Here is a 144,179-nt window from a genome sequence, read left to right on the forward strand (position 1 = left end):
ACAGGAACAAAGAACAATCTTCTGCTTCTTGCCCTTATCATTGAGTTTCTCCCTTCTCATTCAAGATGTCACCATGGTAACTCATGTGGGCCTCCAAACAGCCGTGATGGGCCCCGTGGGAGACTGAATTACTACTTTCAATTTTTCACTTCCTCCCTGTAATAGAGTTCAGCATCCACAGCCTTTGCCCCAGACTTTCCAGGGTCCCCCACTAGAGTCCATGGAGCACATTTTCATGACCCACTGATGCTGGGCTTGACTATGTGATTTGTTTGCCAGTGGAATTTTTTTTTTTTTTTTTTTTGAGACAGAGTCTTGCTCTATCACCCAGTCTGAAGTATAGTGGCATGCTCTCAGCTCACTGCAACCTCTGCCTTCTGGGTTCAAGCAATTCTCCTGCCTCAGCCTCTCGAGTAGCTGGGATTACAGGTGCCCACCACCACGCCCAGCTAATTTTTGTATTTTTTAGTGGAGATGGGTTTTCACCATGTTGGCCAGGCTGGTCTTGAACTCCTAGCCTCAGGTGATCCGCCCACCTCGGCCTCCCAAACTGCTGAGATTACAGCTGTGAGCCACTGTGCCCGGCCTTGCCAATGGATTATTAAAGAATGTCACCTGAGCAGAGGTTTTCAATACGTTTGAGTGGTTTGGCTTGCCTTCTCAGACCTCTGCTAGCTGCCAAGAGAAGCTGCTGGTCCCAGCATGAGAGCCATGTGGGGCAGATGTGAACCGGACCCACAGCCTGAAGCAGAACCACTGCAGCTGGCCTGAACACCTATAGGTGAGATACGTAAATGTGGTGTTGATGTTCCTATAAGTCGCTGAAATTAGGTGTGTTTTTTATGTAGAATCATTGCAATAAAACCTGACTGATCCAGCTTCCGTCTTTGGCACGTCCCCTGTGTTTACCATGCAGCTACCGTGTCACTCTGATGGTCACTCCTTACCAGACATTCACTGTGACTCTTGCTGCCCAAGTTTCCACCCTCCCTGCTATGGCTGGTGCCCTGTCGTTAAGCCCTGTGACATGCCCAGTATCTCTAGGGTCAGAGGCAAGGTGCAGCTCCCCTCTATTGCTGCTGGAGTGAAACACCTTTTTCCAATCTGGGTTAAACTCTTTGAGGCCATAAAACAGAGCTCCCCTGTGCTGTTATCTACCGCTCTCAAGCTGGACTGATTTGTTTTTCACTTTAGTAAAGGATCCTTCTCCCCAGGAGACTGACACAAGACAACTGAGGCAAAGATCATTTGAGGCTCTCCTCAGGGCTATATTCAAACCACATCTCCTACCGACCCAGGAGAGAAAGCACCCTTGCTGCGGTGAGTTGCTTTCCTTCTAGAATACCACGAGGAGGGGTAAGGTAAATGTGGGTTATGTTCCTCCAGGCCGGCCGACTGGCCCGTGCACCAGACATCAGGCTCTTTTGAGAAAAGAATCCCAGATGGCCCAAGTGGAAATTCACATGAGTTCCACGGCATAAGCCTACATTCTGGGACTCTACCTAAGATAAGTGGCTGGTAAACGACACTTTCACCTCTCCGTTCTCTAGAAAAGACAGGTCTGTATCAGGCAAGTCCTGGAATAGTCATTATCCATCCAGCCAACAAACACTCAAATATGGTGCTAAGCACAAGAGACACAAAGTGAAAGAGGCAGAGTCCTTGCCCTCATGAAATTCATGTTCCTGGGAGGAGGGCAAGGAAACAGAGCATAAAGAGATAAACATATAAAGACATCATTTTCAGTAGTGATAAGGGCTATTTTAAAAAGAAGGTAGTGGGGCACGGTGGCTCACGCCTGTAATTCCAGCACTTTGGGAAGAAAAGGCAGGTGGATCACCAGGTCAGGAGTTTGAGACCAGCCCGGCCAAAATGGTAAAACACCGTCTCTACTAAAAACACAAAATTTAGCCAGACGTGGTGGTGGGCACCTGTAGTCCCAGCTACTCAGGAGGCTGGGGCAGGAGAATTGCTTGAACCCGGGAGGCAGAGGTTGCAGTGAGCCAAGATTGCGCCACTGCACTCCAGCCTGGGTGAAAGAGAAACTCCAGCTAAAAAAAACAAAGATAAGTTACGGTGAGAAAAAGCAGGTGTCTTTTACATATAGTAGGAGGACAATGTCTCTGAGAACCTAAGTAGAACCTTAAGTAGACACCTGAATCCTGAATCCAAGGACCCCCCCCCCCCGATTAAGGGAGGGAACACGCCAGAAGTATGAAGGAAGAACAAACACAAGGATCCCGAGACGAGTAAAATTCACAGACCGTCATGAAGGCTGTGACTGGAGGAGAAGGAGCCCAGAGGAATCGGAAACAGTGGGTGGCCAGGGGCCCGGTCACATAGGAGCCTGTCTGCCATGTAAGGAATTTGAGTTTTGTTTTGTTTTTATTGTATTTTTAGAGACAGAGTCTCATTCTGTCACCAAGACTGGAGTGCAGTGGTATGATCTCAGCTCACTGCAACCTCTGCCTCCCGGGTTTAAGCAGCCCTCCCACCTCAGTCTCCTAAGTAGCTGGGATTACAAATATGTGCCACCACACATGGCTAATTTTTGTATTTTTAGTAGAGACAGGGTTTTGCCATGTTGGCCAAACTGATCTTGAACTCCTGGCCTCAGGCAATTCACTGCCTCGGCCTCCCAAAGTGCTGGGATTACAGACGTGAGCCACTGCGCCCAGCCTTGTTTTGTTTTTAATTCTTCTTTCTTCCTTCCTTTCTTTCTTTTTCTTTCTTCCTTCCTTCCTTTCTTTCTCTCTCTCTCTCTCTTTCTTCCTTCCTTTCTTTCTTTCTTTCTTTCTTTCTTTCTTTTCTTTCTTTTCTTTCTTTCTCTTTCTTTCTTTCTCTCTCTTTCTCTTTCCTTTTTTCTTTCTTTCTTTTTCTTTTTTTTGAAATAGAGTCTCACTCTATCACGCCCAGGCTAGAGTGCAATGGTGTGATCATAGCTCACTGCAGTCTCAAAATCCTGGGCTCAAGTGATTCTCCCACCTTTGCCTCTCAAGTAGCTGGGATTATAGGTGCTTGCTACCACACCCAGCTAATTTTTCTGTTGAGACAAGGTCTCTCTCTTTCTTTTTTTTTTTTTTTTTTTGAGACAGAGTCTCCCTCTGTCACCTGGGCTAGTGCAGTGGCACAATCAAGGATCGAGGCTCACTGTAGCCTCGACCTCCCAGACTCAAGCAATCCTTCCATCTCAGCTTCCTGAGTAGCTTGGACTACAGGTGCACACAACTGCACCTGGATAATATGTTTTTTTGTTTTTTGTGCTTTGTTTTTACAGACAGGGTTTCACTATGTTGCCTAGGCTGGACTTGAACTCCTGGCCTCAAGCAGTCCTCCTACCTCAGCCTCCCTAGTAGCTAAGATTACAGGCAGGAGCCACTGTGCCTGGCAGGAATCTGAGTTTTGTTAGAAGTGGCTTGTGATCTGATGAACATATTTAAAATCTAATCTACACTGATACAGGGGATGAAGGAGGAAGCAGCAAGACGAGTTAGAAGGTTACTGCAGTAGCTCAGAGGAGAGATACTAGTGGTTTGGATGAAGCGGTGGTTGTGGTAGAGGTAGTAAGATGTAGTCAGATTTGGAGTATAGTTTGAGGGCAGAGTCAAAAGGACTTGCTGAGCAATTGGAGGTGATGAGTGAAGAAAAGAATGAAGAATCACTTCCTGGGATGAGCAGATTGAGGCGGGACTGGCTCTTTTTTTTCTACCTGTTTTTTGAGACAGAGTCTCACTCTATCACTCAGGCTGGAGTGCGGTGGCACAATCTTGGCTCACTGCAACATCCACTTCTCAAGTTCAAGCAGTTCCCTGCCTCAGCCTCCTGAGTAGCTGGGATAATAGGCATCCACCACTACACCCAGCTAATTTTTATATTTTTAGTAGAGATGGGGTTTCACCATGTTGGCCAGGCTGGTCTCGAACTCCTGACCTTGTGATCCACCACCTTGGCTTTTGCAATGATCCCACAGCCCGTTTCACATGACTGAGATTCCCCACTGTCATTTACATAAGAATGTTGTGAGGGCAGCTGGATATACCAGTCAATGGCAGTCAAGGGACAGTCCAGGCTGGCAGTATAAACCTGGGAATCATCAGCTTTTAGGTAAATCTGAAACTGTGAAGCAGGATAAATTCTCAAGGAAGAAAGTGTAGCAAGAGAAGAGAAGGTGCTGAGAACAGAGTCTGAGGCATTTCAGTGTTTAGAATCCTCCATCTAGAAGATGCCTTCAGACATGTGGGTGGTTCTCCCTTTGGATGTAACAGGTGACCCATGTTCTTGAGAGCAGAGGCCTCAAGGGTCTTGGTGACCCCTCCAGTTTTGGCATGGGCCCTGGTGTCTGACCCCTGTTTCTGCAGCAGGGAGTCTCAATTGAGGCTTCAGCTCTGAAGGAACACAGCCAAGTCAGGGCTGAGTTAACAGCCAGAGATTCCAAGTAAACTGACAATTTGCTTTGTGTGGTACACGGTTTCACACAAGGTCTGTGGCCAGGATGTCACGTATGTTGTGTGGGAAGAGCAAAATTGGGATGAAGATTTGTTAGCATTTAAAATTTTGAACTTATCTTTTAAGTAAACTACTAAGTGTTTAAAATAAGTCTTTCATGGTCGTGAGGATAGATATGGTCACTTGCAATCAAATTGTGGTGCCATATCTTAATTTTTTAAATCTTTCCAATTATGGAGAATTTAACACTTACAGAAAACTAGGCCAAATTGTATAAGTCCCCTGCCCCATATCCATTATCTAACCTCCAATACCATCCATCCATCAATCCATGGGACAATCCTGCCCCAACCAAGCCCTCACCCACTTCTCCTCCCAAACTATTTCAAAGCAAATTTCTGATATAACATCATTTCATCCATGAATATGTGAGTATGTTTCTCTAAAAGACTAGTTTTCTTTTGTTTTGTTTTTAGAGAGAAGATCTGGCTATGTTATCCTGGGACGTCTTGAATTCCTGGGATCAAACAGTCCTCCTGCCTCAGCTCCCAAATAGCTGGGGCTACAGGCATGCACCCCCATGCCCAACTAAGATTAGTTTTTAAAACATAACCACATACAGGCCTCCCCTGGCCTCAATTCCACCACTTTTAACCCTTGTTTTGAACAGTAAAGAGTACATACAGGCCAGGCATGGTGCTCACACCTATAATCCCAGCATTTTGGGAGGCTGAGGCAGGTGGATCATTTGAGGTCAGGAGTTCGAGACCAGCCTCACCAACATGGCAAAACCCTGTCTCTACCAAAAATACAAAAATTAGCCAGATGTAGTGGTGCACACCTGTAATCTCAGCTACTCAGGAGGCTGAGGCCCCAAAATCACTTGAACCTGGGGGCAGAGGCCGCAGTGAGCCGAGATGGCACCACTGCACTCCAGCCTGGGCAACACAGTGAGACTCCATCTCAAAAAACAAATAAATAAACAAACATACAATGGATTATTATTTAGCCTTTTAAAAAAGGAGGAAATCCTGCAATATGTTACAACATGAATGAAACTGAGTATATTATGCTAAGTGAAATAAGTCAGCCACGGAAGGACAAATACTGCATGATTCCACTGCAGTGATATTTTTAAATGGTCAAATTCATAGAATCAAAGACTGGAATGGTGGTTGCCAGGGGCTGGAGAAGGGAATTAAGGGGTTGCTAATCAACCGACAGAAGGCCTCAGTTAAGCAAGGTGAGTAAGTTCTACAGATCTGCTATACAATCTTTTTCTTATAGTTAACTGCATTTTACACTTAAAAATTTGTTAAAGAGAGCAGATCTCATGTTGTGTTCTTACCACAATAAAATTAAAAAAAAAATTTTTAAGACAAAATCTCACTCTGTCGCCCAGGCTGGAGTACAGAGGCATGATCTCAGTTCACTGCAACCTCTGCCTCCTGGGTTCAAGTGATTCTCCTGCCTCAGCCTCCCAAGTAGCTGGGATTATAGGCTCAAGCCACCATGCCCAGCTAATTTTTGTATTTTTAGTAGAGAAGGGGTTTCACCATGTTGCCCAGGCTGGTCTCGAACTCCTGACCTCGTAATCTGCCTGCCTCAGCCTCCCAAAGTGCTGGGATTACAGGCGTGAGCCTTCGCACCAGGCCCCAAATTTTTTTAAGAAGAGGGATTTGCTCTGCAAATATATTGCAGAATTCTGAAGGAGTCTATGATTCTCATTATCAAGCTGGTGTTAGAAGTCTCCCTTCTAAAGGAAAGTTCAAGGTAAATGAAGGCTATACAAAATCATGTCTCCACATAACCACATGCTTACACCCTGACTCTTTGGCATGCCCTCCTGCTCTCCACCCATACTATGCCCCTGTATCTGTCTCTTTGACTTCTGTTGCCTTTTTGATTGTGAGTCCTTGCTCAAAGAATCTGCTTCAGGGTCTATGTTTATTTGTCTAGATTAGATGAGAAGTGGTGCCAATATTTAAATTGCCAACATTTAAATCCCAGCTCTGTCCCTTTAAATAGCTGTGTTACCTGGGGCAAGTGCCTTAAACTTTCTGTGCATTAGTTTCCTCATCTGTAAAATGGAGATAGTAATAGTAATTCCCATAATGGAGTTATTAGGAGGATTAAATAAGATAGCATGTGTAAAGTGATTAGAAAAGGCTTGGCACAATAAGAGTTGTTTTTTATTAAAATATATACAAAGCAAAAGCCTCTATTTCCACTGCTCTATACTCCGTGAAGCTGTTGCAGTCACCGGTGGCCCTAAATTGCAGCTTCTTGGTCTTGAGGCTGTGCATTGCACATTTTCAGGTATCTTCCCTGGGAGCACCAGATTTCTACACTGCTAAGCCCCCAGGCTGGTTCCTTATCTATTACACCCATTTAGTTGGGCACCTTCACTGGGAAAAGAGATGCATGAGCCCTTGCCTGTTCCCTGCTCAGCTGTGAGCCCTGAGGTCCTTTCTTGCCAGGCTGACCTGACCTTGACCAAGAAGGGAGGAGCAATAGGAACACCTGAGGCACCACAGTAGGGATCTGGAATCAGTCAGGTTGCTGGCAGCCTAGTGTCTGCTATGCTTAAGTATCTCAAAACCCTAAGCCACAGGATCATCCTACCTCCAAACCTCTAGGTTCTACCTCTGTTTCCCATTCCTGGTCTGGGCCAGGAGTCCTCCAGTCCACAGGCCTGGCTTGTGCTTGACATCTTGCCCTGCTCTCTCTGGCCCAAAGGGTCTCTACTCAGTCTTCCTCTAAAGGCTTTATTGATTTTTCCTTTCATATTTAAATCTGCAATCTGCCTGAAATCGATCATGTCTCTAGTTCGAATATTCTGCAGATAATTGAAGTGACAATGACCGGCATTCATTCATGAGGCAGTGGTGTCTGTCTAGGCTGTTACTCCAGTCTGGACAGTCCGGCTTCCCTACCCTGAAGAGCTGAATTTGTTCCTGCACACTTTCAAGCCTGATCCCCCAGCCTTCCCATTGAGCCTAGGGTCTCTATGGTCTCCCCTAAAATCTACTGTTTAGCACATCAGCCAGAATTCGTTTCCATTCCTTGCAACCAAAGATCACTAGATTTTATACCCCCAGAAAAGTGGTTGGCTCAGCTCTAGCTGTCTTGGGTGAAGGTACTGAAAAGAAAGACCTATTGGGATAGCAAAGGACTAAGTACTATTGGTAAGACGTAATTTGTCATACTTACTTCCTTTATGCAGAAGACCAGAAACACTCATCCTCAGGCTTTGCTAGAAATTGGGCAACATGGGTAGCCATGAATTCATTCATGCTGGAGACGCTGGGCATAGGCAGACAAAGGTTGCATGCATGGGCTGTTCAGGAATCTGCCAGTAGGCTCTTATATCTCTTCATAGATTCTAGATTATTTGAAATAAATCAAGTCTTGTTATGACAGAAGCAATGTCCTACCCCTACTCGACCTGCCCCATAATGTCTGAGATGACCAAGGACACCTTTTGTGGACAGAGCCCATTAATCAGGAATCTCAAGCTCTGGAAATCTCTGAGGGAGATGTTGGGGGGCACTTCTGGCGCTCAGGTCTGGGCGACTAGTGACACGTGATTTCATCATTACTAAGATTATCATAAGCACATCGTTTGTGTCCCTGGCAACCAGCATAACTCCCAGGTTGCTATCCAAGCTGAGACTACCCAATCACTCCACAAAGAAATGGCAGGTTTTGTTTTATTGCCTACTTGACAGCTGTTTGGGACTGAATGTTTGTGTCCCCTGCAATTAATATGTTGAAGACCTAATCCCAGATGTGATGATATTTGCAGATGGAGCCTTTTAGATGTAATTAGGGATCCAAAGCCCTAACCAGAAATTGAATCCTGCCAGACCTTAATCTTGAACTTTTCAAACTCTAGAACTGTGAGAAAATAAATGTTTGTGGTTGAAGCCACTCAGTCTATGGGGCTTTATTATGGCAGCCCAAGCTAAGATCGCAGCCATCCCCTTTCTTTCCTAACAGCACTCTAATTTGGTAATGGTTGAAACCCCTGGCAACAGAACCCCAGGGATACATAGTGATTTGTCTAAGGCAATCATCATATTACCTACCATTCCCCTTTTCCAACAATAGGTTTAGGAGTAAGCATGTCAATCAGTTAGAGTCAATGAAACCCAAAAAAAGCTAGGGATAAAAAGCCATTAAAAGTCCTTTTTCCTCTGCCCCTTGCTCCTTCCTTTCCTTTCTCTTGTGCAGTTGGAACGGCAGCAACCATCTCATTGCAAGGAGATAACACGTGAGAAAAGAAAAGCTAATGTACTGATGATGATGAGGCTGAGAGTGCTTAACAATATTAGTGAACCATTCAACCAACTTGGGGACTTCGCATTGAATAAGCAATAAGTGTTCTTATTTTCAGACTTACTAGTCAGCTTTCTATTGCTATTTGAAGCTGAATGCAACCTCACTGATATAGGAATGCACCAGATTTCTCCTAGGCAGGCTGAATGCCAAAAGGCATTTATCCAATGTAAGGCTATACCATTTCTCTATGCCAAAGGTACAGCTTCTTGGCAAGGGTGTCCTCCTACATTGGAGGCAGAATGCCATAATGGTTAAAAACTCTAGTTTTGGAATCAGGTGCCTGGGTTCAAATCCTGGCTCTTTAGCTTATTAACTATGTGACTCTGAGAATTTTAGTTAACCACTCTGTGCCTCAGTTTTCTCATCAAAACCTTACAAACATTAAAAGTGTGTTTATCATGGTCTGAGTCTAGAATTGAAGTCAGCATTGACATATAAACACAAAGTCTATTTGCCAAGTTTTAGGAATAATAATAGTACCTACCTTGTAAGATTGTTCTGAGAATTAAATAACTCCTGTAAAATGCATAGCACTGGGTTGGTGTATAGCCTAGCATATAATAATCACTCAAATGTTAGCTATATCCCATGACAGAAGATGAGGCACAAGGTCTCCAGTATTTAGGGATCCAAAGCCCTAACCAGAAATTGAATCCTGTCAGACTTTAATCTTGAACTTGAACATTCTTGTATTAGTGGACAAGAATGTCCAGCATGGATTGCAACCCTTGATTGTACAGACTGAGAAATCAATGGAGCCCTCTGCTCTAGAACACCTTTTTTTTTTTGAGACAGCCTCACTCTGTCACCAGGCACCAGGCTGGAGTGCAGTGGCACAATCTCGGCTCACTGCAACCTCCACCTCCTGGGTTCAAGCAATTCTCCTGCCTCAGCCTCTTGAGTAGCTGGGACTACAGGTGCATGCCACCATGCCCAGCTAATTTTTGTATTTTTAGTAGAGACAGGGTTTCACCATGTTGGCCAGGATGGTCTCAATTTCTTGACCTCATGATCCACCCGCCTCGGCCTCCCAAAGTGCTGGGATTACAAGCTTGAGCCACCGTGCCCAGCTGCCAAACATCTTTTTTTTTAAGATGGAATTTCACTCTCACCCAGACTGGAGTGCAGTAGTGCAGTCTCAGCTCACTGCAACCTTTGCCTCTTAGGTTCATGTGATTCTCCTGCCTCACCCTCCTGAGTAGCTGAGATTATAGGAACACACCACCATGCCCAGCTAGTTTTTGTATTTTTAGTAGGGACGGGGTTTCTCTAGGCTGGTCTCAAACTCCTGACCTCAGGAGATCCTCCCTCTTTGGCTTCCCAAAGTACTGGGATTACAGGTGTGAGCCACTGTGCCCAGCCCTGCTCTAGAACATCAGAGGAGTCTTATTTATAAAGCAAGCAAAATCTCAAGGCAGAGATAGGAATATAGTTTGAAACATTCAGGCATAATTTCCATTTATTTGTCCAAGAACATTACCCATATCTTCTGATAGACTCTTGAGGCCAGTCACCAATCACAGAACCTCCAAATGTTCATTAAGCTGAGACTCCAGGGAGCCTAATTTGGAACGGATCTACAGTGCAACGAGTGGAGAGGCCTTGAAGACCTGAGAGAGTTGGCTCAAATTATTATGTTCATCAAATTACTTTGATGACCATGGATCATCTAGGGTTTCATGAATGCAAATATAAATGGCTTATAGCCTGGAAGTTATCCTCTATATTGATGGTTATTGATCAAAGTGACAGCATCTGTTGAATGTTGAAAAGGAATGTTGGAATGTTCCTAGAGGAATGTTGGAAATTTGTGGTGTTATTTTTCGTTGTCACAGTGACACTGCTAGCATTTGATGGTCAGGGGCTATGAGTATTAGACATCCTACAATGCACAGGACCATTTCGTAAGACAATGGATTGTCCTACATCCCACATGACTTTATAATATCAAAATGGACATTCATGTATATGTAAGACATGTTTTTAACAATCTGAGCCTAGAATCTAAGTCTGCTTTGACACATAAACACAAAGTAGTTTTACCCAGTCTTAACACACTCTAGATTTTAAAGGGGTGTCATTATCATGTCAATGGAAGGGTGGGTGTACTGTTCTCTGTTTATCACTTTTAGCACAGATTGTTTTACCATTTCAAAAAAATTGCATCATCACTAGGTAATTAAGAGTCTTCTTTGGCCAGGTGCGATGGCTCACCCTGTAATCCCAGCATATTGGGAGGCCGAGGCAGGTGCATCACCTGAGGTCGGAAGTTCGAGGCCAGCCTGACCAACATGGAGAAACCCCATCTCTACTAAAAATACAAAATTAGCTGATTGCGGTGGTGTATGCCTGTAATCTCTCAGCTACTCGGGAAGCTGAGGCAGGAGAATTGCTTGAACTCGAGAGGCGAAGGTTGCAATGAGCCGAGATCGCACCATTGCACTCCAGCCTGGACAATGAGAGCCAAACTCCATCTCAAAAAAAAAAAAAAAAAAAAAAGAGAAGAGTCTTCAAGGCTTGTTCTGTCTCCCAGGCTGGAGTGCAATGGTGTGATTGTGGCTCACTACAACCTCCGCCTCCCGGGTTCAAGCGATTCTCCTGCCTCAGCCCCCTGAGTAGCTGGGATTACAGGCATGCACCACCAAGCCCATCTTTTGTGTTTTTAGTAGAGACAGAGTTTCACCATGTTGGCCAAGCTGGTCTTGATCTCCTGACTTCAGGTGATTCACCTATCTCAGACTCCCAATGTGCTGGGATTACAGGCGTGAGCTACTGCGTCCGGCCAGGGCTATTTCTTTTTAAGTAAGCTTTAGGTTGAAGTAAACATACATACAGAGAAATATATGAATGACCATTAAATGAATTTCTATTAATTACCCATTTCTTACCCAATTTATACATTTACAAATTAAATGTTATAAGTTATCTAACTCCTTGGTTGGACTCTAATACTATCAGTCCCTTCCCAGTCACTTCCCACCCACTATCCTGACTTAAAATAACAGAGATTAATTTTGCCTAACTTTAGAACTTCATGTAAATAACCATATAAAATCTTTATTTAGGTCTGGCTGTTTTTTTTTTTTTTTTTTGGCTGAACATTATATTTGTAAGAATCATCCATGCTGTTGCATGTAACAGTAATTCATTCATTTTTATTCCTGATAATATTCCATTTTATGAATAGGATAGACTTATTGATGAATATATTAAACTTTTCACACCGCTATAAAGATACTACCTGAGGCCAGGCGTGGTGGCTCATGCCTATAATCCTAGCATTTTGGGAGGCCAAGGCTGGCAGATCACTTGAGGTCTGAAGTTTGAGACCAGCCTGGCCAATATGGTGAAACCCTGTCTCTAATAAAAATACAAAATTAGGCCGGGCGCGGTGGCTCACGCCTGTAATCCCAGCACTTTGGGAGGCCGAGGCGGGTGGATCACGAGGTCAAGAGATCAAGACCATCCTGGTCAACACGGTGAAACCCCATCTCTACTAAAAATACAAAACATTAGCTGGGCATGGTGGTGCGTGCCTGTAATCCCAGCTACTCAGGAGGCTGAGGCAGGAGAATTGCCTGAACCCAGGAGGCGGAGGTTGCGGTGAGCCGAGATCGCGCCATTGCACTCCAGCCTGGGTAACATGAGTGAAACTCCATCTCAAAAAAAAAAAAAAATACAAAAATTAGCCAGGTGTGATGGTGTGGTGGTGCACACCTATAATCCCAGCTGCTTGAGAGGCTGAAGCAGGAGAATTGCCTAAAACTGGGAGGGGAGGTGGCAGTGAGCCAAGATTGCACCACTGCACTCCAGCCCTGGCAATGGAAAGAGACTCCGTCTCAAAAAAACAAGAGATACTACCTGAGACTGGATAATTTATAAACAAAAAAAGGTTTAATTGACTTACTGTTCCACATGGCTGGGGAGGCCTCAGGAAACTTACAATTATGGTGGAAGGCAAAGGGAAGCAAGCACCTTCTTCACAAGGCAGCAGGAGAGAGAGCACTCGGGAAACTGTCACTTTTAAAACCATCAGATCTGGTGAGAACTCCCTCACTATCATAAGAACAGCCCCATGATCCAATCACCTCCCACAAGGTTGCTCCCTCAACACATGGGGATTACAATTCGAGATGATGAGATTTGGGTGGGGACACAGAGCCAAATCATGTCAATGAACATTTTGGTAGTTTCCAATTTTTGATTGATAGGAATAGTTGCTCCCATGAATATTTGTGTACTTATCCTTTGGTAAACGTATATACACATTTCTGCAATAGACCTGAGAATAGAATTGCTGGATCATAAGTATGCACTGTTGGGCTTTAATAGATTCTGCCAAACAGTTTTCCAAAGTGGTTGAAACAACTGGCACGCCCACCATGGTAATGACAGTTCCACATGCTCCACACTTTTGTCTTTAGACATTTAAAAGCTTTCTGCTAACCCCATGTCATAAAGAATCTTGTCTATGTGACTTTCAGATGTTGCTATATGAAACTGCAAAGGTGGGAGTATGGCCACCCCAGCATAGAGTTCCTGTTCCATGTCATTTCTGAATGTACTCAAGGTTGGGTGCCACTTAGTGAAATTGGTAGCAAGTCCTGGGAGAAAGGCCTTGGCTGAGTCACAGCCAAGCCCACCAGTCAGCTCTGGGGCTCTGTCGCATACAGAGAATGATTCACTCCAGGCCCCTCCTGGTGGAAAAAGACGTTGTTCAAGTGCTCTTTGCCTTCAGCCTAGTCAGGGCAGCTCGAGTAAAGCAGGGCTGACTGTGCACAAGTGGAGGAGTCTGGAGTAGGCAGAGGAAAGGGAAATGAGGGGGCTGTCTGACAGCTAGAAAGCAGATTCAAGGTAGGTGGGAGTGGGGGAAGCTAGGGTACAATGACTATATTTCTAAGATGCATGCAAATCAGATGTACTCAGAACTAGGTTTTTATTGAAAAATTGTTCATTATATGGGGAAAACTTTTCCCTAACCATCACAAAAGGGCATATAATGAAAGAATGAAGTCTTTTTTTACTTCTTAGATTCACAATTCTCCAGTCTGTTTCCCATAAGACAGGCACAGTCCCTCCAGAAGCAGTCTGTATTTACACAAGCATAAACACAGATATCTTCAATAAGTTATTTAACTACGTTAGGTGTCTCAGTTCATTTTGTACTGTTATAAGAGAATATCACACATTAGCTAATTTAATTTATAATGAGCAGAAATTTATTGGCTTACAGTTCTGGAGGCTGGGAAGTGCAAGATCAAGGTGCTATCATCTGGTGAGGGGCTTCTTGCTGGGCCACCACATGGTGGAAGCCAGTGTGCAACGAGGAATTGTGTCCTCACATAATGGAAGTGTGGAAGAGAGAGAACCCACTCCCACGGTCTTTTTTTAATAGTGGAATAATCTATTTATGAGGGTGGAGCCCTCAGGTGGACCTAAACTCCTCGGATTAGGCCCTACCTCCCTACTCTGTGGCCTTGGGGATTAAGTTTCCAACACATGAGTTTTAGAGAGGACAAAAACTGGACTTCAGTGTCCTCATCCTTAGAATGATGAGGCCAGGCAGGATGTTTCCCAAACTTACTTGCTGACAAGAATACTTGGGAGGACTTGTTTAACATGTGACTTCTCCAACCAAAGGCCCTGAGATTCTGATTTAGTGAAAATCCAGAGGGATTTAGGAATTTGTGTAATTGGAAGAATCTCCAGGTGATTCTTATTATTAGGAAGTTGGAGAAACCCTGGATTTAGAGAGTCTCTAATAGCAAAAAGTTTTTAATAAGCCTATAATGTTCTGCTATTTAGAAATCCTAATATGATATTATAGAAATCAGAACTAATGAACAAAGAAGAAAGGTGCCTTTATGGGAGCATAGAAAGATGACTGAAAGCCATCATGTGGGTCCTTTTGCAATACACTGGGGAAGGTTGGCCCCTCTCGTTGGTCTTGTTGCTTTTGCATGCATAGAAGCTTGTAATGGTGATTTTGCTGGCTCTGATGACATGGACTCAAGGAAAGGAGCATCTTTTCTGGGCAATTCAGTGAAGGTTCGAGAGACTGGATCAGCCAGGAGAGGAATGTATGGCACTTCTGTAAAAGCTGGGAAGTAAATGGAGATGGCTACAGACAACGCAAGGCAGTTAAAGCCTTCCCCAGATGGATATGACTGGGTTTTAATCCAAATTAAATGCTTGAATGGATAACATGACTCAAACACCTAGACCTTAGGGCTAGAGATGTAGCCCCCTATAAAAGGAATTCTTACAGCTGAAGAATCTCTCAAGTAGTGCAAATGAGATGCGTCCATTTCCCTACGTGGACTGTACCTTCCGTAGGGCCTTCCCTGGCTTGAGTGTGTTAGTGAGCACAGGCACACACATGTGCATATACACATGTGGATACATGTGTATACAGGCTGTATTAGGCCATTCTTACATTGCTATAAAGAAATACCTAAGCCTAGGTCATTTATAAAGAAAAGAGATTTAATTGCCTGATGGTTCTGCAGGCTGTAGAAATAGTATGGTGCTGACACCTGTTTCTGGTAAGGGCCTCAGGAAGCTTTCAATCATGGTGGAAGGTAAAGATAGAGCAGGCACATCACATGGCAAGAGCGGGAGCAAGAGAGGGAGTGGGGAGGTGCCACATACTTCTAAACAACCAGATCTTGTGAGAACTTACTATTGTGAGGACGGCACCAAGTCACTCATGAAAGATCTGTCCCCATGACCCAAACGCCTCCCACCAGGCTCTACCTCTGATATGGTTTGGCTGTATGTCCCCACTCCATCCTCATCTCGAATTGTAATCCCCATGTGTCAGGAGGAACCTGGTGGGAGCTAATTGGATCATAGGGCAGTTTCCCCATGATGTGCTCCTGATAGTGAAGGAGTTCTCATGAGATCTGATGGTTTAAAAGTAGTTTCCTGACCAGGTGTGGTGGCTCACACCTGTAATCCCAGCATTTTGGGAGGCTGAGGCAGGCAAATCACGAGGTCAGGAGTTCAAGACCAGCCTGGCCAATGTAGTGAAACCCCAACTCTACTAAAAATACAAAAATTAGCCGGGCATGGTGGCATGAGCCTATAGTCCCAGTTACTCAGGAGGCTGAGGCAAGAGAATTGCTTGAACCCAGGAGCCAGAGGTTGTGGTGAGCCAAGATCATGCTACTGCACTCCAGTCTGGACAACAGAGTGAGACTCTGTCTCAAAAAAAACACAGAGTTTTCCCCTGCTCTTTCTCTCTCTCCTGCTACCATGTAAGACGTGCCTTGCTTCCCCTTCACCTTCTGCCATGACTCTAAGTTTCCTGAGGCCTCTTCAGCCATGTAGAACTGTAAGTCAATTCAACCTTTTTCCTTTATAAATTATCTAGTTTCAAGCAGTTCTTGATAGCAGTATGAAAATGAACTAATATGGAAAATTGGTACCGGGGTAGTGGGGTACTGCTATAAAGATAACGTAAAAATGTGGAAGTAACTTTAGAACTGGGTAATGGACAGAGGTTAGAATAGTTTGGAGGGTGTGGAAAAAGACAGGAAGATGCAGGAAAGTTTGGAATGTCCTAGAGGCTTGTTGAATGGTTTTTTTTTGTTGTTGTTATTGTTTGTTTTTGAGACGGAGTTTCGCTCTTGTTACCCAGGCTGGAGTGCAATGGCGCGATCTCAGCTCACCGCAACCTCCGCCTCCTGGGTTCAGGCAATTCTCCTGCCTCAGCCTCCTGAGTAGCTGGGATTACAGGCACGCGCCACTATGCTCAGCTGATTTTTTGTATTTTTAGTAGAGACGGGGTTTCACCATGTTGACCAGAATGGTCTCGATCTCTTGACCTCGTGATCCACCCGCCTCGGCCTCCCAAAGTGCTGGGATTACAGGCGTGAGCCACCGCGCCCGGCCTGTTGAATGGTTTTGACCAAGATACTGATAGTGATACAGAAGTCCAGGCTGAGGTGGTCTCTGATGGAGATGAGAAACTTATTGGGAAGCAGAGCAAAAGTCACTCTTGCCATGCTTTAGCAAAGAGACTGGTGGCATTTTGCCCCAGCCCTAGAGATCTGTGGAACTTTGTTTTTTTGTTTTGTTTTGTTTCATTTTGTGACAAAGTCTTGCTCTGTGACCCAGGCTAGAGCACAGTGTCCCACTCTCACCCCAATCTCAGTTCACTGCACCCTCTGCTTCCCAGGTTCAGGCTATTCTCCTGCTTCAGCTTCCTATGTAGATGGGATTACAGGCGTGTGGCACCACACCTCGCTAATTTTTTACATTTTTAGTAGATACAGGATTTTGCCATGTTGGTCAGGCTGGTCTCAAACTCCTGACCTCAAGTGATCCACCTACTTCAGCCTCCCAAAGTGCTGGGATTACTGGCATGAGCCACTGTGCCTGGTCAAGATTTGTGAAACTTTGAACTTAAGATTTAGGGTATCTGGCAGAAGAAATTTCTAAGGAGCAAAGCATTCAAGAGTTAACCTGGCTGATTCTGAAAGCATTCAGTCACATGTGTTCACAAAGAGTCTTTCTGAAACTGTAACTTATGTTTAAAAGGCGAGCAGAGCATAAAAGTTTGGAAAATTTGTAGCCTGACCATGTGGTAGAAAAGAAAAACCCATTTTTCTGGGAAGAAATTCAAGCCAGCTACAGAAATTTTCATAAGCAAGGAGTAGCCAAATGTTTACAGCCAAGACAATAGGAAAAATGTCTCCAGGGCATGTCAGAGACCTTCACAATGGCCCCTCCCATCACATGCCTGGAGGCTTAGGAGGGAAAAATGGTTTCCTGGGCCAAGACTGGACCCCATTGCTCTGTGCGGACTCAGGACTTGGTGCCCTGTGTCCTAGCCACTCCAGCTCCAGCTGTGGCTAAAAGGGATCAAGGTACAGCTTGGGCTGTTGCTTCAGAGGGTACAAGCCCCAAGCTTTGGCAGCTTCCACGTGATATTAGGCCTCCAGATATGCAGAAATCAAGAGCTGAGGCTTCACAGCCTCTGCCTAGATTTCAAGGGATGTATGGAAATGCCTGGATGTACAGGCATGAGTCTGCTGCAGGGGCAAAGCCCTCATGGAGAACCTCTCTTAGGGCAATGCAGAGGGGAAATTTGATCTCCCACACAGATTCCCCACTGGGACACTGCCTAGTGGAGTTGTGAGAAGAGGGCCACCATCCTGAAGACCCCAGAATGGTAGATCCACCAACAGCTTGCACTGTGCACCTGGAAAAGCTGCAGGCACACAATGCCAGCCCATGAAAGCAGCTGCGGGAGCTATGTCCTGCAGAGCCACAGTGGTGAAGCTGCCCAAGGCCTTGGGAGCTCACCCCTTGCATCAGGGTGCCCTGGATGTGAGACATGAAGTCAAAGGAGATCATTTCAGAGCTTTAAGATTTTATGACTGCCTCACTGGGTTTTGGACTTACATGGGGCCTGTGGCTCCTTTGTTTTGGCCAATTTCTCCCATTTAGAACAGGAACATTTACCCAATGCCTGTGCCCCCATTGTATCTAGGAAGTAACTAACTTGTTTTTTGTTTGTTTGTTTTATAGGCTCATAGGCGAAAAGGACTTGCCTTGTCTCAGATGAGACTTCGGACTTGGACTTTTGGGTTAATGGTGGAATGAGTTAAGACTTTGGGGGACTGTTGAGAAGTTACAATTGGTTTTGAAATGTGAAAATAACATGTCTTTTGAGAGAGGCCAGGGTTGAAATGATATGGTTTGGCTCTGTGTCCTCATCTTTAGTTGTAATCCCCACATGTTGAGGGAGGTGATTGGATCATGGGGGTGGTTTACCCCATGCCATTCTCATGATAGTGAGGGAGCTCTCAGAAGATCTGATGGTTTCAAAGTAGCAGTTTGTCCTGATGTCACTCTCCTGTCACCATGTAAGATGTGCCTTGCTTCCCCTTTGCCTTCCGCCATAGCTGGAAGTTTCCTGAGGCCTCCCCAGCCATGCAGAACTGTAAGTCAATTAAACCTCTTTCCTTTATAAATTACCCAGTCTCAGGCAATTCTTTATAGCAGTGTGAAAATAGATTAATACAATCTCCAGCATTGGGGATTACATTTCTGCATAAGATTTTGAGGGGACAAACATCCAATCTATTTCACAAACTAATTTCACAATCATTACTGAAAGATCCTTGTATTTTTGCTTGGTTTTTGTGGTGTTGGGGGAAGGGGAGGTGCAGGTGCTAAAGAACCAGCCTCTATTTTTTCTGATATTGCTGACGTAAACAGGAATAAGAGCACTTAATTTAAGTTCATTTTGCCAAGTTGGGAGTTGTTACTACTCACACTGATCATCAATAATAAATGTATATGAGGAAATGAAACTGACTTCAGACTAGAAATCATGTATGTCTTGATGTGGTTATGTGATCTTGAGCAAGTCACTTACGTCTCTAGATTGATTCCTGATATAAATAATGAAAGTGTAGATTAGATATTTGCTGATTCTAAGGTGCATTTTTTTCACATTTCAATATCTCTGAACTTGGGATGCATCTTATAATCAATGGATATCTCATTATTATTATTGGGCGAGTTTTTGTCTTGGCTGCTTTTGTAATCTACAGCATTTTAGATTCAATCAAACACTGTACTTAGCTCTATGAGTAGTTACATAATAAAGCCTTATGTTTGTACATTAATATAATATTTAGCAAACTTCTAATTATGTTCTAAATACTCATTCATGCATTTCTAGAGGACCCCAGCTTGGTTGTTTTCAACTTTGGCCTCCCAGAGAAGAGGTGAGCTGACTCTTATAAAGGAATTATCACTTACTTGGCAGACAGAAAGGAATGAACAGAAGAGGCAAAGGGAGGAAATATGTGGAAAGTTACAAGGATGTAGAAAAACAAGACATATTTGGAAAATGGCATGTGTTCTGTATGGCTGGACAACAGGGTACACAGTAGTAGGTGGCAGGTGAGGCTTTAGGAGGACATAGGACCCAGATTGCAAAGGTGCTGGGTAACATTCTAAGAAGCTTGGATTTTATACTCAGGGTTAAGGGTGCTGAAAGTTTATAAACAAAGAGGAGATCTATCTGGATTCACATTTGAAGTTCAGGAATATCACTCTGGTGGTATGGTAGATTGTCATTTAAAGGGGTGAGGGAAGTAAGATGAGTTAAGAGGTTGTTGACATTTTCAGACGAGAAATGATGACAGCTTCAACTGACAACTGGTAGGAAAATGAGGGAGAAGAAATGAAGCTGAAAGATATTTATAGAATGTTGACCAAAGAGATACAGAATATGAGACAGGGAGGGATCAAGGATGATTTCCAAGGCCAAGCATGGGGGCTCATGCCTATAATCCCAGCACTTTGGGAGGTCGAGGTAGGAGGATCACTTGAGCCCAGGAGTTTGAGACCAGCCTGAACAACAAATTCTCTACAAAAAAATTTAAAAAATTAGCTGGGCATGGTGGCTGCCCCTGTGTCCCAGCTACTTGGGAGGCTGAGATGGGAGGATGACTTGAGTCTGGGAGGTCAAGACTAGAGGTAGCCATGTTCACACCACTACACTGCACTCCAGTCCAGCCTGGGTAACAAAGACTGACCCTATCTCCACAGAAAAAAAAAAGGAAAAAAAAAAGTATGATTCCCAGGTTTCTGGACTAGCTGCCTAAATGAAGAATAGTACCATATAAAGTTGTGAGCTTAAGAAGATAAGCAGGTTTGAAAGGCCAAAGGAGTTATCTTTTGCTTATGTTGATTTTGGGTTACCTGAGAGAAATATACAACTGAAGATGTTCACAAAATAAGTGAAAAATAGGTCTAGGTCTCAAACAAGTTTAACTCTTATATCTTTAGGTAAGAAACTTCTATTAATTTGCTTCTCCAAATCCACTCTCCACCATTCTCCACCCTTCTCTGTCCTGGGAGGCTGAATTGTATGGATTACAGAAGCTTCTCGTTAAGGTTGACCAAACTGGAGCCCTGGCAGATCAGAGAGAGAGAGAGAGGAGCGTCAGCTTGGAGTATTTATTGTCTACTATTTTCGTCCCTTCCAGGCCAACAGCTCCTGTCCGGTGGCCTTCACACAGCTCTCTCTCAGAGTTCCACAACCTATCCCTTCCCTCGATAGTTTAGAACAAATTGCCCGATTTGAATATACTTTCTGTTTCCTTTTGGGGTCCTGATTAGTACAGTATCACGTACCAGGAGTGGCTAAGGAAGAAGAAACAGAAAAATAAATTGGTTTGCACACATATTTAAGGAGCACATGGCACTTCACCTTACCCAGGGGAACAGGAACACGAGTAATACCAGGCATGTGATGGTATCACAGTTTCTCATATTATGAGGGGTGGCATGAGATGAAGTGAAGGGGTAGGACAAAGCATTGGGAAATCAACTGACTATCCAACTGAGAAAATATGTTGTCATTCAGAAATCTTTAATGACAGTTTTGGCAAAGTCCCCCATCTCCTGTGAGCCACAGGGAAAGAATGGCAGAAGACAAATTCCAGGGCCTAACGGTTAATGGCAAGAGCTGTGGGGTTTCAGCACTAATTAGAAGCTGAATGTCGACAAGTGTTTAACTAAGTCTTGGACACCAGTGGGGAAAGAGTGGATCCTTGAGAGATGGGATGGGATGGGGACCTATGGGAAGAGATAACCAAGGCTAAGAACTCTGAACCCCAAGTACCCCACGAGACACCTTTGGTTTGCAGAGCCAGCCTTCCCTGCACAGCCAGTCTTCCCTGCACAAAAGGCCTTTAATGCTGCATTTTGGGGCCGCTACCTCATAAGCCAATGCCTTTTCTGAGGACCTACGTCCGCAAGCCTTATTGCCTCAAGGCACAGGGCTTGGTGCACATCTTTTTTCTTTTTTTTTTTTGAGATGGAGTCTGGGTCTGTCACCCTGGCTTGGAGTGCAGTGACATGATCTCGGCTCAATACAGCCTCCATCTCCCTGGTTCAAGCAATTCTCCTGCCTCAACTTCCGGAGCAGCTGGAGCTACAGGCATGCGCCACCACATCCAGCTAATTTCTTTATATTTTTAGTACAGACAGGGTTTCACCATGTTGGCCAGGATGGTCTCCATCTCTTGACCTTGGGATCCACCTGCCCTGGCCTCCCAAAGTGGTGGGATTACAGGCGTGAGCCACTGCGCCTGGCCACCTTTGGATTTTTAAAAAATCTTCCAGCCAGGCACAGTGGCTCACGCCTGTAATTCTAGCACTTTGGGAAGCCAAGGCAGGTGGATCACAGGGTCAAGAGATGAAGACCATCCTGGTCAACATGATGAAACCCCGTCTCTACTAAACTACAAAAATTAGCTGGGCATCATGGCGCATGCCTGTAATCTCAGCTACTTGGGAGGCTGAGGCAAGATGGAGGATTGCAGTGAGCCGAAATTGTGCCATTGCACTCCAGCCTGGGCAACAGGAGCGAAACTCCATCTCAAAAAAAAAAAATTTTTTTTTGTCTATCCCCTCCCTCTGATCTTTGGATTTTTGAGGTAACATGGACCACATTTGGGTATGCTGCTCTAATCCACTTACTGGGCAACTCATAAGGCTACTGATTTTGAATATAGTCAGTTAAGCAAAGACTCTGAAGCAAGTCCCAGCTGTGATCCCAGCTTCCCTGTCACTGGGCTTTATAACCCAAGGATACAGTGGTCCTGTAAATTTCTGTGGCAGCCGAAAATGCTATATGCAGCCTCTGGCAAGCCCAAACAAGAAAATCAAACACAAATCCTTAAGGTTTTAGAATTGGACCATGTCTGCCAATGAATATACTTCTACTTGAAAGGTAGCCTCTAAGAGGCTCCTGAGCCCTTGAAGAGACTTAACACCTGAGTCTGGGACCCCGTGTGCCTATGAAAACCGCCCATCATGAACTGGGTATTCATGATGAGTAGTTAACACATGATCCATCAAATCATAAAATTAAACATGCACAGCAGCATTCCAAATAGAAGTGGTCATACATGAGACCAGGCTGGAACAGCCCAGATAGTTTTATCACAAGCAAGTGGCCCAGAAGCCCATGGTACCTGCTCCTGTTACCTTCCTGAAGCCATCCTTGCAGCCTCATGGGAAGTTCCCTATAGCCAGTTAACGAAAGACTCAAGTGCCTGTTTCATTGATCAATCTGCATGGCATGTTGGTACAAGCTGAAATTAGACAACTGCTGCCTTACTGCTCCACTCAAGGGAGCCCTGAAATATAGTGGTAAAGGACAGGGTTGGGGGAGGACACTTTTTATCTATTTCATGTGTAACAGGCTGAGTATGGATCTGTACTTATAAATGGGCACTGGCTGGTGGGTTGTTAGCCTACCAGGAACTGGAAAAGAATTAGGCTAGAAAATTGTGATGATAAGGTCTGGAGGTGGAAAGTACATGGATGTACCTTTCAGAATGGTCACAGAATGTGGAGCTATGTCCCACGTATGTTAGGCCCTCAAACCTAAGAATATGTCATTTTACATGGCAGAAGGAATTTTGCAGACATGATTAAGGATTTGAGATGGGAAGAGTATCCTAGATCATCCAGGTAGACCCAACGTAATCACAAAGATCCTTTTTTTTTTTTTTTCAAGACAGGGCCTCCCTCTGTTACCCAGGCAGAAGTGCAGTGATGCAATCACAGCTCACTGCAGTCTCAAACTCCTAGGCTCAAGCAACCATCCCACCTCAGTCTCCCAAATAGCTGGGACCATAGGCACATGCCACCATGCCAGGTTAATTTTTTTATTTATTGTAGAAGCAAGATCGCTCTGTGTTGCTCTGGCTGGTCCTGAACTCCTGGGCTTAAGTGATCCTCCAGCCTCGGTCTCCCAAAGTGCTAGGATTACAGGCATGAGCCACTGTGCCTGGCCACAAGAATACTTGTAAGAGAAAGACAAGATTGTCAGAATCAGAGAGAGATTTAAAGATGCTATACTGCTAGCTTTAAAGAAGAGTTCATGGCCGGGCACGGGGCCTCACACCTATAATCCCAGCACTTTGGGAGACCAAGACAGGTAGATCACCTGAAGTCAGGAGTTTAAGACCCGCCTGACCAACATGGTGAAACCCTGTCTCTACTAAAAATACAAAAAATTAGCCAGGAATGGTGGCAGGCGCCTGTAATCCCAGCTACTAGGGAGGCTGAGGTAGGAGAATTGCTTGAACCTGGGAGACGGAAGTTGCAGTAAACCAAGATTGTGCCACTGCACTCCAGCCTGGGCAACAGAGCAGGACTCCATCTCAAAAAAAAAAAAAAAAAAAAAAAAAAAGAGTTCATGAGTCAAGTAATATAGGTAACTTCTATAAGCTGGAAAAAACAAACAAACATGCATGCCTGGGGGCAATTTGGTTTTCGTTTTTTTTTTTTTTTTTTTTTTTGAGACAGAGTCTTGGTCTGTCACCCAGGCTAGAGTGCAGTGGTGCCATCGTGGCTGACTGCAGCCTCCACCTCTCAGGTTCAAGCGATTTGTTGCCTCAGCCTCCCGAGTAGCTGGGATTACAGGCGCCCACCACCACAGTCTAGCTAAATTTTGTATTTTTAGTAGAGACAGGGTTTCTTCATGTTGGTCAGGGCTGGTCTTGAACTCTTTACCTCAGGTGGTCTGTCCCCCCTCCTCTGCTTCCCAAAGTGCTGGAATTACAGGCGTGAGCCACCATGCCAATCCCTAGTTGGCAATTTGATTTTAGCCCAGTGAGGCTTCCAAACTACAGAATCGTAAGATAATAAATGTGTGTAGTTTTAAGCCAGGAATTCTATGATTTGTTAAAGCAGCAATAAGAAACTCATATACCATGTAAATGCCCACCAGAGAGTGTTCCCAGTGGAGGGGACACTCCATCAATCAGGTAGGCAAGATGGCTTGTTTTATGGATGGCAGTCAGCCTTTTTTTTTTTCCAATTAGCAATAATCACACTTCTGATAAACCTCATTGGCTATGATGCCGCTGCACAAAGCTAGCCTTTTTAATTTTTTTGAGACAGAGTCTCACTCTGTCACCCAGGCTGCAGTGCAGTGGTGCAATCTCAGCTCACTGCAACCTCCATCTCCTGGGTTCAATCGATTCTCATGCCTCAGCCTCCCAAGTAGCTGGGATTACAGGCATGCACCACCACACCTAGCTAATTTTTAGTATTTTTTGTAGAGATGGAGTTTCACTATATTGGTCAGGCTGGTTTTAAACTCCTGGCCTCAAGTGATCTGCCCACCTCGGCTTCACAAAGTGCTAGGATTACAGGTGTGAGTTACCGTGCCTGACCACACTCAGCCTTGTAAAAACAATTTTATTTTAAATAGAGACAGGGTCTCACACTATTGTCCAGACTGGTCTTGAACTCCTGAGGTTAAGTGATCTACCCTCCTCAGCCTCCCAAAGCATTGGGATTACAGCTAAGCCACTGTACCTAGCAATAGTCATCCATTTTCCCCAGCTACCCTAGTGCTAGCCTGATGGGCCCATGTACAAAATATGTATTTAGTTTTTTTTTTTTTTTTTTTTTTTTTTCTGAGACGGAGTTTCGCTCTTGTTACCCAGGCTGGAGTGCAATGGTGCGATCTCGGCTCACCGCAACCTCCGCCTCCTGGGTTCAGGCAATTCTCCTGCCTCAGCCTCCTGAGTAGCTGGGACTACAGGCACGCACCACCATGCCCAGCTAATATTTTGTATTTTTGGTAGAGACGGGGTTTCACCATGTTGACCAGGATGGTCTCGATCTCTTGACCTCGTGATCCACCCGCCTCGGCCTCCCAAAGTGCTGGGATTACAGGCTTGAGCCACCGCGCCCGGCCTTGTATTTAGTTTTTTGATCCTCATGTCAAATTTCTGAGGTTAGTACTATTATTATTTTTTCTATTTTGTAGATGAGACCAGGGAATGAAGAGGTTAAGTAAATTAGCCAAAGTCATATTGTCAGTAAGCAGTAAAACCAGGATTTGAACATAGGCCATCTGACTCTAGTACTGTACTATCCAATATGGTAGCCACTAGCCATGTGCAAGTTTTTAAAATTAAGTTAAATTGAATTAAAATTTAGTTTCTGTCATACTAGCCCCATTTCTTTTTATTTATTTATTTATTTAATTTATTTTTTTTATAGAGACAGGGTTTTACCATGTTGGTCAGGCTGGTCTTGAACTCCTGACTTCAGGTGATCTGCGCGCCTTGGCCTACCAAAGTGCTAGGATTACAGGCGTGAGCCACTGCGCCCAGCCTTACTAGCCCCATTTCAAGTGCTTAATAGCCACATGTGGCCAGTGGTTACCATATTGCACAGTGCAGAGAGAGAACATTTCTGTCTTTGAAGAAGGTTGTGTTGGACAATGTTGCTCTAGACTGTGGGCTTTAAACCGGTATGTCCTTCAGCATCTTCCATTGATAATCATATCAAGCTCTAATCAGGTCACAGTATGGCTGAGACTCTTCTCCAAGCTGCTAAACAGCTACTCCTACAGCTGCCTTGAATCCTGTAGGTTCTTTAGGTTCCTATGAATATGTTACTGACACGAAGAAACCCTTGTAACATTGGTGCTGAGTGTTCAAGCTTGGCAGTAAATAGCATGTGCTAGAATGTCAAGGGAGCTGCAAGGACTAAAATAGGTTGGCATCTGCGTTTGTGCCTAGTGCCATGTCAGATGGTACTTGAGGGAGGGTGAAGAAAGATAGTAAAGACCTGTATCATAAAACCACTGCCCTCACAAAGCAGACACAAGACAAATTTCATTCATCCCCAAAATATTTATTAAGTGCATACTGTGTTCTAGGAATAGTTCTCTTTTTTTAATATTTTATTTTTTGAGACAGCATCACACCCTGTCACTCAGGCTGGAGTGTAGTGGCATGATCTCAGCTCATTCTAACCTCTACCTCCCAGGCTCAAGGGATTCTCTCACCTCAGCCTCCTGTAGTTGGGACTACAGATGCGTGCCACCATGTCCAGATAGTTTTTGTATTTCCTTTTTTTTTTTTTTTGAGATGGAGTTTCGCTCTTGTTGCCCAGGCTGGAGTGCAATGGTGCAATATGGGCTCACCACAACCTCCGTCTCCCAAGTTGAAGCAATTCTCCTGCCTCAGTCTCCCGAGTAGCTGGGACTACAGGCACGTGCCACCACGCCCAGCTAATTTTTGTATTTTTAGTAGAGACAGGGTTTCACCATGTTGACTGGGATGGTCTCGATCTCCTGACCTCATGATCCACCTGCCTCAGCCTCCCAAAGTGCTGGGATGACAGATGTGAGCCATCGCACCCGGCCTAGTTTTTGTATTTTCTGTAGCAACAAGGTTTCACTGTGTTGCCCAGGCTGGTCTTGAACGCCTGACCTCAAGTGATCTGCCCATCTCAGCTTCCCAAAGTGCTGGGATTACAGGTGCAAGCCACCATACCCAGTCAGAATAGTTCTAGGCATTGGAAATTCATTGGCAGATAAAACAGACATGATTCCTGACCCTGAGGAGTTTATGTTCCTTCCTGGGGGAAGAGAGATATTGGGTATGAAATGACCAGTCCGATGAGTGTTACAAAATGAGAACTATAGGATGCCTTGGAATGAAATAATTAAAGAGCCAATAATATAAGAGCTCTAGGAGTTCATAAATGAAAAATAGCCACGTGCACTAAAACTGGAAACACAAAAGTGACTCTAGTGGCCCACCAGTAACAGGATGTGTTCTTACTTTAGGCAAGGGTGAATCTTTACAAGATTTTCAGCAGGGTGATGACACATTCAGATGTGTTTCAGGGAAGCAGCATGTCACAGAGGTCAGGCATTCTGCAAAAAGATAGGTCTAGTTTAAATCTTGTGTTTGCCACTTATTATCCTCGTGAACTCAGTTTTACTGTCTCTAAATGGGATGGTCATAATAGTACCTACCTTGTAGGTTTTTGTAAGGAATAAATAAGACAATGCAGTACACTGTAATTATTACTACTTTTTTAAAAAAATCTTAGATCCTTGATCACTGTGTAGAGGACAGGTTTGAGAGGATTAGATTCTTGGGACAAGAGACCAATTTGTGGGCTGTTGAAGTAGCCTGGGGCAAGAGATGAACTAGAGTGGCGGTTGCAGAGAGGAAAATAATTTTAGATATTTAGAGAGTTTGGGGGAAAAAAGGTATACCCACAATTCCATTCCTGGGGATATACTCAGGAGAATTGAAAACATCTGTCCACACAAAAAATTGTATATCAATGTTCATAGTGATGTTATTCATAATAGCCCGATAATGGAAACAACCCAAATATCCATCAACTTATGAATGAATAAATAAAATATGGTATATGCAAACAATGGACAATGAAATTTTAAAACACTATACTAAGTGAAAGAAACCAGACACAAAAGGCCATATTATTGTATGATTCCATTTATATGTCCAAGATAGACAAATCTATAGAGACCCAAAGTAATTTGGTGGTTGTTAGGAGTTGGGAGGAGGTGAAAATGGGGAGTGAGTGCTAACAGGTACAGGATTTATTATTGGGATGATGAAAATGTGCTTACAATGAGCCAGGCACTGATCTAAGAGCTTTACATCTAGGAAGTCTTTAACTCCTACCAACAACCCCCGATGAAGATACTACTTTTACATCTCTATTTACAGAAAAGGGAATAAACATTGAGGCAGAGAGGTTGTGGCTGAGGTCACAAAGCAGAAAGTGACAGAGCTGGGATTTGAAGCCAGGTACGTCCAGCTTTAGAGTCCTTGCTCTTATTCTCCTTACTATACTCCTCTTGCTACAGAGTAGCTAGTATGATATCCTTTCTGCTTCATTTATCTGTATTGTATCAAGGTCTTTCAGGATACCACACGTTGACTCAAAGGTGTGACTGAAGACAACTACTATAGATTTACTTTTGGTGAGTTTAGGCACTGGCTTTCTCAGGCTAGCTCCATCTTGTGGCTGATTACCAATGACGTTTCCTCGTTTGCCTTTAGATCCTAATTGAGGTTCATGATCATGACCCTGAGGCACAGTCATGAACTTGAACTGCCTTCTGAATCATAAAAGAAAGATTAAACTAGCCGGGCGTGGTGGCTCACGCCTGTAATCCCAGCACTTTGGGAGGCTGAGGCAGGTGGATCACGAGGTCAAGAGATCGAGACCATCCTGGTCAACATGGTGAAACCCCGTCTCTACTAAAAATACAAAAAATTAGCTGGGCATGGTGGCGCGTGCCTGTAGTCCCGGCTGAGGCAGGAGAATTGCCTGAACCCAGGAGGCGGAGGTTGTGGTGAGCCAAGATTGTGCCATTGCACTCCAGCCTGGGTAACAAGAGCGAAACTCCGTCTCAAAAAAAAAAAAAAAAAAAAAAAAAAAAAGAAAGATTAAACTATCCACACTGTTTAATCTAGAACATAAACTCTTTTAGGGCAGAGCCACCTACTTTTGAGTTGTAGGTGTGGCTTGCACAGTGCATTCAATTACTAGAAGGTTGATTTTAAAAGACTGACAATTGGCCTGGCACAGTGGCTCATACTTGTAATCCCAACGCTTTGGGAGGCCAAGGTGGGCGGATCGCTTGAGGTCAGGAGTTGAGACCAGCCTATCCCAGCCAACATGATGAAATCCTTCTCTACTAAAAATAAAAAAATTAGCTGGGAGTGGTGGTGTGCACTTATGGTTCCAGCTACTTGGGAGGCTGAGACAGGAGAATTGCTTGACCTTGAGAGGTGGCGGTTGCAGTGAGTTGACATCACGCCATTGCACTCCGGCCTGGGTGACAGAGTGAGACTCTGTCTCAAATAAATAAATAAATAAATAAATAAAAAATCATCTAGCCTAGTTCTCTTTGCATCAAAAAGCTAGGTGTTAGGCCAGGCATGGTGGCTCACTCACGATGGTAATCCCAGCACTTTGGGAGTCCGAGGTGAGCAGATCACCTCAGCCCCGGAGTTGGAGACCAGCCTGGGCAATGTGGTGAAACCCCATCTCTACAAAAAATTAGCTAGTCATGGTGAAATGTGCTTGAAGTCCCAGCAATTCGGGAGGCTGAGGTGGGAGGATTGCTTGAGCCCAGGAGGTCAAGGCTACAATAAGCTGAGATTGCAACAATGCACTCCAGCCTGAGCAGAGTGAAACTGTGTCTCAAAATTTTAAAAAGCTAGATGTTATTTTCCATAAATCCTGCCTCATTTAAACCCCACCAGAGTCCTGTCAGAAAGATGTTATTCTTCTTGCTATATGGGTTCAGATAGGTTAAATAACATGTTCAGGTTATTCAACTATTAGATGCCCAGGAAAAAGACTCAAGACCCCTCCAAAACTCCTTCCTTAAAGGAGCCCAAGTCAGGCGCAAGTAGGTGTTGTACTGAGAGGCTCTTCCTACAGGCTGCATCTTTGAGAGTGCTGTTATAAATAATTTTCACTACTCCTGCACCTACTTTGACCCCTAAGAACCAGGGGAGAGGACCCAACTTCCTCTTTCTAGTTATGTGCTTGCTCATTGGGGTGTGCCAGCAGCATGCCATCCTCCAAAGGCCTGCCAAGCAACCAAGCATAAACTGGCCTACACAGACTCTTTTTAGGCAAGTGATTAACACCTGTCTTTTCTCCTCCAGTTTTATTGAAATAGCCTAGTAACTAATAGAGCCGGTTCATCAAAGCAGTTTACAGTCAGTGTCTTGAAGCTTGACTGCTTAATGAAGTTCAAGGCAAAGTACCTTTAAAATACAGCTCTAATATCCTACATGTAGGAGACATTTCTTCCTAGCAACATCCTTGGAGCACAAATAACTTCTGCCTGGGAAAACATCAGTATTATCAAAAATAATGACACTGTCTTTTCTCCAAGGTTTTACATTTTCTCTTTTTGAAATGAGTAACAGGACAAATCAGACAGGTTCTGAGAGCCTGTACTTTTGTAGGAGGCGTGGGGGAGCAAGGTTGGCGCAAATAAGAATTGAGGCATTGTTTCTGCTCTGGCATAAGAAAGTAGGACAAAGCCCTGAATTTCATGGGTGGGTTCTGACTCACCCTTTGCATTTCTTTTTAATGTTCATATCCAACAATGAGGGGAGATGAGGAGCAGGGAGTCTGGGGGATGGGCATGGAGAAGGTAAGGAAGAGGTGAAATGCATGCAGCATGTATGCATTGATGGAAGGCAGGAAACAGATAAGGCCAGAGAAACTAGACCATCAGATGAGGGACTGGAAGAGGAAAGAGAAGGGTTGAAGACGAACCGAGAAACTAAAGGGAAAACAGCGAGAAAACACGGGTAAAGAAAAAAAAAATGCTTACATGGGGGCAAGTACTGTTCTGTCCTTACCATGAAAGATCTGGCACCCTCACGTGATCTGCTCTCCCTCTCACTGGGTTCCAGCCAGACTGATCTTGCTGTTGAACATTCTTGCATCAGACCCTTCCACTTGCTGCTCTTCCTGCAGGGATCTCCCGGGTCTGTCCTTCCTTCCTTCAAGTGGTCTCCCTAACCACACTCTACATGAAACAGCACCTCCCTTGGCCAGACGCGGTGGCTCAAGCCTGTAATCCCAGCACTTTGGGAGGCAGAGGCAGGTGGATCACGAGGTCAGGAGTTCAAGACCAGCCTGGCCAAGATGGTGAAACCCTGTCTCTACTAAAAAATACAAAAAATTAGCCAGACGTGGTTGCATGTGCCTGTAATCCCAGCTACTCCGGAGGCTGAGGAGGAGAATTGCTTAAACCCAGGAGGCAGAGGTTGCAGTGAGATCGCACCACTGCACTGCAGCCTGGATGACCGAGAGACTCCGTCAAAAAAAAAAAAAAAAAAAGGAAACCTTTTTTTAACCTTACTGTCCTTACCCTGCTTCATGCTTGAAGCTCCAGTCACCATCAGACAGACTTTCTGTGTTTGGGCTACTGGCTATTGTCTGACATATACCTGCTCCTAGAACGTAAACTCCACGGGAACGGGGACTTTGTTTTGTTCCCTACTGTAACTCCAGCACCTACAACAGTGCCTGACACCCTTAGGGGTGATTGATACCCGCCGGATGGCTCAGGGAGCGGGTGCAGATCCAGGGAAGGGTATGAAAAGAGGTGTGTACAGGAGGAATGTTTGGGGTGTGCTTTTAGTCCAGCAGAAAAGCACTTTCCACCTTTTTCTGTTTCTCTCTTCTCCTTCTCCCTCCCTCCGCACTTCAGAGGTTGGGGGAAAGCTGCGGGAAAGCAGGAAATAAGGCAAAATCCTAAATCGTCCAGCTGGAATTCTACCGAAAAATTCAGAGGCGAGGAAGACAGGGAGGCAGAGAATAAATGAACACGCAAAAGTGAAGGCAACGAGTGGAAAGTATGAAGAAAGGCGAACAAACGTCACGCTCTCTGGTCACGCTCCCCGACTCCCCCGAGGCCGGGCGAGGCGCTCCCGGCACGCGCCCCAGTCGCCCCGCAGCCGCGCGGCGCCACCACTTCGGAGAAGGCCAGGCCCGTCTTCCCCCGCCGGCCTCCCAGCGCCCGCACAGCCGAGGCCCCAGCACGCGCCCGGGGGAGCCGCGAAGGCGGCGGGGACTACAACTCCCAGGATGCCGAGCACGGCCGCGCCTGCGCAGTGCGGCCGGAGGCGGAGGTCTGTTCTCCGCTGAGGAGGAGCGGGGCAGAGGAGGGAGGCAGCGGGTGAGAGTTCAGAGTTCAGCAGCAGCAGCCCGAGCCCATGATTCCCATATGCCCTGTAGTTTCTTTTACCTATGGTGAGTCTAATGTGGCCCACGAGGCCTCTGCCCGGCCCCTTCCCTGGCCCCGGGCAGCGGGGAGGCGCGGGGGTTGGGGCAGGCTCCGGGGAGGAGGCGGCGGCCGCCACCCGGGCGTGCGAGTGAGTGAGGGAGTGCGAGCCGGGAGGGGGAGGCGGCGCGGCCGCGGCCCGGGCCCCGCCAGGGCTGCTCTCACGGCGCCTCTCTCTCCTCTCTCTTTGCCCTCCCTCGGCGTCTCGGCTTCTCTGCGTCTCTCCTCCCGCCATGGGACCCGACTTTCCGTGCCCGCCGCAGTGCCCAGCCGGCTGGGGGAAGATGCCAAAATGGCGACCGGCAACTACTTTGGATTCACCCACAGCGGGGCGGCGGCGGCGGCGGCTGCGGCCCAATATAGGTAACGGCACCCTGCCCTCTCCCTGCTCCCCCCTTGCGTGCCCCTCTGCTGGGATCCCGCCGACGCGACGCCCCCGCGCCCGCCCCCCGCCAACCTAGAGCTCCGGCCCGCTGCAGGCCCGGTCCGACCCAGTCCAGCCCCGCGCCTTTTCCGCCCCGCCCTGCTCTGCCCAGCCCGGCCCGCGGCGGGGAGCGGCCCCCTGTGGGGGCAGGTAGAGACGCGGGAGGTGAGGGACTTGGAGGCCGCAGGGCCCTACGGCAGCCCCGTAGTTAAAATGGCCTCCCGCGGCCTCCAAGCAGAGCCGCCACCGCCGCCCGCAAGCCCCCAGTCCCCGCCTCCGCGCATCCAGCCCCCACCTCCCTTCTTCTTCCCACTTGGGGGGATGAAGAGGGTGGTCGAAGGGACCTCACGGGGAGTGCCGTGTCGCAGGTCCACTGGCTTCTGCGACGCCTCTCTGCGTCGTCGCCTGGTGCTTCAACCCCCGGAGCCCTGATAACGTGTCGTAGTCTCGGGTACCTTCTCCGTCTTGGGGCTTCTTCCCCAGACACTCCATCACCAGCGAGCCCCGTTGACAAACTGCGTGTGTCACTGCGTTCATCGGGTTCCTTTAAGTTTTTCCTGCTAGGAGAGACGTTCACATACCAACCACCTGTAAATTGTGTAGCTGTTAGACTGGAAAAGATGTGCGAAGTTTCTGGAGTTGAGGTCCCAGGTGGGCCTGTCATTCACCTTGGGGGCTCTTTTCCCTGCAGGGGTGAGTGGGGGAGAAGATGCAAGTGAGATAGCACTGAGTCATTGTAATGCTCCGGATGAAATCTCTACCTTAAGGGAAGCTCTCATTTCTAAAGTGTCTGTAGTTCGTTGTACATCTTATCAAAGACAAACACACACACAAGACACTGGATTTTTAAATTGTTAGTTTTGAGTCAGTCCGAGACAGTCTTTTGATTCGGGACAGAAGCACACACGGCTCCCTGTGTGATACGCTTTTTATGTATATTAGATGTTGATTAAACCCAGGCAGCTTTTTCATCTGATTTACTTCAGGAGGCTCATTGTTTAATGGAAAGGACATCATTGGGAGCCAGAAGACCCAAATTCAGTCTCTCTTGCTCTTGTTTATATATATATAAATAATTTTCTTACAGAGAAAGGATCTGTGTTACCCAGGCTGATCTCAAACTCCTGGACTCAGGTCCTGCCTCGGCCTCCCAAAGTGCCAGAATTACAGGCATGAGCCACCACACCAGCCTCTTTTGCTCTTGATCTTATGATGTTGGGAACTTCGTATGTTTGGGTTTTCATTATCATCTGTAAAATGAGATGCTGGGCAAACTGTCTTTTTGGGCTGAAACTTGTGGTTCTGAGAAGCCAAGTTGGCCGTATTCCATGGCATCCCTAAGATGCCATTTATTGTAAAAAGTACCATTGTAGTACTAAATAAAATACTGCCAGTTAAAATAAGACACTACTTAAGACTCTATTAAGAGATGTCAGAATGTATAAATGTGCATTATATTGGCGAAACTAGATTATACTAATTGTTGACTGCCATGTGGCATTTTACAAGTGTTTTTTCTTAAGGCCCTCATTTTAGAAAAAGCACTGAGATGACAAATTACTACAGCAAAGTTTTGGGGCATTTCAAGTATTAGTAAATCCTTTGCTTATAATTTTTGATAATTAAAAAATTTCAGCTACTTCGATAAAAATCTTTCAGGGCTTTAAAAAAAATTCAACAGCTTCTTTTAGGGTACAAGTGGTTTTTGGTTACAGGGATGAATTATATAGTGGTGAATTCTGAGATTTTAGTAGGGCTAATAATTTTTGAGGAGAGGAAGAAAAAACATCTTTTTCTGAGAAACAAGAGATAGCTAATCAGCATCTGTGCCGTAAATCTGCTGCTGGCAAATACTAGTGTTCCGTCTAGAAGACTGTATTTAACCATTAAAATTATACTTGTTTTACTGTGGTTTTTTCTGTTTTCCTAATATGGGTTGAGTGATAGATTTGTTGGATTATTAACTTTATTTACTGAAAATTGATGAGTTCTTTGTGGCACTTCTGAAATATTTTTTCCCTAAATGTAGACCTACAGATAGAAATGAAGGAAGGAAATGCTGATTTAAAGATACTTAATAATTATTTGATAAAATATTTATATGTATTGTTTTATCCCAATATAGGGAACCATGACAAAATTTCTGTTTCTAATAATTTTTTTTTACCTTGAAACTCAAAGTTTAAACTGTAACAGCAGGTTACTAAATTAAGTGTACATCCGATGAGAAAAGACTAGTCTTTTGCCGTTACACGTATATTGTTAAAACTAAGGCATTCTTGTATATAAGTCCTTATATATAAACATAGTTCATGAAAATTGTTTGCATTTAATGACAAGAAATCAGGCCCAATAATACTGGGAATTTTGGCAAGGAAGATGAATAAATAACCTTCATAACAAAAGCACATGCAAAAAGTGTGGTGATTATGCTAATTTTTCTTCCTGACTGGAAATAATTATAATGGAACTTTAGAGATAGAAGACCAAGGTCTACTTTGCTAATATTTTTTCACATTTGAAAGATCTCAAACAAAGGAAAATCTTAAGTGCAGTTCACTCCTTCATATGAAAACATGAAGATTTTTGTTATTTGGGTTTTTTTTTTTTTTTTTCCAATCAAATTTGGATAGAAAATAGAGTATTCATGGAGGATCAACTTTTTGTATTTGCAGGTTTCACAGGGCCTACTGTGGGATTTTGTGAATATTTGTATACGTAGCGGTCTTGGAATCAGTCCCTTGCTTATATTGAGGGATGACTGTATTTATGTGTGAATGATGTGACTAAATTGCTTTACCTATCATTGAATACAGATAACTGAAAGTAAATATTCTACACCTAAATGTAATTCCAGAGGTCAGGCGTGGTGGCTCATGCCTGTAATCCCAGCACTTTGGGAGGCTGAGGCAGGTGGATCACCTGAGGTCAGGAATTTGAGACCAGCCTGGTCAGCACAGTGACACCCCCCACACCCCCCATACCTAGTACTAAAAACACAAAAATTAGCTGGGCATGGTGGCAGACACCCGTAATCCCAGCTATTCAGGAGGTTGAGGCAGGAGAATCACTTGAACCCAGGAAACAGAGGTTGCAGTGAGCTGATATAGCGCCATTGCACTCTGCCTGGGTAACAGAGCCAGACTCCATCTCAAAATAAAATAAGATAAATGTAATTCCAGCTCTTAGTTTTCTTTATTACAGCTCTGTAAGGTATTTGATTAAATGCATTTTAGATTTAGACTTTTTAGCTTGTTAATATTTCAGATTCATTCAACTGTTTTTCATTTGTGTTAATGCATATTAGACAATTTTATGGTAAGCGTTTCTCAATCTTTGTGTTATAAGTCCCATAAACAATGGAATTTTTTCTCCTGTTTCATATTTAAGTCAAAGAAATACGCCAGTTAAGTATTCCTTTGAATGTGTTTACATGTGTACGTTTCTGACAGCATGTTAATTTGAGGATGCACAGTAGAAAGCAGATTTCAGACATGGTGAAAATATTGGAATGGCTTCATGGCCAAAAGGGAACTTGGTTGGGTAGATAACCTGTTACAGTACCTTTTTTGTTTAAGAAAATGCACTTACACAAATCTAGTTTTATTTTTAAATAAAGCTTGGGGAAAGAACTGTTATGACAGTTCTAACGACTTTAGGGTAGCAAAGATTATGAGGAAAAATAATTTTCAGAGAAAAAACTTTCTAATAGTTTCATAGGATCAAAAATCATTTTTTTTCCTATTTCTTATTGAAAGTGATAGAGAAGTTCTGATATTGAAAGTGATAGAGAAGTTCTGATAGGAGTTCTTCAGTTTTTCAGGAGAATTTGTGGCATATGCATTTATAAAGCATATGTAATAAACATTATAAAATAAGCCCATTATATCCCACAATTAATAGGACATAACAGTTTCTTTGAGGGTTGGGTTTTTGTTTGTTTGTTTTGTTTTGTTTTAAGACATGGTCTTGCTCTGTCCCCAGGCTGCTTAGTATTGGTGATCATAGCTCACTGCAGCCTCAAACCCCAGAGCTCAAGTGATCCTCCTGTGATGGGCTTCCAAGGTGCTGGGGTTACAGGCATGAGCCACTACGCCCAGCCTTGTTGAGAGTTGTAAACGGCCACTTTTTCTTTACTTATACTTTATAAAAACCTTGGATATACTAGTAAGAGGATTTTGATTGTTGCTGGACCCTAAGCATCTGCCAGTCAGAAGAAAGTGTCTCATCTATGATGAGATGATTTTGAGATGTCTTACGGTCTTCTGTTCCTAAAGGATGGGATAACTTGGGTAGACGAACAGTAGCTTGGATTAGGCTGCTAAGCTAATGAATTTTCCTTTTTTCCTTTCTCTGTTTTTTTACTTTTTATTTGAATGTAGTGCTAAGAATATTGTGTCTTGAATTCAGGAAAGAATAAAAGTAACACTAGTAAGGTAGAAAAGGATTAAACACTGAGAAGGTGAAAAAACCAGGTAAACAGGTTTTTAAAACCAACCTTGGTGATGGAAATTTACTGGCTTTACACAAAAAAAAAATACTGCAGCGGCTAATAACAACCCTTCCATTGTTGAATCAGAGACCTTAGGATGCACTCTGCATGGATAAGCTTGAAATATGAAAATTTTCTTTCCAAAAGGACTGTTGCTGTTACACTGATGATATAATGGCTATTAGTCTTAATAGAGTAGGGTGAGCCAGAATATCCCTGTATAGAATAGGTATATACTTGAATATACTTTTGTAAACTGCCTTATAGTACAGTATGAACAAAAGGGCATAACTTTGGAACCAGATAGATGGGCTTTGAATCCCAACTCCATCCCTTCATGCGCTTGGACAAGCCTCAACCTTTCTAAGACTTGGTTTCCTTACCTAACTTGCCTTGAGGTGAAGTTTAAATATAAAATTTTCTAGCCTAGTGCCTGATTATCAGTAGGCATTTCTACCAATGCTGTTTCCTGTAGAGAACTAAGTAATAATATAAGGGTTTTAGAAGGATTCCTTGGTTAATATCTATCATATATTTGTATAGAGAGTTAACGGTAAAATGTTTTAAAAGTAAAACATTTGGAGTCTTCATTACTAATAGAGAAAAAAGGAAAGTTTTTATTTACAGGTAACATGATTATTATGCTTGTCAGGCAAAAATGTGAGAACTAGTAAGAGTGCAGCAAATTTTGGGGTCTAAGGTCAAGCAAGGGCTAGATTACATGGTGGCTCACACCTGTAATCCCAGCACTTCAGGAGGCCAAGGTGGACGGATCACCTGAGGTTGGGAGTTCAAGACCAGCCTGCCAACATGGAGAAACCCCATGTCTACTAAAAATACAAAATTAGCCAGGAGTAGTGGCACATGCCTTAATCCCAGCTACTCGGGAGGCTGAGGCAGGAGAATCACTTGAACCCAGGAGGTGAAAGTTGTGGTAAGCAAAGGTCACACCATTGCATTCCAGCTTGGGCAACAAGAGTGAGACTCTGTCTCAGAAGATCAGGCAAAATCAATAGCATTCTTATTTCATCAATATTGAATTAGATTATAAATGCTGTTTATGTATAGCCACCAAACCTATTAATTAAGCAGGATAAAACAAATGAGATACTCAAAAAACACTTTGAGAAGAAAATACAGTAGGATAAAAAAGTCATAAAAGATGACAAAGATGGACTGTGTTCATGAGTGAAAAACCAGTGCCATCAAATTATCTCTTAATTAATCTACATATTTAGTATTACTTCAGTAAAAACCTCATAGGATTTTTGGGATAACTTGATAAAAGGATTTTAATGTGTATAGTAAAAAAGTGTGTTCAGTTAAAAATTGTCATGAAAGTCTTGCAGAAATGATAAGGACTTGTAATATCAGATATTAAAACATTACTCATAGAAAAATGTAGTATTGGTACAGGGATAGGCAGTTGGTACAGGGATAGATCATTGAATTAAAATAGAGATTCCGGCTGGGTGCAGTGGCTCACGCCTGTAATCCTAGCACTTTGTGAGACCAAGGCAGGTGGATCATGATGTCAGGAGTTCAAGACCAGCCTGGCAAAGATGGGGAAACCCCATCTCTACTAAAAATACAAAAAAAAAAAAAAATTAGCTGAGTGTGGTGGTGGGCGTCTATAATCCCAGCTACTTGGGAGGCTGAGGCAGGGAATTGCTTGAACCTGGGAGGCAGAGGTTGCAGTGAGTCGAGATTGTGCCGTTATAAACTCCAGCCTGGGCAACAGAGCAAAATTCTGTCTCAAAAAAAATAATAAAATAGAGATCCCAGAGACAGATATGCTTATATAGGCAGTTGGATTCGAATATATATCTAATATATGTCTGTTTAAATAGATGTAGTTGTTAAAAAAAAATCAAGTACATTATTACTCAGACATATCAGGTTAATGAGAAGACCATTCAGGCTTATAAATGTTGTAATTGATGAAGTATTTTAGAATTATTTGGATGCATCGTTAGTCTACTTACTAAAGGTGTGGGGGAGTACACCTGTGCTTGTCCATTAATTGTCCATGACACCATTCTGTCAGAATACAGGATTAGAGTAATTATTCTGAGTGTATTATTTCTTCTTATTTCATAAAAGCCATGTGCTGTACAGCATTTAATTCATACTTACAGAGATAAAGTGAATGAACTAAACGCTGCGCTTTTTTGTTTTATTTGAGTATTAGTCTTGTATATACTTTATATTAAAATGCATTCGTAGGGAGTAATTAATATTTTGTGAGCATCTACAGTATGCATAGTACCTGCTCTCGGGGTGTACATTTCTGAGGGCAGAGACAAATGCACCTACAAATAACTATGCCATTATAATAAAGTTTTAATGAAATACTAAAATGGGAAATTGGAGGATTTTGACTATGGAGTTTGGGGTAGACTTTGTGTTCTTTCATTCTGAAAACTGAGGGAAGGTCATTTTAGACAAAGGAAAAGTATTGAGCCAAGACAGAAATATCTGGATTGCATGATTGTTACGGAGACTGAGTTGGCTCTGAAGTCAGACTGCTTGAGCTGAATCTGGTTCCTCCTATTACCTGCCATGTGATCTGGGGCAAACAGTTCTTGTTAATTTTTTAATCTACAAATTTAAGATAATATTTTCTTTGCCTTACAGGAAAACTGCACATATAAGAGGATAGTTTAATGAAATGTAATAAACTGAGTATACCTGTGTAACTTGCATGCAAATTATAAACAAAACAAGATTATCGGCATCCCAAGAGGTTTTTACATTCTCGATTGTATTGTTTTGAGGATTCGGTATTATTTGTAAAGTGGACCTGGCAATGGCTAACACCTGTAACCCTAGCACTTTGGTAGGCCTAGGTGGGAGGATTGTTTAATCCCAGGAGTTTGAGACCAGCATGAACAGCAAAGTGAGACTCTGTCTCTATTATTAATAAAATAAAGAAGAAGAAAAAACATTATTTGTGAAGTGTTCAGAACAGTATCTGGCATATATTATATCCCTATCAGTGTTAGCCATTATTCAGTAGATGGCTGGTGAATATGGATGAAACCAGAGAAGGTACACTCCCTGGCATATATCAAGCATTCAGTAGACATGTTTTGAATTATTTAAAGAAAAATAAAGAATACAACCATGGTTACCAAAAAGGTAGGGCCAGGGAAAAAAAGAAATACTGGGAGGACAGAGAGCCAGGGGTCATGAAAACCAAAAGATGATAGCAAGGTTGTCAGTTTTACAGAGGCTAGATTAGGGATTTAGTACAGTTATCAAATTATCGGTATAATTTTAATGACTAGCCTATATAGGAAAACTAGAATTTGATCACTTGGAGCTACAGAAAGATTAGCATAAAATTTTGCTTAAAATAAGTTTGTAGTCTAGTGGTCATATAGATACTTAAGAGTTCTAGAGGTCACATGGGCTTAAATTATTGGGAAGCACTGTGTGAAATCAAATGAAAATAATTTTTTTGAATTTATATTTTATTTCTGGGAAAAGCTATAGTATAAAATAAACTATTAGCATGGTAGTAAGCACTAAATGGGCAAGGCATGTCTTTGACAATAGATTTGAAGAAATACGCTTTTTTCAATGGGGAAAACAATAAAAATGCTGTTTAAACAATAACCATGTAGATGAAAGCAAAGAGTGCTGTGATCTATGAAAATGGCTTCATAGCTTCTCTTCCTCAATCCTGCCCCTTAGCAAACCATTTTATACTGTAAGCGCAATGGTCTCTGTGAAATGTAAATTTAATGATAACATTCTTCTGTTTAAGTTACTATCAGAATATCTGGTTCTCCTAGCTTTATATTTAGAAGTCTGTAATGCTTCACCCACATTTATGAAATTCACACACTTCCAAAAATATTTGGAGTAAGCTTGTAAAAGCTTGACAGTAAAAACTGAATTGACAGAAGGTTAGTTTTTTTTCCCATCTCACTCAGTGTGAATATTCATACCTTTCCTTGAAGAAAATGTTAATACATTTGAGAAATGATGAAGGATTTGTTTTTCTTGAATATAGAAAGTTACAGAGGTTGGGCATGATAGTTCATGCCTGTAATCCCAGCATTTTGCAAGGCTGACGTAGGTGGATTGCTTGAGCCCAGGAATTCAAGACCTGCTAGACCGCAAGTAATCTACCCACCTCTGCAAAAATTAGCCTGTAATCATAGTATATGCCTGTGGTCCCAGCTACTTGAGAGGCTGAGGTAGGAGGATCACCAGAGCCTGGGATGGTCAAGGCTGCATTGAGCCTTGATTCAGCCACTACATTTCAGCCTGGGTGACAGAGTGAAACCCGGTCTTTAAAAAAGAAAGTTATAGAGCAGTTAGTTTTAATTAATTTATGGTATCCATCAGGGTTTATTGTACCCAATAGTTAGTGAGTTTTTTTGAGTAGTTCTGGTTATAAGGATTGACATACCATGAATTTTATTCTTTCTTAGAGGCCTTCCAAACAAAACATTTCCTTTATTTTTCAAAATGGAATAAAATTCATCCTATTTTGCAAGATTTACATCATGGGATCTTAAACATTTTGCTGTTTTATCATTCTAGGAATTATTTCCTCTTATCACATATTCCCAGCTGTGTTAAGGACTAATATAATTGGAAAATGGAAGAATGTTGGAATCACCTAGAAGGGTGGTACGGTAGGGAAATAACTGGTTGATATTGCATTACCCAAGTATTGCATCTTCATTCAAGAAGCTAGAAAAGAAAGAGACACTAACTTCATAGTTGGCTTCAACACAGTTGAGAATTCAGAATTGTTCTTTCTCTGCCCATACCAGCAAAGGAGAATAAAGTTGACACAAGAAAATGTTTCCCAATTATCAGATATATCAGAAGGTGAATGCAAAAAGCACCCCTCTAGACTGATGATAATATTGAAATTGTAAAAGCAAAAATCTCAGGCTACAAGTCTTAGTTGATAATGTCATCCTACATGAATTTTTCAAAGTCAATAATCAGTACATAAACAATATATTTCTAAGGATTAAAAAGGAAATAATGGCATTCTCATTCAGTTAGTCATTCACTAGAAAGGACTTCATTATGTAATATTCTGTGACAAGAACCAGAATATCATATTTTGCTAAGCAGATACGTGGCAGAATTCTTTCATCTTTTGTTGTTGTTGTTTTGAGACAAGGGTCTCAAACTCCAGTCCACGCTGGAATGCAGTGGCACAATCTTGGCTCACTGCAAACCTCCGCCTTCCAGGCTCAAGTGATCCTCCTCAGCCCCCTGAGTAGGTAGGACTACAGGCATGTGCCACCATGCCCAGCTTATTTTTGTAGAGATGGGGTTTTTGCCATGTTGCCCAAGCTGGTCTCAAACTCCTGAATTCAGGCAATCCGCCTGCCTTGGCCTCCCGAAGTGCTGGGATTACAGTCCTGAGCCAGTGTGCCTGGTGAATTCTTTAATCTTTTGTGATGTTTGTGCACCGGAATATACTTGATATGGTTCATTAGTGGACAAATGCCGAAAACAGATGTTTTATACAAAGGTAATTGGAAAAAACTAGTTGGTGTAGAAATGAGTTATTGGATTAGACATTCCAAATCTAAAATTGAAAATTGCAGTTATGGAGTAAAGAAGATGGCCATCTCTTTAACAAAATATGAGCCATCAGACATTTCAGAAAAATTTTTTATGGATTGCATTTTGACCCTGCAAGTGCAAGAAGCACAAGAAGTACATAGAACCCGTTGGAGATATATTTCAAATCTGGAGTCAGCATTTGTGAGATGGACATGTTACAAGTTTTTGCATCAATGTTGAGCAGTTAGCTGTGTTTAGAGAACTTGGTTCATATACCTTTGAAATCAGGGGAATATGGAATAATATTTTGGGTTTTCTATAATTTTTTTTACTGTAATTCTTATTTATAAAAGTTTCTAGTAATTTTTTTCCTTATCCCTTAATTTAATGGAAATTATGTGTTAAATGAGTATAATTTATATTCTTTTAAATTTAAACTCTTAAATTTAAAATTTATTTATACTCTTAAATTAATTTTAAATTAAATTTAAAATTTATACTCTTTTAAATTTAAAAAATTTAAAAGATTCAATGGATGCAGATGGGAAATGGTGATAGCTGTCTTTCCTGGTAAGTTAAACATTACAAGAAAATTAGGAGTTTTCATACAACATTTAACCACCTCTATCCCCTGTAGGCTGCCATTCTAATCAGTTGGGAGAAATTGTAGGATAAGCTATCTTATTCTAGTTTTTAAGAAGAAATCAAGTGGCAGGACACAATGGTTCATGCCTATAATCTTAGCACTTTGGGAGGCTGAGGCGGGAGGATCACTTGAAGCTCAGGAATTCGAGACCAGCCCGGGTAGCATAGCGCGACCTCGTCTCTACAAAAAAAAAAAAAAAAAAAAAATTAGCCAGGCATGGTGGAGTACGCCTGTGGTCCCAGCTTCTTAGAAGACTGAGGTAGGAGGATCACTTGAGCTGGGGATGTTGAGGTACAGTGAACTGTGATTGCAGCACTTCACTCCTTCCTGGGTGACAGAGTGAGACTCTGTCTCACAAAAAATAAAAAGAAGAAATGGAACCTGAATTTAAATTTCCTCTAAAATTCTATGATAATAAAATTATTGTTATAATAACATTGTAAAGATAATGGGAGCATGACATTACAACATCAAAAATAAGGAATAGCTAGGTGCTGTGGCTCACACCTGTAATCCCAGCACTTTGGGAGGCTGAGGGGAGAGGACTACTTGAGCTCAAAAGTTTGAGACCATATATAAAGAACTCTTAAAACTCAACAGAAAGTCAAATAACCCAATATAAAAATTGGCAAAAAAACTTAAATAGAAACTTGACCAAAAATGACATACAGATGGCAAAACATATGAAAAGATGCTCAACATCGCTAACTGTCAGAGAAATGCAAATCAAAACCACAGTGAGCCATCACCTCACATTTAGTGAGCTACCTCCTCCGTTATGGTAAACCCAAATTTTTATTCCATATTGCCCTGAAAGATATATGGACCGTGTTCTCTAAACACAACCAACTGCTCAACTTTGATGTACAGACTTGTAGTGGTGCAATCACAGCTCAGTGTACCCTCAACATCCCCAGTTCAACATAGCGAGACTCCCATCTCTGCAACAAATGAGCCGGGCAGGGTGGCAGGGGCCTGTGGCCTCAGCTACTTAAGAGACTGAGGTGGGTGGATCACTTGAACCTGGGAGGTTGAGCCATGTTTATACCACTGCACTCCAGCCTTGGTGACAAAGTGAGACTCTGTGTCAGAAAAAAAAAAAAAATCCAGATATGGTGGCATACACATGTAGTCCCAGCTACTACTTGGGAAGCTGAGGTGGGAAGATCACCTGAGTCCGGGAAGTCCAGTCTGCATTGAGCCATGATCTTGCCACTGCACTTGCTGGGTAACAATAAAACTGTTTCATTTAAAAAAAAAAAAAAAAATCAAAGGAAGGAATAATTACAGTTGCTTTGTCTTTGGGGTGATTCTGTAAGGAAGTTTGTCTTTTTTTTCCCCCAGTGTTATGCCTGATTTAAAGACATTAAATGTCAGTAATTTTGTAGATAGATAAAATGCCACAATTTGACCTAGAAAAGTCCAACAATATTGAGCATTAAACTTGTACTAGGGGGAAGATTGTGTTTGGTGTGCCATGAAAGAGAAAGAAATGTTGTATCTACCAGTTACATTGCTATTTTGCCCAAAATTGAAACATGCACACAACAGTATGTTTTCTAAGTTATGAAAAGCGCAACTAATGTGAATAACAAAAGCTGTTTATGTTTTCTTTAGATTTTTCCCACTTCTTTATAACTGTAGAAATAGAATATTCTGATAGTAACATGAGTATTTCACTTAATCTAAAGTTGGTCATTAGTTTCATCCCCTTCACCAATAGAAAGACTTAAAATGCTTTAAACTTGAATCAGTCCTCCTGATTTTGTGCTGTTGTTATATATCTCAGATTTTTTTTTTAACCCTGTGACCAATTACTGTTGGACACGATTATCGTTTCATATGATCATTGATTATTTTAAGTTTACCTTCGTATTTACCACTGTTTTTGCTCAACATTCATTCATTCTGAGATCATTTTTATTCTTTCTAAAGTAACTCTGAGAATTTCCATTAGCATGGGTCTAAAAATAACAGGTTTTTCTCTTTTTTTTTTCTTTTTTTGAGACAAGGTCTCACTGTGTTGCCCAGTCTGGAGTGCAATGGTGCGATCTCAGCTCACTGAAGCTTCAGCCTCCTGGGCTCAAACGGTCCTCCCACCTCAGCCCCCTGAGTAGCTAGGATGACAGGTACACCTCCATACCTGGCTAATTTTTGTATTTTTTAGTGCAGACAGAGTTTCACCGCGATGCCCAGGCTGGTCTTAAACTCCTGTACTCAAGTGATCTGCCTGCAATAGCCTCCCAAAGTGCTGGGATTACAAGCATGAGGCACCACAACCAGTCTGAGGTTTTTTGGTTTTTTTTTTAATCTTAAAATGTCTCTAATTTTCCCTCCTTGAGTAATCATCACTTAGTCTCTGTAGGCAATTTTTTCCCTCCGGCTGCTTAGAAGAGTTTTTCTTTATCTCTTTCGTGATTACAGTTTTACTTAGATGTATCTTAGTGTGATTCCCGGTTACTTAGTCCTACTTGGGGTTTCTTTGGGCTCCTGAATGTGAACATCATTATCTTTCATTATTTTAGAGAATCTCTGGCATTCTTTTTCTATCTTCTCTCCTAATCTTTCTCTCCATTTGTAATTCCAATTAGATGTAAGGTACCATTTTTTTAAAATTCTGTCTTCCAAGTCTTTTAACCTCCTTAATATTTTTCGTGTACATTCTGGATAATTTTTACAGATAGTTTTCTGATTCACCAGTTTATTGCTAGCCATATCTAATTATTTATGCAGTAACTTTTCTGAGTTCCTAATTTGTCAGTTTATTTAATTTTAAAAGTTCATTTGGTTGTTTTTGACCCATCTTGTTCCTTTCTCTGGGTTCTGACAGTCTCTTTTACTTCAGATGTGCCTGTATTTGTATCCAATAATTCTAACGCTGTGGTCTTAAAAAACTTTTAAAAATTCTGTACACTTCTGCTCATGTAGTGTATTTCGCTTGGGTGTTGTTGTTGTTGTTGTTGTTGTGGAAATAGGGTCTCACTCTGTCACCCAGGCTATGTCCCAGGCAACATCACCCCAGGCTATGTCACCCAAGTGCTGTGGTGGCTCACAGCAGCCTCAACCTCCTGGGCTCAAGCAGTCCTCCTGCTCCAGCCTTCAGGACCCCACGATACCTAGCTAATATTTAAAAAGCCATTTTTTTTAGAGTCAGAGCCTCCATGTGTTACCCAGCCTGGTCCCAAACTCTTGGCCTCAAGTGATTCTCCCTCTTTGACCTCCCAAAGTGCTGGGATTACAAGCATGAGCTACTGTACCCGGCTTCTTAGGATTTTTTTGATTAAGATTTCCTATTTGTTAGAATATTATTTGCAACATTTACAGAAGAATATTTTGTGCCACCTGGAAGCACTGTCAGCCGAGAGTTACACAGGTTGAGTATTTTCCAGTTAGGCTCACTCAATCAGTAAGTGTAATGCTAATATTCCGAAATTGGAAATAGCTGGTCCCATGTATTTCAGATAATGGATAGCCAATCTGAATTAAACTAACCCCTTGGTTAGGAATTTGCCTGGTCAGATCATGTGAATTCTAGAGTCCAAACCTAGGGGAAGATTTTCATGTGCCTAAGGGAAGTCTTTTCTCTTTACCCAGAACCAAGGCTCAGATAGGAAAAAGTTTCTTACAGTTCTCCCTTAAAGATGGAAGAAAGCTTTTTTCTAATTCACTTACTGTGGTGGTTCATTTAGGAGTCCCAAAGTTCTAAGCTGTTGCTTCGCAATTCTTTCATGTCTCTGTTAACATGGAAAGTGATATTTGTACAGTAGCTTGCTGGGTAAGTTGAGAGACTAGAGCCTTGGATAAGAGATACTGCAGCTGCAGGCAACAGAATTGGGGCCTTAGGCCCCTCATGCACTGTGCATTCTCCCTGAGAACTAACACCAACATCGGGTGGGACGCTCTGCTTTTATACTACTCAAAGTGTGGTAGTCAGATGGGTGCTGCTCTGTGACTTCTCGTTAATTCCTCATAAAAGGTATTTGTCAGATAATGTAAGTCAGCCAACTACTAAACATACTATTATTGTTTGTTTTGAGTCTGCCTCTTCACTCAGGTTGAAGTGCAATAGCATAGTCTCAGCTCACTGAAGCCTCAGACTCCTCCTAGGCTCAAGTAATCCTACTGTCTCAGCCTCTTGAGTAGCTGGGACTATAGACATGCACCTCCATGCTAGGCTAATTTTTTTTTTTTTTTTTTAGATGAAGTCTTGCTCTGTCATGCAGGCAGGAGCGCAGTAGTGCGATCTTGGCTCACTATAACTTCCACCTCCTGGGTTCAAGCGATTCTCCTGCCTCAGCTCCCCAAGTAGCTGGGACTACAGGCGTGTGCCACCACACTTGGCTAATTTTTGTGTTTTTAGTAGAGATAGGTTTTCACCATGTTGGCCAAGCTGGTCTTGAACTCCTCCTGACTTCAGTTGAACTGCCTGCCTCGGCCTACCAAAGTGCTGGGATTACAGGTGTGAGCCACCATAATTTTTTATTTTTCATAGAGACGGGTTTATGTTGTCCAAGCTGGTCCTGAACTGGGCTCAAGCAGTCCTCCTGCCTTGGCCTCCCAAAGTGTTGAGGTTACTGGCGTGATCTATTGTATCTGGCCTAAACATAGTGTTTAATTCATCTCCCTTTTATTTTGGTAGCAAAACTGTCTTGAATGAAGCAGTATATGATTTGCACTCTGTACTTAAATTCCTTACCTCCTTGCAAAACAATAGCAGTGTATAGAGCTGCTACATTCTAGACCTCCAGAGATCAGCAGATGCCATCAGAATAACCTTGCTTACTGATGGTGGTTTTTGTTTGTCTTTTTTTTCTAGAATCTGAATCAGGATCTCACTCTGTCACCCGTGGTAGAGTGCACTGGCACAGTCACATCTCACAGTAACCTCCATGACCGGGCTCAAGCAATCCTTCCACCTCAGCCCCCCAAGTAACTAGGATTACAGGCATGTGCCACCATACCTGGCTAGTTTTTTCATTATTACTATTTATTTATTTATTTTTTGTAGAGATGAGTTCTCACTATATTGCCCAGTCTGGTCTTGAACTTCTGGGCTCAATCAGTCCTCTCACCTTAGCCTCCCAAAGTGCTAAGAGTACAGGCATGAGCCACTGCACCTGGCCTACTCGTGGTTTTTAGCTTCAAAGTTTTTACATTTTTTTGGTCTTATCTTCTCATTCATTTAAAAATTTTCCCCACATGAAGATACTTTTTATTGGGAAAGTTTTAGGGTACTTTTATGTTTACTTAGCTGAATGCTGAATGTTCAGTTGTTTTGCTACTGTAAAAAAGTATCTTAAGTAGCAGTAATTAACTTGGAGTGAGATAGTACTCATTCATTAGTCATCTTCATTTTTTTAAATCATGGTTAAACAAAATAAAATTTACCATCTCTATCATTTTTAAGTATATACATTTCAGTGATGTTAAGTATATTCACATTATGAAACATCTCCAGACCTTTTTCATCTTGCAAATCTGAAACTATGCCCATTAAACAATCCTCCCTTTTCCTCTCTCCCTAGTCCCTGTTAGCCTCTATTCTACTTTATGTTTCTGTGAATTTTACTACTATAGATACTTCATATAAGTGGAATCATATAGTATTTGTCACTTTGTGACTGGCCGATTTCACTTAGCATGATGTCCTTAAGATTCATCCATGTTGTAGTTTATGACAGGATTTTGTTTTTTAAGACTGAATATATGCCATGTATTTACCACACTTTGTTTATTCATTCCTCTGTTGATGAACATTTGGGTTGCATCCCCCTCTTGGGTCTTGTGACTGGTGCTGCTCTGAAGATGGATGCATAGATAATCTATTCGAGATCCTGCTTTCAACTCTGTGTATGCCCAGAAGTAGGATTGTTGGGTCACATGATAGTTGTATTTTTCATTTTTTGGGGAACCTCTATGCTGTTTTCTGTTGCAATTGAACTGTTTTACAATCCCACCAACAGTGCATCAGGGTTCCAGTTTCTCTCACATGTCTCAAACAATTGTTATTTTCTGGTTTAAGACAAGCCTTTCTAATAAATATGAGGTGATAGCTCATCGTGGTTTTGATTTGCATTTCTCTGATAATTAGTGATATTGAGCATCTTTTCATATGCTTCTTGGCCATTTGTGTGTCATTTTTGGTATAGTTTCTACTTAAGTCTTCAGCCAAATTTTAAGTTGGATTATTTGACTTTTTGTTGAGTTGTAGGAGTTTTTTATATATTCTGGGTATTAATTTCATATGTATGATTCTCAGATATTTTCTCGCATTCTACATGTTGTCTTTTCACATTATTGATTGGGTCCTTTGATGCACAGAGGTTTTTGTTTGTTTTTGAGACGTAGTCTCACTCTGTCACCTAAGCTGGAGTGCAGTGGCACAATCTTGGCACACTGCAACCTCCTTCTCCTGGGTTCAAGCAATTCTCCTGCCTCAGCCACTCAAGTAGCTAGGATTACAGGCGCACGCCACCACACCTGGCTAATTTTTGTATTTTTGGTGGAGACAGGGATTCACCATGTTGGCCAGGCTGGCCTCGAACTCCTGACCTCAAGTCATCTGCCTGCCTCAGCCTCCAAAAGTGCTGGGATTACAGGCATGAGTCACCACACTCGGCCACACAGAGGTTTTTAATTTTGATATCTCATTTGTCTATTTTTAATTTTGTTGCCTGTGCTTTTGATGTCATATCCAACAAATCATTGCCAGATTTAATGTCAAGAAGCTTTTTTCCTGTGTTTTCTACTAAGTATTTTTATCGTTTGAGCTGTTACATTTAGATCTTTCATCCATTTTGAGATAACTTTTGTATATTTTGTAAGGTGAGGCTCCAGCTTTTTCCCTTTTCATGTGGATATCCAGTTTTCCTAACACCATTTGTTGAGAAGACAACCCATCAAATGATCTGGGCATCCTTGTCAAAAATTATTTGACTGTATATGTAAGGCTATATATCTGGGTCCTCTATTCTGTTTCATTGTCTATATGTCTATATGCCAGTACTACACTGTTTTGATTATTAATAGTTTGAAATTAGGAAGTGTGAGACCTCCAACTTTGTTCTTCTATTTTAAGATTGTTTTGGCTATTAGGAGTCTTTTGAGATTCCACGGGAATTTTAGCATAGATTTCTTTTCTGGCAAAAAAAAAAAAAAAAAATCACTGTGATTTTTATAGGAAATGCATTGAATCTTTAGATCACTTTGGGTAGTATTGACATCTTTTATCTTTTTTTTTTTTTTTTTTTTTTTTTTTGAGACAGAGTCTCACTCTGTCGCCAGGTTGGAGTGCAGTGGTGCAGTCTCAGATTGCTGCAACCTCCGTCTCCCAGGTTCTAGCAATGTAGCTGGGACTATAGGCATGTACCACCATGCCCAGCTGATTATTTAATTTTTAGTAGAGACAAGTTTTCACCAGGTTGGCCAGGATGGTCTCGATCTCTTGACCTCATGATCCGCCCACCTCAGTCTCCCAAAGTGCTGAGTCTACAGGCATGAGCCACTGTGCCCAGCCTTGATATCTTAACAATAGTATTTCTTCTATTCCATGAATATGGGTTGTCTTTCCATTTATTTTTGTCTTTAAATCTTTCAGCAGTGTTTTATAGTTTTTAGTATACATATCTTTCACTCTTTCACCTCATTTATAAGTGGTTTTTTTTTTTTTTTTTTTTTTTTTTTTTTTTTTTTTTTTTTTTTTTTCCTTTTTGAGACAGTCTGACTTTGTTGCCCAGACTGCCACAATTATGGCTCACTGCAGCTCTGACCTTTCCTGGGCTCAAGTGATCCTCCCACCTCAGCCACGTGGGACTACAAGCATGTGTCACCATGCCCTACTAATTTTTTTTTTTTTGTATTTTTTGTACGGAAGAGATCTCATATATTATCCTCCCACCTCAGCCTTCCAAAGTGCTAGGATTACAGGTGTGAGCCAGCCACCGTGCCCAGCCTGAGTTTTTTATTCTTTTTGATGCTATTGTAAGTGGAATTGTTTTCTTAATTGCCTGTTTATCGTTAACATATAGGAATGCAACTGATTTTTGTATTCTATAACTTTGCTTATTTCATTTATTCTAACAGTTTTTTGTGGAATATTTAGTGTTTTCCATGTATAAAATTATGTCATCTGTGAACAGATGGCTTGATCGTTTTCAATTAGGATGGCTTTTTTTTTTTTTTTTTTTTTTTTTTTTTCTTTTAAGACAGGGTATTACTTTGTCATCCAGGCTAGAGTGTAGTGGCACAATCTCGGCTCGTGGCAGCCTCTGTCCCTGGGTTTTCTTTTTTTTTTTTTTTTGAGACAGAGTTTTGCTCTTGTTTCCCAGGCTGGAGTGCAATGGCATGATCTCAGCTCACCGCAACCTCTACCTCCTGGGTTCAGGCAGTTCTCCTGCCTCAGCCTCCCAAGTAGCTGGGATTACAGGTACACACCACCATGCCCAGCTAATTTTTTGTATTTTCAGTAGAGATGGGGTTTCACCATATTGACCAGGATGGTCTCGATCTCTTGACCTCGTGATCCACCCACCTCGGCCTCCCAAAGTGCTGGGATTACAGGCGTGAGCCACCGCGCCCAGCCTGCTCCCTGGACTTTCAAGCAATTCTTGTACCTCAGCCTCTCGAGTAGCTTTGACTACAGGCACATGCCACCACGTACAGCTAATTTATTGTATTTTTATTCTAGATGGGGTTTCACTATGTTGGCCAGGCTGATCTCGAACTTCTGGGCTGAAGTGATCCACCTGCCTTGGCCTCCCAAAGTGCTAGGATTACAGGTGTGAGCTACCACACCTGGCCCAATTTGGATGCCTTTTATTTTTCCTGCCTTATTGCTTTGGCTGAAACTTCAGTACTATGTTGAATAGAAGCAGTTAGGAGCATGCAGCTTTGCCTTCTTCCTGATCTTAGAGGAAAAGCTTTTAATGTGTCATTGAATGTGAGGTTAGCTATGGGCTTTTCATAGTTTTTATTATATTGAGGCTATTTCCTTCAATTCGTAGTTGGTTGAGTTTTTTTGTTTTTTTTTAATTGTAAAAGGATGTTGAATCTTGTCAGATGCTATTGAGATATCACATGGGTTTTATCTTTCATTTTGTTAATGCGTATTAGATTGATTTATATGTTGAACTTGTCACCATATTTTAAACTGTTTAAGAAAACACAAGTGTTGTAGAGAGTACATGTGATGGTTGAGAGCACGTACACACTGGGACCGCGCTGCTTAGGGTCAGGCTTTTGTTTTGCCACTTATTAGTGATTACATGATATCTAGGTTTAAATAAAAAAAGTAATTTTCTGTTAGGTTTCTAATAATTATAAACCTTACTTTACTGTAAATAGTAGTTTTTATTAACGAATTAAGCAATGTCATTTTCCTGTTTCATGATAGAAACTTTTTTGGGTAAAGGGGTAATAGAGACCAAGAAAATGAATGGTGAATAACCATTGTGGACTCCCAAGTTAATGGTCTGCATCATGAAATGAAGATTCTCAAACATTTGGGTTGGAGGATCCTTGTAGCACTTGTAATTATTCAGAACCCCAGAGTTTGGTTTATTTGGGTTATGTCGGTATTTACTATTAGGCTGAGCATGGTGGCTTACGCCTGTAATCCCAGCAGTTCGGGAAGCCAAGGCTGGTGGATCACCTGAGGTCTGGAGTTCGAGATAAGCCTGGCTAACATGGTGAAACTCTGTCTCTACTAAAAATACAAAAATAGCCAGAAGGTGGCAGCTGCCTGTAATCCTGTCTCCTCAGGTGGCTGAGGTGGGGAGAACTGCTTGAATCCAGGAGGCAGACGTTGCAGTCAACCAGGATTGTGCCACTGCACAATCTCCAGTCTGGGCAACAGATCAAGACTCTGTCTCCAAAAAAAAAGGGCCAGGCACAGTGGCTCACACCTGTAATCCTAGCACTTTGGGAGGCCGCGGTGGGCAGATGACAAGGTCAAGACATTGAGACCATCCTGGCCAACATGGTGAAACCCCATGTCTACTAAAAATAAAAAAATTAGCTGGGCGTGGTGGCGCACACCTGTAGTCCCAGCTACTCGGGAGGCTGAGGAAGAAGAATCACTTGAATCTGGAGGCAGAGGTTGCAGTGAGCCAGGATCACTCCACTGCATTCCAATCTGGCGACAGAGGGAGACTCTGTCTCAAAAAAAAAAAAGAAAAAAAGAATAAAACTTACACATTAAGCAAAAATATGCTTATGAAAAACAGTGAGATGAGAGACATTGTTTTACATTTTTACAAATATTTTTAATGTCTTATTTAAGAATATTGATTCTAAAATCTGCTTTTTCATTCAGATTGTTGCAGTAAATTATTTGAATTAAAATATACCAAGGCTTAACTTCCAGTTTAATGGAAAAAAAAAGAAAAAGAGAAGAAAAAAAAAGAAAAAATATATATATACCAAGGCAGCCTGACCTCACACACCAATGTGAAATTAAAAAGTGGACAGCCTTGTGTGGACCTCCTGAAAGAGTTTCAGGAACCCTTGTGGGGGTCCTTGGATCACATTGAGAACCACTGTTATATACAAATTAAAATCTTCCCAGAGACCTACACCTTTAAAGCATTCTGGTTTTGTTTTATGTTGGTGCTAACCTCCACATCACTGAAAAATATTCCTCTTTGACTATTTTATAATATTTCAACTTTATGCGTATATTTTTATTTCCTACAATCACAGTTGAGGGCTACATTACATATGCTCTCTTCTCATTTCTTCTCTTCCCAAATTTAGACTGTTTCTGTTAATTTAGATAGTATACTCCACTTTTAGTTCCATCAAAGCTAAACAGTATCTCAGTACTTTCTACTTTAAGAATTCTTGAAACTCTTGCGCTTCACTTCTCTTTCCTTACGTTACTCCCCCACTTAATCTACTCTTGTGATAATGTTTACATTATGTTCTGTAGTCATAGTTTATCTTCTCTAATTTAGATTGATTCTAAAACTTTAAAGCAAAAACTGTTTTGTTATCATCATATCAATAGTATTTACTGTGGAGCCTAGTACCATTCTATAATCGTGATTTCTAATATGTTCCATTTTACGGTCCTGTACTACTTATTAGAAAATCTTCTTAGGCTTAAGTTCAAATGGTTTTTTTCCTTTTTTACACTATACTCATTGCTCAACTATGAAGTCTTTTACTGGAATCGTGCCTTTCTTGAGCAGTTTACATTTCCTGAATTCATTTATTACCTTCTTTTTCTTAATTCATGTTATCATTTCTTATAATTTGTCTAGGCTCCCTGTCTACTGGCTATGTGTCTAGTCCCCTGTTTTTCTGGATACTTTCTCTGAGAGGCTTCTGTCCTTCCTCTAATTCCAGCCTGTACCCACTGCTCTCTGGGCCTGCTGCGACAGCTGTTGACCTAGGCTTTCATCTGTTTGCAGGATCCTGTGTTTACTTGGTTTACTTTTTGTTTTAGCTAGAATGTATCTTCATGTAGCGTCCTAAGAAAAAGGTGTTACAGGAGGTAAACTTCTTCCATCCTTGAATGTTTAAAAAATCTTTATTCTGCCTCCATAGTTTGGCTGGGTACAAAATTCTCCATTGGTAATCATTTTCCCTTGAATTTTGAAGATAATATCTTATTGTCTTCTAGCTCTGTTGTTATCAGTAAGAAGTCTATTTTCATTTAGTTGTGTGTACACAGTTTTTCCCTCTCTGGAGACAGTATCTTTTTGTCTTGAAAAGTAAAATGCTGTGTCTTTAGGTTTGGTTTTTTCACTCTGTTTTGCTCTCTGTGAGCTTTTTAGATTTGAAAATGTGGTTTCCTTCACGAGTGGGAAATTTTATTTTTTAATTTTTTTGAATTGCTTTTTTATTTTCTATCATTTCTTCTGGCTGGACATTGGGCCTCCTAGATTTATCCTTTCTTTTATATTTTTCATATATTTATCTTGTCTATTTCTCAACTTTATCTTCTAGCTAGTATAAAGTTCTTGTTTTATAGATAACACATTAGAGTTTTTGAATATTCTCATCTGTTGCCTTCACACGTTCATTTCCCACACGGTCATTCTTACTTGTTTTGCAGTTTATAATAGGCTTTCTTCAGATATGTGGTAATTTGTGTTGTCTTTTTTTTTTTTTTTTTTTTTTTTTTTAATTAAAAAATGTGTTTTTTTTTGTGACAGGGGCCTCACTGTCACCCAGGCTGGACTACAGTGGTGTGATCTCAGCTTGCTGCAATCTCTGCCTCCTGGGCTGAGTGATCTCCTGCCTCAGCCTCCCAAATAGCTGGGACTCCAGATGCATGCCATCACACGAAGTTAATTTTTGTGTTTTTTTGTAGAGGTGGGGCCTCACTTTGTTGCTAAGTCTGGTCTCAAAACTCAAGATCCAGCCTTCTCGGCCTCCCAAAGTGCTGGGATTACAGTTATTCTGTGCCCAACTTGACTGTTCTTTTTTTAAGCAATAAGATTGCCTGGAAGTCTTGGAAGTCTTACATTTTATAGTGAGTCCGTGGCTCACTTTTTTGGTAAGTAGGTAAGGAGCTGGCCATTTCTTGAGTAAGAATATAGAGTGTGTATACTCTTTAATAATTTTTTACATGCTTTCTTTTCCTGATTTTCATCAAGGAAGTTACTCTACCATTTATGCCTGACTCTTGAAGTATTTCTTTTCTTCTTCTTCTTCTCCTTCTCCTCCTTCTTTCTTCTTCTTTCCTCCTCCTCCTCCTCTTCTTCTTCCTCCTCTTCTTTCTTCCTCCTCTTCTTTCTTCCTCTTCTTCTTCTTCTCCTCCTTCCTCTTCTTCTTCTTGTTTCTTGTGTTTTTTTGAGACAGGGTTTCACTGTCATCCAGGCTGGAGTGCAGTGGCACAGTCATGGTTCACTGCAGCCTTAACTTCCTCTGCTGAAGTGATCCTCCTACCTCAGCCTCCTGACTAACTGGGACTACAGGCACATACTACCATGTGTGGCTACTTTTTAAAAAATTATCTCTAGAGATGGGACCTTTCTACATTGCCCAGGCTGGTCTCAAGCAGTCCTCCTACCTTGGTCTCCCAAAGTGCTGGGATTACAGGTGTGAGCCACTGTGCTCAGCCTTCCTGATGCTTTTGGTAGAAGATATGGTTCCAGTCCAGATGATGGGTAGGGACCTGACTATACAAAGCAGAGTTAGACAATGCCAGGGATGTGTAAATAGCAGTTGCTAAATATGCTGGCATCTTTTTCATGTGGTTCCTGAGACTGGTGACTATATAATTTGTTGTTCAAACTGAGACATGTAGGAGAGTGAAAAGTACTAGTAATAATTACGCCGGCAGTAGGCATTAACTAGAGCATATAGTTATTCTTTCTTGAGTCTCATGGACATTTAGGGTGAGTATCAGAGGCAGTGTAAGTTAGATTGACTGCCTGGTTAAGTAAACATTCTATTCTATTCCCACCTGCTTTTTGTCCAATAGGACATGTTTTGGGGACAGATACTGGATAAGGAGCAGTGGATTGAATAGAAACAGTTGTTTATATAACCAAAATGACTGTTAGGCAGTATGGTCTGGATGTATTTAATCTTATCCTGTTAGTAAATGTTAAATACAAGTTTCACATACCTGGTGTATATTTGTATTTTAAATATTATCTTTTTTTCTCAGTTCTAGGAATTTTGAAAAAATATGCATGTTACTAGCATTTTTCTTAAGGATATGGAGTTGTTCCTAGAAAATGTTATTCCCAAACCAGTTTTTCATTGTTTTAGATGTAAACTTTTATTTTCTTGTCATATTGGCATATATGTAGAAAATGTTAGCTAGTTTTACATCAAAATATGGAAACCTCATCCAGATAGAAATTATACGAGTTTCTTTGGACTCTGTTCTAAGTTTTTTTGTTTTTTGTTTTTTGTTTTCTTTTTCATATTGGACTGAAATCTGCCACCCTGTAACTTCCAACTATTGGTTCTAGTTCTGTTCTCTGGAGCAGCATGGAGTAAGTGTCTTCTATTAGAAGGCATCTATCACCTTTACTAGACTGAATTTCTCCAGGTGTCCTCCCCTCCTTATGTGAAATTAAAACCCGTATTTCTGACCTTCACATTGATTCCCTTTGGAATCTTATAACCTAATACAAACATCATAGTTTATTAGCGTTTTCCATAATAGAGTTAAAATATAATAGCCCCAAATTTTAATTTAATTCTATACTACATTTCTATGGCACCATGCACACCAGTGCAGAATACTTTGTCCTGTAGCCCGTTAATCAGACTAGTTAATGAGTGCAGCTTCAATTTTTTTTTCCTTTTTCTTAGCTTCTTAGTTGTCAGCCCATACTAAAATGTGGTTAGCTAAAACTTGCCAGCTGAATAACTGTTGGGGCTGTCATTTTTTTAGTAGGTGTTTCTGCCTTAGTAAAGTAGCTTTACCAAGTAGAATTGTATTATTCCAAGAACCTAGAACAAGAAATACTTTTATATGCTAACATCTGTAGGCCTTTGGTTTTAGTGACATAGGCTTTCAATTTAAAAGTTAAACATATTGCTCTAAGAACATTAGCTAGAAATTCATTTGATTGCCGTTTTGCAAAATATTTTGTCTCTTCGAGGTTTAAATAGTTTTAATTCAAAGCATCTGATTTACATCTTCTTTTACAAAACATGCTATTATATTTTTAAAAGTAAATTTGTATACTGAAATGCTTCCTGTAAGCTGGAAAATGGTATCTAAAATAACATATTCCATTGTAGGTTTTGTACCCTAGAACAGCACTTCTCAACCCTCAGCACTGTTGACATACTTTAAATAATTCTTTGTTATGCCCAGCTGTCCTATGCATTGTAGGATGTGTAACAGCATCCCTGGCCTCTATCCATTAGATGCCAGTAGCCCACATATCACCACCTTCTCTGCAGTTTGATCATCCAAAATACATCAGATATGGCCATATGTCCCCTGGGGGAGAAAATTTCCCCAGTACTGTCCTAAAGTAACAGAAGTATTTTTTAATCAGCTAGTCAGTAGTTTCCACCTTAAATTTTCTGTATGTAATTGGGTTAGAATACAGTGTTTTTCTTACCATGATTTCTTTGTAAAGATTTGTAAAACTGTATGGCATAATAAAGAACTTCACATGTAACAAACACTCAACTAAAATTCCTGATTTGGTCAGTTTTTTCTTTTCTTGCTAATACTGTTTTTTATCCTAGTTTTTAATTCCTGTTTTGTGATATAATCTATGAGCTGAAATGTATGACTATAATGTAGTGAGATTAAAGAATGAAAATTACAGAATAGCAACATGTATGATACTGAATAGGAAGTTTATTGAGTTCAAATACTTGACCTTTTGTGGTCCATGATTACATTACTTGAAAATGTGCTTTTTATTTCAGTTGATAAATAGCGTTTTATTCAAGTTTATTTACTCCTGGATATTAAAGTTGTATTATATTTATTCTTGTGCTCCACAATATAGCCAGCAGCCAGCTTCGGGTGTAGCCTATTCTCATCCAACTACAGTTGCTAGCTACACTGTCCATCAGGCTCCAGTAGCTGCTCACACAGTTACTGCTGCCTATGCACCAGCAGCCGCCACAGTTGCAGTTGCCAGGCCTGCTCCAGTAGCTGTTGCAGCTGCTGCAACAGCTGCTGCTTATGGAGGCTACCCCACTGCACATACAGCAACTGACTATGGTTATACCCAGAGGCAACAAGAAGCACCACCACCACCACCCCCAGCTACTACACAAAACTACCAGGTAAGAAAACTACTACTAGTTTTGGTAGCCTTAACATGTGGGTTTCTTTGGTTCAGTGTATAATATAATGCCCTAGCCATTGCTTCTCAGACTTGGGGCTCCCAAAATATACAAGTCATGATAGAGAAAAGTAAATGAGTATTCCTTGGTGGTGGGGACATAGACCAACCATTAAGATTCCTTGTTGGCCAGGCGCGGTGGCTCACACCTGTAATCCCAGCACTGTGGGCAACTTAGGTGGGCAGATCACCTGAGGTCAGGAGTTCAAGACCAGCGTCTCTACTAAAAATACAAAAATTAGCCAGACACAGTGCTGCGCACCTGTAGTCCCTGCTACTTAGGAGGCTGAGGCAGGAGAGTCGCTTGAATCCAGGAGGCACAGGCTGCAGTGAGCCAAGATTGTGCCACTGCACTCCATCCTAGGTGACAGAGAGAGACTCTGTCTCAAGAAAAATAAAGTCTCGCAATGAACTTTGTATTATTAATCCTTCCTCCCACCCCCCTGTCCATTTGACTATTACATATAGCTATCTGTTAAAAACTTTTACATTAATTACTAGTTAAATATTTCATTATTTACTGCAAGTTTGTTTGTTTGATGTTGTTTTAACTGAAGACATAGAAAAGACTTACCTCGTTTGTACTAGAGTATTATTCATCTGGAACACAGGTATATCTCCTATTTTGAGAATATTTTGAGAACAGGACAAACATATTGTATATTTTCTTCTCAAAACAGCGAAGGTGAAAATTTTGTCCCCTATACATTTATCCTGTCAAGATATTCTTTTTAAATGTATATTATAACAAAAATTGATCATAGTCTTATTCATCCAGTTGCTTCTTACTCAGTCTTACAGGACTTCTACATTCTCTTTATTATGTTTGAAAACAGTGCTAGTTTACTACTTGCTTATTTAAATTAAATTTGGTCTCCATTTCTTTAATCTGTTTTTTTGTTTGTTTGCTGTTAGGACCTGTTTTTTAAACTTTTGTCCTTCTGAACTTTCCCTGGTTTTGCTATATTCTTTCTAAAACATAGGAATTTGTGAAGTAAGAAATTGAAATATAAATAAACAATATTAGTATTCATTATTAATTTTAGTCTGGTTACTAAATGAAATTCCTTTTGATGTGTGATTGTTTATGCCCAGAGACAGAATATAATAAATTTTGTTTTTAATAGGGTCTATGAAACTCAGTGTTTTCTGGGCCCTGCCTACTTCTTCAGCCATTTTTACCTACATACCTTTCTATCCCTCTTTACTTCATGAACTGCCAGAATTCACTCAGCTCACCTTGATCTTTCTTGAAAAAAAGAAAGACAAAGAAAGCTGGAGCAATCACAAAGCTTAGTGACACAAGTGTTCTTTTCTGGTATTATGGGATCCATCTTTAAGGCAAAACTACCATGAATTTTTTAATAAAATTAATTTTTACTTAAGTATTATTTTGAAATGTTTTGGTGATTGTTCTGATTGTAAAAGTTCAACATGCTGCTTGAAATTCTTTTGATATTATTTTAATGAAGTACAAAATGAATCTTCTCTGTATTTAATTTGATTCTTTTATATTTAGGTCTGTCATGAAACTACGTATTGTTTTGTTTTCCTTTATTATACTTTTATATAGTAAGTTTTTTTTCCTTCCACTTGTCTCATAACAAGATTTTCTTTCATTCCTTTTCTTTAGGACTCATACTCATATGTAAGATCCACAGCGCCTGCTGTAGCTTATGATAGTAAGCAGTACTACCAACAACCCACAGCAACCGCTGCTGCTGTAGCTGCCGCTGCCCAACCTCAGCCTTCTGTTGCTGAAACTTACTATCAAACAGGTGGGTTTTCTTAACCTATACAATTTCTTCATAAACTATTGAAGTGTATGACTTAACTGTATTTTTTAATGAAGATAAGCTTTTGAGTCCATCTAAACTCATTATATCACATCACCTCGGGAGGCAGGTTCTAGCCATGTCCTACTCTTCCTCTGCCAAAATGCCTTGGAGTCACAATTCATAATCATGCCCTTCTCTCCTGGAAATGTACTCAATTTCTGCACTTTTGGCCCACTGTTCCATTCCTACTGAAATAAGCTGTGCAAAAGAAGCTGTGGTGATAACTTCGGAACACATTTTTATCTTTGTCAGAAATGCCCAGAACGTATGATATTGCCAACAAACAGCCTTTGTAACCAGTGGAAACTCTTTAATGGGCCCATATTTTCAATTAATCTTTCTCTGATCTCTAATGACAGTTGGTTCTGTTATCAGCCACTGATCGTGTTAAATACAGTCTGTAGAATGGTACAAATTTAGAAAGCATTTTGTTTGCAAAGAAGCCTGCATATTTATAGACTTTAAGGATTTTTTTTTTTTTTTTTTTTTTTTTGTCTAAGAGATTTGAGAATTTTTAGAACAAAGCTTTTGAAAAGTGGGCAATTCCTGGCCGGGAGTGGTGGCTCACACCTGTAATCCAAGCACTTTGGAGGCCAAGGCGGGCAGATCACCTGAGGTCGGGAGTTAAAGACCAGCCTGACCAACATGGTGAAACCCCATCTTGAAAAAAAAAAAAAAAGAAAGAAAGAAAAGTGGGCAATTCCTTTATTATTTTTGAAGGATGTGAGGGTATAGGTAGAGCCTTGGTTTAGAAGAGAGTAGAATTGGCTTCCAGTACTGTCTTTACTACTAATGTGGGCAAGTGGTTTTTTACTTCTTTTATCTCTGTTCTCTTATCTGTAAATGAGGTACTTGACCCAGATTTCATTAGGGTCCCTCTGGTTCTAAGATTTTATGAGTTCCTTAAAAGTTGTTTTAAAATGTTTTGAATTGTAATAACTGACTATTCCTGTGGTATCTTCTCTGTTGATTTCTGTGTATAATAATCTGCAGTAAACTTCCTGTGCTAAATTATGTAAGAGTTAGAAGATCTTGACTTATTCTAACGCTGGTATTGACCGTGACTTTTTTAAGCTCTTTTTTTTAGTTCTTGGGTATTAGTCTTCATCTCTGAAAAGTATCATCTTTTTGTGTTATGTGGATCAAATTTCATAAGCAGATAAGTTCTACTTGAGATAAAAGTTCTACTTGGGAGGTTAAGTTGGGAGGATGGCTTAAGTCCAGGAGTTTGAGGTTGCAGTGAGCCATATCACACCATCGCACTTCAGCCTAGGCAAGAGAGTAAGACCTTGTCTCAAAAAAAAAAAAAAAGATAAAAGTTCTAAGCTACTTAACTGAACATAAAATGAGCTTAGCCCCCTGATTTTGGACCTTTTTCAGAAATAGCATTTCTGTGCTTCAGTGATCATTTACTAGTGATCACTAATTTAGTGATAATAAGGCTTGTAAGACTCTTTCAAAGTATACGTTGTTTTGAGTATGTCAGAGGCAGCAAAGAAGTTTGACAAACATCAGTGGCAGTCATTTAAGAATAGCTGCATTCAAGTTATTGACATTTGAAATATTCAGTAAGTAGTACCTTTTTAGATTGCAGTTCACTATGGAAACATCAGTTAAAATGCAATGAATGGTATATGAACAATTTCATATAATTAAACATTTTTCAAACAAGTTTTTACTATGAATTTAAATATACACATTGTAACTCATTCTATCTTGTTGCCAGCATTAAGCCTAACTCTGTAGTAGACTGACTAGCCCAAACACACACACACACACTCTCTCTCTCTCTCTCTCTCTCTCTCTCTCTCTCTCTCTCTCTCTCACACACACACACACACACACACACACACACACACACACACACACACTGCTTTTCAGAAAACTTTACTAGCGGTACTGCTATTTTAGTTACTTGTAAATTTTGCCAAAATAATCATTTTGGAAATACATAGAAAGCATTTGGCAGAAGATAGTATATTAACCTACATATTTTGTTCATTTTAGTAATAAGAGTTTTATACCTGTTGCCAAGAAGAAATTGCTAGCATAAAATTTATAGTTGACGTTTGTACCCATTCTTTCCAGTTTTTAAGGATACTGGTACAGTAACTGTAGTGGCTTACTCTTCTGATTTTCTGATGTCTCTTTCCCACTTCAGCCCCGAAAGCAGGTTATAGCCAAGGTGCAACTCAGTATACTCAAGCCCAGCAAACTCGACAAGTGACAGCCATAAAACCAGCCACACCAAGTCCAGCTACCACTACTTTCTCCATCTATCCTGTATCCTCCACCGTACAGCCAGTGGCAGCTGCGGCAACTGTGGTGCCATCCTATACTCAGAGTGCTACTTATAGTACCACAGCAGTTACTTATTCTGGTAAGACTGATAAACCATGTTTAAATGAGTAAACAAATTAGGAAGAGACATAGTGGAAACTATCTTGATTGTCTATGAAATTACCTTATTTCCAATAATTGGAATTAAATTAATTGATAAATATAGGTACATAATGTGACTATACTATAAATTGTATGCTTTTTTTTTTTTTTTTTTTAAGAAAAGATCTTAGAAGAATATAAAATGTTTTTTGGGGATTTAAAAGCTCATTATGAGACTTGAGCTTAGCATTGCAATTAGAGGAAATACCACCCAGTTTTCTACAGTATTGTTTCCTTTCCCACCTTTCCAAATGAATTTGAAAACTCAAGGTTAATACTCAAGGAATACCACAGACAAATTATTTTTGTTTATTTTGGCCCTCAAAGAGCTATTTCTTCATTTTCAGGAATAGTTCATCATGGAAATGTTGGGTAGCCTTTTCTAAACCTCCATAAGGTCATGGTTATGTAGCACATCTTTCTTGGAAGAACAGAGTAGCTTTATTTTCCTTAAATAATTATGTATTTCTCCCAGAGAGGTACAGTGGCTAAAACTTCATTGTGTCTGCTGCTGTTGCCAATTTCTAGTTGAGGTAGTTCACATTATTGCAGTGGTTAAAATCATATGGCTTTTTTTTGTAGACACTCAGCTTTTTTATTCCCCCCAGAAGATATGCTGTGAATGACACACTTATTTCTCAGAGATAATCTTTTACTCTAGGGTACGAGGGATACAATGTGAATTAAGCATGCATGGAGTGTTTGGGAACTGCAAGTTCATTGTGGCTGGAATACAGGATACGTGGGTTAAATGTCAGGAGATGAGGATAGAAGTGTCAGAGTATGTAAAGCCATGTGTGCTTTGTTATGGTGTGTCTCTTTATCTTGTGGGCAGAAAGGGAGCTACAGAGGCTACATTAAAAAATGGAGCTGTGTGAGTAGATTTGTAAGTTAACTGTGACAACCACATGGAAATGAATGAGGAGACATTATCATCTGAGAACTCTGGCTGGACTGACTGGTGAATGATGAAGACCTACTCATGATTCACCAGTATGAATGATGGTAGAAAGACATTTTATAAACTATTTTTAAAGGCATAGTACAGGAGATCCCTTATTTAGGAAAGAAATATTTTGTTAAGATCTCAAGAAAATATTGAATTTATTATTCCTAGATCTGCCATCTAAGATTTCCCAGATACAATTTTTCTGTCTCTCCCTATTTGGTTGACTAACTATAATTGTAACTAGGATTATATTATTACAATGAAATCTGATTTGACATTTTTTTAAATGTCCACATTAGCTTCAAAATAGGAAGTACCAGAGTTGCCTTTCCTATTCATTGTTTCTGTCTTATGTGTGCTTCCTTTCCTTTCTCTTTCTCTCTCTGGTTGCTTATACAGTATGAAGATAATTTTTATTTACGTGAGTAATATATTACTATTTAAAAATTAGAGGCTAGATTTTTAAAAAGAGAAAAAAGTTAAACCATTAGATTTCTACTCCTAGACACTAATTATCATTAACATTTTAGTACATGCCTTTCTCTACTTTTCTTCCATGGAGTATACATGTATAAATACAGTTTATAAAAATGAGTTTGTCATATACATGCTATTCTGTAAACTGCTTTATTTTTATGGTGATTACCTTTCGTGACACTAAGTATATAGATACATACCTTTGATTAATGTTTTTTTCCCAACTTTTTATATCCATTTTTTGTTTTTTTGAGATAGAGTCTCACTCTCTCGCCTAGGCTGGAGTGCAGGGGCGCCATCTCGGCTCACTTCAATCTCCGCCTCCAGGGTTCAAGTGATTCTCCTGCCTCCGCCTCCTGTTAGTCTGGACTACCGGCACGTGCCACCATGCCTGGCTAGTTAGTTTTTGTATTTTTAGTACAGACAGGGTTTCACCATGTTATTCAGGCTGGTCTGGAACTCCTGACTTCAAGAGATCCACCAGCCTTGGCCTCCCAAAGTGCTGAGATTATAGGCATGAGCCACTACACCTGCTCCAGAAAATTATAATTCTGCAGAAAAGTTGGAAAAAATAGTTCCAATAACTATTTTTTATGCCATTCACCTAGGTTCACCAATTATTAATAATTTTTCAAATTTGCTTTCTCTCTCCTTTCTCTTGAAACCTTTTTTTTTTTATTTTTGGAGACGGAGTTTCACTCTTGTTGCCGAGTGCCTCGGCATGATCTCAGCTCACTGCAAACTGCGCCTCCCTCATTTAAGTGATTCTCTTAAAGGCGTTTTCAAATGGTTCAGCAATATGTTTTATAAGGAATATGCCTTATAAGTTGTAGTTGACATGGTACTTTGACCTGAATTCTTTAGAAGGTATTTCCCAAGAATAAGGACGTTCTTTTATGTAGCCACAATGGCAACATTATAAAAAGGAATTGAATGTGAATACTGTACTGTCTAATACATAAATTTCTCCATTTGTCCAAAAATGTTTTTTATGGCTGGGCTTTTTGTATGTATTTGGTGTATGTGTGTTTGTGTTTGTGCTTTGTTTGAAATTTAGGATCCAGTCAAGGATCATGGATTGTATTTGGTTGCCATTCTTTGTTAGTTTGCTTTGATGTAGAACAGTCCCTTATTTTTATCTTGTCTCATGATAGTGACATTTTTGAAGCGTTCAGGCCAGGTGTCTTGTAGAATGTCCCATAATCTGGATTTATCTGATGATTTATGTTTAGATTCAGGTAACTTTTTAGACAAGAAAATTATTTGACCAGCCTTCCATTTCATCATATCAGAAGCACATGATAAGTAATGTTCGTTTATTCTTTATTGATGATGCCTTTACTGGTTAAAGCTGTGCCTATCAGATCTCTCCATTATAAAGACAACTTTTTCCTTTATAATGAACAAGTAACCTTGGCCTGTTGCTAAACTGTCTTTCACCCTGTGGTGTTAGATCCTTTGAAAACTGTATGAGTTTCTACAGTGGTAGTTGCAAAATCCTTTTACATTAATTCTTAGGCATTCTTCTCTAAAGAGTGCCTTCCTTCCACTTCCTTTTTTGTTATTGCTATGAACAGTCGTCCCTTATGTCCATGTGAGATTGGTTCCAGGGCCCCCATTGATACCAAAATTTGTGGATGCTTAAGTCCCGTATGTAAAATGACATTTGCTTGTAACATACGTACATCCTCCTAAATACTTCAAATTATCTCTAGATTACTTACAATACCTAATACCATGGAAGTGCTATATAAATGGTTGTTAAGCTGTACTGAGCTTTTGTACCGTATTAATTTTTTATTTCCCCCCCCCCCCATTTTCCTTTTTTTTTTTTTTAGACGGAGTCTTGCTCTGTTGTCTAGGCTGGGGTACAGTAGTGCAATCTTGGCTCACTGCAACATCTGCCTCCCAGGTTCAAACAATGCTTGTGTCTCAGCCTTCTGAGTAGCCGGGATTACAGGCACAAACCACCACACCTTGCTAATTTTTGTATTTTTAGTAGAGACAGAGTTTTACCATGTTGGCCAGGCTGGTCTCGAACTCCTGACCTCAGGTGATCTACCTGCCGTAGCCTCCCAAAGTGCTGAGATTACAGGCATGAACCACTACACCCACCTCTGAATATTTTCAGTTCCTAGTTGATTGAATCCATGGATGGTGAACCAGTGGATACAGAGAGCAACCATATTGCAATCTATTACTCCCATTTCTCTCTTTGAGGCTCATACTGTTTCAAATTTGCCCAGTGGGATCTGCTCAAACCAGCTCCTGAGTCTTTTTGACATATTCTCACTAGTCTTTGAACACAACTTTTTTTTTTTTTTTTTTGCCACTGAAAGTTATTACAGATACACTTTGAGCTTTCTCTGCCCGGGAGTTACAGCCAGCCATGTCACAAAGGAGCCATGATTTCTTATAAATGCCAGTGGTATTTAGAAACCATTGTAATGGCTACAAAGTATTCTATTATATAGATGTACTGTATTTTAAAGTGCATATTTGAGGACATTTAGTTGTAAATGAGATTAAAACTGGAAACAGCACTAGGTTAGAACATCCTTAAATGTAAAGAGTTGTACATTTGCCCAGTTGTTTCCCTAGGATAAGTTTCTAGTTGTAGAACTATTAAAGAGTATCTGCTTTTTAAATGCTATGTGATACACAGTCCAAAACTGCCAAATCAGAGAAACCATTGTTAAGGCTTCTGAGTTCTGTATCTGCAATTTTTGGCAGCTACAATTTTGGTCAACTATTCTCCATCTTAGTAAAATGACTTATAGAATATTGCTACCTACTAAATGATGACTTGTAACATGTTGAATTTACTACTGAAATGTTATTTTTTTGTTTCTGTTATCATTTAAAAGTTATATGCCAGCTGTTTAATATCATAGCTAACTAATTGAAATTTTTTTTTTCTGAGACTAGGTCTCATTCTGTCACCTAGCTAGAGTGCAGTGGCACCATCTCAGCTCACTGCAGCCTCCACCTCATGTGATCCTAATCTCAGCCCTCCCAAGTAGGTGGAACTACAGACATGAGCCACCATGCCTGGCAAATTTTATTTTTGTATCTTTTGTAGAGAGGGGATTTTACCATGTTGCTCAGGCTTATCTAAAACTCCGAAGGTCAAGCAATCTGCTCACCTCAGCCTCCCAAATTGTTGGGATTACAGGTGTAAGGCACCATGCCTGGCCTTGATAAACACTTTTAATGAAAGTACTTTCTTTGTTTTTTGTTTTTTGTTTTGTTTTGTTTTGTTTTTGAGACAGTGTCTTGCTCTGTCACCCAGGCTTGGAGTAGAGTACCACAATCTCAGCTCACTGCAGCCTTCAACTTCTGCGCTCAAATGACCCATCCCACCTCAGTGCATGCCATCACACCAGGCTAATATTTTGTATTTTTAGTTGAAATGGGGTTTCGCCATACTTCATAGGCTGACCTTGAGTTCTTGGGCTCAAGTGATCCACCAGCCTCAGCCTCCCACAGTGCTAGGATTGCAAGTATGAGTCTCTGAGCCTGGCCTAGTAAAAGTACCTTTTAAGCGAAACTATTTTAGTTTTCAAATATTGTGCATTTACTTAATTTATAGACAGATTTTTATTTGCTTTGAGACAGGGTCTCACTCTGTCACCCAGGCTGGTGTACAGTGGCACGATCATGGTTTACTGCAACCTCGACCTCCCACCTGAGCTTCCTGAGTAGCTGGGACTACAGGCATGCCACCACACTTGGCTAATTTTTGTAGTGTTTTTGTGGAGACGGGGTTTCGCCATGTTGCCCAGGCCAGACACAGCTTTATATTTGTTTTCCTACAATGCTTTTTACAGGAAATATACATTTGTTTGCTAGTAGTTTTAGGAGAATTTAAGATACCTTTATCACAGTTTGAGAATCTTCAGCCCATCTTTCAGTGCATGCTTTGATTTATTTTTTATAAGTAAGCTGTAATTAAATTTGCCTTTTATTAGTTTTAGACTACCTGTGTGCAAGTAGAGATTATTTTATGAATATTAAGCTTAACTTGGTGATTTTTATAGTTAAGTTAGCTTAGTGTTTAAAGGATCCTGCAATTTCTAAACATAAGTTTTCTCATCTGTAAAGTAAAGGTAGTGATACTTGCCTTATAGATCTGTTCTAAAAACTACACTGTGTCTGGCACACTGCTTCCTGTATTGTGAACTGTTGTTTTAAAAAAAAAAAAAAAAACAGAAGACCTAGTCTTCCAGCACTGTTCACCTATTGTCTTTATTCTGCGTCAGTTTTCTTAATACGTAATTCATAAAGCTACATTTCTGTGGCATTTGTGTAGTCTCTGTATAGAAGAACTGAAGTAATTTGGAAAATATCTGTTATAAAGTTTTTATGTAAAAACCATGATCTGACTTGGTAATAATCTAAAAACATCTTTATTTCTAATTGGACAATTTTATGACATTATAGTAAAATTTAAACTATACATGTTTTTGCCTGTAAGCTTGAAAACATTTGGCTGTGAGCTTATGTTCTTTTATCACATTCTTCAGTAACAGAGGACGTTCAGAGGACTGCCCAGTAAAGAGTTTATTGGTTTATAGAAATTTTCTTGGCCGGGCGTGGTGGCTCACGCCTATAATCCCAGCACTTTGGGAGGCCAAGGCGGGTGGATCACGAGGTCAAGAGATCGAGACCATCCTGGTCAACATGGTGAAACCCCGTCTCTATTAAACATTAAAAAAAAAAAAAAAAAAATTAGCTGAGTACGGTGGCGCGTGCCTGTAGTCCCAGCTACTCTAGAGGCTGAGGCAGGAGAATTGCTTGAACCCAGGAGGCAGAGGTTGCGGTGAGCCGAGATCACGCCATTGCACTCCAGCCTGGGTAACAAGAGCAAAACTCTGTCTCAAGAAGAAGAAGAAGAAAAAAAAAGAAATTTTCTTTTAAGCAGTTATGTCAGTTGTTTTCTCAATTTTATATGATCATACACTTTATCATTGATACACGGCTACCTCTTTCTATTTTCATTACAGGTGTTTTCTTGTCTGTTATCACACTTGCTGTCTTAAAACTTTATATACTATAACAACCTGACTTAGATAAGTCTTAAGAAGTCTTTTCTCAAAAGTTGCCTAACTACTTTCTCTCCTGGATATGTCTGGTTTCAGATTCCTATGATTTTGGTTTTCTGTGCATTTAAGCTCTCACCATTCCAATTTGTTTTTTCTTCCCTGTGTGTACAGATCTATTGGAATTAGTGGGTCCTAAGGCTTTCAGTATCGCCGTCTGCATTTGAGAGACCAAAACGTTCAGTTTTCTGTAAGCAGTTCTTCTGTGCCATTCGGTCAACTAGGAATCTCTTTCTCAAGCTTTACATTACTCTTTGCCCATCCATTACCACTTAAAGGAATAAGGAAATCTAACTGAAATATGGTACATAGACAATCTACCAAATTTCCAGAGATCTTAGTTTAGAAATGGTCAGTTTACCAGTTTTCAGGTAGGCTTATATGTAAAATCCACAGCTTTCAAATTTAAAATGTTCATAGATTTAAAAATCTGTAAATCACTGAACATAAACAACATGTATATATTATATAAACAGCTAGCATAATATATTTATTCAGTGGAATCTCTGAACAATGGAAATGGGTAGAATTCATACATGTAACCAGAAAACATAATGCTTTTTCATCTTTTGGAAGATGAGAACCAATGTATTGGTCCCCAGTTCCAAAATCTTTTAACTGTTGTCCTATATTTTCATCTGAACTTCAGTTCCACATCACAGACTTCTGCTAAGCTTTATTTTCCTTGCCTCCCCAGGCTAGCATCTGTCAGCTTCTTTGTTTTATTAGAAACTAAGTTAGTTGGCTTAGTTGTACAACCCATCAGTTGATACCTGGGCCTCCAAATTTTGGTGTCATATTTGTATGTTTTCTTCATCCTTTATGTCTTTTGTCCTCTTAGCTACCAAGCATGTCAAATCTTTCATGTTTTGTTTTTCCTATCTAGTATCCTACTTCAGATTCTTCCTCAAATCCAACACTTACTAAATTTTGTTCACAGGATTTTATTCCGGGACATACCAGATTCTTTAAACATCAGACAAGTTTGTCAAACACACTGTCACGTCTCTCAAACTATAAGCTTCTTTGAGGCAGGGACCACATTTTTACACTGTCTTTATACCTCTATAACACCTGGCATGTGTTGAGTAAGTGCTAGTTGATTGCTTTCTTAGAAGGAAGGTAAGCTTTTTTCTGATTCTGTGAGATACACATTTGTAAATATGCACATGTAAGTCTATCTTTTTTGGCAGGATTTATTTAATTTAAATTTGTAACTTTTAACTTGTTCATATTATGTGTATGTAACATGATTTTTATTTGATTTTATTTGTAAGGTACATCTTATTCAGGTTATGAAGCAGCAGTGTATTCAGCTGCATCTTCCTACTATCAACAGCAGCAGCAGCAACAGAAGCAGGCAGCAGCAGCCGCCGCTGCTGCTGCTGCAACAGCCGCCTGGACAGGGACCACCTTTACTAAAAAAGCACCATTCCAAAATAAACAACTGAAACCAAAACAGCCTCCCAAACCACCACAGATTCACTATTGTGATGTTTGTAAGATCAGCTGTGCTGGACCACAGGTACTTATGTTGTATGTTTTACCTTGAGTCTTAAGTGGTTATTTTTGATAGTTAAGTGTAGTTGGTATTCTAACTCCTGAGCCTACAAAGAGGTTTACTTTTTTTTCCTGTTAGCTTTCAGCTAATGCATTTTTTAAAAGTTACTTGTATTGAGGCATGAGAATTTTCAGGAAAAAACTGTAAAGGTGGTTATTAATGTACATGATATATAGGCAAATTGAGCTCTTCTTCCAGAAGGAGACTTTTCTCTTTAAAACTTAAATTTAGTTTAAAAGTTTTGTAGTCAAATTAATTGGGACTTGGGTAAGACTGAATTTTTATTTCATTTCATTTTTAGCATCTATAACTTACACTTGACAAAGCCTTTATTCAAAATTCTTCAACTTAATATAATGGGTTACTGATAATCTATAACTTTCAGGATTGCATTTCTAATGAGACTGATTTTGATATATACTTTATAGCATGTTACTTATTTCTATAACCTCTTTCATAAGGGGAGTAGAAACTTTGGGAACAAGAAAGGTGTAAGGAAGTGTCATTTTCAAAAATACCAACAAATGAGGCATGTAAATGTTAAAACCCTTATTCCTTTTTTTAGTATTGTATTATTTTTGGTTGCTAAACGTTAAAATGGGTGATTATGACCTGATTCTATTTATTAAAATTAATGGATTAAACCCCCTTCCAGCCTTATTGAGCTTAAGAGTATCTACTTTTTATATTAAAATTTGGTAAATAGCTTGGCAGATGAAAGGCATGTTATTTGGAAACAACCAATTTTGACTCTCTACTAGTTTCTCCAAGTTATATCCATCTCTCTCATTGCCCTACCTAGGTTTATGTTTTTTTAATTTACTGGATTAGTTTTCTCTACTTCTGAATTTTGCATGGTTTTTTCAATTACTAGCATTCCCGCAGTTATACCAAATTAGAGAACATTTTAATATACGTGGCTAAATATATAAACCCTCTTTTCCCCTGTTTTGAGTATGGCAGGAAATAGTTTTGTTGAGGATTGCATGGTTGGTAGGAGGTATCAAGAGGCCGGTGTGGCACAGGTGGGAAATGTTTGCAGGGACCTGGGGTAAACATGAAAGGGAACAAGAATGGTGGGTGGTCTTAGTATTTAAGTAGCATTTCCTACCTTCATTGACTGTTCAGAGGGGTTAGTGTCATGAGTGCCAGACATGGCATAAGAAATGTATTCATTACCTGGCTTATATGAAAGTATACAACATGACGCTTGGGTGATAGGTTAACAGGAGCATTTGGAATGAGTGTATATGAGGATGGCTATTTTTGCTGTGCTGGATGGTTACAAAAAGAACAGGCCACAGGTGTTTCTGCAAGTCAGTGTCACTGTCAGTGCCTTAAGCAGGGATTAATGAGCCTTAGCAAAAAATATCATTGAGATTGTGAGTTAGAGTTCTAGATGTGTACCTAAGAAGGGAAAGTAAGTTGATTTAGATTTTGGGGGCCAAGATTGCAGTCCTGGCTCTGCCACTAACTATATAACCTTAGGCAAGTTAGAGACCTTAACTTCTTTGGGCTTTTATTTTTTATTTGGGCTTTTGAGGAAATAAAAGTCCTTTTCTATAACAAGGACTTGTCCTAAATAATTAGGCTCAGGCTGTTTGGTAGAGGTATTTCAGGTCACTACAGATAATGAGAGGAGAATCAAATGTCTGGGCCCTAGTTCTCCCTCTTTTATTTCAAAAACAGCAACTTTCCTTACTTTTGTGTGTAAGATTTTATTTGGAGAAAGGATTCTTATATTTTAAAATTAGAAAATTATTATTTTGGATAATCTTCAAAGTCTCATCCAGCTCTGAAATTGTATGATGAATATATGATTTTATGCCAATTATTTGTCTGTCAGTTTATAACTGTCTTTTAAGAGGTAGTTTTTAAAAAGAAAGTTTGAGACCAACCTGGGCAACGTAGCAGAATCCCATCTCTACCAAAAATATGAAAAATGAGCTAGGCATGTGGCAGGCACCTGTGGTCCCAGCTACTCAGGAGTCTAAGGTGGGAAGATTGCATGAACCTGGGAGGTGGAGATTGCAGTGAGTCGAGATTGTGTCACTGCACTCAAGCCTGGGTGACAGAGTGAGATCCATCTCAAAAAAAAAAAAAAAGTATGAGGGAGGAACCATTTGGTCCTATTTACAAAACCACCCAGTTGTTGTTAATTTCCTCTCTCTCTGTTTTTGTTTTTTGTTTTTTTTTTTTTTTGAGACGGAGTCTTGCTCCATTGCCCAGGCTAGAGTGCAGTGGCACAATCTCAGCTCACTGCAACCCCCACCAGGCACACGCTACCATGCCCAGCTAATTTTTTGTATTTTTAGTGCAGACGGGGTTTCACCACATTGGCCAGGTTGGTCTCAAACTCCTGACCTTGTGATCCACTTGCCTCGGCTTTCCAAAGTGCTGGAATTACAGGCGTGGACCGTCGCACCTGGCCAATTTCCTCTCACTTTAATTAACTGCCTTCCTCAATCATCTGCATTCACAATTATTTTTAATATATAATTTCACTATTGTATTGGCTAATATTACTATAACACCGTTTTTGCTTGCAAGTATGTGCAGTATTGGCCTTCGTGTATTTTAAATAAATTTCATTTAGGGGCATGGATTCTAATCAGATTCTATGTCAAAATGCATTCTGAATTAGAAAAATCAGTTTTATAAATAAACATAACTGTTTGTAAAGAATCTTGTTACCATACAGTAACTTTTCCTTCTTCTAATGATACAGGCACATCTCCCCTGCCTCATCTTAATCCTGTAACTAAATTTAATTTCTTCATGGAATGATCACTGTCTGCTAGCATTCTCTGTCTAACATAAGCAACAAAAGATAAATTCATAGAACTGAAAGCCATTGCCTTATATTGTGGCTATGTATGAAAGTACTTTGTAACTCAGTGTTAGATAATATTCTTGGTAAACAAGATAAAGAGAACCATAGATATGTCACATGTATAAGGAATGCCCTGTGCTCTTTTTCAATTTAAAAATTGTGTTTTGATCTCATTTTTAAACGATTATTAGAGATTCGAGAATGAAATAATCTTAAATGATGTGTAAGGAAAATTAGTGATACAAATCGTTTCCTTTTTGTTTGAAACAGACTTATAAAGAACACTTAGAAGGACAGAAACATAAAAAAAAAGAAGCTGCATTGAAAGCCTCACAAAATACCAGCAGCAGCAACAATTCTACTCGTGGGACTCAAAATCAGCTACGTTGTGAGCTCTGCGATGTGTCTTGTACAGGAGCAGATGCATATGCTGCCCACATTCGTGGTGCTAAGCATCAGAAAGTAGGTGTTTTTTTCCCACACACCCTTATGTCTTGATTCTGTTATCTTTTACTTTTTCAGTGGGGGTTAGGTAAAGGTGACTGCAAATTTTGAAAACTTTTAAGTGCATTATATACCTTACTTACGTGCTAATAATACATAAAGGTGGCATCAAATAATCATTGCTGAAAGAGGGAAAGACTGGAGACCTTTCTTTAAATTGAACTAAACCATTGTTTCACTAACTGGGAATTGTCATGTGATTAATTTTAATGAAGCCAAGTTCTTTCATCTTTCTCTGTCTCAGTTTCCTCACCTAATAGTAGATGGAATACGTATCCTATATTTGCTTCACAGAGATTATCTTGAAAATAATGAGTTTTGTATATGTGTGTATATACAAAAAACATGTAGCAGAAAAAATATAGCAAAGAAAAGCATGGTTTAGATTTTCATTTTACAATGTTCCAGGCAGACTTTTCAAAATCTGTTTTGAGTTTCCTGACAAATAAGTGTGCTTTTGTTTTATAGGTGGTTAAGTTACACACAAAACTTGGTAAACCCATTCCATCAACAGAACCAAACGTTGTTAGCCAAGCTACTTCTTCAACAGCTGTGTCTGCTTCAAAGCCGACTGCCTCTCCTTCAAGCATTGCAGCAAACAATTGTACTGTGAATACTTCATCAATTGCAACGTCTTCAATGAAGGGTCTTACGACTACAGGAAACTCATCTCTTAATAGCACATCTAACACTAAAGTATCAGCAGTGCCTACAAATATGGCTGCCAAGAAAACATCTACCCCCAAAATAAATTTTGTTGGCAAGTACTGATATTCTCTGTTCCTGCTGACTGTCAAAGTGGTGTTTCTCCTTCATTGCAGCACTAACCCTTCTGCCTGTGTTCTTGGACCTGTCTCCTTTCTTCTCTCTCGGACCTTGTTTCTTCACATTTTTGCCTTGTGTGCGTGTGTTTTTAATTTTTAGTTTATTGTCTACTGGTTTCTTCCCTTCATCCATACAGATATATCTGTGTCTTCCTCTAGTCATTTAAAAAAAAAAAGATCTACACACACAAAGACCCTTTCCCATTTCTGTAATCTTAAGGTAACCTGATTTTTTTTTTTTTTTTTTTTTTTAATTTTTGAGACTTACTCTCACCGAGGCTGGAATGCAGTAGCACGATCTTGGCTCACTGCAGCCATGACCTCTGAGGCTCAAGCGATCCAGCCACCTGTCTTCAGAGTAGCCGAGACTATAGGTGTCACCACTACACCCAGCCAGCTTTTTTGGGGGGGTGGGGGTAGAGATGGGGTTTCACTACATTAGCCAGACTGATTTCTAATTCTCCTGAGCTCAAGCAATCTGCCCACCTCAACTTCCAAAGTGCTTAGGTTATGAGCATGCACCACCAAGCGTGGCCCTGATTTTTTTTCTCTACTTCTGTACTTCCTACCCAATTCTCAGTCTGCTATAGTGTTTCTGTATCTTTTTCCGAAGCTGCTTTCGGTACTCACCAAAGATCTAATTGCCAATCCAGTGGCCAATTTTCAGTTTCATCCTATTGACTCTCCTAATATTTGACACAGTTGACTGCTACATCTTTAGGTGTAAGCTCTGTCTCTCGATGATATGTCCACCCACCCCTTTCTCAGTTTTCCTTACTGGTTTTCCTGCCTGTGTGTTCATTAAATGGTAGCGTTACTAAGATTATGACCCTAGCTGTCATCTCACTGTATGCCAGTCTTCATGGGTAGTCTCAGTTCATTCCCATGTGGGCAGTGACTTTTAAAATCTTTTTGGTAAATTCAGAACCCCCACCTGAATTGGACATCTGTATTTTAAATATTCCCTGGTCATCTTCTGTATGGCCACGTAGATGCCTCCCAGTGTGGTTCCTTCTAACCCATTAATTCATGACAAGAGTACCATGAAATAATGTCATAAAATTGCTAATTTCTCAAGTGGAAGATCCACTAACATTATTTCTTTGTATTTGTTGCCTCCTCCAGCTGTTTACCTAGTCTTTTGGTTTCTGTTTCTATAGTATTTCTACAAAAATGGTCTTCTTTCTTGCCATTGCCTTGTTTTTTTTATGCCTTAAAAGTCTCTTCTTTGGAGTTTTATTTCTTATTGTACCCAATCTCAACATATTCTCTATGCTGTTGTTAGTTATTTTATTAAAATACGTATCTGTTGTGTTAGTCTTCTACTTAAAAATCTTCAGCAGCCTTCCATTGCAATAGAATAAAATCTATTGTCCTCATCTGTCATATAAAGCCCATCATTACCTGACCCGTGCCTACCTTTTCAGCCTCATAACTCATCACTTCTACCTTTGTAGTAATTTGTATTGAATTACTGGCTCTTCCTTGATTTTTCCATAGCCTTTTTGACACCATGTTTCTGTGCTTTTATGTACATGCTATTTTTTTCTTTTTAAACGTTATTCTTTTCTTTCTGACCAGTTCCTATTCATTCTTCTTTCAAATCTCAGTTCAAGTGTCACACCCTTTGTGAAGCCTTTCCTCACTGGATCATGTTAAAGATGTTAATCTACATTTCCACAATATTCAGTCCATACTTATTATAGTGTTTACCACATTGTATTATAGTTTTTGTATCTTCTCATAAATTGAGGCCACTTGAAAGGCAGCTGCATTGTCTTCTCTTTACTGTATTACCAGAACTTATTGCAGTATCCAGATTGTTATAGATACTTAAGAATTTATTTTTGGAAGAAAAGTTTAAAAGTACGAGATTCACAGTTAACATGATACTCTTTTGGACAGTTACGTTAAGTTTTAAGTCTTATTGATGATAAAAATGAGAGCTATGATTTATAGTCACTTCTACATCAGTTTCTGTGGTTCTTCATACTTTCAGTTTAGAACGACAGTAACAAAATCTTTTGTAAAAAACTCTTAGTGTAAATTCATGTCTGATTTTAGTAGATAATCAGTTAAAAGAAATAAACAGGGTTAAAACCTCATTTGGTTCTGTTTCTTTCCATGGCGGAAAATTATTTAGACTAAGTTTGCAAGGAGACCTAATCATTGAACTTACCTTTTTAAAAATTTTTCGAAATTCTAGGGGGTGACCTAGATGTTACCCCTGACTTTTTTGGAGGCAGGGTCTGTCTAAGCTGGAGTGCAGTGTTGCAATCTCAGCTCACTGCAACCTCTGCCTCTTAGGGCTCAAGCAGTTCTCCCACCTCAGCCCCACAAGTAGCTAGGACTTGGTTGTGTGCCATCACACCCAGCTAGTTTTTGTAGTGACCGGTTTTGCCATGTTGTCCTGGTTGGTCTCAAATTCCTGGGCTCAAGTGATCCTCCCACCTCTGCCTCCCACAGTGCTGGGATCATAGGGCATAAGCCAACTGGAAGTTAGCACTTTTTTAAAGGAACAAATACTACTCATTTGTTCAATCACTTACCAAGGAACTAGGGCTGCAAACATGAACTTGGCTTAGTCCTTACCATTTCACCTACTTGCTATTCACTTTGAGCAGGGATGAGGAGGGTGTTGGGTGTTCCAAAATGGAAAAGAGAAAAATTCAGAAATGTATTTTATTAAGAGTAAAAAAAGCCAAATAGCTTATGTAGTTCTTCAAAATTCTCATCTGTTGTATGTCAGATAGGAGTTTGACTGTTGACCCAAGAGAACTTTATCTGAAGTTTTTATCTTACCAGATATATATGTTTATACAAAAATAAAATTTGTTATAATTTTTTGACGCTTTTCTAGGCGGTAATAAGCTGCAGTCAACAGGAAATAAAACGGAAGACGTAAAAGGAACTGAATGTGTTAAAAGTACTCCTGTCACTTCTGCTGTGCCGATTCCTGAAGTAAAGCAAGACACAGTGTCAGAACCAGTCACACCTGCATCTCTTGCTGCTTTACAGAGTGATGTGCAGCCAGTAGGCCATGATTATGTGGAGGAGGTAATTGATTTGAGAATGCCATTGCCGTGAAATTGGATGAAGTTGCAAGCATGTGTTACATGTAAAATATATTTAATTGTATTTTAGATTTCGCTTATTTAATGAAAGGATATCAAAGGAATTTTTGTTATTAAAAAAGCATGTCCTTTAAGCCTGCCTAAGTGACATCACAATATTTTTTTTGCTAAATATTCTTTTCTCTGTACACTGTCACTGTGATAAAGTAACTTTCTATTTACTATCAAGCATTCTTGTAATAATACATCCTTCAACTATCCCAAAACTTTAGAAGTTCTGAGCAGCAAAAATGCTGATAAAGAGAACCAAAATGTTTATTTTTGAATAGTCAGTATTGTGATAAAATTAAAGTTACTGATTTAACAGAATATATTCATTTGGTTTCTCAAGTGGAGTAGAAGACTATTCCTGTTTTACAGGTAAAATAAACTTAGTAAAATAAAGGAGTGAAGGAATATCAGAGGAGACTGAATAAATACCTGCTGTTAGCAGAAAGACAAACAGTGGCATATGACTGCTATTTATTTTGACTTTAGAGCATATACGTTTTTTGAGCTTGTGTCGATATCTGTAAAATTGGGATATTCCTTAACAAAGTTGTGAAGATTAGATGAAATAAAGTACTTCCCTTAGATATAAAGATGCAGAAAAGTTAAAAGTGAAAGGATAGAAGAATACGTACTATAAAAACACTTAACAGAATACCAGAGTGTTCTTTATCCTTTAGTTATATCCAATATCTCAGTGAATATTTAAACCAATTTATGATGAACAGGTCATTTTAAAGGTGAAGACACTTCAAAGTCAATGCTCTTATCTACTAGATAAGACTGCAGATTCTTGGAAGGTAGAAATAATTTACTTTTGTTTGTATCTGTTGCATTTGTGTAACTACAGTATGAGGTCTGACTCATACATGACTGATAATGAATGACATTTTAAGAGACTAAAAGTGTGATTGGATGGGTGGATGAATAAATGAAGGAATGGATGCACCTTAAGAGGCAGTTAGGCCTCATCATCCCCCCTTGTAGTGTGTACACTGAACAGACCTCAGTTAGAAAATGAGAACAAGCATTTCCATCAGCAGGTAATGTCACATCAGTGATCAAGATGGGATCTGAGTGCTTTGGCGCAGGAAGCAGGGCTGAAGTTGGTTTCTAGAACCAGGCAGGGAGCTCTCCTGAGGCTTAGGGTTAGCACTGGGCTAGACAGTGAATAAAGCCTTAACATAAAGCCTCTTCCTTTCAAGTCTTCCCCGTCATTGGCTCCGAGTACTAACAGAATACTTCCTATAATTCCTTGTAGGGTATCCTGTCTAAAAGCAGTGTCTGGTCACTTGAAAATAATATCTCAGTGAGTTATTGCATATTTAAGTGCTGCCAAAGAAGTATGTAATTCCATGTGTCTTACAATCTTAGAGCATAAGGACAATGTGCTGGAGTTGTTAGCATGATGAGCTCATCAGAGTCATTCACAGTATATTCAATAAACCAGCAGCACTGCACTTAAAAAAAAGAAAGAAAGAAAGTACCTAGCATGGTGTCTAGCATCTAAGCGATTTTATTTTATTTATTTATTTTGAGACAGAATCTTGGCTCTGTCGCCCAGGCAGGAGTGTAATGGCACAGTCGTGGCTCACTGCAACCTCTGCCTCCTGGGTTCAAGCAATTCTTCTGCCTCAGTCTCCCAAGTAGCTGAGATTCCACACCCAGGCTAATTTTTGTATTTTTTTGATAGAGACAAGGTTTCACTATGTTAGCCAGGCTGATCTCAAACTCATGACCTCATGATCCGCCTGCCTCAACCTCCCAAAGTGCTGTGATTACAGGCATGAGCCACCATACCTGGCCTAGTAGGTTTTAAATAAATATTTGTTCTTTTCTCTTTTTTCCTATCAAGAAAACTCATATATTGATGGCCAGGCGCGGTGGCTCATGCCTTTAATCTCAGCACTTTGGGAGGCCGAGGTGGGCAGATCACTTGAGGCCAGAAGCCGAAGACCAGCCTGGCCAACATAGCGAAACCCTGTCTCTACTAAAACAACAAAAATTAGCCGGGCATGGTTGCACATGCCTGTAATCCCAGCTACTCAGAAGGCTGAGGCACAAGAATCGCTTGAACCTGGGAGGTGGAGGTTACAGTGAGCCGAGATCACACCACTGTACTCCAGGCTAGGCGACAGAGTGAGACTCAAAAAAAAGAAAACAAGAAAAAGAAAAATTATATGTTGAATTCTTTTTATAAGGTGGACAAGTGGATTATGTAATTTGTAAGTAGTTCAGAAATAATTCTCACTTTACAGTTTTATCTCTTACAGGAGTAAGATTTGGTTATCTCAAAAAAGCTCTCAACCAAAACACCCCTATTTTTGATGGTATTGTTTAATTCTAAACTTCAGAGAATTACATTCAGAGCCGATCTTAAAGCTTGCACAATTTGAACTTAGTATTCACAATAGGCTTCATAGTACCACTCAGGTTTACTTGTCCTGTAACTTTTCAGTTAGAAAAAAATTCATCTTAATTTTCCGTAAAGTTATGTATTATAAAACCTTGAGCTTTGAGAAATTTTGTATACCAAGATAATGCTGTTAATCATCTTTATCTTCATTTTCAAGAACAGTACTTGGCCAGCAGCACTTATTCAGTAACTATTAGAAAATTTAAGCTATCTAGCTACATCTAAATGCTTACATACAGACAAAAATATTAAATTCAAAGATAGTTACAAAAGCAAACATGCTAACACATCTTGCATACTAAAATTTCAACTTTTCATTCCCATTTCCACAGTTTGTATCCTTCAAAAAGTAATAGGCCAACCAGGGTGGCTCATACATGTAATCCTAGCACTTTGGGAGACCAAACCAGGCGGATCATGAGATCAGGACTTTAAGACCAGCCTGGCCAACATAGTAAACCCTGTCTCTGCTAAAAATACAAAGAAAAATTAGCTGGGCATGCTGGCTTATGCCTGTTGTAATCCAAGCTACTCAGGAGGCTGAGGCAAGAGAATTGCTTGAACCCAGGAGGTGGAGGTTGCAGTGAGCTGAGATCACGCCACCGCATTCCAGCATGGGCAACAGAACGAGATTCTGTCTCAGAACAAAAAGAAGTAATAGGCATTGCCACTTCTTCCCCCCCACCACTGCAAATTCTAACTGTACAGCTTCATCAATATATATAATATTTGGGGGTTTAATTAATGATATCATCTTCAACTATAACATTCCTGTTACAATTGTTGAATTTTTTTTCCACATCAAGGTACGAAACGATGAAGGAAAAGTAATTCGCTTCCATTGTAAATTATGCGAGTGCAGCTTTAATGATCCCAATGCTAAGGAGATGCACTTAAAAGGGCGAAGACACAGACTTCAATATAAAGTGAGTAAAATTTCAGCTGTTACCTTATTTAAGAAACAAAACAAAACACCAGAGCATTCTATGTGCAAAACAAAGCATCTAAACACAACTTGCCAAGACCATGATGTCCCATTCTAAGATTAGCATGTCATGTTGATAGACTCGGATGTTTGGTTTTTATCATTTTTGTACTTAAATAAGAATAACATTCTCATCAGTTATAGTAACTGTGGCAAAAACTGAAGAATTGCCTGGATCAAGCAATCATATAAAGATAATTACTTCACATAAAATGTTTGAAAAAAGTGTCAACTCTTTATTCACCTTGTTTATCTTGGTAGAATTCCACCAAAATGAACTTTGAGATGAGTTGATGTGTTGGAAAATCCCTTCACTTATCTTACCTTAGGAACTCTTCATTGAATACACTTCACTTCAAATGTTAAGATAAATCAGATATTGCATTTGAAGCTTTTAACTAGACTTGATTAATGTACCAGATGCATGTTTTCTGTTTTAAAAACAGAGAAGGTGAAAATTAAAGCAGTGTAAAAGGGTAGTGCTTAAATATGAAAAGAAACTTTTTAACCCCGGAGCCATCTGTTTATAAACAATTACAGTTGACCCTTGAACATCATGGATGTCAGGCACCCCTCACACAGTCAAAAATTTGCCTGTAACCTTTTGTTTTTGAGACGGCCTCGCTCTGTTGCCCAGGCTGGAGTACAATGACAAGAACGTGGCTCACTGCCACCTCCCAGGCTCCAATGATCCTCCTACCTCAGCCTCCCAAGTAGCTGGGACTACAGGCACATGCCACCATGCCTGGCTAACCTTTGTATTTTTTTTAGAGATGAGGTTTCACCATGTTGGCCAGGCTAGTCTCAGACTCCTGGCCTCAAGTGATCCACCTGCCTCAGCCTCCCAAAGTGCTGGGATTACAGGCTTATAACTTTTGACTCCCTATTCTAAAAGCCCACTGTTGATCAGAAGCCTTACTGATAACACAGTATTTTTATGTGAACACATACTTGGTATGTTATGTGTATCTCATATATACTGTATTTTTAGAATAAAGTAACCTAGAGAAAAATGTTATTAAGAAAATCATACAGTGAGAAAATATATGTACTATTCATTAAATGGAAGTGGTGGGTCATCATATAAAGGTATTCATCCTCATTATCTTCAGGTTGAGTAGGCTGAGGAAGAAGAGGAGGGGTTGGTCTTACTCTCTCAGGGATGGCAGAGGCAGAAGAAACTCAGCAGCATAGGTGCAAGTGTACTCACACACGTCAAACCCCTGTTGTTCAAGGGTCAAATGTAAAATTAAATATCGATGAGTCTCCGTAAGGATTTCATGACTTTCTATTGGTCAGCACTAAGTTACATACTTTTTACATGTTTTTTGTTAATGTATTCTGAATCTTTTCTCTGATTCACTTTAATTATGTTGATTTTACTCTCTAGTGGGAAACTTGCAACTAAAAGCCTCCGTGATTAAAGAGTACGTGGAATTATATGATTAATAATGTAGATTGTTTTTGGGTTGCTATTTTTTTAATGTCTTATTTATATTAATAGAAAAAAGTAAATCCAGATTTGCAAGTAGAAGTAAAACCTAGTATTCGAGCAAGAAAGATTCAAGAAGAGAAAATGAGAAAGCAAATGCAGAAGGAGGAATACTGGCGAAGGCGAGAAGAAGAGGAACGTTGGAGAATGGAAATGAGGTAATATCTTTAACTTTTAGTAGCATAGTAAGTGGTTCGGCCTGCCTTAAAATCTTAGGCATTCTGGGCATGTGACTCCTATTCAAAGCAATCCAGGTTTATTTACTTTGAGCTTTCACAATTGAGGAAGATCCTAGGTCTAGGAAAGACATGCATTAAAATTGTTACTGACTATACTAATATTTGACCATTATCTTGGTATTAGGAGTTATATGTTTAAGTGGTATCTTGTATATATTAAACATATGAAGAAATAGTTTCATGTTATAAATAAGTGCATCGGTTTCAAACAAGCAAAATAAGACATCTGTTACCTGATAGAAATATAAGATTTCACAGATTCTACATATTAATAATGTCCATTAAGAAACTTTAGGAGCTACTGGGAAGGAGAACTGAGAAAACATATTTTTCTTTTGTCTTTTTTTTTTTTTGAGAAAGCATTTTTCAAAGATCTGTTTATATATTTATTTACATTTGTGTTTATATATAAATATATACTATATATAAAGTTATAAAATAAATGTTAAGTTTTATTGAAATATGTCTTCTAAACTATACAGTGACAGAGCTGTGCAACTATAGCCACAATCCATTTAGGCAGTTTGTCACCCTCAAAAGAAATCATGAACCCATTAACAATAACTCCCCATGTGTCCCCCATACTTGCCCCAGCCCTAGACAACCTCTAACCTACTTTCCGTCTCTATAGATTTGCCTTTTCTGGAGATATCATATATATGGAATCATATTAGATTGATGCAAAAGGAATCACGGTTTGTGCCAAATGGCGATTTGAATTAAATTCATTTGGCACAAACCACGATGACTTTTGCATTAACGTAATACAGTATATGGTCTTTTATGTCTGGCATCGTCCACTTAGCATAATGTTTTCATGATTCATCAGATTGTAGTATGTATCAGTATTCCATTTTCTTTTATGACTGATACTGAATAACACGTCCTTATGCACCACATTTTGTTTATTCATTCATTAGTTGATGGACATGTGACTTGTTTCCACATTTTGGCCATTACAGATATTGCCACTGTGAATATTTTTGTACAGCTTTTAAAATAGAGTTTTACCAGAAACATACTCTACACGTGTGTCATAATCCACTTTTTTCATTTACATATCTTCAGCTTTTAAAATTAAATTTGGATTATTTTAGTTTTTGTGAGGACATAGTATTTTTTGTGCAGATGTAATATTTTCTTTATAGCTAATCCTTGTTGTTTAGATATTGTTTAGATATTTAGGTAGTTTCCAGTATTTGTTATAATTATCAATATATTGACCCACCTTGAGACAGGTTTTTTTTTTTTCTTTCACCAAGTATGTGAACCTATTGAAGCAATATTACTACATGCATTGTTGTTAGTTGCCAATAATAGAATACTGGAAATGGAAATGTTTGAAGGATATTCACATGTCTGCCTGTACTGGATAATAACTCAGTGGTTCTCAAACTTTTTGGTCTCAGGATCCTTTATACTCAATTATCAAGAACTCCAAAGAGCTTTTATTTATGTGGGTTGTATCTGTCAAGACTTACTGTATTAAAAATTAAAACTGGCTGAGCACGGTGGCTCACATCTGTAATTCCAACACTTTGGGAGGCCAAGGTGGGCGGATCACCTGAGATTGGGAGTTTGAGACCAGCCTGACCAACATGGAGAAACCCTGGTTCTACTAAAAATACAAAATAAGCCAGGCATGGTGGTATATGCCTGTAATCCCAGCTACTCAGGAGGCTGAGGCAGGAGAATCACTTGAACCCGGGAGGCGGAGGTTGTGGTGAGCTGAGATTGTGCCATTGCACTCCAGCCTGGGCAGCAAGAGCAACACTGTGTTTCAATATATATATATATATATAACTAAGAAATTTAAATATTTATTAATTCATTTTAAAATGACATTTTAATTTTTGAAATATGGTTAAATGTATATTTGTTAAAATATTACACAAAATATAGTTAGTAAATAAAATATGATTAAAAAAATTAATAACTATATTTCTTCCACAGAATAGTAGGAAGAGTTAAGCTGTTTTACATTTTTATATATCTCTTTGATATCTGGTTTTAGAGAAGGCAGCAAGATTCTCATGTTTGCTTTTGTCTTCATATGTGGTAAATACCACATGTTGCCTCTGATAATTCCACTGTACATTTAGAATGAGAATGAAAAACCAAATAAGTGTCTTAGTATTATTATGAAAATAATTTTTTTTTTTAAACAAAGTCATGCTCTGTTGTCCAGGCTGGAGTGCAGTGGCACAATCTCAGCTCACTATACCCCCCACCTCCTGTATTCAAGCAATTCTCTTGCCTCAGCCTCCCAAGGAGTTGGAATTATAGGCACCTGCTATCACGCCAGGCTAATTTTTGCATTTTTAGTAGGGATGGGATTTCACCATGTTGAATAGGCTGGTCTCAAACTCCTGACTTCAAGTGACCCGCCTGCCTTGGCCTCCCAAAGTGCTGGAATTACATGTGTGAGCCACCACAACCAACTGTATTAGGAGAATAATTTTGACCCCATGGATCTCCTGAAATGGCCTCAGGGACCACCTGAGGTCCCTGGATCACAACCTGAGAAACCCTGCTATAGTTTAATAAAATCTCTGCCAATTAAATATGATAGCCATTTTTGTTTCAGTTTGAATTGTTTTCATGCTTGGCTATTTATACTTCTTTTGTGATAAATTGCTTGGTTTTTCTTTCCTGTTGATTTGTACAGACATTTCTTATATTGTTGTTAATCCTTTTTTATGGGTTACCTTTAAATAGTTTTTACTATTATTTGTCTGTTTTAATTTTTATGTATCTATCAGTTTTGTCCTTTATGAAGTTTCTGCCTTTGTAACATATTGAAAATTCTCCTCTGTAGCTATAGAGTGATTTCCTCTTTCACTGATAATATCAACTATTTATTAAGCATCTACATTGTGCCAGGCACTGTATTAGGTACTGAGCACAAATTGGCAATGGATAAGGGCCACTATCCTCATTTAACTTAAACATCATTAGCAACCACAGTAAACTATTAGAAACTGGAATGAACAGGATTTTCCAGAACCTTGAAGCTGTTTTTATTTTTTTTCTCAAAGCCTAAATAGCATAGAAAGAAGAATGATTTCCATGAGTCCTCAGTTGATTGATCCTAAAAAGCACTGCTGGCTGGGCACAGTGGCTCACTCCAGGCCCTTTAGGCCTTCTGGGAGTTCAACCAGGCATGCCTCCTCAGCTTCAGGGGCCAGCACTTTGGGAGGCCAGCACAGGCGGATCACTTGAGCCCAGGAGTTTAAGACCAGCCTAGGCAACATGGCAAGACGCCATCTCTGCAAAAAATATGAAAATTACCCAGGCATGGTGGTGCACGCCTATATTCCCATCTGCTTGCAAGGCTGAGGTGGGAGGATCACCTGATTGCAGGAGGTCAAGGCTGCAGAGAGCGGTGATCACACCATTGTGCTCCAACCTGGGTGACGGAGTGGGTCTCTGCCAATTTAAGAAAAACAAAAAAAGCACTGCTTATTCCCAACCTGAGGAAACTGGTAGTTTCTGTAATGGCAGTCAAGAAGCACGCTTCTTTCTTATATTTTGTTTTAAACAGATTAGTAAAACCTATGGTTAAGAAAATTTTCTGTAGACACATGGTTTCACTTAGGAATTATTGGTATCCTGATTTAAAGCTGAAAGTGAGGAAAGAACTAGAAGGACGGGGGGAGGAGATGGTTAAAAAAAAAGAAGAAGAAAGAATAGATTCTGCAAATGTTGGCCAGTAAAGCAGAGGCTGTACACTAGCTGCCCACATTCTGAGTTCAGCTCAGAGGTGAACTCAGGTGTTATATTTGGTATGCATAGTATTTTGTAATCTGAACCAGCAACAATGAAGTTTCACAAAAAATGCTGATGACCTCAGCAATACAGCCTGTACAGTAGTTCTCCCCCTTATCCAATGGGGTTACGTTCCAAAACCTTGGGATACCTGAAATCTCAGGTTGTACCAAACCCTATATATACTATATGTTTCCCATCTGATAACAGTGACAGCTACTAATGGGCAAGTAGAATGTATACTGTGTGTATACGCTGGACAAAGGGATGATTCACAGGTGGGATGGAACTGGACAGTGCAAGATTTTATCACACTACTCAAAATGTCACAAGATTTAAAACCTATGAAGTCTTTCTAGAACGTTCTTTTCAATATTTATGTACCATTGTTGACCGTAACTGAAACCACCACAATAAGGATGGTGGTGACTGTTGTATTCCTTTATGGCAACAATTAATAGGAGCTGAGTTGCAGCAGCTGTTATCTCTAGCCAGGACATGTTCTTTCTACTTTACCATAATCCCCAGCACGCTTAATATGTCCCCAACAGTGAAACTATGACTTGTCATTTATCACTGTCTTGCACTGTTGTTTTTCTTCATAGTAGAAATAGGGAAGAGCATGTTTCTTTGAAGACATGAAGAAAATTCTCATATGTCCTATGTGCACTTTAGTCTTTTACTCACAGTATTGGTCTGCCTCCTTTAGGTGGCATTGGGTTTCCCATTCATACTTAAAGCAAGAGAGAGGTTATAAGAAACTCTGAGGTTTCTGATACCTGTTCTTTTTACTTTTTCCTCAGGCTGAAATTTTCTTTTGCTTTTCTTATTCTCTCACGCTCTTTTTTCTCTTTCATTTACTTCACAATGAAAGCAAACAAGGAAACTCAGATGCATTTGGGAAGAAATTTTAGCTAGGCTGATTTGGATGGGGTTTTTTATTGCTTTTTATGTCACTATTGATGTAAGTTCTTGGGCTGTATTTTTTCTCATATGCTTATAATGTTATTATGTTTCAGACGTTATGAAGAGGACATGTACTGGAGAAGAATGGAGGAAGAACAGCATCATTGGGATGATCGCCGCCGAATGCCAGATGGAGGTTATCCTCATGGTCCTCCAGGCCCTTTAGGCCTTCTGGGAGTTCGACCAGGCATGCCTCCTCAGCCTCAGGGGCCTGCAGTGAGTGTCCACATTGGTGATATAAGGGGTGAAAGTTTGGTTCAGCATTAGAAGAAAATAATTTTAGAGGGGCTAATTTTTAGACTTTAATCTTACAACCTTGAAAGAAGGGTTTTTTTGAGACAGACCCTTGCTCTGTCACCCAGGCTGGAGTGCAGTGGTATGATCTTGGCTCACTGCAACCTGTGCTTCTCAGGTTCAAGCAGTTCTGCCTCAACCTCCCAAGTAACTGAGATTACAGGTGCTCACCACCACGCCTGGCTGATTTTTGTATTTTTAGTAGAGATGGAGTTTCACCATGTTGGCCAGGCTGGCTTTGAACTCCTGATCTCAGGTAATGTGCCCACCTAGGCCTTCCAAAATTCTGGGATTACAGGCATGAGCCACTGCACCCAGCTTTATAAAAGTTTGTCATCTGATTTAGAATCTTTCCTCCATTTTTTTTTTACAGGAAGGGAGTATGTCTCCTGTGTCTTTTATATAAGGACCTCATAGAGCTTCTGGGAATCTCTTTATTTTCAATATATGCTAAATGGGAGCAGAGCTTTTTATGCCAACTGTTCTTTCACGTGTGACTCTTGCCTTTGGTTTTCCTTACATTAGCAGGAACAACTAATTTTTTTTCTTGTTTCTTTTCTTATTTTTGCTCTGTAGCACAATGGCATGATCATATCTCACTGCAGCCTCAGCTTCCCAAGTACCTGGGACACAGGCATGAGCCACTATGCCTGTCAGGAACAAATGATGTTGAAGGCAACTCCTTTGTCTTTAGATTTATTCTTACTGGCCTGGGTGTAGTGGCTCATGCCTATAATCCCAGTACTTTGGGAAGACCAAAATGAAAAGATGGCTTGTTGCCAGAAGTTCAAGAATAGCCTGGGCGATATGGTGAAACCCAGTGTCTATTTTAAAAAGTTTTTTTTATTAATAGAAATTTATTCTCATGTTCCCATTACCAGTGGCTTAGAATCTTTTTTCCTTCTTCCAGTTCTGACCATCTAAAACCTACTTCTTCTAAACTGAGTGAAAGATAAGGGGTAGATTAATGGCTCAAGATAAGTACCAGAGCTGATGTGTTATTAAGATTATAGGAAAAATCTATATCTTGAGAGCTTATGTTGTACAGAAGCAGGGTAAAAGGGACATCTCGTGTAAGTTCAGACTACCAAAAACAAGATTTGTTTCTCTACACAGTAGTTACAGGGAAAAAGTAGACTTCTTTTCTTTAACCTATTCTCTCATTTATCTTTGCTCAGAGGCTTGGCAGTTGTAAGACTTGAATTACTGAAAGCAGAGAAAGTTTCAGAATCACTGGTTTTTAAAGTTGAGTAAAGAGCATTTTCAAAGCTTTAGGTTTATATGTATTATAATTTTACTTGTTTTGAGGCAAAGTGTGTATACATGTATGTATGCATACATACATACATATATAGTCTTGATGATATAACTTTCCATAGTTGCATTTTTTGTTTTTACTGTAATGGAAAAAAGAAGTTAAAGCCTTTCTTATTGAAAAGATACAACAGATACGTATAGTTGAAAAATAATCGTTTGCTTTTTCTCAGGAAACTTTTTTTAAATTGAGTAACTTTTTTTTCTCTTTAGCCCTTACGTCGTCCTGACTCATCTGATGACCGTTATGTAATGACAAAACATGCCACAATTTATCCAACTGAAGAGGAGTTACAGGCAGTTCAGAAAATTGTTTCTATTACTGAACGTGCTTTAAAACTGGTTTCAGACAGTTTGTCTGAACATGAGAAGAACAAGAACAAAGAGGGAGATGATAAGAAAGAGGGAGGTAAAGACAGGTGTGTTTTGAAAGTTATTTACCATGTGTAATTTGGTTTTTCTTATGTTGACTTCTTACATTTGAAATATAGCTTATAACTCTGGTGTGAGTTCTATGTGTTTTAACCATGCCTGTGTTAGATACTTCATGTATTCAGCTGCTTCTTGCAAAAATGGACATACACAGTTTCATGGACACTTGTAGTCTCTAACCTTGTAACTGTACTCATTTTAAGTTTATATAAACCATTTTGAGTCTATTTCAAAGCAGCCATTATAGTTTTCCAGTTGTATTCAGCTGCTCTTTTTCTGTTATTTATTTGTTGCTTCTGCCCCACATTCAGTCTTTGTTTTAATAACTATTTCCTTAAAGCATTGACTATAAAGCATGATGAAACCTAAGCTTTAGCAATATCTTTCAAGATTGCATTATTATCTGTAACTTTTTATTTTCCTTTTACCATTTGGAAATACTTTTGTATTATGTTAAACATGACTCTCCTTATTCTGAATAAGAAACGCAAGTGTTAGTGTCCATTGGTTTTCACTTGTCTCCCTATAAAGAACTTAGCTCTTTTCTGATTTTTTTATTCATATTGCTTACATGTAGTTCTAAAAACATCCATGTTTTTCTCCTGCAGTTGATGGAAATTTTAATGATATGAAAGTTACTTCACTTACTATTGTATATTTAGAGAATATCATGCTTCTGGTTGAGCAGAGAAATATAATTTTATTTTACTGCAGAGCTTTGAAAGGAGTTTTGCGAGTGGGAGTATTGGCAAAAGGATTACTTCTCCGAGGAGATAGAAATGTCAACCTTGTTTTGCTGTGCTCAGAGAAACCTTCAAAGACATTATTAAGCCGTATTGCAGAAAACCTACCCAAACAGCTTGCTGTGAGTATTATGGAAATGTTAATTTTTACCCCTTGTCTGGTTCAGAAGTTTTTGGCAGGACTGACTGTGCTTCAGTTTAAACGTAAGCCAGCCTTTAAAATTTTGGCTTGACTTTCTGTATTGAGTTTTTTTGCTTGATTGTGTAAACTGATGAAACTGTTTTCTACCTCATCTTTTTTAGGTTTTATAGTGATTGTATTTGACATGAAGCCATCTTGCTGATTTATTTAAAAATTTAAAATTGCAGCATCTACATACCTTCCTTTTCTTGTTCTTCCAAGACTTGAATTATAAGAAGGCAGTTGTTCAGGACAAAGTTATTTTTTAAAAAAAAATCCCATGTGTAGCAAGCTTAATTTTTTTTAGTTCATGAACCTCTTTCCTATTTAGTTGAATGCTTTTAATAAAATATAGTAACTAAATAGGCTTTCTGGTTTGAATTTCCCCAGTTTTATTTTGAATATTTTCAGTTTTCTACATGTTTATAATGGTAGGAAATACTTTCTTCATCTCCATCCAACAAAGCATGACAATTCAAAACTAGTAGAATATTTTCTTTGGGTCCTACAGAAACAAACTTTTTTTTAAGCTTCAATTTATTTACAAAAATTTTGTATATTAGCTTGTCAGAATGATTGAGATTTAAAATAGTGATTCCTTTAATAGTTGAGAGTACAAAACTTGCAATTTAATGAAATATTTTAAATTCAGGGAATAGGATTTCATTGATAATGTGTATTCTACAGTAGTAAATCAGAACAGTACCTTACTATGGCAGAGCAACTGAGGAGAAAAGGGACAGTGAAGCACACTATTACACTTAAAACTCTGACAACTGTGGCACTTACTGTTGCTTGTTTTATATTACCATTATTCCAGATGGGACATTTTTTACTGTAGATGAGTCTTTTTTTAAATTATCAGGTGGCAGCAGAATTGGTACTAGCATGTATGGCAGGGCTTTTTAGAAGGAGCAGTGTATAATCTGGTCCTCATATAGAATGTTTATGGTAGGGAGAGAGTGAAAGAGCTATAATGAAACTGCTTTTGTTTGTTAATACAACAGATCCAATCCAATTTGTTTCTTAAAATCTTCATTACACAGGTTATAAGCCCTGAGAAGTATGACATAAAATGTGCTGTATCTGAAGCGGCGATAATTTTGAATTCATGTGTGGAACCCAAAATGCAAGTCACTATCACCCTGACATCTCCAATTATTCGAGAAGAGAACATGAGGGAAGGAGGTTGGAAAGCCATTAAACATTCTACGTTCTATCAACTTTTTTTTTTCATTTACCTACTCTTTAAGATGGCATTAAGCCCTAGAAGGCAACATGCTGGCATTACATGTGAATTTGATAGATCTGACTTATTTAGTAACTGGTTTTGCCTAAGATAATTTCCCAGAGAGTAAATGCTCTTTTTTAGTGATGTATTTTTATATAAAACACTTATGGTATGATTGATTGTCTTGATTTCTTTCTTTTCTTGCTAACCTCAGATTTCTGGAAAAAAAACTTCAAAATTATTTTTACTGACATAGTCAATGCATGAAAAAATGGTTTAAAAGTGTTGCTTGTGACTAGGGGGATTTAATTTGCATTAAGAGGTTTTTGCACTTGCCTTGTCTTACAAAAAGACAAGAGTATTTCACAAACAAAATTGGCTACATATTCATAACACTTATATTTCTGAGAGGCATTTTTATATATGTAATAATCAATTTGGCTTGTCCTGTGGTAAATATTTCTAGTTCTCTGAGGTTGCTCTTTGGCTTGGAGCGCTTTCATAAATGCAGAACATCCTAATGCAGGAGGATTTGGGCATTTGACCCTACTATCATACTAGTGATACTGAAAAATAAACTGTGTAAATACAGGTAGTGAGTCACCACACAATTCAAGGTTTTTAAACTTAATTTACATCTATAGAATATGAAATCCTGCCGGTGCCAGCAATGTTGCTTTAGGGACTATTCTGTAACATTTTCAAAGCTTCAAAAGCTTTTAAGCTGAAAAGCATGAACAGTGTCTGCAGTATGTTGGTTCTGTTGTTTTATGGGTCAGATAAAACTTGCTTTGTTTCCTTTCATGTTTTTGTACATCTTAACTTGTTGAGTATGGAGTAACAGTCTACACTAATATTTCTTTGTGATACAGGTTGAGGAAGAGGGTACTACCTACTTAAAATTCATTTGTATAAAATAGCATCAGTAGTCTCTCAATTACTGTTTCTTTAAATTTGTTTTCTTATAACAGCAATTTTTTTAAGATACTGGGCTTTTAACAACCCAGGAAAAGAACATTTTGCCAAAAATGTCATTGGGAGATATGTCTAATTTTACATACTTTGCATGTACACCATATTCAGATGATATTTATATTTTAAGCTTTGCATCTTAAATGAGTTTTGTGTTAAGGATTTTCTTATGTGAACATGAATTTCTACTAAAGGTCTAGCCATGGTTTTGCTGGAGAAACAGTTCCTGAGTCGATCTGGTCAGGTCATATACAACATATGGGATTTGAAAAACTACTAATATATATTATAAGTAAATGTTGCTATATTTAGTGTAAAATTATAACCATTTAACTATTTCAGAATACATTTTGTTCAGTTATATTTAGACTTAATTAAATTTATACAGTATCAAGCTATTTTATCTTGTAAAAGTCTGAAGTTAATAGTATATTTGCAGTAAATTATTTGATAACCTATTCATTCTAAAGGAAACAAAATTATATTTTTGTCTGACCCAGACTTGAGTTAGAATTATTGTTCTGAATTTCATAAATATTTTGGTGAGGAAAATGGTCAGTCCAAAATGGAAAGATTCTGCTTCAAGACACTGAGCTGAAAAGTTGGATGTGCCAAAGCGTAGAAACATTAGTAGTGTTCCTTGCTGCAGATAACTGCAGTAAACCATGTCTTTAGCTTCATTATGAAGATTGCTTCTTTCTTGCTGCAGAATAACGGTATGTATTCTCTCTCACTGCAGCTCCCAATGCTCTGTGTCTTAAAATCATTTAAAGCCTATAGCTTGCTTTGGGGAGTTAGTACAGGGGTTAAGGAAGGCTTTGCCGGAAGAACAATTATGAATCATGAGAGTTACTACTTGCGCATAGTGTGGTAGCCTCTTTAATGCATACTGGTCCTTTTTAATACCAAAAATTATTTAATAAAGGAAATGATTAAATTGTCCAAATAACTGTTAAACACATGACAGATCTGTTTTATGGTACTGTGTTTGACAGTTAAACATTAAGTAAACATTTAATTGACTTTAAGCTTGAAATGTTCAGAATGCTCTAACCCTTGCTACAGAGTCTTTTCTGCAGCAAGTCAAGTATTGTGTGTGTTTTTTTCCACCTGTAGCTTATCAGGCCCGGTCCAAAGCCTTCTAGCAGAGGGGATTGATCCTGTCAGGGGTTGCTGCCAAGACATCGGAAGGATTTTTGACCAAGGTTTTCAAAAGCTCAGTGTCACATCTGCCATTTGATCAAGGAGGGATTTTGGATGCAGAGCCTGGCAGTTACTGTCCTTTGTGTGGCTGTTTTGTTTGTTTTGTCTTCGTCTCTTCTAGAATTGAGCAGTGTTCACACTAGTTTTTAAATGGTTGAGTGGGTTATATATTTTACATGATCATGTTAATTTGAATTAATATATTTCCATTAACGTTTAATCATAAAATAGTGTGGACACAGCATGTCTTCTAATTGGTGATTAACCCCTTAAAATCTATGAAATACATTCATGTAGAATAAGAATTTGCATTTTGTTTTTATAAATTAACTGGTTTTTGTTTTGCTTTGTTAACTGGGTGTTAGGCAACAAGTATGATTTTAGCAGGATATATCTAAGGGGTTAATCTACTTGAAACAGAAAATGGGTACAAAAATCCACACTAAATAAAAAATTTCTACTTACAGCCGTAATTTGTTTTTAAGTTGCAATAGATATTAGCTGGGCATGGTGGCGGACACCTGTAATCCCAGCTATTTGGGAGGCTGAGGCAGGAGAATTGCTTAAACCCAGGAGGTGGAGGCTGCAGTGAGCTGAGATCATGCCATTGCACTCCGGCCTGGGCGACAAGAGTGAAATTTCGTCTCAAAGAAAAAAAAATTGCAATAGGTGTCTTGGCATTTTTGAATTTATATCACAGATTAAAAGTTCAGAAGTTATGAATGGTTACATGCAAAACAAAATGTTCTTGCATATTGGAGGAAATGATAAAATTACAAATTAACATTAGAAATTTAGAAACATTTTAGATAGAGAATGCACATTGTCATCTGTTTGCATTCCAGCTTTAGCAAATGTGAGTAAATAAGAGACTTAGAGGTTCTTTAGCATGTTATAATACTACTTTGGGGAAGTCAGCTTTTTTCTTTTTTCGTGTGTCTGTATGTGTGAGGAGTTTTGTTTTGTTTTGCTTTGTTTTGTTTTGTTTTGTTTTTAAGACAGTCGCTCTGTCACTCAGGCTGGAGTACAGCAGCACAATCTTGGCTCACTACAACCTGCACCTCCCAGGTTCAAGCAATTCTCATGCCTCAGCGTCCCAAGTTGCTGAGTAGCTAGGGCCACAGGCACGTGCCATCATACTCAGCTAATTTTTGTAGTTTTGAGGAGAGATGAGTTTCACCATGTTGGCCAGTCTGGTCTCCAACTCCTGACCTCAGTTTATCCACCTGCCTTAGCCTCCCAAAGTGCTGGGATTATAGGCGTGAGCCACCACACCTGGCCTTTTTTTTCTTTTTTTAAACTTCATAGGTTAGCTATGCTTTGTTGTGTGTCCCTTTTCCTTAGCTATTCCTAACAGAATAGTTTCTTATGTTCAAGTTTCTTATAGATTCAATAGTTGGTCTTATAAGTTTTGAGATTACTAGTATTTTTATATTGATGGCTTCTTTTTAGCACCAAATTCCTCTTGTAGTGTTTATCCTCAAAATGCCACATAGTTTTCCTTGATTATCTGTAAGTCTTCCCTCTAAATATATCTTCTGAAAAATCTGTATCTCTCAGATTACTTGAGGAGTAAACACTAAGAAAAAGAAACCCTAGACAGAGAATGGAATTCTCTATCAGTCTCAAAATATGTTTTTTATATGTCGTCTACTCAAATAAGAACAAGTTATCTTTTAAGATATCTGAATGCTTATAATGAGACATGAATAATTTGACCGGAATTGCAACTAGTACTTTTAAGATAACTTTTTCTTTTATCATGTATTTTTTCTTTTGTCAATCATATTCATTTGATATACTCAATTATTAAACTGTATTCTAAGTGCCCCATAATTTTGGTACTCTTTAGCCAAAGGACTGTTATATTCAATAGATAATATAATTTTTCTATTTTGAGAAAATATTCATACTATTAAAATCACTGAGAGCTATGAATTAGATTGGAATAATTGCCGTTTGTTTAATGGCTTCATTAGCAGATTTGCTATTAATATATACATTTTACAGATATTTTTAGATAGATATAAAGATAGCCCTTGTCTACTTTTATGAATGACTTTTATTAATGTAAAGTTAACTTCTTGTCCTAGCTTAGTTTCATATTTTCTTCTCAAGTTTTGTGTAGCTTATTTATGTTTTAATCAACTTAAAGACCCTACGCATCTATCATCACAGGATGCTGCTTGTTGCATCTTTTCCACTCTTAATTCTGTTTAACCATGGTAGTTCCTGTTCCTTGTTCTGTTTGCCTATTGTTTCTCTTCAATCATTTTTTGAAATATTTTATGGGAACTTTAAATTTTAAAGGGCACTTCATACTCCCTTATAGCTAAAATTTTCATGTGGAAGAGAAAATGTTAAACTCCTAGTTGGGCCGGGCACGGTGGCTCATGCCTGTAATCCTAGCACTTTGGGAGGCCGAGGTGGGCAGATCACTTGAGGTCAGGAGTTCGAAACCAGCCTGGCCAACATGGTGAAACCTCATCTCTACTAAAAATACAAAAAAATTCGCTGGGCATGGTGGTGGATGCCTGTAATCCCAGCTACTTGGGAGGCTGAGACAGGAGAATCATTTGAACCCAGGAGACGGAGGTTGCAGTGAGCCAAGATTGCACCATTGTACTCCATCCAGCCTGGGTGACAGAGCAAGACTCCATCTCAAAAAAAAAGTGCCTGTTTTGGGTTCTTCATTTTTTTTCTGTGATTATAACTATATTGAAAATTCCATATTTTTCATCAGTTCTTTGTTATATTAGCTCTAGAATAACTTATGACCATTTAGAGTACTGAACAAACTCAGTAGTTTATTGTACATTCTCATTTATTAAGGTGGATTTTTGTGTTCCCTCGTCTTGTCATCTTTGTGCTAGTGCACTGTGTCCAGTAATCTTCCCTCAGATTTCGTTTTGGTGGGTAGGGTTTATATTTCCAGAAATTGTTTATTATATTACTAAATTAAGAGTTTAAGTTAATCTTCCTTTTGTTCCTCATATTGGATTTTATGTAAATTTGTTGAAAATAACTCCTTGGGTATATTAAAGTGCTGACAAGCTTTCAAATGGCTCATGTGACACTGATGCTACCTTAAGGAAGTGTCTTGCTCACCTGGTCAAACACCCATTCCTCACTGCATTTTGCCAATTCAATCCATTTTAGATGTAACCTCGGGTATGGTGAAAGACCCACCGGACGTCTTGGACAGGCAAAAATGCCTTGACGCTCTGGCTGCTCTACGCCACGCTAAGTGGTTCCAGGTTCGGAACATCATTTTACTTTTTTCTTGTAGCCTTATGAGAGAGTAGTTCAGTACAACATGTTTAACTGTGCTTAAACATTTCAAAAGATTGCCCAAGCAATACTATTTTGAATTAAATAAATATGTTAACATAGAAAGCTGGGTATAATGATCTGCATATTGCAGTTATTATTAATTTGACAATGAACTTAGGTTTGGGGGGTGTTTTGTAGTTGGGTTTTTTTATTTTTTATTTTTTGTGGCTATATTTAAAGTTGACTTGTTTAGGAACATCACGTTTGTGTATATATATTATATTCCATAAGGCTGCAGATTAACTTTGCTTTAAATAATGGAATATGTGTTTAAAGCTTTGTGTATAGTTTTAAGATTTTTTCCCCCTCTTTCTCTAAGTTAATAAGTGTAGGGAGTGAAAGGTGAGGAAGCAGCTGTTTGGTTTAGTGACTTTGCAGCCATGCAAAGGCACAGAAGGGAAACCAAACAGATTTCCTTAACCTTTCAGTCCCTAGACAAACTTTTTAGCTCTTTACTTTTTCTTTTATTTCTAATGTAGGCAGACTTTTTTTTTTTTTAAGTTTACTGTTTTAAATGAACACAGGTCAAGGTTCACAGGGGATCAAGAAATATTATTCTTGTATAATCTGTTTACTTTGACCTAAATACCAGCTTTTAAATACTAACCCTGGCATAAAATACTGCTGTAAATGGCAGCTCATTGAATCCAATTTTAATGTGATTGTTTTTGTTTTTATCTGAGCTTCCATTGAACAGTGGTATTTTAACTTTTTTTCATCAAGGGATATATTCAGTATTTCTAAGATTAATTCAATTGATTTTTATGTTGCTCTCAAGGCTAGAGCTAATGGTCTGCAGTCCTGTGTGATTATCATACGCATTCTTCGAGACCTCTGTCAGCGAGTTCCAACTTGGTCTGATTTTCCAAGCTGGGTAAGTAGTATATAACTGTATGGTGTAAAAACGTGTAGGAAATATTTCTGCAACTTTTATCCTCTTCTTTTACATGTAATTATCAGCCTTATTTGCATTTACTAAATACAATTCTTCTCTTCCGATGAGAAATCCTGGGGGAGTTTTAGAATATTTAGTTTTCTCAGAATTGACTAATTAAAGAATTCTAATTGATGTTTCTCTTTGTATTTTTCTTTCTTTTTTTGCTATTTTCACAGTGTTCTTTTTTAAATATCACAGTATTTATTAGTTGGCTTTTACATATACAAATGTATAAAGACTGAAGAATGTTTTGGTTTTTTGTTTTTTGTTTTTTTTTTTTTTTTTTTTTTTTTTTTTTTTTTTTTTTTTTTTTTTTGAGACGGAGTTTCGCTCTTGTTACCCAGGCTGGAGTGCAATGGCGCGATGTCGGCTCACCGCAACCTCCGCCTCCTGGGTTCAGGCAATTCTCCTGCCCCAGCCTCCTGAGTCGCTGGGATTACAGGCACTCGCCACCCTGCCCAGCTAATTTTTTGTATTTTTAGTAGAGACGGGGTTTCACCATGTTGACCAGGATGGTCTCGATCTCTTGACCTCATGATCCACCCGCCTCGGCCTCCCACAGTGCTGGGATTACAGGCTTGAGCCACCGCGCCCGGCCGGTTTTTTGTTTTTTTGGGATTTTGTTTGTTTGTTTGAGATGGAGTTTTGCTCTTATTGCTCAGGCTGAAGTGCAATGGCAGGACCTTGGCTCACTGCATCCTCCACCTTCTGGGTTCAAGTGATTCTCGTGCCTCAGCCTCCCGAGTAGCTGGGATTATAGGTTTCCACCACCATGCCTGGGTAATTTTTTATATTTTTAGTAGGGACAGGGTTTCACCATGTTGGCCAAGGTGGTCTCAAACTCCTGACCTCAGGTGATCCACCTACCTTGGCCTCCCAAAGTGCTGGGATTACAGGCCTGAGCCACCACACTCCACAAGAAATGTTAATCTCTTTATGCAGGGACATTTTTAAAAATAATGTATGTGGTTGGGAACTGTAAAAATTCAGAAATATGTATTATTCAAAAATAATTTTAAAAATAGGAAATTCAGTAACGCAAAAAGGTACAAAATAACCAAAAGCCTTCTTAAAGGCATATTATTTTAGCAATCTGCTTTGATTTCTCCTAGGAGAAAAAAAAGTATGCGTATGCATATGTTTCTGTCTTTATATATATATTACTTTTTGAAACTTTGATCCCTAAAGAGCAAGAATTCAGATAAACCAGGATTCATTAAAAAATATAACAACCTATCACCCCTATTGACTCTAGAGCTGAATTAATGAGAGTGAATAGCCAAGATTACCTTATTTCTTTTTATTCTCTTTTTTAACACAAGTGTGACCTTGCTATTACAGTTTAAAACTGTACAGTTTTAAAACTTTCTTAACAAAGTGCATCTTAGAATTATTTGAAAAGGCAGTCACATCTACTGCATTCTTTCTCTGGACATGTCATATTTTATTTAACATATTCATTTGATAGACATTTGGGTTTATAATCTTTTGCTATTAAATTCTCATTATACCTTATTGTATATATTGTTGTCAAGCTCTTGAGGGTGGAATAAATTGCTAGGGCTGAAATGTCAAAGTCAAAGAACATGTTCACCAGAAGGTTGGATCATTGAAAATTTCAAAAAAACTGTTAGACCTATTATATTCTTTGCACTTATTAGTTCTGGGATATTATCATACTTCTTAATGGTTAACAATATGACAGGCAAAATATTGTGGGGTGCAGTGGCTCACACCTGTAATCCCAGCACTTGGGGAGGACAAGGTGGGTCGATCACTTGAAGTCAGGAGTTCGAGACCAGCCTGGCCAACATAGTGAAATCCCGTCTCTACTAAAAATACAGCAATTAGCCGGGTATTGTGGCAGGCGCCTGTAATCCCAGCTACTCAGGAAGCTGAGGCAGGAAAATTACTTGAAACCCCAGTGGCAGAGCAGTTTCAGTGAGCTGAGAACGCGCCATTGCAGCCCAGCCTGGTGAACAGAGCGAGACCTTTGTCTCAAAAAAGAAAATTGTGTTTTTCAGTTTTCATCTGCTTTTCAACTTTGTGATGATTTTTGCTATGTGAAAGTTAACACATTTTTACAGATTTTTTTTTTTTTTTTTTTTTTTTGAGACAGAGTCCCACTTGTCAGCCAGGCTGAAGTGTAGTGGCGTGATCTGGGCTCACTGCAACCTTTGCCTCCTGGGTTCAAGCAGTTCTCCTTCCTCAGCTTCCCAAGTAGCTGGGATTACAGGCATGGGCCACCACACCCTGCTAATACTTGTATTTTTAGTAGAGATGGGGTTTCATCATGTTGGCCAGTTGGTCTTAAACTGCTAACCTCAGATGATCTGCCCACCTTGGCCTCTCAAAGTGCTGTCAATTTATAGGCCTTAGCCACTGCGCCCGGCATTACAAATTTTGATTCATTAATTGTTTATCATTTCTAGATTTTGTATTCTGACAGATTAGTTCACACCTGCTTTCTTTTAGAGCTTTTTTTTCCATCAAATTATATTTTCTATAGATATATATATGTGAATTTAAATATATACCAAAATTTGGGGTAGGATATATTCTAATTTACAGTAGTTAGTATTACGGAGGAGTGGGAGGAAAGGATAACTACTGTAGAGATCTGTAATGTTTAATTTTTACCAGGATAAATTACACATGTGCATTACTTAATTTAGACCGGGTGCAGTAGCTCACAGCTGTAATCCCAGCACTTTGGGAGGCCAAGGCAGGCAGATCATGAGGTCAGAAGTTCAAGACCAGCCTGACCAACATAGTGAAATCTTATATCTACTAAAAATACAAAAAAAAAAAAAAATTAGCCAGACATGATAGTGGGTGCCTGTAATCCCAGCTACTTGGGAGGCCGAGGCAAAGAGAATTGCTTGAACCTGGGAGGCGGAGGTTGCAGTGAGCCAAGATCACACCACTGCACTCCAGCCTGGGCAACAGTGTGAGACTCTGTCTCAAAAAAAAAAGCTATTGATAGATCAAAGATCAATCAGTCATGGTTTGGTGGCTCGTCCCTGTAATCCCATTATTTGAGAGGCCCAAGGCAGGAGGATCTCTTGAGCCCCGGAGTTGGAGACCAGCCTGGGCAACATGGCGAAATCCTTTCTTAAAACATAAAAAAATTAGCTAGGCATGATGGCATGCGCCTGTAGTTCCAGCTACTGGAGATACTCAGGTAGGAAGATCGATTGAGCCCGTGTCAAGTCTGCAGTGAGCCATGATTGTGCCACAGCAGTTCAGCCTGAGTGACAGAACGAGACCTTATCTCCCTTTGTTTTCTTTGCGGTATATCTGCAAATGATATTTTGCCTCCCAATACTTCTTATTTTCTATTTTAATTAAAAGATAATTCTAGAGTAACCAATATGGAATAAAAGAAATACTGCTTGGCATGTATGATATGTTCCTGATTGTATTGAAAATGTTTCTGGTCTATAAACTGTATTAAGCATGGTGGTATAGCCTTTTGAGATATTTACTTGTCATGTTGAATTATCAATCTTTTCCCGGTTTACTAAGCAAATTTTGAATCAGTAATGAAAGTTGAACTTTTATCAGACAATTTTTAAGTCTTGTTAACATGAATATATAGTTTTACTCCTTCAACCTGTTAAGAGTTCTTCATATTGAACTATCTTTGCATTCTGGGAATGATTCTTCATACATATGAGAAAAGTGTTTTAATGAATTCTTAAGTTCTGTTTGCCGATAGCTTGTTGAGGAATTTCTCAGTGACGTGAAATAATTTTTTAAATTTTGTTTTTGTGCTCTTTGTCAGATTTAGAAGCAGTGATCACTAACTCTCTAAAAATAATTTGGAAGCTTTTCTTTCTTTAAACTCTGAAGCAGTTTTAGTAGCATCAAAACTTTGTTTCTTGATAGTTTATAAAAATACATGTGACATCATCACTTCCCAATTCCTTTTAAGGGAATAGTGTTTTCTCTATTTCTTCTATTCTGATTAGTCTCTCTTGTGGTTAATTTTGGCAATTTATATTTCCCTTAAAAAATAACCCATTCAATAGAATTATGCTATTTTAGGATTTTTTATTAATGTTTTTGTATCTTTATTTTCTCTCTCCTGTGTGTGTGTGTGTGTGTGTGTGTGTGTGTGTGTGTGTGTCCCCGTCCGTCCACGCACGCGTGCACATGTGCTTTTAATTCTTCTTTGTGTCATTGATTAGCCAGTAAAGCATTTGCCAGATGGGAGCAAAATTACAATATGAATGTTTCAGTATTTATTTAGGTGTTTGGAATTCATTAGATTCTTAATAGATTTTAAATGCAATAATTTGTAGGTATTGTATAGCTTCAGATTTTATTTGTTTATTTATTTATTTATTTTTGAAATGGAGTCCAGCTCTGTAGCCCAGGCTGGAGTACAGTGGTGCTTTCTTGGCTCACTGCACCCTCCGCCTCCCAGGTTCAAGCAATTCTCCTGCCTCAGCCTCCCAAGGAGCTTGGATTACTGGCATGCGCCACCACACCCAGCTAATTGTATTTTTAGTAGACACAGGGTTTCATCATGTTAACCAGGGTGATCTAGAACTCCTGACCTCGAGTGATCCACCCACCTCAGCCTCCCAAGGTACTGGGATTACGGGTGTGAGCCACTACCTGCATCCCAAATTTTTTAAATGTATGGGAATACAAGCATTGTACATCATCATCCTGCTTCCTGCTTTCTTAAACTTTGGTCCCCTCTACCCACCCAGAGTGTCCTTGAAGCTATCTTTGTTGTACTACGTCCACATTTTGATACTTGGGTGAAAGACTCTCAAGACCATGGTGTCTGAGCCACCCTTGGCAGTCCAGGCTTTCAGCACTGCAGATTGGCCCTACCCAGGCTTTCTTTGAGAGAGTCACCCATCTACTTCACAGAGTGCTTTCTCCTCTGAGGGGGTGGAGAGCCATAAGAACTGAGAAGAGAATGCACAGGTCAAAGGAATTGAGGGTGCATTGGCCACAGCAGGGGAAATGATTATGAAAAAAAGTCAAAAGTGAAAAAAGGCTGCTGGCTGATCTTTGAAATCATTTACATATAACAACAAATAAATTACTATTTCAGTACTTTAAAAAAAACAAAATGTCAGTATTTTGACATTTAAAATTTGCCCCTAGTATTGTATTCTTTAAGCAGTGGTTTATCTGTTTTATTGTTTTTTCATTTCCTCAAAATCATCTCTAATCCTCATTAATAATTTATTACCTTATGAATTTATCTTTATTTTCCTTGGGGTGTTCTGTTACATTTTACAGACTTCTTGAGTTGGATACTTGATTCATTCATTTAGTCTGTAGTTATAGAGGTTTTAAAGCTGCAGTTTATGAACACAAATTATGGCTGCATAGGTAATGCTTTCTCTTTATTTTCTATATTATTTGTTTTCATACTGTTTTTAAGCCAACAGTTTTGAGGGAATTTTATTCTTCCTCTGACCCCAAGACACAGTCTTGCTCTGTTGTCCAGGCTGGAGTGCACTGGTGAGATCTCGGCTCACTGCAGCCTCCGCCTCCCAGGTTCAAGTTATTCTCCTGCCGCAGCCTCCTGAGTAGCTTGGATTACAGGCGCATGCCACCACACCCGGCTGATTTTTGTATTTTTAGTAGAGACAGGGTTTCACCATGTTGGCCAGGTTGGCCTTGGACTCCTGACCTCATGATCCCCCCACAGCCTCCCAAAGTGCTTGGATTACAGGCGTGAGCCACCATACCTGTCCAAGATTGAAGGAAGGTTGCTTTTGTTTTTGTAAATAACATCTAGTTTTTATGGCATTGTGATTCAAGAAATGTATATTTGCAATTTTTGGAATTTGAAGGGTTTTTTGTAGCCTAATACATGTTTTTATAAACTATGGTTATTTAAAAAAAGATGTGCTCTCAACAAGGTATAATGCATACCTCTGAATTTTTGTACTTCAGTCATTTTATTCCTTTTTTTTTTTCTTTTGAGACAGAGTCTCTGTGTTCACCCAGGCTGGAGTGCAATGGTACGATCTTGGCTCACTGCCCTGCAACCTCTACTTCCCGGGTTCAAGCAATTTTCCTGCCTCAGCCTCCCAAGTAGCTGGGATTACAAGCATGCATCACCATGTCTGGATAATTTTTGTATTTTTAGTATTTTCATCGTGTTGGCCAGGCTGGTCTTGAACTCTTGGCCTCAAGTGATCTGCACCTCCCTCAGCCTCCCAAAGTGCTGAGGTTATAGGTGTGAGCCACTGTGCCCTGCCCTCAACTTCTTATTGAATAGGCTGAGGGTGAGGAAGAAATGTTGATGTTGCCGTCTCCATTGGCAGAGATGGAGGATAACCCCCATATAAGTTGATCTGCGCAGTTCAAACTTGGGTTTTTCAAGGGTCAACCATAGAGTTCCCACGTATCCCCTGTACTCACACATACACAGCCTCCCTGATGCTAGAGTAGTATGTTTGTTACAATTAATGAACCCACATTGATTTGTGACTATCACCCAGAGTCTGTATAGAATGTATTATCTCTTGTTTTCATGCTATGTTCCACACAAGTACAAAGATATGCAAATCTGTTCTCACCTTTATCGATAACTTCTTTTCCTTCCCCTGTGAGATGTGATTGGAGGATTGCTTATGAAAAGGAGTAGGATTTAGCTGTCTGCAGCCTTGTTAGCAAATGTAGACTACACTCTCCTTTGTCTTTACCAGATGTGCTGTGGCACTCTATATGTGATGGAGTTTATTGGCACCACTTGAGTGTCAGATTTCAACCCAAGAAGTACTCCTAGAGCCTTTGTCTTTGTAGGATTTACTCCATTTGTTTCCTGAACCTATTTTACCATTTCCTTTCACTACAACTTACCTTCTCCTGTACCAAGAGAGCATTTGGGTATATGAAGCTAATTTGGGGCTCTATGCTGAGAGTCCACAGCCATCTTTGAAGTTTTTTTCCTACCTCTTACTCCTTTGGAAGATCTTACCTTTATTTTTTTTCTTTTATCTGCATTTTAGCCAAATACTTTATTATTGGAAATAATTTGATGTGAATAATACTATTTTTCTGTTCTTTCCTGATTTCTTTCCTGGTTTTCAGAGTCTTCAGGATAGCAAATTACAGTGATTTTCTTTTCTCTAGTGAGTTAGAAGATGGTCAGATGGAGTTTTTCCTTTCAGGAAAATTTTTCCTAACATGATTCATTTTACCTTTCTCCAAATTGGAGGTTATTGGTGAAATTTTTGGGATTTGTTGAATCAGCTGCCAACCCCACCCCCATCTCTGGAGAGCCAAGTTTGAGTTTTGCCTAAGCAGGGTAAACACTCAGTTCCTTAGGAATGTTCTGTGTCACTGGCCTTTTATCTGTTTAAGTCAAGCTATTACATTTTGCTTGAAAGGCAGTAGTGTGTATATTCTATCTTTGTTTTTGAGACGAAGGTCCCGCTCTGTCACCTAAATTGGAGTACAGTGGAGCAGTCCTGGCTTACTGCAGCTTTGAACTCCTGGGCTCAAGCAGTCCTCCTGCCTGAACCTTACTAGTGCCTGTGACTATAGGCGTATGCCACCACACCTGACTAATGTCTTTATTTTTAGTAGAGATAAGGTCTCATATGTTGCCTCAGCTGGTCACGAACTCCTGGGCTCAAGTGATCCTCTCGCCATAGTCTTCCAAAGTGCTTGGATTATAGGCATGAGCCATCATTCCTGGCCCTAATATATTTCTTAATTATGTTTTGAAGGGAAGAGAGTTTGGGTCTGTGCTATTGACATAAACAGGAGTAACTTTATCAAATTAAAAAAAAATTTGAAATTCTTATGAACTGTATTATGTTAATTTTATTTAGCATTCAGATTACTTACTTTGAACAAATCCTTAAGTAACTTACAATGCCTGCTTTTGTGGCCTTTCCTTTACCACTGCAATGAGGATTGAAAATGATATTGTGCCTTCAAATTCATGACACATTGTTCTTTTTTCATGAATCCATGGTGATGAAATGAAATATAGGTAGAGCTCTGTTGTAATGTTGGTCAGACATCAGAACTGCTCTGTGCCCTCTAAACCTTTAGAATAGTATGACTGCAGTAACCTATAAAAGGCACGAAGTTAAGTTTTTTTTTTAATGTTTATTATAGGCCTAGGACAATGGCTCATACCTGTAATCCCAGCACTTTAGGAGACCGAGGTTGGCAGGGGTCACTTGAGGCCAGGAGTTCAAAGTCAGCCTTGTTTGTATAGTGAGACCCTATGTCTACAAAAGACAAACATAAAAATTAGCCAGATGTGATGGCACGCACCTGTAGTCCCAGCTACTCAGGAGGCTGAGCTCAGAGGATCACTTGAGCTGAGGAGTTTGAGGCTGCAGTTCTCTGTGATTTCACCACTGCACTTCAGTTTGGTCAGCAGGCTAAGACCATGTCTCCCTCTCCCTCTTTCTCTCTCTCTCTCTCTCTCTCTCTTTCTCTCTCTCTCTCTCTCTCTCTCTCACACACACACACACACACACACACACACACACAATGTTTATTACTATTTTATTTCTAAACAGTATCTTATGATGAGGAGTATTTCACAAAAAAAAAAAAAAAAAAAATCTGTTATTGAGCTGGTTACAGTGGCCCATGCCTGTAGTCCCACGTACTCAAGAGGCTGAGGTAAGAGGATCTCTTGAGCCCAGGAGTTTAAGGCTAGCCTGGGCACACAGCAAGACCCTATCTCAAAAAAAAAAAATCTGCCACAATATTGGTGAACGTTGAAAACAGTATGCTAAATGCAAGAAGCCAGGCACAAAAGGTCACATAATCATAGAGACAGAGTGCATATCTCTAACAGAAATAGGGGTAAGAGGGTTTACTTTGGGGTAATGGAAATGTTTTGGAACTAGATAAAGGTGGTTCCATAGTGTAATAATGCTGCCGAATTATTCACTTTAAAATGGTTAATGTTATCTTTTTTGAGATAAGGTTTCACTCTGTCAGTTGGGCTATAGTGCAGTGGCATGATCATGACTCACTGCAGCCTCTACTTTTCCAGGTTAAGCGATCCTTCTGACTCACCCTCCAAAGTACATGGGGACTATAGGTGCATGCTACCATGCCTGGCTAGATTTTTTTAAATTTTTTTGTAGAGGTAAGGTCTCACTATGTTGCCCAGACTGGTCTCAAACACCTGGACCCAAGGGTCCTCCCATCTTGGCCTCCAGAAGTGCTGGGATTATAGGCATCAGCAACCATGCCTGACCTTTTTTTTTTTTTTTTGTAAGAATGTTATATCAAATGTAAAGGAGTCATTAAAGGTGGATAAAACTGGTATAATTATTCTTCCTGCCCAAATATCAGATGTTGAAATGTGTTAACATTTCTTTTTACATATTTTACTGGCTTTCAGAGGCATTTGTAAGTAATACAGATTTTAGTGGTGGTAGCTTGTACCAAGAGTTCTTCTGGCTGTTGCTGATAGAAACAACAGAGAGTTCTAAAATGATAGGACAGTAACATCTCAGGGCAAAAAACAGTTTCAGCTTACAAAAGAATCACTAAATGGTACATGAACTAACTCAGCATTGGGTACCCCCTACCAAAATCATCTATTTAACTGTATGCACACCCCCAATTCACTAAAAGCTGTAAGTAAATGTTTTCCCTGCAAGTCATGACCATTTTTATTAAGACTTTCCTACATTTCACCATATGAAATAAAGTGCTGTGAGTAAATATATTACAAAAATGCAACAGCCTGCAAATGGGCTTACAAATCAAAGTCTTTTTGCATGTTATCAATAATAATCCATGTCAACTGGACTGTGTAAGTGGCTTTTGTATATACAATTGCCTATTGTTGGGGTATTCATAAAATCATATTTTAAGAGCATAAACATCTTAATCTATAAAATGAGAATGATGGTTATATCTGCCTTCAGAACATGATTATAATAATTAGAATTGGTTAATACATGTGAAGACCCAGAACATTGCTTAATGAGGCTAAATACTCAATAAGTGGTAGCTATATGAAGAGTTAGATAACTGCTACTACTACTGTTACTTAACCAGAACTCCTAGTGCTAGTGATTGTTTCTAGTCTGTTACAAACTTAGAGCTGGGCAGAATATTTTTTGTGCTTTTGTGATGTAGTAATAGCCCTATTGTAAATTCTTAGTACTCACATTGCTGGACTAATTAACGTGTGTCTTTTAAAATTTTGATAGAGCTTGCCATTGTGCTTTAAAGAAAGGTTTTACTAGTTTACACTCCCACCAGTGAAAGTGCCTGTGTTACTTCAATCTCATCAGGTGGCTTTGTTTTGTTTTACACAGGTCTTTAGCTCTACCAGAGCTGGAAACTAATATTCAAGGAAACTAGTTAATGTTTTCTCTCTGGATCACCCATTAATGAAAGATACTTATTGAAACATAGTGAGAAAGAAAAAAAATCTTTTTGATTCAGAAAGATCTGGGTTCAGATCTCAGCTTTATCACCTAGCTACGTGACCTTGGACAAAGCTGTTTTTAACCTCTTAAATTTATGGGGTTTTTTTCATCTTGAATTAAATTATACATCTAAGAGATCATTTAGCATGATGCCTGCCACTTACTAAGAGTTACTCTTATTATAACTGGAGATGGGAAGGGAAAAAATATACTTCATGAGTGTTTTTAAAAAGCAAATAGGGTTGGGTGCAGTGCCTCACGCTTGTAATTCCATCACTTTGGGAGGCCAAGGTAGGAGGATCACTTGAGCCCAGGAGTTCAAGACCACCTCAGGCAACATAGGAAGACCTCATCTCTTAAAAATTTAAAAATTAGCTGAGCATGGTTGGTGGGTCCTGTAGTACCACCTACTCTGGAGGCTGAGGTGTATCACTTGAGCCCAGGAGGTCAAGGCTACCATGAGTTATAATCACACCACTGCATTCCAGTCTAGGAAACAGAGCAAGATCCTGTCTCTGAAAAAGTAAATAAAAAGCAAATATTCAGTTGAGTGCAGTGGCATTCACCTATACTCTCAGCTACTAGGGAAGCTGAGATAGGATTACTTGAGCCCAGACATTCAAGCTCAGCTGCAGTGTACTGTGATTGTGCCTGCAAATAACTGCTGCACTCCATCATGGGCAACATAGTAAGATCCCATCTGTAAAAAACATTTTTTAATTAAAAAATTTTTAAAGCAAATATTAAACAATACTTGATTTTTTAATCATTTAATATGAGGAGCTTTTTCTATCTCCAGTTATAACAACTCTTAATAAGTTATTCTCTTATATAATTATAGCTACCAAGACCCTTTCCATTACAACCTGAAGTGTCATTTTCTTAATTTGATTCTATTTATTTTTGATATTCTTACTTTTGAATTATAGTCTATTTTCATTGCTCTTTTAACTATAGACATCTGCTTGGAGAACAGCTATATTCTTTAGAAAATTACATTGCTTACTTCACAGAAAATGGTGTCAGAGGCAGGTAGTTTACTTAGTTTTATTGTGTATGTTTAAGTATAATGACTTTTTGTGTGCCATAAATAATTTATTTTTCTTGATTTTTTAAAATTCATTTCTGCTTTTACCTGCTGGTATAAATCAGAAATGCCTGATTCTTAAAGTAAATCAATAAACAGATTTTGAAAAAGCTTTGAGTTACTTGAAACACATTTTTATGTCTTGACATACCTAAACTGCAGCTGATTATTTAATCCTCACTTTTCTCATATTTGCCAAAACTACTCAGTAAAAATTTGAGGCATTTATCAAAAGTTATATATTTTATGACTTCAATTTTGTGTAATCACAACATCAATATTTTGTTAATTGTTACTCTTGATTTATTTTATCACTGAGTTGTCAGGATTATTCCCACATTCTTTCCAAAATCATTCCTTGTCATAATCATTTACTAAGTATTTACAAAATTCTGGCTACATGTGCTAGGAAAGTGGGCTCAAAATGAGTAACACTAATCTTATCCTCAAGGATCTCTCAGTCTTTTCGTATCTTAAAATAATACTCGGTTTGTCTGGAAATGAGAGATATTCCATACACATGCATTGAGTTTTCTAGATGACTGAAGCTTATCCCCTAAAATATTAAAACTCAACTTAAAAATGAAAATCCATAAAAAAAGAAAAATGTCTTGAGGGGCTGGATGCTTTGGTGCATGCTTGTAATCCCAAGGCTTTGGGAGGCCAAGGCAGTTGGTTTACATGAGTCCAGGTTTGAAACCAGCCTGGACAGCATAGTGAGACCATGTCTCTACAAAAGTTAGCCAGGCACAGTGACTGCGCCTATTGCCCCAGTCGTACAGTGGCACGACCATGGCTCACTGCAGCATCAAGCTCTTGGGCTCAAGGGATCCTGAGCTGACATGGGAGGACCACTTGAGCCCAAGAGCTTGAGGCTGCAGTGAGCCATGGTCGTGCCACTGCATTCTAGCCTGGGTGACAGAGCGAGACCCTTTCTCAAAGAATATTGAACATCTTCCTGTATTCTTCAGTGGAATAAACTGAGCTCTCTTTTTAAATTGTGACTTACATTTATCATTGTGAATATCCATTATTTTCAATTTTTTTCCAGTCGTACTGGAAGCTATCATTTTTTCATAGCTGTTAATGTGTACTATTTCTTTAAATTCTCATTTCTTAAAATGTAAAGACATTCTGAGAAATGGCCTTAGAATGAATAGGTTGACATAGTTTTTACCTCTAAAAAGTAAGTCGGTAAGCTTTTTTAGTATACAACCAAAAGTGTGGGTTCTCACTAATGTCTTTTCAGCTTTCATTATCATCTTAAGGATTTCATAGTGGTTCCAAACTAGTTTCTTTCAACTGCTATTAGTAGTCTTATTTAAACTTAAAGTAAAAGCTACAACACGGATAAACCTTAAATGTTATGCTGAGTGAGAGAAGTCAGACACAAAGCCATGTATTTGTATAAAATGTCCAGAGTTGGCAAATCTGTAGAAATAAAGTGATTTGGTGGTTGCCAAGGGCTAGAAGAAACGGAGAATGGAGAATGACTGCTAATGGGTGTGTGGCTTCTTTTGGAGATCATGAAAATGTTCTGTAATTAGGTAATGGTGATGATTGAACAACTCTGTAAATATACTAAAAACTACTAAATTGTTTAAAAGGGTGAATCTTAAATGTTATCTCAATTTTTTTAAATCTAAATACAAACAAATTTTTCTAATGAGACCCTTCAAAACACCACTCCCTGGGTTGGCTCTTTTCTTTTCTTTTTTTTTTTTTTGGATTTTTTTGTAGAGACAGGATTTTGCCCAGGCTGGTCTTAAACTCCTGAGCTCAGGCAGTCGGCCTCTCAATGTGCTGGGATTATACGCATGAGCCACCGATCCCAGCTGCTACTTTCTAAATCTATACTTACTTTTTTTTTTTTTTTTTTTTTTTGAGACAGAGTCTTATTCTGTCGCCCAGGTTGGAGTGCAGTGGTGCAACCTTGGCTCACTGCAGCCTCCACCTCCCAGGTTCAAGCCATTCTTCTGCCTCAGCCTCCTGAGTAGTTGGGACTATAGGCACGCACCACCATGCCGGCTAATTATTGTATTTTTAGTAGAGATGGGGTTTCACCATATTGGCCAGGCTGGTCTCGAACTCCTGATCTCAAGTGATCTGCTTCCCTTGGCCTCCCAACAGTGCTGGGATTACAGGCGTGAGCCACCACACCGGCTATATATATTTTCATTTTTGTCTTTTATTCATTGGTTTAGATTTTTAGTCTCTCAGTTGTAATTTACTGTGAAAACATAATTTGTATTTTCCTTAGAGGTAATAGAAGTCTGGCCGTGTCTAATGAAAATTTAAATGATTCCCATTTTTTGTAAAGAAAAAACCAAAAGTCTTGTACTTAGTAGAATAGTGTCTACTCAAACTCCCTTAGCAGTCTTACAGGTATCAGAAAATAAATGTGTGTGAACCCCAGATATCTAAAGAATTTTTTTTCAAATGAGAAGCCTCATAATCCAAATAATTTTAAGAGCTATTATAAAGGTTAGTAGTAATTAAAAATAAAACAAAAAAATCTGTTACTCTTGCATTTTTCTCCATTAAGCACAAACTACAAAGTCTTTCCAAAATGTAAATTTTGTATTGCCTTAATTTTGTTTTCTTTGCTTGACTTTTATTACTTAATTTTGAAAGTTTTATATTATATGTAATATTTATTTTCTGTTTTTGTGATTTGTTTTATATAGCTTTTCAATCTTTAAAATTTTAGTTTGTCATTATAGTGTTTGAAAATGAGTAATTCCTTTGATTGGTAAGCTGTTAAACACATTTTTATGTTTTATTTTTAGGCTATGGAGTTATTAGTAGAGAAAGCAATCAGCAGTGCTTCTAGCCCTCAGAGCCCTGGGGATGCACTGAGAAGAGTTTTTGAGTGCATTTCTTCGGGGATTATTCTTAAAGGTAACTTTTACTTTGTTTTTAACGAAGTAAAATGAAATTTACTCATTTGCTGGTTGAATATTTTTTTTTATGAATAGACAGTGCTAATGCTTTTGTCTCCCTGTGGTAATTGTTGTAGGTAGTCCTGGACTTTTGGATCCTTGTGAAAAGGATCCCTTTGATACCTTGGCAACAATGACTGACCAGCAGCGTGAAGACATTACATCCAGTGCACAGGTACTAGTATTCCCAAATCCAGAGCTCTAGTGAGTTACTCCAGTAAGGTTTTATTTTTCTGTTATTGTCCTAAATATTGTAAGTCACTATGTAATATTTATTCTTCTGCTTCTGTAGTAAGCAAATCCTTAGAGAGGATATTAAAATAGCTTGCCCAAAAAATTCTATTAGATTTAACTAATAGAGTTCAAAATTTTATTATTTAGTTATATGGCCACTTCTAAGTAAGCACATTATATATTATAAAAATAGAGTAATATTTTCAGTGTCTCATTGAATCTGGATAATAGATTATGTATCAAGATCAGCAGAAATTCTTATGTCCTCTGGTTGTACAAAAGTCATTTGCTGTGGTGTTTATGGTCATTATTGTTATAATTTAACCTTTCCTGCCACTGTCAAATAAAGCAAATAAAAATGAGGGCTCTGGAGACAGAATCCCTGGATTTGACTACCAGTTCTGCCCTCTCATCTATAATATGGATATAAAAGCAATATCTTCTCAAACAGGATTGTTGAGAAGATTAGATGAGTTAATATGTGTAACCATCCTAGCACCTGGTTTATGGAAGGATCTTAAACGTTAGCTGGTATTATCTTCATCTTATTAACCCTATTGAGAGAATAATTATGAAAAAGAGAAAACGTTGAACCTAATAAATGAATGAAAAAATAATCAACCTAAAGTTGGTATAGCTTTCCATTGTTGATTCCAGAAATGTGCTGAGTAGGGGAAAAAAGCATAGTAGCTATGAACAATAATCCACTCTAAGATACTTGGGAGTTGTTGGATTTAAGATCTTGATTTATTATCTTGAATAATTTGGAATTTGAAAGATGTAAATTGTTATGCCAGAAACTGTACTGGGGGAGAGATAGTAGTAGTAGAACTTTTATGGATATCTTACAGACCCAGAACATGCCAAATTCTTATGCATTTGATGTTTTTATTTCTTTAATTTTCTAAGGAAGAAGATAGTTGCCTTGAGCGTCTCTTCTTTCTCCCTTTGGTACTTATGAGAATTAGTTATAAATTTAAGGGAAAAGAAATTCAGGGGGAAACACTTGAAAACTAACAAAATTCGTTATTAAGAGGAATGCTTATTTTTCAAAAAATGTGACCTTAAAGAAAGTGGTCTGGTTTTAGGAGAACATTTAGAAGTGTTCTTACTAAAAGTGAAGGAGTTACATAATATATAATGCATTTATGTAGCACTCATGAAATAATAGTTGCATGAGAAGGAAACAGATTGGTACTTCCTAGGAGTTAAGGATAGGAAGGAATGGCGTGGCTCCAAAGGGGGTCTTGTGGCAACAGAACAGTTGACCATCTTGATTGTGATGGTGATTACATCACATAAGGCTGCATATGTGATGAAATTGCATTGAGCTGTACACACTTGCACATATAAATAAATGTATATAACTGATGAAATATGAAGCACCAGTGTCAATTTCAGTTTATTTTTTGGTGGCCTGTAGCTCCCATGTTAATGTCCCTCTTCCTTCCTTTGTCTCTGGAATGATGCCATATTTCCTTCTATAGTGTCTACCTTTATTCTTGTATGCCACTATGTTTTTTCTCCAGTGATCCTTTTCAAGTTGCCTCTGCCAGATACAGCCTTTGTCATTTAATAAAATTCCTTCCTCTAGGTAGGTGTACATAGTTTAACGTACCTTTAAAAGGGCTAAATTTATAAGGTTAATCACCCCTTCCCAAGAAGGAAATAGATTGTAAAATAAACTTTTAATCTTTGATGATTATTAAAATTCCAAAATGTCTTTGTATGGGAATAATTCATATCAATCTTCAAATTTAGTTTGCTGCTAAATAACTATCAATGAGATAGAATTTTCTCTTCTTGCCTGACCTTAGAAATACCTACAAACCACATGCAGAGCAAGAGATTGTAGAGTGCTCACTAAAGCCTCAAATGCTACCTTGGTTTTACTTATTGGAGTATTCTTTCATTTAGAAACTATTAATAATATTAGCATCGGCTGGGCCGGGCAAAGTGGCTTAAGCCTGTAATCCCAGCACTTAAGGAGGCCGAGGCAGGCAGACCACCACCTGAGGTCAGGAGTTTGAGACCAATATGACAAAACCCTGTCTCTACTAAAAATAAAGTAGCTGGGAGTGGTGGCATGAGCTCCTATAGTACCAGCTACTCTAGAGACTGAGGCACGAGAACCATTTGAACCCAGGAGGCACTGCAGTGAGCCAAAATCATACCATTGCGCTCCAGCCTGGGCAACAGAGTAAGACTCTGTTTCAAAAAAAGGAATAGTAGCTTAGTAGCAATATCTCTAAATATTCGGCCAGACACAGTAGCTCACACCCATAATCCCAGCGGTTTGGGAGGCCGAAGGAGGTGGATCATCTGAGGTCAGGAGTTTGAGACCAGCCTGACCAACATGGAGAAACCCCACCTCTACTAAAAATTTTTAAAAATTAACCAGGTGTGGTGACACATGCCTGTAATCCCAGCTATTCAGGAGGCTGAGGCAGGAGAATCGCTTGAACCTGGGAGGTGGAGGTTGTGGTAAGCCAAGATTGGACCATTGCACTCCAGCCTGAGCAACAAGAGCAAAACTCTTGTCTCAAAAAAAAAAAAAGTACAAATACTTGTTATTGTATATGAGATACCTTTGGATATTTTCTATTAATGTAGAAGAAAACCCTGTTCTGTTATATTTAGGAAGGATCTTATAAGTTTCTCTCAAAGAGTTAGTATATTATGATGATAAAAATTCCTAGTTCTTACCTGGGAAATTAACAGCCTTATAACTTAAGTGAGGTAGAGAAACACTCAGTACTGGCAAAAGTCTGTAATAATTGCAGACTAAGTAGCATGCTGTATCAAGTCCTGACTGCTGATGACTTTGAGACTTTCAGGATTTTCAAAGCATGTGTATGAGGCAAAATTCTTAGGAACTAGAATTATTTACCTTGGGGGAAAAGTTTTGGAGCAATAAATTCCCATGTGGATGACTATAACCAGTAACTATCCTATATCTCATAATCAGAGCAGGGATTTAAAATAGTCTGAACAGCAGTCACTTTGAAAAACAGGTTAGGGCCGGGCACAGTGGCTCACACCTGTAATCTCAACAGTTTGGGAGGCCGAGGCAAGAGGATTGGTTGAGCCCAGGAGTTTAAGACCAACCTGGCACATTAGCATAACCTCATCTCTATTAAAAAAAAAATTTTGGCAAGGCACAGTGGCTCATGCCTGTAATCCCAGCACTTTGGGAGGCCGAGGTAGGTGGATCATGAGATCAGGAGTTCAAGACCAGCCTGGCCAACATGGTAAAACCCAGTCTCTACTAAAAATACAAATATTAACCAGGTGTGATGGTGGGCACCTGTAGTCCCAGCTACTCACTCAGGAGACTGAGATAGCAGAATTGCTTGCATTCGAGGGTCGGAGGTTGCGGTGAACCGAGATCACACCCCTGCCTTCTAGCCTGGGCAACAGAGAGAGACTCCATCTCAAAAAAAGAGAAAAAGAAAAAGAAAATACAAGTTATAGCTGGGCGTAATGGCTCATGCTTATAATCCTAGCAGGTGGGCAGAGTTCAAGACCAGCCTGGGCAGCATGGAGAAACCCCATCTCTACAGAAAATACAAAAATTAGCCAGTTGTGTTGGTACGGGCATGTGGTCCTGGCTACTCGGGAGACTGAGTGAGGTCACTTGAGCCCAGGGAGATTGAGGTTGCAGTGAGCTGTGATGGCACCACTGTGCTCCAGCCTGGGCAACAGAGTAACACCCTGTCTCCAAAAAAAAAAAAAAAAAAAAAAGAATTATAAATAACAATTAGATACTGTTTGGCCCGTCATACCTGTGAGAATTTTTTTTCCCATTTATAGTATCCAGAAGGGGAAGCAGACTTGCATACGTATTACTAGTGGATACGTTAATCAGTATAAATTTTGGGGAGCGTTGTTTGTCAGTATTCACTTTTACATGTTCAGCAGTCCTACTGATTAAAAGCTACTTCTCCAGAAATTGTCACTTCAGTACACAGAAACATCTTAAAACAGGCATTCATTGTAGTACAGTAATAAAAATACTGGAACCAGCCTAGTGTTTACCAGTAGAAAATTAGGTAAATAAGTTTGGTACATCCACATGAATATAATTACAGTTCTTAAATTATGTGCTGTCTACCAAATGCCTAGGGAGGCCATCAGCAACCATTCTGTTAAAGCAGGTAGCTCCCATTTTTCTTTGTTTTCAATACCCTGCTTGTTTTTTTGATGACACTTCTCATAATTTTTGTGATTTTTGTGTGTGTCCTGGCTCCACTAAATGTAAGCTTTATGAAAGCAGAAATTTTGCTTGTTGTTTACAGTCAGATATGCTAAGTGCTTAATTAGGTATCTGCTAAATGAACAAGCATATGAATGAACGGTTAAATGAAAAAAAAAAATGAATTGCGATCCTTTTTATAAAGCTGGGGAGGTGTATGTTTGTTCAGCCCATGCCGCAGCCCTGTGAACATGGGCATTTGATGAAAAACTGGGAAAATATATGGATATGAACAAAAGAGGGGCTTGCTCAGTGACAAAGACACTTTCTTTTGCAGTTTCAGGATGGTGTTTTTTGTTTTTTTAAATAAACGTAATACTGAATTTATTTAAATTTTTTTAACTTAATGTTTAAGAAAACAAAATGGCATGCACACAGAAAAGCCTGGAAATAAAAATATGAGAACCTACACATTATTTCATTTGTGAAACTAATTCATTTAAATGTTTCTTTCATTACACATGCTTTTTTATGTTGCATTTGGAGGGAGGTAAATGTAATAAGTATTACTACTTGGGGTCTATCCGGTTAACTCAAAATTCTGACTCTTTGTTGCAGTTTGCATTGAGACTCCTTGCATTCCGCCAGATACACAAAGTTCTAGGCATGGATCCATTACCGCAAATGAGCCAACGTTTTAACATCCACAACAACAGGAAACGAAGAAGGGATAGTGATGGAGTTGATGGATTTGAAGCTGAGGGGAAAAAAGACAAGAAAGATTATGATAACTTTTAAAGTGTCTGTGAATCTTCAGTGTTAAAAAAAACAACAGGTGCCCATTTGTTGGCTGTTTTTCATTCATAATAATGTCTACATAAAAAAATATATCAAGAATTTAAAGGATTTCATGGGAGAACCAAGTTTTTCTATGACATTTAAAAATGTATACTGTTAGGTGTTATTTGAATGGGAAGACACCAAAAAAAAAAAAAAAAAAAAAAAAGTGCTCCGACTAGGGGGAAACAGTGGTTCTGATTTTTTCCCATTATTTTGATTTTATTTTCTGGTTGCCCTAGCTCCCCTCCTTCCCCCCCCCCCCATTTTTGTGTCTTTTATTAACCTAGTGCATTGTCTTATTAAATCTTTACTGTATTTAATGCAGGATTTGTGCTTCAGTTGCTCTTTGTATTTTGATATTTTTATTTAGAGGTTTTGTTTGCTTTTTGACACTAGTTGTAAGTTACTTTGTGTTATAGATGATATCCTTTACCCCTTCCTAATATTTTACAGCAGTACGTTTTTTTGTAACGTGAGACTGCAGAATTTTTTTTGTTTTTCTGTATGTGAAGGATTACAACACAAAAAGTTATCCTGCCATTCGAGTGCTCAGAACTGAATGTTTCTGCAGATCTTGTGGCATTTGTCTCTAGTGTGATATATAAAGGTGTAATTAAGACAAATTTCTGTTAATCTAATCAAGTTTGCTGTTAGTTGTGCATTAGCAGTATAAAAGCTAATATATACTATATGGTCTTGCAACAGTTTTAAAGCCTCTGCATAATTGATAATAAAAATGCATGACATTTTTGTTTTTAATAGATTTTTAAAACTATAATTTTAGGTTTAACACGTAGATCTTTGTACAGTTGACTTTTTGACATAGCAAGGCCAAAAATAACTTTCTGAATATTTTTTTCTTGTGTATAAGTGGAAAGGGCATTTTTCACATATAAGTGGGCTAACCAGTATTTTCAAAAGAACTTTATCATTGTGCAACTAACAACAGTAACTAGCCCTTAATTATGGTGACAGTTCCTTGTTGGTGTGTGTGAGATTACTCTAGCAACTATTACAGTGTAACACAGTTGATCTTCTCCACACACCCCATCACCCAGATAAATTTGCAGTTCTGTTAACAGTGAGGTTGATAAAGTATTACTGACAAAAAAAATTAAAATTATCTAAGAAAAAAACAGAAAATTATTTGGTGTGGCCATCTTACATGCTTATGTCTCCTACATAAAGCTAAATATTCTAGCAGTGATGTAATGAAAAAATTACATCTTAACTGTTGATGTATGTATGCTCTGGTACACAGATGTCATTTTGTTGTCACGGCACTACAGTGAAATACACAAATAAAAAATTAAATTCATATAATGACTTAAATGTATTATATATTAGAACTGACAACATAAACTACTTTTGCTTTGAAATAATGTATGCTTCAGTAAAATCATATTCAAATTTATTAAGTACTACATCTTATTATTCCTGACAAATCTTTGTTGACTAAGCATATAATTTTCAGAACATTTCCTAATTAAATACTGTATTGGCTTAATTTCTTTCTAAGGTAAGAATCTTCCCCCAAAGTCTTAGAGGGCCAGGAAACCATAGGAGACCACAGGGGAAATAGAACAGGACACTCAGACTTTTCTCCCAGATTTGTCACATACAGATCGAGTATCAAATCCAAAAATCTGAAAGTGTCAAAATCTGAAACTTTTTGAGGGTCTAAAAGGAAATGCTCATTAGGGCATTTCAGATTTTCAGATTAGGGATGCTCAACTGGTGTAATATAAATATTCCGAAATCCAAAACAGTTCTGGTCCCAAGCATTTCAGCTAAGATATACTCAACCTGTACTATCTGTTTAACTTGGGCAAGCCTTTTTTTTCCCTTTTTTAAATCTTTCTGGGTCTCAATTTACTCTCCTTCAGAATTTTATTTCTCACAGTTCCCTTCAAAGGGAAGGATGGTGGCTTGGCATAGCGGCTCTTGGCTGTAATGCTAACACTTTTGGAGACTGTGGCAGGTAGATCTGCTTGAGCTCAGGAGCTTGATACCTGCCTAGCTGCATTTTTAACAATCATTGTAAGATTGTTTCAAATTAGATTTTTTTTTCTTAAATTTTACATGCATCCTTCAAGAACGAAAGCAAAACAAACAAAAAATGTTTACATGGGAGACCGCACCATTGCACTCCAGCCTAGGCAACGAGCAAAAATCCATCTCAAAAAAGAAAAAGAAGCCGGGTGCAGTGGCTCATGCCTGTAATCCCAGCACTTTGGGAGGCTGAGGCAGGTGGATCACCTGAGGTCAGGAGTTCAAGACCAGCCTGGCCAACATAACGAAACCCTGTCTCTACTAAAAATACAAAAATTAGCCCGGCATGGTGGCAGAAGCCTGTCATCCCAGCTACTCAGGAGGCCTGGCTGAGGCAGGAGAATCACTTGAACCTGGGAGGCGAAGGTTGCAGTGACCTGAGATCATGGCATTGCACTCCAGCCTGGGCAACAAGAGTGAAACTCTGTCTCAAAAGAAAAAAACTGCACGTGGTTCTGATACAAACTAGATCATGCTTTAATAAACCCTTTATAGCAGTGACCATAATGTACTCCAGAGTGCAAAACTAAACTGTATTTTAAATTTAGTATTAAGGGTATTTTGTCATCAGCCAAATCGCATATATATAGTTATCAATATGTTAATTGGAATATTAAGCAGATAGTAATATCCCCATTCCCTAAGGAATTTTATTGATTATCTGTAGCCTAGATAAATGTAGTCTTCCTTTATCTTGCTTAGTGTAATATTGGGTGTAAAATAAAATCTGGAAATGTGAAACAGTTATATTACTAACTTAAAGCCTGAATTTTTGAGACAGAGTTTTGCTTTGTCTCCCAGGCTGGAGTGCAGTGATGCAATCATGGCTCACTGCAACCTCCTCCTCCAGGTTCAAGCCATTTTCCTGCCTCAGCCTCCCGGGTAACTGGAATTACAGGCAAGTGCCACCATGCCTGGCTAATTTTTGTATTTTTAGTAGAGACAGGGTTTCACCATGTTAGCCAGGCTGGTCTCCAGCTCCTGACCTCAAGTGATATACCAGTCTTGGCCTCCCAAAGTACTGGGATTACAGGCTTGAGCCACTATGCCCGGCCTGAATAATATTTTTTAACATTAGTTAAGCTAATTCTATGTTAAATACAAAGTTAATATATTCACCTTATTCTAATATAATCCCAAAAGAGGTAGAATATTTAATATTAAACAGGGTCTTTCGTTTGGAAAGGAGTGTTCAGTTTAGCAACAAACCTAATGTGAAAGCCTTTTTCTAAAAAAGCAAGCAACCTATTGAATAAAAGTATGCAAGGGTGATTACATTAATTATAAGAACTGATTACTCTAAAAATACATGAATGTTAAGAGTTCAGGCTCGGCGCAGTGGCTCAGGCCTGTGATTCCAGCACTTCGGGAGGTCAAGGCGGGTGGATCACCTGAGGTCAGGAGTTCGAGACCAGCCTGACCAATGTGGTGAAACCCCATCTCCTCTGCTAAGAATACAGAATTAGCCGGGTGAAGTGGCGCCTGCCTGTAATCCCAGCTACTCAGGAGGCTGAGGCAGGAGAATCGGAGGCGGAGGTTGTGGTAAGCCGGTGTCACGCCATTGCACTCCAGCCTGGACAAGAAGAGCAAAACTCCGTCTCAAAGAAAAAAGAAGAGTTAAGAAGTAGAGAATGAAAACATCAGAAAATATACCTAGGGCTTGGTTAAATGTGACCCCTGTATTATAGAATTACAGGATAATGCAACACAAAATGTTCCTGATGTGATTGTGATTTACCTTGAACTTTGCTATAAGCTGTTAAAAAGAGAAAGTTTTATTTCAGTGCAACCATAGTGTGCATTTTAATGTAAATAAAAAACAGAAGCCCCGCCTTTTGCTAATGCATGACGTCCGATGTCCTGGGGCCAGAGGGAAGTTAAAAACTGCATTGCCAATCACAACTAAATTAGCTAGCATTGGAATTCTAACAGAGAAGGTGTTGTGTCCTTTATCTGAGTGATGTTCAAGTAAGATACATAGTCCTCCTATATCTATGTAAAGTCATACTCAAAAGAGAGTAAACAAGATAGTGAATTTATCTGAAATCATGTTGCATTGTTGGAACCACAAGAAATGACAAAGGAGAGAGAGAAGGTAACTTTTTTTTTTTTTTTTTTTTTTTAGACAGAGTCTCATTCTGGAATGCCGTGGTGCAATCCTGGCTCATTGCAACCTCTGCCTCCTGGGTTCAAGCGACTCGTGCCCAGCCTCCCAAGTAGCTGGGACTACAGGCAGGCACCACCACACCCAGCTAATTTATGTATTTTTTTAATGAGGCGGGGTTTTGCCATGTTGGCCAGGCTGGTCTTGAACTCCTGGCCTCAAGTGATCCACCTGCCTTGGCTCCCAAAGTGCTGGGATTACAGGCGTGAGCCACTACTCCCGGCCAAAAAAGGTTAACTATCTTCTAATACAAATAGCTATAAGAAAAAAATAATTGAAGAAATGGTTTTTTTGTTTGTTTGTTAATTGTAGCAATAAGATGGATGCTTTTGTTCAAAATTATCATCACTGGGACCCGGCAAGGTGACTCACGTCTGTAATCCCAACACTTTGGGAGGCTGAGGTGGGCAGATCGCTTGAGTTCAGGAGTTCAAGACCAGCCTGGACAACATGATGAGACTCGTCTCTAAAAAAAATATTAAAATTAGCCAGACATGGTGGCTTGCGCCTATAGTCCCAGCTATACAGGAGATTGAGATGGGAGGATCACTTGACCCCAGGAGGCAGAGGTTTCAGTGAGCCGAGATCACACCACTGCCCTACAGCCTGGGCAACAGCAAAATTCTATTTCAATAAAATAAATTACCACCTCGGCCAGGTGCAGTGGCTCACGCCAGTAATAGCACTTTGGGAGATGATTACTTGGACTTTTTAAGCATTCCAGTTTTGGTCTACCTCAAAGGCCTACCCATCAGCCTTTTTTCCATTCTAAAGAATCTACAAAGCTATATTTCTCCAAGGTCAATGGTTAAGGTAGAAAAGGGAATTCATCTCCTTTACTCTGCATTTTAACCTTTCTCCAAACCAGAAGTCAGAAATGACATCCCATATAAAGTATCCACGATATAGTTGTGTTTAATTTGGCTAAAACACTGTTATAAGAAACTCTTGAGCCAGGATTAAACAAAGATTTCACATGAAAATCTCAATTTGGCTCCTCTTGAAAAATGGGAGGCCCAGCGCAGTGGCTTATGCCTGTAATCCCAGCACTTTGGGAGGTTGAGATGAGCAGATCACCTGAGTTCAGGAGTTCGAGACCAGCCTGGCCAACATGGCAAAACCCTGTCTCTACTAAAAATACAAAAATTACTCGAGCATGCTGGTGTGTGCCTGCGGGCCTAGGTACTCGGGAGGCTGAAGCAGGAGAATCGCTTGAACCCAGGAGCACTTCAGCTTGGGCAACAGAGCAAGACTCCATCTCAGAAAATAAAAAGAAAAATGAGAAAATCTGATGACATAGGGCTTGTGTTTCTACATGGTAACAATTAGCTAAAGCTGAGAGTAGGGACCACCACTCTGTTTAGAAGATAAATTTTAGACAAAACCTGTTCTCAAGGGTTTCCTGCAGCCTCCATCATTTCCTATTTGTTGACCAGGCTAGTCCTGTTGGCATTTGATTTTATTATATCTCAAATGCCAGATATTTTACCATGTATTCTTCCACATTTAACATGGAGCCACATCTGTTAAGCTTGGGAACAACCTCTAGTTATTTTCGGTTCTAAATTCTTATTCTGTAATCAGGTATTTCCTATACATTAGGACATTTAATGCTCCTCCACTTAATGTAACAGACAGACACAGAGAAACACTTGATGAACTTTCTTCATTGATTTTTTTCAAAACAAATATCAGGAAGAAGGCCTGAAATTTAAGTAAGCTACAGCCTTAAGGAAATCCTTCCTTTCACTGGAGAGACCAAATCCAATCTTCTGAAAATCTCAGTCACATTGGAGTAGCCTGCCTGTCATCCTGTCTTCTCTCTGGACTAAGAGAAACAGGTAGAAGAAAGGGCATTGGGAGTTGAAGAAAACAGATGAACTAAAAGGAAATTAAGATGTTTCTAGATGACAAAAATTTTAATTGTATTGTTGCTGAAAAACCCTGCAGACCAAGGGAAGGTTCTTGGATCTAATGCAAGAAGGAATTTAGGGCAAGTCCATAAAGTAAGGTGAAAACAAATTTATTAGGAAAGTAAAGGAATAAAGAATGGCTACTCCATAGGCAGAGCAGCAGCATGGGATGCTCAGCTGCTTACACTTATTGTTACTTCTTGATAATTTGCTAAACAAAGGGTGGATTATTCATGAGTTTTCTGGAAAAGGGATGGGCAATTCCTGGAACTGAGGGTTTCTCCCCTTTTTAGATCATGTAGGGTAACTTCCTAATGTTGACATGGCATTTGTAAATTGTCATGTTGCTGGTGGGAGTGTCTTTTAGCATGCTGATGTATTATAATTAATGTATAATGAGCAGTGAGGATGACCAAAGGGCACTTTCATTGCCATTTTGGTTTTGGTAGATTTTGGCCAGCTTCTTTACTGCATGCTGTTTTATCAGCAAGGTCTTTGTAACCTGCATAGTGTGCCAACTTTCTGTCTCTTCCTGTGACTACAAATACCTAACCTGAAAATGCAGCCCCGTAGGTCTCTTCTAATCAAGATGGAGTCCAAAATGGAGTTGCTCTGTGTGGGGATTCACTCAGGGTGGGGATTTACTCAGGGTAGTGGGAAAAATATTAGAGATAGCTTTAAGGAATAATCACAAACCTTCTTGGAAGGCTGAGAGGATTTGCATAGTTCAGTAGAAGTATTGGCCAAAGGGAGCCTAAGTCTCCTTTACATTTAGTTAATAAGAAAAGCAAATAGCTAGAGTATGTAGAGGAATTTATCTGAATAACTTGTTTACTCATGTGGTCTTAAAACTAAACTTTGAGCTGGATGGCCCTCTCGGGGGAGGTCAATCAGGAAGATTACTCTCTAACGGTGTTTGCCTTAGGCTCTCGGAACCTGGCCTTTAATCTTTCTCCATAAGTGTGTTGATTTAGAACCTCTCTTACTAAATCTATACTGAATAAATGCCAGTCTCACTGGCTGGTGAGGGCCAGCAGTGGCAACTGTTTAGAGCACTCTCCAGGGAGTCTATAAGCATCCCAGACACTCAGTCAAACTGGCAAAGCATAATGCCTGTGTGTCAGTGTACTTTATTCATCTATTGTTGAGTCAGGGTCTGCAGGACGGACTCCCACAGTTGGTGACTCCGACAGCTCTGGTTTGAATGCCTCTGACATATTTCCCCCCTCCCATTTATAAGAGAACCCTTAATCCTGAGTTGTAGAGGGATGAAGATCTATCTTCTGTAACTTCTTCAGGCTGAATAGGGGCAATTATATTCCTGCTTAACAATTAGGGTCTCTTGTATTTGTGGTAGAGAGGCACCCAGTCAGAAAGCATCAGTATGGTGAAGGCCATTCATAACTTCGAGTTCCAATGAAAGGTGCTATCTAAAAGTTTAATAAGTGTTCAATTTAAGGAAACATTCAGTAAGCTTATCCTGCATTCCTCCACAAAGAATACAACAGCAATATGTTCCATACCAGTAAAGCAAAATAAGTAAAATTATCCCAAGTAAACGAAATTAGAAGGATTTCCATGAGCTGGACAACTGTTGGATCCAAGCTGATACAGGGTTGCCAGCTGATTCCAATATGTGCCTAGAATTAGAATACTTATTCAAACTTTTTTACAGTACCCATTCATCTGTCTTGTTTCTTCTGAGCTATAGCCAAAGATCACTGGTTGGTTCACAGGAATAAGCAGTCGGTCTAAATTGCAGGAAAAAAAAAATGTGAAAACAACTGATGAGACTAGACTCTAACTGCAGGTGTACCATAGTTCTTGAAACATAATTTTTTCTCTTTCCAGTTTCCCATTTTTGCTAATGACAAAACATACTAAGATTGATTCACTTACAAAATTAAGCTTTTTTTGAAAACAGAAATTGAGCAGAGAAAACAAATATGCTCCAAATTTTGTTCACAGGAATATACTTTTCTCAATTGTTAAAAGCTGTAAATAGCTCAAAAGAGAAGTTGCCTTGACTCTGAAAAACAAAACAAAGGATTAGCAATTTTAAGCAAAAGGTCAAAAAGATTACTTCAATCTTCTATTAGTTCAGTCCATGCAGTTAACTGCTGTTGATATTCATGAACAATACAACTCTCCATGAGAATCTCAAGAGTTTTTTCCTCTATTCTAATGTCACAATCTTCAGAGTCATCAGAAACCTTCATTAAAGAGCACTTGTCAAATTTCTATAGCGGATTATACACCACCTTTTGAAGAGGATTAAAACAAGACAAGAATGGTCTATGGATGACAAAAACTTAGGACAGCCGTTACTATTTTTATTTTTTTCTATTTTATTTTTATTTTTTGAGATGGAGTCTCACTTCATTGCCAGGCTGGAGTGCAGTGGCACAAGTATGGCTCACTGCAACCTCCACCTCCTGGGCTCAAGCGATTTTCCTGTCTCAGCCTCCCGAGCTGGGATTACAGGTGCGTACCACCACACCTGGCTAATTTTTGTATTTTTAATAGAGATGGCATTTCCTCATATTGGCCAGGCTGGTCTCTAACTCCTGACCTCAAGTGATCTGCCTGCCTCAGCCTCCCAAAGTGCTGGGATTGGCCAGGCACAGTGGCTCACTCCTGTAATCCTGGCACTTTGGGAGGCCAAGATAGGAGGATCACAAGGTCTGGAGTTTGAGACCAGCCTGACCAACATGTAAAACCCCATCTCTACTAAAAATACAAAATTAACTGGACGTGGTAGAACACACCTGTAATCCCAGCTACTCAGGAGGCTGAGGCAGGAGAATCACTTGAACCCAGGAGTTGCAGGTTGCAATGAGCTGAGATTGTGCCACTGCACTCCAGCCTGGGTGACAGAGTGAGACTCCATCTCAAAAAACAAAAAAAAGTACTGGGATTACTGGGGTGATCCACTGCACCCAGCTAGGACAGCCATTATTAAAGCTGCAATGGATTAGGAATTTTGGTTACCTCTGTGGCACACAATAATTTTACATAATTATAATTATTAATAACTGACACTAAGTCATATCAGAATGATAGGGGTTTCCCATAATTTTGGAACACATACCAATAACATATTTATACAAATACAGGGCAAAGAAAGCCACCATTTCACATTTGGCAGTACTTCCTATATGATTTTTATACCAAATAAGCCACTTTCACCTTTGCATTAATGTACTATTAATGTTAAAGCCAATTCTTAATAAAACCTTATAGACAAATCTATCCAATTTTATGTCTGACCATAAGATAAGAGTCTTGAAAAACTTTTGCAAGGCTTTACAAATTTTTGTGAAAGAGCAGATCAGTGCTCTAAGAAAAACCTGTTGTGCTTTTATTCCAATGTTCAATTTATGGAAAAACTGAACAACCCTCTAACTTTAGCCAATAGATTCACACACAGATTTTCTTTTACAAGGTTTTTCACAAACCTTTCACAACTTGCACAAAACTTCAGCTTTATCCTAACTTGAAACAATAGTTTAACCCCTTAAGCATAAAAAAAATACATTCCATTCCCATGCCTTCTTATAATCTTTTACCAAAAACGCATTTCACTTTTCTTACATACCTTGCATGTAAAACGGTTTTTACTTCCCAAAGATTACTTAAGTCACATAAACTAAAAGACTACACTTTTTACTTTTCTGACAAGAATATTTGAATTAAACTCTCATTTTTAAAGATAATCAGAGCTCTTTCATATATAAACATCACATACAACACATATAAATAGGCAGACAGAAGAAGATCCAGTAGTTGTAAGATTTTTTTTGCCAGTTTCTTTTTCTTTTCTTTTCTTTTTTTTTTTTTTTTTTTTTTTTATGACAAAGTCTCACTCTGTCTCCAGGCTGGAGTGCAGTGGCACCATCTTAGCTCACTGCAGCCTCCGCCTCCCAAATTCAAGCAATTCTCGTGCCTCAGACTCCTGAGTAGCTGGAATTACAGGTGTGTGCCACCATGCCTGGCTACTTTTTTTTTTTTGAGACAGAGTCTTACTCCGTCCCCCAGGCTGCAGTGCAGTGGTGCACTCTTGGCCCACTGCAACTTCTGCCTCCCTGGTTCCAGCCATTCTCCTACCTCAGCCTCCCGAGTAGCTGGAACTACAGGTGCCCGACACCATGCCCAGCTAATTTTTGTATTTTCAGTAGAGACAGGGTTTCACCATGTTGGCCAGGATGGCCTTGATCTCCTGACCTTGTGATCTGCCCTCCTCAGCCTCCCAAAGTGCTGGGATTACAGGCATGAGTCACTGCACTGGGTCAATTTTTTGTACTTTTGGTAGAGACAGGTTTCATCATGTTGGCCAGTCTGGTCTATAGGCATGAGCCACCTCATCCAGCCTCATTTGCCACTTTCTTAATTGGATTACTGGATTCAGGATGGAGCCCTTGGAGGGAAAGGCCAGGAAAGCATACAGTTTCTATGACAGGCACAGCTGGAAGGCAAAAACAAATCCCCAAAATGAAGGGTCCCATTTTTATACTGGATCCTGGATCCTTAAAAGAGAAATGCAAAAGAACAAGACAGTGCAAAGATTTGACCATGCATTTCTTTGAGTCCCACCCTATCGTCCAGGCTGGAGTGCAGTGGCACAACCTCAGCTCACTGCAACCTGCACCTCCCAGATTCAAGCAATTCTCATGCCTTGGCCTCCCAAGTAACTGAGATTACAGGCACGCACCACCATGCCTGGCTGATTTTTGTATTTTTAGTAGGATGGGGTTTTACTGTGTTGGCCAGGTTGGTCTCCATCTCTTGACCCCAAGCAATCTGACTGCCTTGGCTTCCCAAAGTGCTGGAATTACAGACATGAGCCACCATGCCTGGTAACTGTACATTTCATTGCAAACCAATCCAAAGCCAATTAGCCCATTCCCCATGGGAGTCTTATTTCTCAGTGGTAGGGTTGGGATATTGCCTTACCTTACAGGTGGCCAAGAGCATGCTTCTCTAATCTAAACGTGCAAAGAACTGAGTATCCTCCCATAACTGCCATTACCCATACCCAATTATTACACATCAAAGCTCTCATATGATGTGAAGTAATTTCTGTTACCTCCAAAAGTCAAAAACGTCAGATAATGCAATGTAAAACAGAACAGAGCCTTAGATTTTGAGAAGATCTTTTCACTTTTAATTCCTGAGGTTTCATTAGGAAAACACACGTTTTTCCCAAAACAGGATCTGTAGCGCCTACTCCAAGGAGGAGTCCCAGGCTGTTAGAGCTTGAATAAGCTGACTTTTAATCATAGAGCTCTTTAAAAAAAGAATCCTTTAAAATATCTTATTACCTGACTTTAGCCAGGACAAATTGCCAATATTTCTGGCTTTTGAATTTTATCAAAAGTAACTTCAACAGGTTATAGCATTGGGCAATTTCTATTTCTCTTCCCAGAAGGGGCTCAGAGCAGCCAATTTTGAGCTTGCAATGGCTTTCAATTGCTCAAGATAATTTTTTTTTTTTTGAGATGAAGTTTTGCTTTTGTTGCCCAGGCTGGAGTGCAAATGACGTGATGTCAGCTCACTGCAACCTCTACCTCCCGGGTTCAAGCGATTCTCCTGCCTCAGCCTCCCGAGTAGCTGGGATTACAGGCATGTGCCACCATGCCCAGCTAATTTTATATTTTTAGTAGAGATGGGGTTTCTCTATGTTGGTCAGGCTGGTCTCAAACTCCTGACTTCAGGTGATCTGTCTGCCTCAGCCTCTCAAAGTCCTGGGATTACAGGTGTGAGCCACCACACCCAGCCTCAAGATAATTTTTGGAGCTATCTATGACATGAATTCTAAAATTCCAGTCCATGGAATGGCAGAGACCAAAAGAAAGTACTACCACGTGGTTACAAGGTCAAGCCACTCAGAGTTGGGTGGAACGATCTTATGACCAGGAGTTTCAACATGTGGTCTCTGGGAAAGATGAAAAGTAGACAGTTGCCATGAGTGACAGAAAAACAGAGAAAGGGCAGAAAGGGAAAAAAGCATTGCCTGCAGCAGGGTACGGGAGGCAAGGTCAGAGAAACACCCACCCACTGCGGCAACACTGAATCAAAAGTCAGGCAGCCACTTGTCACTAGCAAAGGGATCTTCCCCAGCATCCTATTAGTTCTCAAGTTTCCCCCTTTAGGAAGAAAAAAGTTATTTATGTCCCCTGATCCTGTACATCCCAGTCCCATCACCCATAGGCATCGCTTCCCTTTATTTGTCTAGAAATCATCTTCCACCACGTGGCTATGCTGGAGTCTCTGAACCTGCTGTGATTCTGAGGGCTGCCGCATTCGTGAATCATTCATTTCTCAATTAAACTCACTTCAATTTAATTCAGCTGATTTTTTTTTTCTTTTAACACATGGTATCAGAATTGGGTAATTATCTGGCTTGGATCCAGTTAGACGCCTCTTACATCTGACTGAATCATAAAGAAACTGGTGGTAAATTTATAGGGAGTGTAAAATTTGACTTGGAAAAAATTGCAGGAATTTTTGTGTTCTATCCCTTTGTTTCATTTTTCTTATATGCTTAGGTAGTAAAAAAAAAATCATTGACTAAGTTAATCAAGGGCACCTGAGAGTAAAGCCAATATTTAAGGTAAAAATGGAATCCTTAATTTCTGGAAAACTGAGCTCCTTCTGACTTACACATTAAACATAGAAAATAGCATAGTCTTACAGAAATGATGAAATCTTCCTAAAGGCAACTTACAGTGGAATGTTCTGAACGAACAACAACACACTGAAGTACATTTAAAAATGAGGGCTTCCAGGCTGGGCGTGGTGGCTCACGCCTGTGATCCCAGCACTTTGGGAGGCTAAGGCAGGCAGATCACCTGAGGTCACAAGTTCAAGACCAGCCTGATCAACATGGAGAAACCCTGTCTCTACTAAAAATACAAAATTAGCTGGGCATGGTGGCACATGCTTGTAATCTCAGCTACTTGGGAGACTGAGGCAGGAGAATTGCTTGAATCCAGGAGGTGGAGGTTGCAGTGAACTGAGATCATGCCATTGCACTCCAGCCTGGGCAACAAGAACGAAACTCCATTTCAAAAAACTAATTAATTAATTTAATAAAAATGAGGGGTCCCAAAAATTAAATCTGCTAACCTTTTAATTTAGTACTATCCCCATCCAAAGGAAATAGACTATAGCACCGTTTGACTGACTTTGGATAAGTAATGGGGTGTATTTTACCTGAGTAAAGGATGGCATTGGGTTAGAGGACCCCCCCTCAGTTAAGTCCCTCTTGGTTAAAAATAGGTTAAAGATGACAGGGCCCCACTGGGGGCAAGTTTGAGCCTTGCCAGATTAATATTTGGTGCCTCCATGCAGCCAGTTGGGTGGCAACTTGCAAAGTCAAGAGGCTTTTGCCTGTGGTTCCATGAAACAGAAAAAGATCGTTTTCCTTTGTGTTGTGGCTTGGCCACCAGGGCTGTGGTGCAGCCAGTCAGGTCACTAGGGCCACTCGGGGAAAGGGAACCCAGAAGCCTGACATGTTAGCGAAAGAGTAAATGTTTCTTACCAGTCAGACTTCTGCCTCTCTCTCCCCATTTAAACTGGTTGAATGAATGATAAAAATCATTGTTTATCTCCTGTGAAGTTTCGATTAATGAAAAAAAAAAGGATTTATGTGGTTAGTCTTAAACTGTTGCCAATCTGGTATGCTTTATGTGTCTTCCTATATCATTCTATCATAAAGAGGAGTTCTTTAGGATAGAACATGGGCTTAAAACCCCGTAAGCCCTCTGCTCAAGAAGGCACAACAAACTGGTTGATAACAAACTTTACTGAAAGAAACAAACAAATAAAACTGGATGAGGTCTCCATCTTGTTTTATGTTCTTGGGAACTTGACCTTGTGACCACATGGTGGTACTTTTTCTTGGTCTCTGCATTCCAAGAAGCAAGAATTTTGAGATTCATGTCACAGTTAACTCTAAAAATTACCTAAAGTAATTAAAAGCCATTACAAGCTCAAAATTGACTACTCTAGACTTCCTTTGGAAAGGGCAATAAAAACTACCCAGTGCTGTAATTCAGTAACTAAGGTTTTATCCTTTCACAGAGAGAGCCCAGGTTCAATTCCCCACTTAGAAAATGAGTCCTTTCTTGTTTAATATCTGTATAACCGTTACCATTTGTTGATTCTCTTCCCCTCCTATAACCATCTTGAATTTTCCTTTCTCAGAACATCTGTAGGGTTACTTGGTAAAGTTTAAATTCCCAAAATATTGGTCATTTGACCTGGCTAAAGCAGGGTAATTTAAAAGAACTTTTTTTTTTTGAGATGGAGTTTCACTCTTTTTGCCCAGGCTACAGTGCAATGGCATGATCTCAGCTCACTGAAACCTCCACCTCCAGTTCAAGCGATTCTCCTGCCTCAGCCTCCTGAATGTCTGGGATTACAGGTGTGCACCATCATGCCCAGCTATTCTTTGTATTTTTAGTAGAAACAGGGTTTCTCTATGTTGGTCAGGCTGGTCTCAAACTCCCTATCTCGGGTGATCCACCTGCCTCAGTCTCCCAAAGTGCTGGGAAAAACAGGAGGTGCTAGAGACCCCATTTTGGGAAAAACGTGTTTTCTTCATGAAATTCCAAAAATTGGAAGTGGATAGACTACTTTCAAAATCTAAGTCTCTGTTCTGTTTTGCGTTACATTATCTGACATTTTTTGCTTTGGAGAAGTATCAGAAATTACATTATAAGACAGCTTTGGTATGTAATAACTAGGTAGAAAATATACTTTTAGAGGTGTCTAATGACAGTTATGGGGAAAGACTCAGCTCTACATGTTTGGATCAAACAAACATGCTCTTGGCCATCTAAGAAGTATGGAGATGTCCCCATCTTCAATGAGAAATGAGACTCCCATGGAGGATGGACTGATTGGCTTTGGGTTGATATATGATTAAATACATAGTAGTAACATTACACTGTCTTCTCCAATAGCATTTCCCTGTATGGGTGTATCCAGGATACAATGTAAAAATGAGACCCTTGGCAGGCACAGTGGCTCCACCTGTACTCTCAGCACTTTGGGAGGCTAAGGTGGGTGGATCACGAGGTCAGGAGTTCAAGACCACCTGGCCAACATAATGAAACACCATGCCCAGCTAATTTTGTACTTTTTTAGTAGAGACTAAAAATCTCTACTTGGGAGGCTGAGGCAGGAGAATGTCTTGTACCGACTAGGTGGAGGTTGCAGTGAGCCATGATCCTGCCATTGCACTCCAGCCTGGGTAACAGAGCAAGACTCTATCTCAAAAAAAAATTTAAAAAAATATTAGCTGGGCATAGTGGCAGGTGCCTGTAATCCCAGCTACTTGGGAGGATGAGGCAGGAAAATTGCTTGAAGTTGGGAGGCAGAGGTTGCAGTGAGCCAAGATCACACTACTGCACTCCAGCCCAGGTGACAGAGTGAGACTCCATCTCAAAAAAAAAAGAGATACCCTTAATTTTGGGGATTTGTTTTGCCCTCCATCTGTGCCTACTTATTGGGCCCTATAAACTACATGCCTTCCTAGCCATTTCTTCCAAGAACTCTACCCAAAAGCTAGTAATCCAATTAAGAAACTTAAAAACATAATGAAAAATCTTACAGCTACTTAATCTTCTTCTGTCTGTGTAGATATATATGTGTTGTGTGTATAATGTTTATATAAAAGAGCTCTGATTAATTGTCTTAAAAATAAGTGCTTAAATCAAATATTAAAAAAAGATAAAAACTATAATATCTTTTAGTTCACGTAACTTTAGTGCTCTTTGGGAAATAAAAACAGCTTTAAAGATAATTGATAAGATAAAAATATTTCGTCTAAATTATACAGGTTGGATATTAGGTTTACTAAATGCTTTAATGTCATAAACTGCTTCTTTGACTTTTAAAAATTGTTCTATTTATTTTGGAGCATTCGCATCTACATAAGGCCTGGAAACATGTGGAATTAACCATACACCCTAACTATACAAAGAAGGTTATACAGAAAAGATATTTTATCTAAGAAAGACCTCATATAATAAATTATTGTCCTAAAATAAAAATAACCAGTTATTCAAAAATAGAGATGTTCAGGACAAGTCAAAGTCCAAACATGTCATATATGGTCTGTGTAAGTCATGAAAGGATTCATGAAAGGAAATTTATGCAACCAAAGTAAAAGTTGTTAAGAGTTGCCATTAAAACATGTAATTGAGACTGCTGGAGAAATAGTTTTATGGTAAAAGATTATAAAAAGGCATGAGAATGTAAATTTTTGCCCAATTTAAAGGATGAGAGAATTTTTAAATTAGATAAGATAAATCTAAAAGTTGGGACAAATTGTGAAAGGTTTGAAAAAAATAATCTTGTAAAAAAAATTCTCTGTGTGAACATACTGACAAAAATTAAAAGATTATTATTTGGTTTTTCCATAAATTGAACATCTAAATAATAACACAACAGGGGGCCAGGCGTGGTGGCTCATGCCTATAATCTAAGCACTTTGGAGGCCAAGGCAGTTGGATCACCTGAGGTTGGGAGTTCAAGACCAGCCTGACCAACATGGTGAAACCCCATCTTAAACACACACACACACACACACACACACACACACACACACACACACACAAACGGGTTTTTTTTAAAAAAACCTGATCTAATCGACTGAGTATAGTGGCTCATGCCTGTAATCCTAGCACTTTGGGAGGCCGAGGCGGTTGGATCACCTGAGGTCGGGAGTTTAAGACCAGCCTGACCAACATGGTTGGGTGTGGTGGCAGGTGCCTATATCCCAGCTACTTGGGAGGATGAGGCAGGAGAATTGCTTGAACCCAGGAGGTGGAGTTTGCAGTGAGCTGAGATCTCACCACTGCACTCCAGCCTGGGCAATAAGAGCAAAACTCCATCTCAAAAACAACAACAACAACAACAAAAACCTGATCTACATTTTGAGAAAAATTGTAAAGGATTATAAAGGTTTATAAAAATCTCGCTTCATGGTCAAACTGGTTAAGCATAGTATCAAGTGTTTTTATTTATTTATTTATTTTATTATTATTATATTTTTAGATAGAATCTTGCTCTGTTGCCCAGGCTGGAGCGCAGTGGTGCTGTCTCAGCTCACTGCAACCTCCGCCTCGTGGGTTCAAGAGATTCTCTGCCTCAGCATCCCGAGTAGCTGGGATTATAGGCATCTGCCACCACATCTTGCTAATTTTGTTGTGTTTTTAGTAGAGATGGGGTTTCTCCATCTTGACCAGGCTGGTCTTGAACTCCTCACTCATGCTCCACTCACCTCGGCCTCCCAAAGTGCTGGGATTACAGGCATAAGCCACTGCACCTGGCCAATATCAAGTGTTTTAAACCTTTAACACATTTAATAGACTTCCTCAAATCAAATTTTAGCTTCAGAATTCTCTTTTCTAACCTCTAACATTGGAATACTACAGAGGGCCCCTGAGACATCCAAAAGAAAGGTAAACAGGATTATTTAACATATTAAGTTACACAGGGAACATTGTCAAAATAAAAATAATGTTTAACCTTCTTCAGGTTATATTTTAGTGAACAATATTAATATATGTTCCAAAATTGTATAGGATTTCTAAAATTATAAGGTGTCAGAGTATATGCTATCAATCATAATTACAATTATTATGTTATCATAGACCACTGAAATAGCCAAATTTCCTTGTCCATTGTGTCTTTAACTGTAACTATTTAAGGTCATTTCCACAGTTAATTGCTTAATACTGATGCAGTTTCTTAAAATTCAACAAACACACAAAATCCTAGAATATTGTATTTCTTAGGAGATTCATGAAAAAATAAAAAGCATGCTAAAAAATCCTCTTAAATACAGGTTTCTAATAACTTTAGAATCATATTTAAACTGGGTAAGAATTACTGAAACTTTAACGAAAAGACTGACTGGTTTATAAAACTAGTCACCTGAATAAACAAAAATTAATTGAATACCAAGAAAATACTTTGCCAGATTTTCATGGTAAATCAACTGATACTGAAATTATTTAAATATACAATTAAATAAACTCCATGGTCTAAGCCAAATTACCTATGATAACCCATCAGTTATCAGTACTATACACCTAATTTAGAAAAACAACTGGTATTCAAGAAGACCTAAGTCTAATATTAATTAAACATGGACACATGGAGAACCAGGAAGCCCACCTTGTCTCTCCTGAGTTCTTAAAACTTTTTTTACTAGAAGTTATACATTCCATGACTCATGGAAAAGATAACATAATCCAAATTAAATACATTGGTGTGGTAAATTATAAATGCTAAAATAGTTTGTAACCAATGTTTAGTTTGTCAAACTCATATTCCTGTGAATACAATCAAAGCTTCAGGTACATTTGACTATCTGATGGGTCATTTAAATATTTATAAATGGGCCGGGCGCTGTGGCTCAAGCCTGTAATCCCAGCACTTTGGGAGGCCGAGGCGGGTGGATCATGAGGTCAAGAGATCGAGACCATCCTGGTCAACATGGTGAAACCCCGTCTCTACTAAAATACAAAAAATTAGCTGGGCATGGTGGTGCATGCCTGTAATCCCAGCTACTCAGGAGGCTGAGGCAGGAGAATTGCCTGAACCCAGGAGGCAGAGGTTGCAGTGAGCCGAGATCGCGCCATTGCACTCCAGCCTGGGTAACATGAGTGAAACTCCGTCTCAAAAAATAAATAAATAAATAAATAAATAAATAAATATTTATAAATGGATTTCATTCAATTGTCATTTTCAATACCTGTTTTCTGGTTATAGAAAAGCTTTCCCATATAGAAGGATTGATGTTTCAACACTGTTATGCCACAGTATATTTTTACCAGGTAAAGAAAACGTTTTATGGTTCACTGAGGACAATCAACTCCTTCACAAGCTAGAACCCAAAGATTGAATCTTCTGAGAATATCAAAGACTCTTCTTGCCATTAAGGACTAAGCTCTGATTTTTTAGTCTTGCCCAAATTCCTGTCCAAGGAGTCTTGGGATTCGTGTCCTACAAACCATAAATTCTCATCAGATGGGTTTTCTTTAATCCTAGACATCATGACTTACTTTCCAACTTGACTCTGGCATTACATTACAAGACAAGGAAGACAATGAAAATATTGTATGAGTCTCAAAAAAAAAAAAAAGACTTCAAAAGAACCTTGGTCTCCACAATCTTTTAGCTTAAACTGAATATTTATTTTCTATTGATCCCAGGTCTTTAGACAAACTCAACCAATTATTAACCAGAAAATGTATAAATTTACCTATATCCTGGAAGCCCCCTGCTTTGTGTTGCCCCACCTTTCTGGTTCAAACCAATGTATTTTTTTTTTTTTTTTTTTTTTTTTGAGACGGAGTTTCACTCTTGTTACCCAGGCTGGAGTGCAATGGCGCGATCTCGGCTCACCGCAACCTCCGCCTCCTGGGTTCAGGCGATTCTCCTGCCTCAGCCTCCTGAGTAGCTGGGATTACAGGCACGTGCCACCATGCCCAGCTAATTTTTTGTATTTTTAGTAGAGACGGGGTTTCACCATGTTGACCAGGATGGTCTCGATCTCTTGACCTCGTGATCCACCCGCCTCGGCCTCCCAAAGTGCTGGGATTACAGGCTTGAGCCACCGCGCCCGGCACGAATGTATTTCTTAAATGTATTTAATTGATGTCTCATGCCTCCCTAAAATGTATGAAACCAAGCTGTGCCCCTACCATCTTGGGCACATGTTCTCAGGATCTCCTGAGGGCTGTGTCATGGGCCATGGTCACTCATATTTGGCTCAGAATAAATCTCTTCAAATATTTTACAGAGTTAGACTCTTTTTGTTGATACCATCCACACTGCAACAAAACTTCAGGACCTTGAACTTTGAGTTTACAATCTCACAGCTGAAAAGAGTCCCTCCACACTCTTGGAACTGTCCACCCATTAGAACCCTGAAGGTAAAACTAACCAGGAAAATTCCTCCCCCCAAAAAGAGGAAATCCTTGATGTGAACTTTTCCCAAGATCACGGATCAAGAATTCTACTATCATGAGACTCTTATCTTTGAATACTTTTTCCTTGTTTATGCCTCTGTAAACAATTTTGCGTTGTTTATAGAGGCATGAGAAATGAGAAATGAAATAAGAAATGAAAAGACAGTCCGTTATGTACACTTATGGAGTATATTTTTATTTGTAAATGATTTCATAGACAGCCTTATACATGAACAGCCTTGATAGATAAAAGAGAAAGACCCCAGGTAGGTGAAAAACCTCAATGGTACATACATTGCCTCATAATTAGTCAGAAACAGAACATCAATTCACTCCTCTTAATCCACATCATAGAGATAACATTGCCAAGAGGCCTTCACTCTTCTAAAAATACATCATTTGTTAGGTCCTTTTTCCATGGTTTAGAATAAAAGAAACAATAATTAGAAATGTATCCCCCATGATAGGCTCTATAATGGGCTCTACTGTAAAGACTATAGTTTACAGACTTTAAACTCTCTTGTAAAAGTTATACTAACTTGTAGAATTGACTAAACAGAAAAGTATCTGTACAGCTACTGGCACTTGTGGCCTATTGAGAAATACATCAAATGTAAATTATCAAAATTCAATTGTAGGGAATTAATAAAAAGAGCACTTATCTAGGCGAGTAGACTCTTCATGTAACTCATTCTTTGATCTATTTGATTTTAGCTGGTTTTATTTGTAGAGACACTGAATAAAGAACATACTCCAAACTCTTGGTATTATCCTCCCAGTAGTCATAATAATAGTCTCCCTGGCACACTGTATTCTCTCAAAGGTTTTAAATGTTTACATACAGCCATCTCTAAAATGTCAAATAGTCCCTCTTCAACTGGAATGACAAAAACTGAAAGCAATATATGGCCGTGAGGACACCGTAACCTATGAATGACATACTGAGATCAGAAACGCAAAATAATAGTAACTGAGAGTGACACCAAGGCCCTGAATTGTGGTCACACTCTCACCTAAATGAGAACCCAACCAAAAAGGGAAGATTTTTAAACAAAATTATGGGAGGCCATTGTTTTGGACTGAAACTCGTATACTAGGCCCCAAACAGACCAAACCTAACAAAAATGGAGTCACTCATGCTAAATGTGACATAATCAAACTAAGACTTTAAGGAAACACATAAACCCTAGACCAGAACAGACCAGGTTTTGTTTTTTTCTATAAAAGGACCTTCCAACATAAGGAGGTAACCTCTACTCAATCCTTGTTCCTACCTTTGCAAAACTCACTGTTCTACTGTTTCCCAGTGGGTTTCAATATCAAATAAATACATTTATGATGGTGATAGTGACATCAAGGACTAAAGTTTTAGTCAATCTCTTAAATTTGAGAAATGACCAAAAAGGAGGGAATTGTTAAAGCAAAGTAAATATGGCCTGAGGAGGACTCCAGACTTCTGTATTTGAGTCCTTGTGGATGTATTGTAACCTAGCTTAATAGCTCCAGCCTGGGCAACAGAGTGAGACTTGTCTCAAAAGAAAAAAGAAAAGTTTTGGCCAGGCACGGTGGCTCACACGTATAATCCCAGCACTTTGGGAGGTCGAGGCAGGCAGATCACCTGAGGTCTGGAGTTCAAGACCAGCCTAACTGACATGGAGAAACCCCATCTCTACTAAAAATACAAAAAATTAGCCAAGCCTGGTGGCAGATGCCTGTAATCCCAGCTACTTGGGAGGCTGAGGTAGGAGAATCACTTGAACCCAGGAGGTGGAGGTTGCCGTGAGCCGAGATCGCACCATTGCACTCCAGCCTGGACAAGAGCGAAACTCCAACTCAAAAAAAAAATAAAATAAAATAAAATAGGCAGGCAAGACTGAAAACCTAATTCAGAAGCACGTGTGCTTGTAACAATAGCTGAGTCTTGGCCAATCCCAGTGGCCATACTTCAACAACTCATAGACTGCTAAGTGTTCAAACTGTTCAAATAAAACAAACACCAACCTGTAGCCAGTCCAGCTATTTCTATACCTCACTTCCCATTTCTGTACGTCATTTCCCTTTTATTGTCTAAAAATCTTTTTCCACCACTTGGCTGTGCTGGAATCTCTCTGAATCGGCTGTCATTCTGGGAGCTGCCCAATTCACGAATCCTTCATTGCTCAATTAAAATCCTTTAAATTTAATTCTGCTGAAGTTTTTCTTTTAACAGTGTACAGAATTATAAACTCCTATATGTTTACTGAAGCATTATTGGCAAGTGTGCAGCATTAAAGCCACTGAAATAGTCCCATAAGGACTTTAATGAAATACAGCCCAACCATCTAAATTAATATATAGACTAGTAAGTCAAAAGGTGAGTACTGGCTGGGTGTGGTGGCTCAAATCTGTAATCCCAGCACTTTGAGAGACTAAGGCAGGAGGATTGCTTGAGCCCAGGAATTCAAGACCAGCCTGGGGAATACAGTAAGACATCATCCCTGCAAAAAATTTTAAAACACCTGGGAATGGTAGTATGAATGTGTAGTCCTAGTTACTGGTGGACTGAGGGGTGAGGATCCCTTGAACTCGAGAGGTCAGGGGTGCAGTGAACCATGATTGTATCACTGCACTCCAGCCTGAGTGACAGAGTGAGACCCTGTATATATATTAATTAATTAAAGGGGAGTGTCTCATTTTTAAATATCACTGCTTTTTCAATCCTTGTTACTCATGAGAGGTGTCAACTCCTCAGGAATGTTAGGTCAGGAAAAGCTGAAATAACTATGTAGGAAAATAACATGTGAAGAAATCTACTTTATAACGCTTAATGAAAAAAAATCAGGTCATAAAACCAGGTGTAGGCCGGGTGCATTTGCTCACACCTGTAATCCCAGCACTTTGGGAGGCCGAGGCAGGTGGATTGCTTGAGGTAAGGAGTTTAAGACCAGCCTGGCCAACATGGCAAAACCTCAACTCTATTAAAAATAAAAAAATTAACCAGGTGTGGTGGCGCACACCTGTAATCCCAGCTACTTGACAGGCTGGGGCAGGAGAATCACTTGAACCTGGGAGGCAGAGGTTGCAGTGAGCCAAACTTGCACCATTGCACTCCAGCCTGGGCAACAGAGCCAGACTCCACCTCAAAAACAAAAACAAAAACGAAACAAAAAAAGCAGGTGTCAAGCATTACTCTTTTTTGTTTGAATAGATATGAATATACATATATAGACCATTTTTCCCCAAAATGTTCTCGTGGTTACCATGTGTCATATGATTGTGGCTTGTTCTGTTTGGGGTTTTGATTTCTATTTGATTAAAATTGTTCATTTCTAGTTTCTAGTATTTCTGTAATTATTTTTCCTACTTAATAATAAATTAATTACTTAATAATGCTTAAATAATTACGACTTAATAATGTTTTTAAGCTGTAAGCTGGGCATGGTATTGCGTGCCTATAAGTTCCAGCTATTCAGAAGGCTGAGGCAGGAGGATGGCTTGAGGCCAGGAGTTCAAGACCAGCCTGGGCAACATAAACATAATTGATTTTATTTTGAGACAATGTCTCAAATTTAAATTTTAAAGGTGTAAAAATTATCCTAGGGATAAACTGCAACATGCCTAACGATAAATTGCATCATGCTTAAGGATAAATTGCAAACTTTTTAGCATGGCATTCAAGGCCCCATCAACGGTGGCTCCAACCTTTCCTTCTCCTCTTGTCTTTGACTTCTCCCTGTGTTGTAATCAACAGTCACCTCCAGAGCAAAGTCCTTGCTCTCCCCTCCCCACACATATGCATGTCATGCTTCCTCTCTGAGTTCAGCCTCACAGACCTTAGTGAGATGTGTCTTCTCTGACCAAGTGTGACAGAGTCTTTCCTTTGGGATGGGGAAGGGTGTTGTCCTGCTCACAGGAAGAGACAAGTTAAAAAGTAGAGCAGAGCTTTCTAGAAATGAATGGATTCCTTCTCTGCCCTTAGGTGGTTCCAAACTGAGTTTCTCCTGGTAGTTTCTTTTCAGTTGATGTCATCTCACATGAGGTAAGAAAATAAATAGACTCCCTCCTGCCCCCTTTCTGGGCCCCCAATTCAGCTAAGCCATAAAACTTCTTTTCAGACAACTTAAACCTGTGTAAGACATTTGCAGCTTCTGAGGTTGCCTTGTTGGGTGCTGTACTTGGCTGCCCTCAGAACCCGTTCCAGAGGCCAGGTGAATGAATGGTGAATAGACTCCAGTGTTCTGGAGGGAGGCAGGGGGACAGGGCAATGGCTGATCATCAACAATGCCCAAGCAGAAAAGTGACTCTGTAAAATACAGAGATGTTTCTTCGCAGCTTAGCAATTTCTACTCCTTATGTTCTCTTTTTTGCCTTTGGACAAAAGGATTTTTTAAAAATTTGTTCGATTACATTTTAACCCTGAGACAGATGACCTTTTGAAATATTAAACAGTGGGACTTTCACAGCCTCTGTGTTCTTTTACAGCCACCTGAACAATAAGCCTTTCAGCTCTTCAGTGAGTGAGAACGATTAGCCAACTCCAAAACAGGTCTGACTGCACTTTGAGCAAAGATCAAATATCCCAGCAGGGAGGCCTGCCTGGCCTGTTTTTATTTGAGAAGTTTCTCCCAAGCTCCTAAGTCAGCAATAACTTCCTTCTTTCTAAGATCATTAGGCTCCAAACTCCAGCGGCCCTTTTCTCCTCTGTGGACAAGAGGTCTCCTCTCACTGTTCTTCCAGGTTTTCAAACCCTATTCAGCCCTGAACAAAACTTGGAAGGAAGAGAAGATTGTCTCAGTGCCCTCTTCCTTCAGCTTGAAGAACAAACAGCCTGGCTGTTCTCATTTGTTGGAAATAGATGCTTGGTGCCACAAAGAAAAA

At 39.5% G+C, this 144,179-nt stretch overlaps 1 protein-coding gene and 1 long non-coding RNA gene across 6 annotated transcripts; both read left to right on the plus strand.

Annotated features, from left to right (window-relative positions):
• Positions 1-31,625: 31,625 nt before the first annotated feature.
• On the plus strand, positions 31,626-120,616 carry ZFR (zinc finger RNA binding protein). Of its 5 annotated transcripts, XM_032279019.1 has the most exons (21): positions 32,286-32,418; positions 32,713-32,812; positions 57,490-57,513; positions 58,999-59,281; positions 60,974-61,118; positions 63,340-63,558; positions 71,426-71,673; positions 74,813-75,004; positions 75,515-75,806; positions 78,731-78,927; positions 82,215-82,334; positions 83,898-84,043; positions 88,912-89,074; positions 90,680-90,885; positions 91,613-91,763; positions 92,869-93,010; positions 98,388-98,485; positions 99,340-99,435; positions 113,781-113,892; positions 114,011-114,108; positions 118,981-120,616. In XM_032279019.1, the coding sequence occupies exons 1-21, from the start codon at positions 32,382-32,384 to the stop codon at positions 119,158-119,160; spliced, it is 3,249 nt and encodes a 1,082-aa protein (XP_032134910.1). In that variant the 5' UTR covers positions 32,286-32,381; the 3' UTR covers positions 119,161-120,616. The 5 variants fall into 5 exon arrangements, 3 of the variants coding, with proteins under 3 accessions (XP_032134909.1, XP_032134911.1, XP_032134910.1); XM_032279020.1 differs by lacking the exon at positions 57,490-57,513 and having other exon boundaries at positions 32,279-32,418; positions 118,981-120,522; XM_032279018.1 differs by lacking the exons at positions 32,713-32,812; positions 57,490-57,513 and having other exon boundaries at positions 31,626-32,418.
• Positions 39,070-40,670, plus strand: LOC116552310. The gene is made up of 2 exons (XR_004269322.1): positions 39,070-40,494; positions 40,582-40,670. It is a non-coding gene; the product is annotated as an uncharacterized LOC116552310 (long non-coding RNA).
• Positions 120,617-144,179: the final 23,563 nt, after the last annotated feature.

Source organism: Sapajus apella, unplaced genomic scaffold (genome assembly GCF_009761245.1).
Source record: "Sapajus apella isolate SASKATOON/1434 unplaced genomic scaffold, GSC_monkey_1.0 scaffold11, whole genome shotgun sequence".
NCBI lineage: Eukaryota > Metazoa > Chordata > Mammalia > Primates > Cebidae > Sapajus > Sapajus apella.

Bases quoted from the DNA above. Each gene is read 5' to 3' on its own strand.
- ZFR (XM_032279018.1), top strand. From the start codon at position 32,024: ATGAAGAAAGGCGAACAAACGTCACGCTCTCTGGTCACGCTCCCCGAC. The intron at 71,674-74,812 runs GTACTTATGTTG...TGTTTGAAACAG, and splicing joins TCAGCTGTGCTGGACCACAG to ACTTATAAAGAACACTTAGA. The intron at 98,486-99,339 runs GTTCGGAACATC...GTTGCTCTCAAG, and splicing joins GCCACGCTAAGTGGTTCCAG to GCTAGAGCTAATGGTCTGCA.